This window comes from Paramisgurnus dabryanus, chromosome 18, assembly GCF_030506205.2.
Source record: "Paramisgurnus dabryanus chromosome 18, PD_genome_1.1, whole genome shotgun sequence".
Lineage (NCBI taxonomy): Eukaryota > Metazoa > Chordata > Actinopteri > Cypriniformes > Cobitidae > Paramisgurnus > Paramisgurnus dabryanus.
This window is the reverse complement of record NC_133354.1, coordinates 27372842-27508659: the sequence shown is the minus strand read 5'-3', so window position 1 is coordinate 27508659 and position 135818 is coordinate 27372842. Positions and strand designations below refer to the sequence as shown.

General features: G+C 40.2%; 2 protein-coding genes and 96 non-coding genes across 99 annotated transcripts; 1 reads left to right on the top strand and 97 right to left on the bottom strand.

Moving 5' to 3' along the window:
* Window positions 1-58731: 58731 nt before the first annotated feature.
* Window positions 58732-64482, bottom strand: gpr185a (G protein-coupled receptor 185 a). The gene is made up of 2 exons (XM_065287867.1): window positions 64063-64482; window positions 58732-62219 (listed from the first exon to the last, which is right to left on the bottom strand). The coding sequence occupies exon 2, from the start codon at window positions 62194-62196 to the stop codon at window positions 61216-61218; it is 981 nt and encodes a 326-aa protein (XP_065143939.1). The 5' UTR covers window positions 62197-62219; window positions 64063-64482; the 3' UTR covers window positions 58732-61215.
* A 6348-nt stretch (window positions 64483-70830) lies between these two features.
* Window positions 70831-76495, top strand: LOC135776683 (NHS-like protein 2). Of its 2 annotated transcripts, none has more exons than XM_065287539.1 (4): window positions 70831-70964; window positions 73486-75432; window positions 75531-75669; window positions 75863-76495. In XM_065287539.1, exons 2-4 carry the CDS (start codon window positions 73575-73577, stop codon window positions 76128-76130), a joined length of 2265 nt encoding a protein of 754 aa, XP_065143611.1. In that variant the 5' UTR covers window positions 70831-70964; window positions 73486-73574; the 3' UTR covers window positions 76131-76495. The 2 variants fall into 2 exon arrangements, with proteins under 2 accessions (XP_065143611.1, XP_065143612.1); XM_065287540.1 differs by having other exon boundaries at window positions 70955-71055.
* A 6965-nt stretch (window positions 76496-83460) lies between these two features.
* On the bottom strand, window positions 83461-83531 carry trnag-ccc (transfer RNA glycine (anticodon CCC)). Its single transcript has one exon. It is a non-coding gene; the product is annotated as a tRNA-Gly (tRNA).
* Window positions 83532-83663: 132 nt separating this feature from the next.
* On the bottom strand, window positions 83664-83734 carry trnag-gcc (transfer RNA glycine (anticodon GCC)). The gene has a single exon. It is a non-coding gene; the product is annotated as a tRNA-Gly (tRNA).
* Window positions 83735-84226: 492 nt separating this feature from the next.
* On the bottom strand, window positions 84227-84297 carry trnag-ccc (transfer RNA glycine (anticodon CCC)). Its single transcript has one exon. It is a non-coding gene; the product is annotated as a tRNA-Gly (tRNA).
* Window positions 84298-84515: 218 nt separating this feature from the next.
* trnag-ccc (transfer RNA glycine (anticodon CCC)) lies at window positions 84516-84586 on the bottom strand. The gene has a single exon. It is a non-coding gene; the product is annotated as a tRNA-Gly (tRNA).
* Window positions 84587-84800: 214 nt separating this feature from the next.
* trnag-gcc (transfer RNA glycine (anticodon GCC)) lies at window positions 84801-84871 on the bottom strand. Its single transcript has one exon. It is a non-coding gene; the product is annotated as a tRNA-Gly (tRNA).
* Window positions 84872-85096: 225 nt separating this feature from the next.
* Window positions 85097-85167, bottom strand: trnag-gcc (transfer RNA glycine (anticodon GCC)). The gene has a single exon. It is a non-coding gene; the product is annotated as a tRNA-Gly (tRNA).
* Window positions 85168-85381: 214 nt separating this feature from the next.
* trnag-gcc (transfer RNA glycine (anticodon GCC)) lies at window positions 85382-85452 on the bottom strand. Its single transcript has one exon. It is a non-coding gene; the product is annotated as a tRNA-Gly (tRNA).
* A 214-nt stretch (window positions 85453-85666) lies between these two features.
* trnag-ccc (transfer RNA glycine (anticodon CCC)) lies at window positions 85667-85737 on the bottom strand. The gene has a single exon. It is a non-coding gene; the product is annotated as a tRNA-Gly (tRNA).
* Window positions 85738-85956: 219 nt separating this feature from the next.
* On the bottom strand, window positions 85957-86027 carry trnag-ccc (transfer RNA glycine (anticodon CCC)). The gene has a single exon. It is a non-coding gene; the product is annotated as a tRNA-Gly (tRNA).
* A 214-nt stretch (window positions 86028-86241) lies between these two features.
* trnag-gcc (transfer RNA glycine (anticodon GCC)) lies at window positions 86242-86312 on the bottom strand. Its single transcript has one exon. It is a non-coding gene; the product is annotated as a tRNA-Gly (tRNA).
* A 214-nt stretch (window positions 86313-86526) lies between these two features.
* On the bottom strand, window positions 86527-86597 carry trnag-ccc (transfer RNA glycine (anticodon CCC)). The gene has a single exon. It is a non-coding gene; the product is annotated as a tRNA-Gly (tRNA).
* Window positions 86598-87096: 499 nt separating this feature from the next.
* trnag-gcc (transfer RNA glycine (anticodon GCC)) lies at window positions 87097-87167 on the bottom strand. Its single transcript has one exon. It is a non-coding gene; the product is annotated as a tRNA-Gly (tRNA).
* A 504-nt stretch (window positions 87168-87671) lies between these two features.
* trnag-gcc (transfer RNA glycine (anticodon GCC)) lies at window positions 87672-87742 on the bottom strand. Its single transcript has one exon. It is a non-coding gene; the product is annotated as a tRNA-Gly (tRNA).
* A 214-nt stretch (window positions 87743-87956) lies between these two features.
* Window positions 87957-88027, bottom strand: trnag-ccc (transfer RNA glycine (anticodon CCC)). Its single transcript has one exon. It is a non-coding gene; the product is annotated as a tRNA-Gly (tRNA).
* A 218-nt stretch (window positions 88028-88245) lies between these two features.
* trnag-gcc (transfer RNA glycine (anticodon GCC)) lies at window positions 88246-88316 on the bottom strand. The gene has a single exon. It is a non-coding gene; the product is annotated as a tRNA-Gly (tRNA).
* A 214-nt stretch (window positions 88317-88530) lies between these two features.
* On the bottom strand, window positions 88531-88601 carry trnag-gcc (transfer RNA glycine (anticodon GCC)). Its single transcript has one exon. It is a non-coding gene; the product is annotated as a tRNA-Gly (tRNA).
* Window positions 88602-88815: 214 nt separating this feature from the next.
* trnag-gcc (transfer RNA glycine (anticodon GCC)) lies at window positions 88816-88886 on the bottom strand. Its single transcript has one exon. It is a non-coding gene; the product is annotated as a tRNA-Gly (tRNA).
* A 215-nt stretch (window positions 88887-89101) lies between these two features.
* Window positions 89102-89172, bottom strand: trnag-ccc (transfer RNA glycine (anticodon CCC)). Its single transcript has one exon. It is a non-coding gene; the product is annotated as a tRNA-Gly (tRNA).
* A 223-nt stretch (window positions 89173-89395) lies between these two features.
* On the bottom strand, window positions 89396-89466 carry trnag-gcc (transfer RNA glycine (anticodon GCC)). The gene has a single exon. It is a non-coding gene; the product is annotated as a tRNA-Gly (tRNA).
* Window positions 89467-89970: 504 nt separating this feature from the next.
* trnag-ccc (transfer RNA glycine (anticodon CCC)) lies at window positions 89971-90041 on the bottom strand. Its single transcript has one exon. It is a non-coding gene; the product is annotated as a tRNA-Gly (tRNA).
* Window positions 90042-90259: 218 nt separating this feature from the next.
* trnag-gcc (transfer RNA glycine (anticodon GCC)) lies at window positions 90260-90330 on the bottom strand. The gene has a single exon. It is a non-coding gene; the product is annotated as a tRNA-Gly (tRNA).
* Window positions 90331-90544: 214 nt separating this feature from the next.
* trnag-ccc (transfer RNA glycine (anticodon CCC)) lies at window positions 90545-90615 on the bottom strand. Its single transcript has one exon. It is a non-coding gene; the product is annotated as a tRNA-Gly (tRNA).
* A 218-nt stretch (window positions 90616-90833) lies between these two features.
* On the bottom strand, window positions 90834-90904 carry trnag-gcc (transfer RNA glycine (anticodon GCC)). The gene has a single exon. It is a non-coding gene; the product is annotated as a tRNA-Gly (tRNA).
* Window positions 90905-91403: 499 nt separating this feature from the next.
* Window positions 91404-91474, bottom strand: trnag-gcc (transfer RNA glycine (anticodon GCC)). Its single transcript has one exon. It is a non-coding gene; the product is annotated as a tRNA-Gly (tRNA).
* Window positions 91475-91695: 221 nt separating this feature from the next.
* trnag-ccc (transfer RNA glycine (anticodon CCC)) lies at window positions 91696-91766 on the bottom strand. The gene has a single exon. It is a non-coding gene; the product is annotated as a tRNA-Gly (tRNA).
* A 223-nt stretch (window positions 91767-91989) lies between these two features.
* On the bottom strand, window positions 91990-92060 carry trnag-gcc (transfer RNA glycine (anticodon GCC)). The gene has a single exon. It is a non-coding gene; the product is annotated as a tRNA-Gly (tRNA).
* A 214-nt stretch (window positions 92061-92274) lies between these two features.
* Window positions 92275-92345, bottom strand: trnag-gcc (transfer RNA glycine (anticodon GCC)). The gene has a single exon. It is a non-coding gene; the product is annotated as a tRNA-Gly (tRNA).
* A 215-nt stretch (window positions 92346-92560) lies between these two features.
* trnag-ccc (transfer RNA glycine (anticodon CCC)) lies at window positions 92561-92631 on the bottom strand. The gene has a single exon. It is a non-coding gene; the product is annotated as a tRNA-Gly (tRNA).
* A 223-nt stretch (window positions 92632-92854) lies between these two features.
* On the bottom strand, window positions 92855-92925 carry trnag-gcc (transfer RNA glycine (anticodon GCC)). The gene has a single exon. It is a non-coding gene; the product is annotated as a tRNA-Gly (tRNA).
* A 499-nt stretch (window positions 92926-93424) lies between these two features.
* On the bottom strand, window positions 93425-93495 carry trnag-gcc (transfer RNA glycine (anticodon GCC)). Its single transcript has one exon. It is a non-coding gene; the product is annotated as a tRNA-Gly (tRNA).
* A 499-nt stretch (window positions 93496-93994) lies between these two features.
* Window positions 93995-94065, bottom strand: trnag-ccc (transfer RNA glycine (anticodon CCC)). The gene has a single exon. It is a non-coding gene; the product is annotated as a tRNA-Gly (tRNA).
* A 218-nt stretch (window positions 94066-94283) lies between these two features.
* On the bottom strand, window positions 94284-94354 carry trnag-gcc (transfer RNA glycine (anticodon GCC)). The gene has a single exon. It is a non-coding gene; the product is annotated as a tRNA-Gly (tRNA).
* Window positions 94355-94568: 214 nt separating this feature from the next.
* trnag-ccc (transfer RNA glycine (anticodon CCC)) lies at window positions 94569-94639 on the bottom strand. The gene has a single exon. It is a non-coding gene; the product is annotated as a tRNA-Gly (tRNA).
* A 218-nt stretch (window positions 94640-94857) lies between these two features.
* Window positions 94858-94928, bottom strand: trnag-gcc (transfer RNA glycine (anticodon GCC)). The gene has a single exon. It is a non-coding gene; the product is annotated as a tRNA-Gly (tRNA).
* Window positions 94929-95728: 800 nt separating this feature from the next.
* On the bottom strand, window positions 95729-95799 carry trnag-gcc (transfer RNA glycine (anticodon GCC)). The gene has a single exon. It is a non-coding gene; the product is annotated as a tRNA-Gly (tRNA).
* Window positions 95800-96013: 214 nt separating this feature from the next.
* Window positions 96014-96084, bottom strand: trnag-gcc (transfer RNA glycine (anticodon GCC)). The gene has a single exon. It is a non-coding gene; the product is annotated as a tRNA-Gly (tRNA).
* Window positions 96085-96299: 215 nt separating this feature from the next.
* On the bottom strand, window positions 96300-96370 carry trnag-ccc (transfer RNA glycine (anticodon CCC)). Its single transcript has one exon. It is a non-coding gene; the product is annotated as a tRNA-Gly (tRNA).
* A 218-nt stretch (window positions 96371-96588) lies between these two features.
* On the bottom strand, window positions 96589-96659 carry trnag-ccc (transfer RNA glycine (anticodon CCC)). The gene has a single exon. It is a non-coding gene; the product is annotated as a tRNA-Gly (tRNA).
* A 218-nt stretch (window positions 96660-96877) lies between these two features.
* Window positions 96878-96948, bottom strand: trnag-gcc (transfer RNA glycine (anticodon GCC)). The gene has a single exon. It is a non-coding gene; the product is annotated as a tRNA-Gly (tRNA).
* Window positions 96949-97162: 214 nt separating this feature from the next.
* trnag-ccc (transfer RNA glycine (anticodon CCC)) lies at window positions 97163-97233 on the bottom strand. The gene has a single exon. It is a non-coding gene; the product is annotated as a tRNA-Gly (tRNA).
* Window positions 97234-97451: 218 nt separating this feature from the next.
* trnag-gcc (transfer RNA glycine (anticodon GCC)) lies at window positions 97452-97522 on the bottom strand. Its single transcript has one exon. It is a non-coding gene; the product is annotated as a tRNA-Gly (tRNA).
* A 213-nt stretch (window positions 97523-97735) lies between these two features.
* On the bottom strand, window positions 97736-97806 carry trnag-gcc (transfer RNA glycine (anticodon GCC)). The gene has a single exon. It is a non-coding gene; the product is annotated as a tRNA-Gly (tRNA).
* A 220-nt stretch (window positions 97807-98026) lies between these two features.
* Window positions 98027-98097, bottom strand: trnag-ccc (transfer RNA glycine (anticodon CCC)). The gene has a single exon. It is a non-coding gene; the product is annotated as a tRNA-Gly (tRNA).
* Window positions 98098-98311: 214 nt separating this feature from the next.
* trnag-gcc (transfer RNA glycine (anticodon GCC)) lies at window positions 98312-98382 on the bottom strand. Its single transcript has one exon. It is a non-coding gene; the product is annotated as a tRNA-Gly (tRNA).
* A 214-nt stretch (window positions 98383-98596) lies between these two features.
* trnag-ccc (transfer RNA glycine (anticodon CCC)) lies at window positions 98597-98667 on the bottom strand. The gene has a single exon. It is a non-coding gene; the product is annotated as a tRNA-Gly (tRNA).
* A 218-nt stretch (window positions 98668-98885) lies between these two features.
* On the bottom strand, window positions 98886-98956 carry trnag-gcc (transfer RNA glycine (anticodon GCC)). Its single transcript has one exon. It is a non-coding gene; the product is annotated as a tRNA-Gly (tRNA).
* A 213-nt stretch (window positions 98957-99169) lies between these two features.
* On the bottom strand, window positions 99170-99240 carry trnag-gcc (transfer RNA glycine (anticodon GCC)). Its single transcript has one exon. It is a non-coding gene; the product is annotated as a tRNA-Gly (tRNA).
* Window positions 99241-99765: 525 nt separating this feature from the next.
* Window positions 99766-99836, bottom strand: trnag-gcc (transfer RNA glycine (anticodon GCC)). The gene has a single exon. It is a non-coding gene; the product is annotated as a tRNA-Gly (tRNA).
* Window positions 99837-100335: 499 nt separating this feature from the next.
* On the bottom strand, window positions 100336-100406 carry trnag-ccc (transfer RNA glycine (anticodon CCC)). Its single transcript has one exon. It is a non-coding gene; the product is annotated as a tRNA-Gly (tRNA).
* A 218-nt stretch (window positions 100407-100624) lies between these two features.
* On the bottom strand, window positions 100625-100695 carry trnag-gcc (transfer RNA glycine (anticodon GCC)). The gene has a single exon. It is a non-coding gene; the product is annotated as a tRNA-Gly (tRNA).
* Window positions 100696-100909: 214 nt separating this feature from the next.
* trnag-ccc (transfer RNA glycine (anticodon CCC)) lies at window positions 100910-100980 on the bottom strand. Its single transcript has one exon. It is a non-coding gene; the product is annotated as a tRNA-Gly (tRNA).
* Window positions 100981-101198: 218 nt separating this feature from the next.
* On the bottom strand, window positions 101199-101269 carry trnag-gcc (transfer RNA glycine (anticodon GCC)). The gene has a single exon. It is a non-coding gene; the product is annotated as a tRNA-Gly (tRNA).
* A 213-nt stretch (window positions 101270-101482) lies between these two features.
* trnag-gcc (transfer RNA glycine (anticodon GCC)) lies at window positions 101483-101553 on the bottom strand. Its single transcript has one exon. It is a non-coding gene; the product is annotated as a tRNA-Gly (tRNA).
* A 214-nt stretch (window positions 101554-101767) lies between these two features.
* Window positions 101768-101838, bottom strand: trnag-ccc (transfer RNA glycine (anticodon CCC)). The gene has a single exon. It is a non-coding gene; the product is annotated as a tRNA-Gly (tRNA).
* A 218-nt stretch (window positions 101839-102056) lies between these two features.
* Window positions 102057-102127, bottom strand: trnag-gcc (transfer RNA glycine (anticodon GCC)). The gene has a single exon. It is a non-coding gene; the product is annotated as a tRNA-Gly (tRNA).
* A 499-nt stretch (window positions 102128-102626) lies between these two features.
* Window positions 102627-102697, bottom strand: trnag-ccc (transfer RNA glycine (anticodon CCC)). The gene has a single exon. It is a non-coding gene; the product is annotated as a tRNA-Gly (tRNA).
* A 218-nt stretch (window positions 102698-102915) lies between these two features.
* trnag-gcc (transfer RNA glycine (anticodon GCC)) lies at window positions 102916-102986 on the bottom strand. Its single transcript has one exon. It is a non-coding gene; the product is annotated as a tRNA-Gly (tRNA).
* Window positions 102987-103200: 214 nt separating this feature from the next.
* trnag-ccc (transfer RNA glycine (anticodon CCC)) lies at window positions 103201-103271 on the bottom strand. The gene has a single exon. It is a non-coding gene; the product is annotated as a tRNA-Gly (tRNA).
* A 218-nt stretch (window positions 103272-103489) lies between these two features.
* trnag-gcc (transfer RNA glycine (anticodon GCC)) lies at window positions 103490-103560 on the bottom strand. Its single transcript has one exon. It is a non-coding gene; the product is annotated as a tRNA-Gly (tRNA).
* Window positions 103561-103773: 213 nt separating this feature from the next.
* trnag-gcc (transfer RNA glycine (anticodon GCC)) lies at window positions 103774-103844 on the bottom strand. Its single transcript has one exon. It is a non-coding gene; the product is annotated as a tRNA-Gly (tRNA).
* A 220-nt stretch (window positions 103845-104064) lies between these two features.
* Window positions 104065-104135, bottom strand: trnag-ccc (transfer RNA glycine (anticodon CCC)). Its single transcript has one exon. It is a non-coding gene; the product is annotated as a tRNA-Gly (tRNA).
* A 214-nt stretch (window positions 104136-104349) lies between these two features.
* Window positions 104350-104420, bottom strand: trnag-gcc (transfer RNA glycine (anticodon GCC)). Its single transcript has one exon. It is a non-coding gene; the product is annotated as a tRNA-Gly (tRNA).
* A 214-nt stretch (window positions 104421-104634) lies between these two features.
* On the bottom strand, window positions 104635-104705 carry trnag-ccc (transfer RNA glycine (anticodon CCC)). Its single transcript has one exon. It is a non-coding gene; the product is annotated as a tRNA-Gly (tRNA).
* Window positions 104706-104923: 218 nt separating this feature from the next.
* On the bottom strand, window positions 104924-104994 carry trnag-gcc (transfer RNA glycine (anticodon GCC)). Its single transcript has one exon. It is a non-coding gene; the product is annotated as a tRNA-Gly (tRNA).
* A 213-nt stretch (window positions 104995-105207) lies between these two features.
* On the bottom strand, window positions 105208-105278 carry trnag-gcc (transfer RNA glycine (anticodon GCC)). The gene has a single exon. It is a non-coding gene; the product is annotated as a tRNA-Gly (tRNA).
* A 513-nt stretch (window positions 105279-105791) lies between these two features.
* On the bottom strand, window positions 105792-105862 carry trnag-gcc (transfer RNA glycine (anticodon GCC)). Its single transcript has one exon. It is a non-coding gene; the product is annotated as a tRNA-Gly (tRNA).
* A 499-nt stretch (window positions 105863-106361) lies between these two features.
* trnag-ccc (transfer RNA glycine (anticodon CCC)) lies at window positions 106362-106432 on the bottom strand. The gene has a single exon. It is a non-coding gene; the product is annotated as a tRNA-Gly (tRNA).
* Window positions 106433-106642: 210 nt separating this feature from the next.
* Window positions 106643-106713, bottom strand: trnag-gcc (transfer RNA glycine (anticodon GCC)). Its single transcript has one exon. It is a non-coding gene; the product is annotated as a tRNA-Gly (tRNA).
* Window positions 106714-106923: 210 nt separating this feature from the next.
* Window positions 106924-106994, bottom strand: trnag-ccc (transfer RNA glycine (anticodon CCC)). Its single transcript has one exon. It is a non-coding gene; the product is annotated as a tRNA-Gly (tRNA).
* Window positions 106995-107212: 218 nt separating this feature from the next.
* On the bottom strand, window positions 107213-107283 carry trnag-gcc (transfer RNA glycine (anticodon GCC)). Its single transcript has one exon. It is a non-coding gene; the product is annotated as a tRNA-Gly (tRNA).
* Window positions 107284-107496: 213 nt separating this feature from the next.
* On the bottom strand, window positions 107497-107567 carry trnag-gcc (transfer RNA glycine (anticodon GCC)). The gene has a single exon. It is a non-coding gene; the product is annotated as a tRNA-Gly (tRNA).
* A 220-nt stretch (window positions 107568-107787) lies between these two features.
* On the bottom strand, window positions 107788-107858 carry trnag-ccc (transfer RNA glycine (anticodon CCC)). Its single transcript has one exon. It is a non-coding gene; the product is annotated as a tRNA-Gly (tRNA).
* Window positions 107859-108072: 214 nt separating this feature from the next.
* On the bottom strand, window positions 108073-108143 carry trnag-gcc (transfer RNA glycine (anticodon GCC)). The gene has a single exon. It is a non-coding gene; the product is annotated as a tRNA-Gly (tRNA).
* Window positions 108144-108357: 214 nt separating this feature from the next.
* Window positions 108358-108428, bottom strand: trnag-ccc (transfer RNA glycine (anticodon CCC)). The gene has a single exon. It is a non-coding gene; the product is annotated as a tRNA-Gly (tRNA).
* Window positions 108429-108646: 218 nt separating this feature from the next.
* On the bottom strand, window positions 108647-108717 carry trnag-gcc (transfer RNA glycine (anticodon GCC)). The gene has a single exon. It is a non-coding gene; the product is annotated as a tRNA-Gly (tRNA).
* Window positions 108718-108931: 214 nt separating this feature from the next.
* Window positions 108932-109002, bottom strand: trnag-ccc (transfer RNA glycine (anticodon CCC)). Its single transcript has one exon. It is a non-coding gene; the product is annotated as a tRNA-Gly (tRNA).
* A 218-nt stretch (window positions 109003-109220) lies between these two features.
* trnag-gcc (transfer RNA glycine (anticodon GCC)) lies at window positions 109221-109291 on the bottom strand. Its single transcript has one exon. It is a non-coding gene; the product is annotated as a tRNA-Gly (tRNA).
* Window positions 109292-109504: 213 nt separating this feature from the next.
* Window positions 109505-109575, bottom strand: trnag-gcc (transfer RNA glycine (anticodon GCC)). The gene has a single exon. It is a non-coding gene; the product is annotated as a tRNA-Gly (tRNA).
* Window positions 109576-109789: 214 nt separating this feature from the next.
* On the bottom strand, window positions 109790-109860 carry trnag-ccc (transfer RNA glycine (anticodon CCC)). Its single transcript has one exon. It is a non-coding gene; the product is annotated as a tRNA-Gly (tRNA).
* A 499-nt stretch (window positions 109861-110359) lies between these two features.
* trnag-ccc (transfer RNA glycine (anticodon CCC)) lies at window positions 110360-110430 on the bottom strand. The gene has a single exon. It is a non-coding gene; the product is annotated as a tRNA-Gly (tRNA).
* Window positions 110431-110640: 210 nt separating this feature from the next.
* On the bottom strand, window positions 110641-110711 carry trnag-gcc (transfer RNA glycine (anticodon GCC)). The gene has a single exon. It is a non-coding gene; the product is annotated as a tRNA-Gly (tRNA).
* Window positions 110712-110921: 210 nt separating this feature from the next.
* trnag-ccc (transfer RNA glycine (anticodon CCC)) lies at window positions 110922-110992 on the bottom strand. The gene has a single exon. It is a non-coding gene; the product is annotated as a tRNA-Gly (tRNA).
* Window positions 110993-111210: 218 nt separating this feature from the next.
* Window positions 111211-111281, bottom strand: trnag-gcc (transfer RNA glycine (anticodon GCC)). The gene has a single exon. It is a non-coding gene; the product is annotated as a tRNA-Gly (tRNA).
* A 213-nt stretch (window positions 111282-111494) lies between these two features.
* trnag-gcc (transfer RNA glycine (anticodon GCC)) lies at window positions 111495-111565 on the bottom strand. Its single transcript has one exon. It is a non-coding gene; the product is annotated as a tRNA-Gly (tRNA).
* Window positions 111566-111785: 220 nt separating this feature from the next.
* trnag-ccc (transfer RNA glycine (anticodon CCC)) lies at window positions 111786-111856 on the bottom strand. Its single transcript has one exon. It is a non-coding gene; the product is annotated as a tRNA-Gly (tRNA).
* Window positions 111857-112070: 214 nt separating this feature from the next.
* Window positions 112071-112141, bottom strand: trnag-gcc (transfer RNA glycine (anticodon GCC)). Its single transcript has one exon. It is a non-coding gene; the product is annotated as a tRNA-Gly (tRNA).
* A 525-nt stretch (window positions 112142-112666) lies between these two features.
* Window positions 112667-112737, bottom strand: trnag-gcc (transfer RNA glycine (anticodon GCC)). The gene has a single exon. It is a non-coding gene; the product is annotated as a tRNA-Gly (tRNA).
* Window positions 112738-113236: 499 nt separating this feature from the next.
* Window positions 113237-113307, bottom strand: trnag-ccc (transfer RNA glycine (anticodon CCC)). The gene has a single exon. It is a non-coding gene; the product is annotated as a tRNA-Gly (tRNA).
* A 218-nt stretch (window positions 113308-113525) lies between these two features.
* Window positions 113526-113596, bottom strand: trnag-gcc (transfer RNA glycine (anticodon GCC)). The gene has a single exon. It is a non-coding gene; the product is annotated as a tRNA-Gly (tRNA).
* Window positions 113597-113810: 214 nt separating this feature from the next.
* trnag-ccc (transfer RNA glycine (anticodon CCC)) lies at window positions 113811-113881 on the bottom strand. Its single transcript has one exon. It is a non-coding gene; the product is annotated as a tRNA-Gly (tRNA).
* Window positions 113882-114099: 218 nt separating this feature from the next.
* trnag-gcc (transfer RNA glycine (anticodon GCC)) lies at window positions 114100-114170 on the bottom strand. Its single transcript has one exon. It is a non-coding gene; the product is annotated as a tRNA-Gly (tRNA).
* A 213-nt stretch (window positions 114171-114383) lies between these two features.
* On the bottom strand, window positions 114384-114454 carry trnag-gcc (transfer RNA glycine (anticodon GCC)). Its single transcript has one exon. It is a non-coding gene; the product is annotated as a tRNA-Gly (tRNA).
* A 214-nt stretch (window positions 114455-114668) lies between these two features.
* trnag-gcc (transfer RNA glycine (anticodon GCC)) lies at window positions 114669-114739 on the bottom strand. Its single transcript has one exon. It is a non-coding gene; the product is annotated as a tRNA-Gly (tRNA).
* Window positions 114740-114954: 215 nt separating this feature from the next.
* trnag-ccc (transfer RNA glycine (anticodon CCC)) lies at window positions 114955-115025 on the bottom strand. Its single transcript has one exon. It is a non-coding gene; the product is annotated as a tRNA-Gly (tRNA).
* Window positions 115026-115248: 223 nt separating this feature from the next.
* Window positions 115249-115319, bottom strand: trnag-gcc (transfer RNA glycine (anticodon GCC)). Its single transcript has one exon. It is a non-coding gene; the product is annotated as a tRNA-Gly (tRNA).
* A 206-nt stretch (window positions 115320-115525) lies between these two features.
* On the bottom strand, window positions 115526-115596 carry trnag-ccc (transfer RNA glycine (anticodon CCC)). The gene has a single exon. It is a non-coding gene; the product is annotated as a tRNA-Gly (tRNA).
* Window positions 115597-135818: the final 20222 nt, after the last annotated feature.

Genomic DNA, 135818 nt, shown 5'->3' with positions numbered 1-135818 from the left:
TTGCTTTAGAATTCTCTTGGCTATCTGCACAGCTCTTTCAGCATGCCCATTCCCTTGTGGGTGATGCGGGCTAGAGGTTATATGTTTGAAATCTAGCTTGTGAGCCAGCTCTTTGAAATCTGCACTGGTAATTTGTGGTCCGTTATCGCTGATCACCTCCTCAGCTATACCGTAGCGGGCAAAAGTTCCTTTCAGCTTTTGTACTACTTGTGTAGTGGTAGTTGTAGGCATGTGTAGTACCTCTATAAAGCATGAGTAGTAGTCTGAAATGACTAGGTAGGCTTGCTTGTTGTGTTCACAGAGATCGATTCCAATCCTCTTCCATGGTCTTTCGGGAAGTGGTGTGGAAATTAGTGGTTCTCTGGGCTGTGCTCTTCTTATTTCTTGGCAGGGCTGGCAAGACAGAACTTTACGTTTAATTTGAGATAATATGCAGGGCCACCATACAGACGTATTCGCTCTTTCCCGGCACTTGCACAGGCCCTGGTGCCCGTCGTGTATGCGGTCTATAATTTCTGCTCTTTGTTTGTTTGGTATGACCATTTTGTGACCCCGTGTGACAATTTCATCCTGTATTGACAGTTCATTTCTCACCGGAAAAAAGTCTCTGAACATTGCGTGTACCCTGGCTATGTGTGTAGGCCAGCCTGACTTAACGTATGTGATTACCTTTTGCAGGCTTTCATCTTCGACAGTGCTAGACCTGATAATGTCCATCTTCCATCTTTTGCTTTGAAGCTGGCATGCTGTCAAGAATAGATGCAACATAGTACTCCACTGCCGAGTGGGTGTCATCACAGTCCAGTTCTTCATCTGAGGGGCTCCTGGACAGGGTGTCAGCCACTATGAGGGTTTTTCCAGGTGCATATTCCGCAGTAGGGTTGAATCTCATTAATCGCATCAGCAGCCTTTGGCAACGGAGCGGACCATGTACAGGTCCTTGGCATTTATCAGAGGTATCAATGGCTTGTGGTCCCTGATCAGCATGAACGCATTTAGACCATAGAGGTATTTCTCAAATCTTTCACATGACCAGACAGCGGCCAAACACTCTTTTTCTATTTGAGCGTATCTGGTTTCAGCTTCACTCAGACGTCTGGAGCAGTAGGCCACTGGTCTCCAGTTCTTGTCATGCTGCTGCATCAGTATGCCACCAATTCCATAGGTGCTTTCAACTGCTGACACCCTGGTTGGTTTCCTTGCATTATAGAATGCCAGTGTAGGTGACGACACGAGAAGTCTTTTGATCTCCTTAAAAGCTGCTTGTTGAGCTGGACCCCATGTCAATGTAGATTTGGTCTTCAGCAAATCATAGAGCGGCCGTCCCACGTCTTCTAGATTGGGAACGTATCTGCCAAGATAATTGACCATGCCGAGAACTCTTTTTAACCCTTGGAAATGTTCAGGTGGATGCAGTCTATTAATAGCAGATACCTTGGCTGCATCTGGCCGCACCCCTTCTGCGCTGATTTCATGGCCCAGGAAGTGTAGCTTTTCTTGCCTCATTTTACACTTTTCCATGTTCAGCTTTAGGCCAGCTGACTGTAGTCGTTCCAACACTGACTGTAGTCGCTGGTTATGCTCAGCCAAGTCTTTTCCATGAAAAATAATATCATCCATGTAGACATCCACCCCTTCCAGGCTTTTTAATGAGTTTCCATCATTTTCCTTTAAAAAAATTCAGGAGCGCTGGAAATTCCGAAAGGTAAACGTTTAAAACAGTACCTGGCGAAAGGGGTGATGAAGGTTGTAAGTTTTTGACTGTCTTTGTCCAGCGGTATCTGCCAAAATCCTGGTGCCGCGTCGAGTGTGGAAAACACTGTTGCTCCATTCAACTTTGCTGTGATCTCCTCTGCGGTGGGTAAGATAAACCTTTCTCTCTTGACAGCTTTGTTAAGCTTCCCGAGGTCAACACATATGCGTATCTGTTCAGACTTTTTGGGAGCCGGCACTATTGGCGTGCACCACTCTGTGGGCTCTGTTACTCTTCCTATAATGCCCTCCGCTTCCATCCTATCCAGTTCCTCCTTCACAGGTTACATGATGGTTATTGGGATTCTGCGTGCAGCATATACTGCATAGGGCTCTGCATTCTCTTGTAATAAAATTTTTACTGGTTGTGTTTTAGGCAAGCCAACCTGCATTACAGTGCTGTGCACTTCCTGAATTCTTTTTACCAGCCCCATCTGCTCAGCAACTGATCAGCTAAGTAGGTTGCTAGCGGTATCTCCTCTGATAACAAACACTGTGAATGAGTACCGGTTATTCTGGTTATTCTGAATTCGGTGTGTGCTGTAAACTGGCCAATACAGTTCAGGCGGCCTCCTGGGCTAATTAGTACAGTCTTAGCAGTGAGCAGTCTTTTCTCAGGCTTAAGCATTTTAAACGCTGCTTCAGTCATGATGCACACATCTGCACCGCTGTCTATTTTAAAATCCACAGGTGTGTTACCCATTTCTAACTGCACAGTCCATTCATTGTTTGAATTTGTGCTATTAACTGAGCCCAGAAAGTAATAATCGTACTGTTCACAGTCTCTTACTTCACTCACCACTTTGCTCTTGCAAATCTTTTCCCAGTGTCCTGTTTTTCTACACTTTTTACAGGTGGATTTCAGTGCTGGAGAGTCTGCTTTTTTGTGCATTTCCTTTCCACATTTGGCGCATACTTTCTCTCTTTCGTTGTCTCTGAAGCGGTGTTTAAACTTTGGCCCTGGGCATGTTGCCTCCATTGTGTGTGTCGTTTGTGTGCTACCTCCTGAACAGCGCATGCACTCTCCCCTTGCACGCTAACTTGAGCTTTTACCTCCTCCGACTGACGAGTTTCTTGCACCGTAATTTCGAGTGTGAGGTTTGGGATAAGCTGCAGTTTGCGTGACAGTTCTTTGTCCTGTATTCCCAACACGATTCGGTCTCTAATGTGTTCCTCCCGGGTGGACCCAAGCTCACTTGACTGCGCTGGTAAAAGCATGCTTTCTCATGAATTACGTTCCGTTTTGGTATGAAGTACGAGTCAAACTTTCCAAGCACCAGTTCATATTTCTTATCATCTCCCTCCTCATCGAAGGTGAATGAACGGAATATATTCTTCACTTCGCCTTCCAGAGCATAGAAAAAAGTGCTTACTTGTACACAGCTGTCCTCGTTGTCTAGTTTTGTCGCCGTTCTATAACGTGTAAACTGCTTTTTCCAGTCTGTCCATTCCACGGGTCTCTCAAAGCAAAAGCTTTCTGGTGGGTAAAAAACTTCGCCATCCCGACGATTGGCACTCTGACACCATGTAATAAACCCTTTTTGGTTTAAAAGAATGTTATGTCCAGACTTTAATTCTTTGAATTAAACTTTATCCGCTTCTTTCAGTAACACACAATATAACTTTTAGCTTGAACTTACACCACACATTTTGAGTGAACCTCGTCTTCCTCTATACACGTCATTGCTTACATCACACACACAGCGACACAACTAATCATCATTCTGTTACAGTCATGAATAGTTATGTGTTTCACACCTGAGATCCAACCCCCTAATGGCTCAGTGAGGAATGTTGGCACAAAAGAATGAATGTGGGGAGACTTAAAGAGAAAATTTTTTGCTTGTAGTTTAATAAAATAGTGCACAATAAAGTACAAAAGACTTAACCTCTCAACGCGCACTAGAGCGTTTTTTTTTAACGCTGCTAACAATATCTATATAGCCTACTGACTACAAACATTAAGAATATTAACATTACTATACATCGTTTAAAAGGTCTACGGGTTTAGCATCAGTGTATGGTCTCTGTTTTGAGATACAGATGCTCTAGCATCATAAATATAGTATTTTGTTACAGAACTCCAGATGACAACATGCAAAATATAAACGGGACTCCTTACCTTTGTGTTTGTATAACGATTGCGAATCGAATCCAGTCTGTTTCAGATGTGTGAATAACCCATAAAAACTCTCCAATGAAATACATCCAATGACCATTTTTGTCCACAAATGCTTATACAGGGCCGGTTTTTGCTATGGGCAATGTGGGCGAACGCCCAGGGCGCAATCTATGTGAGGGGGCATGAGCGCCCTAAATTTTTTTTATATCAAAACAGTTTTCTAGACTACCGCTCATTTCCATGTCAAGTTAGTGCTGAGATACACAGAAGAGGCACGGTGGAGGGGGGCGGGGAATCAACTTGCGACTGCAAGTCCCTCGCTCGCCTTAAGGGGGGTGAGAGAGGGATTGACTAATCCCAGGCCAGAGGCCACACAACACAAACTGCTGCGTCTGCTTCCAAATAAATTGTATTTTTCATTCCTAAAATTAACATAGACCCATATACCTACTAGGGCTGTCACTTTTGTGAAAAAATCATTTTCGATTTTTAATATATAAGTGTTATTGAATCGATTGTAAAATCGATTTTCCATGTCTAAAAAAGACGTTTCCATTTTCAACTCCAAATAACAGACAAATGTAAAGAGAGCGCCTGAACGCACAAGTCAGCAATATTTCTTATTGTCACGGTACAATTGATGAGAAGGATGTGCAGGTTAAACAGTTTTAATAAACATAATTAAAGCTCACAGTAGTACAAACAGTAGACATTCCAAGGAGTAATACAGATGGTAAACAGGAGCAAACAACCAGTGACAAAGAACAACGATCCCACAAAGACAAACCAAGACACAGCATTTATACAAAAGGTGATTGGTAACAGCTGGTGACAAGAGGCAGGTAATTAACTAATGAGTCCAGGTGATGCTGATGATAAGTGACTGACACAATAAACACACAAACACAGAACACAGTTTAACACTGTGACAGTACTCCCCCCTAAAGGAGTGGCTTCCAGACACTCCATACGACAACACATAAAAGTTCAGGTGAGTGGAGGAACGGAGGTGGATCTGGGGGAGGGGCCGGCAGAGCAGGAGGCCAGGGCGGGGCCGGCAGAGCAGGAGGCCAGAGAGGGACTGGATCCCAGGGTGGTGCTGGTGGTATCAGGAACCTAGGTAGAGGGAGACAATAGGAAGAGGCCCTCTGGGCCAGGTTAATTAGGGCAGAGAGTTCAAACCTGGCCATCTTGGACCAGGCAGTGAGGGCAGGGAGTTTGGGGACAGCTATCTTGAGACAGGCAGAGAGTTCAATACTGGTCATAGTTTTAGTGACAATAAAAAGTCTCTGGATCTTAGGGGTGACCACACTAGCTGACCAATGTGGCCCAGGGGGCTCAGATGACTCACTCGGCTCAGATGACTCACTCGGCTCAGATGACTCACTCGGCTCAGATGACTCACTCGGCTCAGATGACACAGACGAAGGATCCTGGAAGGCATTACGGGAGACAGAAGAGCAGAACACGGACCACGCACACCACAGAGCCATGCCAAATATGGGGAGTGCAGAATGCGGAAAACATACCTCAGACACCACAGAGCTGGGGAGCACAGGACGGGGCACCCCAGCCACCCGTACAGATACCAGTGGTGTATCCACCAGACTGGCGATTAAACATCGGAACTCAGGCAGCGCTGGTGAGTTCATCAAGGCAGTTTGTTGAAAAGGAGTGGGTGTGGCAGCCATTCTGTGAAGGGACTCAGGTGTCTGCACCTGCAGGCTTAGTCTCCCAGTCCGCAGCGTCTGGTGCACACTACCCCCCCTCAAAAAATTCCTACGACAAGACCTCCTGGACCTCTGAGAAGAGGACTTCACCTCAGTCTTGCCAAAGACCCGAATCATCTCCCTCGTCAGTGCCTTGAAAGAAGCACAGCATGGGTGCTGGTTCTCCCACACCTCCGTACCCCATATGGCCGCAGGGCCGGTCAGCAGAAGTCACACGAACATCACCTTGGAGTCCTCAGTCTCAAAAGCCTTGCGATGCACATCAAAATGCAGAGAACACTGGTTAATAAAGTCTTCACATAACTTAGGCTCACCAGCGTATCTCTCAGGAAACTCCGTGCTAGGCTCCAGCTGACCACTCGACTCCATGGGGTTGGGGAAAACGGATGGTGTGGGTGACGCGGAACCGCTCCGCAACAACTGGATCTGTTGCTGCAAGTCCGCCACCCTGGCACTCAGTGCTAGTCTCACCCGCTCCAATTCGCTCTCCTGTAATTAATCTATCTGTGAATCCCTGTGTCCAAAATCCTGTGACTGGATAACTCGCTCCTTCTATACTGGTGGGATCGTTCTGTCACGGTACAATTGATGAGAAGGATGTGCAGGTTAAACAGTTTTAATAAACATAATTAAAGCTCACAGTAGTACAAACAGTAGACATTCCAAGGAGTAACACAGATGGTAAACAGTAGTGATGTTACCAGTGACACCGAAGCTCCGAGGCGTGTGTCAAAAAAATGAACCGATTTTCATTGAAGCTTTGTATCGAAGCTTGATTCGTTCTGGCAAAATCACGTGACCAATGAAGTCCGAAGCTTCGTTTCACACACACCCACGTGATTGCTTCGTTATCTGATTCAAAGGTTTAAAATGGTTCGACGCGTGGCGCGCCCTCGTGGGTTGTATTGGAGTATTGCGTTAGACGGATTCGATTAATGTATAGCGAGTTTTGGAGAGCTTATTGTTGCGAGTTGTTAATGGAGCCTGTTACAAAAAGATCACGGTCTGAAATGTGGGAACACTTTCATTTGATTTCGCCCAATAAGGTGGATATATGATTTTGTTGCGAAGCTTATATTTATAACTAAACTCTCGCTCATCATTGGCCAATTATACGATTCAATGTAACATTTCGTTTCGTAAATTTTGTCATGTATATATATTTATTGGATAATAGTTATAAGATGAAAAATATAGGACATGCCAGAAAAGCCTTTTGTGCACCACTTAATATCATGATCTTTATTTAAATGGTTTGCACTTTTTACTATTAAGACAAGGTCTATCATTAGTCTGTTTTTAGGTCCAGTGTTTGATTTGCTCCCAGCAGCTGGCCTATAATAATAAATCATCATCCATGTTGAGGCATTTTCGTGAAAAGCATGACAGTGCCAGATCCTCTGTCCAAGATATAACCAACAGCCAAGGTAAAAGTCTACTTTTCATTTTATTCAATTGTTTTATTTTTTAATTATTAGAGTGTACATTTGTATTACCAAAGCATTTGCAGCTGGGCTGCATACAAATAGTACAAAAAGTTACATTTAAACAAAGTACATTGTGCATAAATAAAAGTAAAAATAGTATTTAATAAACAAATAAAATAAAACAATAAGCTCTCTCGCTCTCTCCCTGTTGTAGGAAACAAAAAAGACAGGATTGATGAGGCTCTTGTGAACATGATTGTGCAAGACTCACAGCCTTTTACCATTGTGGAGGATGTTGGCTTCAGAAATTTTGTCAGCCTCTTGGATCCTTCATACATGCTCCCATCAAGGCAAACACTGAAGACAATGGTGGAAAAAAGGTTTACAAAGGAAAAAGAGAAGGCTAAACAAGAAGTGCTTAGGGCTACAGCTGTTACCTTAACTTCGGATATGTGGACATCAATTCACATGTATTCTTATTTAGCTGTTACTTGCCATTTCATTGATGATAAAGATCAGCTTGCAATGGTGTTGCTGGGAGTAGGAAAATTTCCTGCTTCACATACAGCAGCAAACATTGCTGCAGTGAAGACATCTCTCATTGAGGAATGGGGGATTCAAACTAAAATTAGATGTCTTGTCACTGATGCAGCTGCAAATATGATAGCATGTGCCAACAATTTACAGCTAAGGCATAGCATTTTCATAGCTCATGCTTTAAACCTTGTGGTTAAAAAAGCTATTGACTTCCCAGGGCTTCAAAACATCAGGAGCAAGGCAAGGAAGATTGTTGCTTATTTTAGATCCAGCACTGTTGCAAAGGAGCGACTTGCCAATTTCCAGCAACAGATGGGCAAACCTGCTCATAAATTACAGCAAGAGGTAGACACACGCTGGAATAGCACATTTGACATGCTCTCCAGGCTCTATGAACAGCGTGAACCAGTTGGTGCTGCACTGGTGTCCCTTAGGACAGATTCGGCTCCTCTATCCTCAGCTGAGTACCACACAATGTGGGAGTGCCTTGGTGTACTGTCTCCACTAAAGGATGCAACTGTAGAACTTTCTGCAGAAAAAACTGTGTCTGGCTCCAAGGTCATTCCCCTCATTCGCATGTTGAGGCATGCAATAGCTACAAAGCAGCAAGTGGTGACTGATGAGAAGGCAGCACAGCTCTGCAACAACCTCAACACACTTATGAATGAGAGGTTGGCTCATTATGAAACTGCAAGCCAAATGACTCTTGCCACTCTCCTGGATCCACAATTCAAAACCATTGGGTTTTGCAATCCATCCAATGCTCAGAATGCCATCAAAAGGCTTACAGCTGAGTGTGCAACAAAGATAAGGGAAACAGCATCTGACCCTATACCAGAGCAAGGGGAAACCTCCACAGCAGCTGCAGACACTTCAGGTAGGACTCGAAGCCTATAATAGCCCCATTGTATTTTACTGTAAATAGCTAATCTTTTGAATTTTTCAACTTTTCAGGGACAGGACTGTGGGATCTTCTTGACCTACGGGTAATGGTGCAACTGCCAATGCCACCATTGAGGTTCAGCGCTACCTGAGTGAACCCAACATACCCCGCTCTGAAAATCCACTTCAGTTTTGGCAACAGCACAAGCACATTTACCCCCATTTATACTTCTATCTTCTGTGCCCTGTGAACGGGTATTTTCTAAAGCTGGCGAAGTGGTCAGCAAGAAAACAAATAGGCTCAGCCCAAGCACTGTGGAGAAAATCCTGTTCCTTAATAAAAATCAATCCACATAAGTTATGCATAAATCACTACAATGAATTCCCCCAAGCTTCTACCAACATGCATTTCTATCCCACTATGTATTGTGGGATTTTAAGGTTATATGTTTGTAAATAGTTTACTTAGAAGTGTTTTCAATAATCATTATAGCATGCTGAAGTAAAAGATTGTTTGTGTTTGTCTAAGAGAGTGGAAAGTTACTGAGAGGGAGCAGCTTGTGTGTGCAAAAGCTGCAAGGCCGTGGTTTCGGTTGGATTAGCTTGGAATGTACAGCTGGTATTGGTCAAGATAAGAGCGAGGCCTGAAGGAGAAAAGCAAACAGACATCCATGTTATTAACCAATGTTTTAATATTTACAGGATAAAATATGCAATGTATTTCTTACTTAATCAGTATTAATTATTGAATAATTGATGTAATAAATATAAGATGTTGTCTTTGATAAATGTGTATTAACCAATGAAATAAAGGTTGCATACAGAATAACCTAATGGGGGCATGGCAGCTCAACCTTGAAGAACAGAATCTCCTGTGTTTGTTCTTTGTGTGTGTGTGTGTGTGTGTGTGTGTGTGTGTGTGTGTGTGTGTGTGTGTGTGTGTGTGTGTGTGTGTGTGTGTCATTTCTTCCCTAACAGATAGAAACTGGGTGGGGTAATGGAGTCAGATAAACAGAAAGACCAGTTGGAGAGGAGATTTTCTGAAGAAAGATCGACGTCACATATTTTATAAATATGCATGTTATTTCCGGAGCTGGTGGTTAGTCGCTTGCCGAGTGTGGCCTTGAGACTACCCAGCGCGCTGTAAAACTTTTTCATATCTGATCAATAAATAGTTTAATTTTAATACTGTGCCTTTCCTCTAATTATGAACATGCAATGGACGCCTTAAAGTCCAACAGTATGCAGTTCTTTAACCTCTTGAAAAGCACCCCCATTCTGGCCCGAAACCATGAAAAGACCTACTTTCACTAAAAGGGCTGTTTTTACTAAACCATTTAGAGTATAAGCATAACTGTGGTATCATTAGATAGAAGAGCTTCGTTTTCCATGTTTCAAAATTATTTTAAGATAATAAAAAAAAAGTTAGAGAGGCTGAAGTACATTGTAATTTTTTTTTTTTGCATAACATCTTTTTTAACACTAATAATCTTAATGATAAATATATGTGTGAAACCTAGAAATACAATGAGTCCAAAGCCACAAGTCTAAAGAAGTTATATTTCACGTTTGAAGTCAATAGACCCAAAAATGAGGTTCTTGCAAGAGTTTTTGTAAGACTAGTGCCTTTTCTAAGTGCCAGTCAGCCACAAAATAAAAGTATTTTGTTTACATGCATACACGTTCGTTCTTTTTATTGTTTATCCTTATATAAGCGTATAAAATGCCGTATCCACACCAGGAAATAAAGCTTCACACAAAGATTGTTGAATTCGTGTTCTAATTGGCTACACGTTCTGTCTATCAATATTTTCCATGAAGTCATTGGAGGAACGCGCGAGTCAGATGACGTCACGATATTAGACAGCGCTGTTTGGATATTATGTATTATACTCCCGCCTACTTGTACAATCAAGTTTGAGCGCTGGTTTTGAACGCGAGTGTGCTCTCATATACAAGTGTTACGATGTAAATAGTCCTCAGATTGTATATTATAATCTATTACAAGACGTGCATCTGAAATCTGATGTAAACAATGGAAAATATATCCATATTTCACGGATTATACGCATTTGTGGACAACAGTGGTCATTGGATGTACTTTGTTGGAGAGTTTTTATGGGTTATTCACACATCTGAAACAGACTGGATTCGATTCGCGTTCCTTATACCAGCACAAAGGTAAGGAGTCAGTTTATATTATGCATGTTGTTATCTGGACTTCTGTAATAAAATACTATATTTATGATACTAGAGCAATTTAATCTCAAAACGGACACCATACACTGATGCTAAACCCTTAGACCTTTTAAACGATGTATAGTTGTGTTATTATTATTATTGTTTGTACACAGTAGGCTATATATATATTGTTAGCAGCATAAAAAAAACTGACGTCCTTCCGTCCGCGAGCTAGTGCGCGTCGAGAGGTTAAGCAATATCACTCTCATTTTCATTTGTAACTTACACTTAAGCATCACTAATTTAAGACCCTTACAACGTCCATTTCACGAGCTCACACCTACAAATAAGACAGTGTGGCTATATAGTCATGCTGAACAGGTGAACACCTGATTGCTGACTGCTGATTGTTAATAAAACATAATTAAGCACAAAGCATCCATAAGCTGTGCCCATCTAGCCTACAGCAAATTAGTATGTAAGGCATTTTTATTATTGTGTTGAAGGGTGTCTGCACTTATGTACCTTAAACATTCATGAGTGTGATTTTTTCCTAAACACATAAAAATGTACACATTCACCATACACAAAAAGTTATCTTTATTAAATGTATGTTTGGGGTTACCATGCAAATTCAAAGAAACATGCCTTGGCCATGTATTTAAATATTGATTCATTTATTTATTAATTTCCCTTAATTTGTCAATCAATGAATGCTTGCAATTAATACGTTGTTTGGTTGTGATACAGCGCTTTGACCAGCAGAGGTCCAGTGACCAAGAACAACAATCCCACAAAGACACAAACCAAGACACAGCATTTATACAAAAGGTGATTGGTAACAGCTGGTGACAAGAGGCAGGTAATTAACTACTGAGTCCAGGTGATGCTGATGATCAGTGACTGACACAATAAACACACAAACACAGAACACAGTTTAACACTGTGACACTTATTCATTGTCATTAAAGCTCCACTGTGTAAGATCTACTCCCATCTAGCGGTGAAAGTCTATATGACAAGCAACTGAATAATACTTTCTAGCCCCCCCATTCGGAACGCGTTTTAACTCGTACGGTGGCCCGGCCGTGTCATGCCAAGTTTAACATGGCTTCCAGTAGCTACAAAGCAAAAGCAATGAGAAAAAAATGAACAATTTGCAATGTCCTTTGCCTGTGATCCATCAAAGCACACAGATTTATGTTTAACATGAAAAAAGTCTGATTGTCATGATATGTCTGCTTAAAATCACATACAAAAAGCAACCATGACGGGTTTAAATGGACGCGAACTAATATTATGTCAAAGTACAATGCTTATGTTTTAAGTAAACATTACATGTCCGTGTATATGTAAGAGCTTTCTCTCATATTGGTGAAAAAAGATCGCGCAACTTTCACAAGCTTGTAAAATGAAATGAAAGACTCTTACATATACACGGACATGTACGCTTTTATCAGAGTAGTATGTCAGACATTATGTCAGAGTACAATGCTTCTGTTTTAAGTAAACATGTTACATGTCCGTGTATATGTAAGAGCTTTCTCTCATATTGGTGAAAAAAGATCGCGCAACTTTCACACGCTTGTAAAATGAAACGAAAGACGCGCAGATCAGACGCTTTTATCAATGAAAGGCTAAAAATAGCGCTGTCACCGTGTGTTTGTGCTAGAGGTCAGAAAAGATGAAAAACATTTATCTCAGTACCTCAGATTACATAAATGGGCGGAGAGACGGCGTGTGGCAGTTCGCACACATTAAACCACATGCATGTTTACACTAACAAGTGTTATGCATAATCATGCTAAAGTTAGCCAAGGAACTATAAAACTTCAAGTTTACAACATGGACTGTATAGATGTAAACGAATATGCTGAATTACCTGTGGAGAAGAAATAAAGTGCAACTTCAGTGTCCCTTGAGCCCCCTCTTGGAAAACTAACTCCAATAGTGACTTTGGTCTTGATGTTTTTCCTGTCACGTTGTCGTTTAAAATCCCCGTCTCGCATCCTTGGCGATTTGTTTTAATGTCCTCGAGAATATGTCTTCAACAGGCTTTCAAATCAAAGCATTAGATCGCAGGTTCATCACGGTGTGCGGTTGTTGTAAAATCCGAAGGATTCAGCTACGCAGGTCACAGGCTGGATACGATACGTCATCAAGCCTGGTTTATTTAAATCAACTGAGCATTACATTCGCAAGTCATACGCATATTACATCAATTTACAATTAACTAAGAATAATTGTCAGCTTTATAATTGTTAATATTCTGAAATAAGACTGTCTTGATGACGTATACCGCCTACACATGCAACCTCCGAAGGCTTCAGCCAGCAGCCAGCGTGAGTGTAGAGTGAAAGCGCGAAAGGTGGAGCTTGAATTTCAGGAATGTCCCTCGTCGGCGAATGTATTTCAAAGATGGAGGCACAACATGGATTCAGCCAGAGAGCGCTTCGACGGTATGCATTTTAAATAGCAGATTCTACACTTACATGAATACTTTCATTAGTGGGTGGGAAGTAATTACACATGAATGAGCACATACTTTTGAAAGAAAACATGGGGTTTTGTTAAGAATTAACTCAATAAAGTACACAGTAGAGCTTTAAGTTTCGTGCAGAATAAAAAACAGCAACAGTAGTGCAACATTCTCTAAAAAAATATGCAGAGTGGACTGCTGCCATAAATGAAAAACATTACTGCAGGCTTCAACCGGCTGCTTTTATGATTTAGGCAATTCAAAAATTATTTTAAATAATGATTCGATCCATTTCAAACAACTGTTCAAAAATGAAACTTTAAATAGACTTACTTGAAGTTGAGAACATGCTGTGTATTTTTTTATTAAACGTAACCGACACTTAGGCGGCACTAGGCAGGCATAATGAAATGCGCAAAAAGACTAGACCATTACAAATTATTGGTCAGGAAAACAAGTCGATCAACATTTTAGGGGTCAAGAGCAGAGCGCTTTTCATTCACAAGGGCTGAATCCGAAACCGCATACTGCCATACTATATAGTAGGCAAAAAGCAGTAGGCGAACAAATAGTATGTCCGAAACCTCAGTATACGTAAAAGGGTAGGCGAGAATTAGCTGGATTTTGGACTATTTCTCGCGAGATTCAGAGGCACGTGTACTTAAGTATTGTCCGAAACTGCCTACTTACTGAAAATGTAGTAGGGGAAACAGCACGTGAACAGAGTAGTACGTCCGAATCCTCAGTATCCATAAAATCAGTAGGCGAGAAATCCCCGGATGCCCTACTGAGTCCGCCCAGATTCTGAAGCGTGCATCGGATGGACACTTCTATCCCAGCTTTCCCATGATGCCACGGGAAAGCAAAGCAATCGACCGGAGACCAGCCAATCGGGTGATTTCGATACACACACAGGGCTGTTCCTCAGCACCCAGACTTCACGCACAGACCCAGGATATACCACAATTAAAGTACTCAGCTGATTCATGAAAATAAAGCTGCAGAATTGTCACAGCTGTGTTGAGATAACAGTAAATATGTGATGGTTTGTTAGAAAAATACATTTGAATAAAGTTTTGTTTCATATGGGATTCACTTCTATACGTTTTCATTTATTGTGATGGTTTTATTCATTCATTTTTTTATTCATGTTTCCTGTTGTTTTAAGTAAATACAAGAGATTGCTTCGCTAAAATGTATATAATCACATTGCCTTCATTGTCTAGTTTGTATTCAAGCACAGCTGTCATCTGACAATCGATATTAAATTACAATCTGCTTGTTTTACTTATTTTGTCCCCTACAAAATAATGTGTAATATATCTGTAACACTGTTACAGATCAAGTTACTGATGCAATCAGGTGTTAGTGCACCTGTCCCCCATACACACGCATACGTTTTCATGTCTGTAATTAGGTTTGTTCGAGTTTATGCACCGCTTTAAAGAACCAACAGCTGGATGACATCAAAGTACCGTGAGAGCGATTCCAGAAACCACACGGAGAAGTCTGATTTCGAGTTGCTCTCGCGGTATTGTGAACGTACATACTGCCTTAGCGCACGTTAAGTAGGTACCCAGTGAAATTCAGTACCTACACAGTTAGTATTCGATTTCGGATACAGCCTATATGTCCATCTGTTGAGAAGACGCACTCCGACCGCACTGATGTCCCAGGGAAACTCGGGTACTTTGTTGCCAGCTGCGTATTTCGTACTGCCAATCTTCCATGACAAAAGCGGGTCGCTGTCAACTCGCAAAGGTGGCTCCTTGTCTTAACTCATCATCTCCTGTAAGGTCACAATTTCGACGCTCTCTCGTGTTGCACAGGTTTATTGACATTGTCCTCCATTTTCTTTGCAAAACACTAGATGCAGCGATTGAAAGCGTGAAACTATAGGTGCGTAAAATTGCTGGGTATTTTCTGTCTAGCTTTCGCACACCTACTGCACTTTCGGAATTCTTTATTTTCTTTTTCTGCTTGTTTGTGAGTTTTGTTACATCTATATTTTTAACTGTTTAATTCTTTTAAAATTAATAGTGTACATAATTGGTTAAAATCGATTGCCTATTTTCGTTTTCGAAACTTTTTTTGGTTGGTCTGATCGATTGTGCAATCGATTTTCGAACGAAAAGTGACAGCCCTAATACCTACGAACATGTACTTAATTGGGTTATGTGAAAAAAAATCTCTAGAGTCATCTACGTGACTGCCGTTGATTGACGGGCGAACAGACGTTGTTGTTTGCAAAATGTAATGCAAAGTTAATGATGTCGAGTCTTCATCTTCATCATCATGGATCAAATTAAAAGACCAAAGAAGCCACCAGCTGCCCAGTTCAGAAAAAGAAGATGAGGAGAAACGGGCAAAAGATAAAGGTATGCCGATTTCTAGGAGTGACGACGTGAGTGACAGTAGGAAATAGGCTATTTATATTAGCCTCGCCCTCTTGCTAATATGTTGCTATTAGCCATAGAATACCACTGTATTTGGTTTTAGTGATGCTGAACTAGCAACTATTAGAATTAAGGCATCATGTCATGCAACTAAATTCACCCATATGCAACCGTTTGTGTTTGGTACACAAAACGTGCAAATTCACACAGACCTCCTGACTGTGTAATTTTTATTGCTTTACGCTATATGTTAACTTAAATAACTTCTAATATACATTTTGTAAGCTACAGTGATATAGCTTTTTAAATAATTTGTAGTGTGTTATGCTTAGTTTATAGGATGTTAACAAATGCTAATAAAATGTGTGTTATGGTCATTTTAATTGGGTAACTGATGCATGTGTGAAATAAGGCTACGTTCATACTGCAGGGCTTAATGCTCAATTCCGATGTTTTTTTTTGAAAAAAATTGATTTTTTTTTGCAAGGCCGTTCACATTTCCAATTAAATGCGATCTTTTGTGATCTCCTGTGTGAATGTGAAATGACCCAGAAGTGACCCGCATGCGCATAAGAGTACTCAACGGTCAAGGACGTCACTTGTAAGCTAACGTTAAACATGGATGTCAACAACGGTGTAGTCAACAGCGGAGCTCTTTTTGCAATATTAAAGTTATTTTCCCAACAGAGCCAGCACAATTACAATCTTCTAGGGGTGTCCTCGACTAAGGATTTACATATTCGAATCAGAATTGTCGAATCTTTCCATAGTCGACCGATAGTAAAATCATATGGTCGTGTGCGTGGGTTGGGAGGGGCCAGACAAGGTACAAATTGGCAACTTTAATTTCTTTCACAAGCAGCACACAGAAACAACTTTCTGATAAGGTGACCAAAACTGTCTTTCAAGTGATGAACGAATTCAAAACTGACGATGCATTATATATATATATATGTATGTATGTATGTATGTATGTATGTATATGTATGTATGTATATGTTTTTTATGTAAAATGTAAGGTAACATTTGTTTAATTATTCCTCATAACATTTTAAAGCCACGATCTACAGAACATCACACAAAAAACATTTTGATAACTACACCTAAAAAATAACAAAGGGGGACTTCCGGCAAGATGGCGGGCTGAACACATGTGTTCTCACTAAGCGGCTTAGTTATCTCCCGTTTTCTGATATGAAAATAATTTAATTCTCAATTACACCCACCCAGAGTGATATTTAAGATTGGTGTTACTGTATACGGGCCTCCAAAATGCGAAAATTTCAACAGACAACTCATCCAAGGATTGTTATTCCTCCGGCTCAGCACGTGGCTCAAACTTCTGCTCCAGATATGGAAACAGTGACTGATACATTAGAAAAACGGCGTGATTCCTCTCACTTTACTCCCACTAAAACACACACGCCGAAAAAGCTAAAATCTCAAGAAGACGACATCACTAACGCTACTCTGCTGCAAGCCATTACTTCCCTGACTGCTCGCTTCGACTCACAGGATGAGAAGTTAGAAGAAATGGCGAACCAAATGCGAAGCAACAGCATCATGATAGCGGAGATTTCCAAAGCGGTCGAATTTAACTCTGATGAAATCAAAGAATGCAAAGAAAAGTGCAACGAGATTAGCAAATCGGTCCTGAAACTGACTGCTGCACAGAACGACCTGGAAAACAGAACATCAGATCTTGAACGATATAAGAGACGATGGAATCTCCGGATCAACGGCATGAATGAAAAATCTGAAGAGGATGCCCGCAGCGAGGTGATTGGCCTGATTGCTGAAATTGCTCCGCACTTGATACAAAAATTGGACAATATTATTGACACAGCGCACCGGATCGGTAAGAAGGAGCCAGGAAGACCAAGACAGATGATCGTACAATTCACAATGCGAAAATACAGAGACGAAATATGGAAATCAATGAAAAACTCTTCTATCTGCATACACCATGGAGTCAAATTTGTGGAAGACTTCACGAAGGAGGACCGGAACGCCCGTGCGGTTTTATGGCCACTGATTGCTCAAGCGCGTAAAGAAGTGAAGAAAGCATATTACAGAGGTCCTTTTGGTTATATTGAAGGAAGGCGCATTGACCCAACAAAACCCTGCACTTGAACTTTTTTACGGGTAGGATGGTGTGAGAAATGATAATTTGGAGAAATACTAGGTTGCGAGGTATGTACGGTTAGTTGTCACCCAGTTAGTACATATCCAGTACAACCAGTGTTTGTTTGTTTTCTACGTTTATAAGTTTTTTTTTATGTTTCCAGTTAAGTTACCTTTTTCATTACTCTCTTTAAATGTTCGGGGCATTCAAAACAAGGTCAAAAGAAAGGCTATGTTTTTATTCTGTAAAGGAACTGGTTCGCATTGCATCTTTTTACAAGAGACGCACTCTATTGTTGCTGATGCTGCTTTTTGGTCGAGTCAATGGGGAGATAAAGTGTTACTAAGCCACGGATCCTCCCACTCTGCAGGAACTGCTATTTTATTTAACAACTGTCCAGGAAAAGTTATCTCTGTTAAAACTGATTCTAATGGACATTGGGTTGCAATTGTTATGGATATTGAATCCGTCTTTTTTATTTTGATTAATATTTACGGCTATAATAATGTAAAACAAAATCAGCAGCTTTTTGCTGATGTTTCTTGTTTAGTTTGTGACTTTAAGAAGTTATTCCCAACAGATAATATTGTTATAGGTGGAGACTTTAATGTTACACCAGATGAAACTCTTGACAGACATCCACCTAAAAGTAGTACCCCTCAACTAAACTCTCTGATTACAAATTTTTGCAATAATCTTAAATTATTGGATGTATGGAGACATCTTAACCCTAACACCAAACAGTTCTCATGGTTTAGACCCAATGCCTCTAGCAAATCAAGGATCGACTATTGGTTGATTTCAGATAATTTGTTACATTTCGTTAAGCATTGCACTATTTCACCAGCACCTTTAACGGATCACTGTGCTATTGCCTTGGATGTTACGCCAACAAGTAAAATTTCACATTGTAAGGGATATTGGAAGTTTAACTCTGATTTGCTTGTAAACAGTGGTGTAGTCTAGATTTTTGTAGTGAGTATACTGTGATTTTTCCCTCTACCCCCTTATGCTCACTCGTCCTAGCGCGACACCTCATAAGCACCACCACACTCACAGATGCATACAGTAAAGATATTCATGTAACTTAGAGCATTCTGAAAGTGTACTCATAAACACATAAACTGAATGTGTTATCAACATGTCAGTTTATTATAAGAAAAAAAAGACTTTAGAGCCAATGGGTTTACAGCTGGGGAAACTGGACTGATTTTTAGACTGGTTTAGTGTTAATCAACATCTAACTCAGGAACAAAAGTTACTTAACTGTTAATTAAAATTAAATAAACTGTTTACAATCTTCAATCCGTGGCAAACACATGCATTGAAGGAGAAAAAATATTCACTCTTTCAATAGATATTATCTGACAACTATTGATAACATTACCATGTGTAATTTAATGGTGTAAATGTTTTTAATTAATACACATTTAAGATGACCATGAATTAACTATAATTTGCATAGTCATTGATATTAAAGCTTATTTTTTGCATATAATATAAGCATTGTCTAAAAATGAAAATAGGCTTATACTTAATTATTATTACAAGACCATCATGTAGTCTAATATTTGCAAGTCTAAACTGAAGATCAACGCAGACATGAATTTCCTCACAGAAGTTTAAGATCATATACATCTTGTCAAGATGATCTTGAACGCAAATATATAAATGAACACAGAGAAGGAAAGTTTAACACTGTGAAGCATAAGCAAACATGCAGAGGAACTGAAGGCAGCTAAAAACGATCAGGATATAATCACGGGCTTATTTTATTGCATTTGGAGCCTTACCTCCAGATAAAGTAATAAACTGGACTAATGATTTAAATGTTGTACTCACATGTGCGTTGTAAGCTCTATGGATTTTATGTTGCAGCACTGCTTCACTCGTTCACTTCTCAGTGTCGCGTGAGCAGCTACACTGCAGGTTCGACTTCATTTGGCTCTAAGCAGACCTCTTGGTGATATCAAAGTACCGCGAGAGCGATTCAAAGCAGATTTCTCCATGTGATAACTGGAGTCGCTCTCGCGGTGCTTTACTGTCACTCGCCTGTGGCGCCACACCAGTCTGCTCCCCAGTTACTTTCGCGTCACTATAGTAATTTGATTTCATAGAAATTCATACGCCGATCGGATCGCGCAGTTCGGCAGGAAGTATATAGCCTAATATGTATTTCAACCCGCTAAAGTGGCAAGTGTAGCATGCTAATGGTCAGTGCTTCACATCTATATTATGACTAAAAGTTTTAAAATGTCACAAAACCATGCTGTTACGCATCCTTGCGCTATTTTTAGTGGGTATACGGAAATCCTTGACCATTTCCAGTGGGTATACGGCGTATACCTGCGTATCACGTAGACTACACCACTGCTTGTAAATGAAGGATTTTGTGCTAAGTTAAAAGATTTGATTAGAGAAATTGAAAACAGTAATGACTTCAGTTCTCATAAAGCCAGGTGGGAGTTCCTTAAATTTAGAATTTGTGAATTTTCTATAAACTATAGTAAAATGCTTGCCAAAATAAGAAAACAAACTGAACACAAAATTGTATCTGAAATTAATAAGTACTGTAGTAAAATTTCTCTGAATAGCTTAGAAAAAAGTAATTTTATTTCTCTTCAATCACAACTGGATGACTTGTACATTAAAAAAGCTAAAGGTGCATACATTCGTTCAAGAGCCAAATGGATAGAAGAGGGAGAGAAGAGCACGTCCTATTTTTGTAGATTGGAAAAAAGACGCCAATCAAAAAACAGTATTGTTTCCCTAATTGTAAATGATGTTGAAATTACTGATCCTAAAATAATAAGCAAAAAAATACATGATTTCTATAGTGACTTGTATTTGTCTAATTTTTCTCCAAATGAGTGTGATGATTTTTTTGAAAAAATTATAAATTATATTCCCAAGATTAACAATGAATTGAGAGATCTTTGTGATGCGCAACTATGTATGGAAGAACTTGATTTAGCTGTTCAGAAACTCAAACCAAACAAATCGCCTGGTCCTGACGGCCTTACAGGAACTTTTTATAAATTCTTTTGGAATGAATTGAAAATGCTACTATTTAATGCCCTTAGTGAATCTATTGAAGATGGTTCATTGGGCCCCACAATGAGTCAAGGCTTGATTACATTAATTCCCAAACCAGATAAAGATCATAGATTTTTAGATAATCTCCGCCCAATCACTTTACTTAACAGTGACTATAAAATTTTCACACACGTCTTTGTCAATCGATTGAAAAAAGGACTTAATGGAGTAGTTAATGAGGTTCAATCGAGATTTCTTAAGGAAAGGTCCATTCACAATAATATAAGGCTAGTAATGGATGTGGTAGAATACAATCACTTGATAGAGGATGATGGATATATTCTTTTCTTAGACTTTAAAAAAGCCTTTGACACGCTAGAACATAGGTTTTTATTTAAAGCTTTAGAAAGTTTTGGTTTTGGTGAGCACTTTGTCAATATTATAAAAATGATCTATAAAGGTATGAACAGTTCTATTTCTCTTCCTTATGGTACATCACAAAGATTTCCTGTCAGTCGTGGAATAAGGCAGGGATGCCCTCTATCCCCTCTCTTATTCATTTTGGCTGCGGATATGTTGTCTACTTTAGTTATTCATTATCAAACGGTACAAAAATTAAAAGTATTTGGTAAAAGTATAGCAATTAGTCAATTGGCAGACGATACTACACTGTTCTTAAAAAACAAAGACCAAGTTCCTCTGGCTATCTCATTAGTTAATGTGTTTTCTAAGGCATCAGGACTACAGTTGAATCTAAGCAAATGTGAACTTCTTGCCCTGCATCAGAGTGATACTGCTTGTTTGCATAATATTCCGGTAAAAGATAAAGTGAAATATCTAGGCATTATGGTTACCAAAGACCAGAAAATAAGTACGAAAGAAAACTTTGATAATAACTTGCAAAAAGCAAACCGAGTATTAAATTGCTGGTTACAAAGGGACATTTCCATCTTTGGCCGAATCTTGCTAACGAAGGTTGAATATTTATCAAGACTGATTTATCCCGCTTTTTCTTTGGCTCCCCCCTCAAATTTCATCAAAGTATGTTCCCAAAAAATGTTTAATTTTATTTGGAAGCACAAAGCCCATTATATTAAAAAAACAGACACTACAAAATCCTATGAACAAGGTGGTTTGAATGTAATTGAATTTGAAAACATGAATATTTTGTTAAAACTTAAATGGTTAAAAATGTTTCTATGTAAAGAAGATAGTTTTTGGTTTACAGTTCCATCAGCTCTGTTTCAAGAATATGGTGGAATTAAATTTTTTCTCAAATGTGATTTTGATTTATGTAAACTCCCAGTGAAACTATCTACATTCCATCAACAAGTACTCTTATTTTGGAAATTGGCACATACACACAATTTTACACCTCATAATGCTTCAATTTGGAACAACAGATATATATTGCACAGGAACAGATCTTTATGCTATAAGAATTGGCTAAACAGAAGTATATGGTCAGTGAGAGATCTAATGGATGAACAGGGTAACATTTTAGATTATAATGCTTTTACTTTGAAACATGGTTTTGCCTGTCACCCGAAAGAGTTTTTCATTGTTGTGAATGCAATACCTTCTGGCATAAAAATGCTGATGAAATCCTCTCTTTCCTATTCTGAAGTTGAACCAGTTCTCCCAGCCTTATATATTGGAGATTTTCAGTTTAAAAGTGATAGTTGTACTAACAAATATATAAGACAGGTCTTTTTAAAAACCTGTTATCCCTGTCAAGTTAAAAGAAACAAATTAGATCACATGTTTGATAAGAATACTGTGACTTATCTTCGAACAGCTTATTTGAAATTTCCTGTTCCTCCTAAGGCTAAAGAAATACATTTCAAGATTTTAAATGAGATTTATCCTTCTTATAAATTCTTAAATCAGAAATTTAATATAGAAATGGTCCCCTGTTCCTTTTGTGAAAGCCAATCTGAAGACACAGATCATATTTTTTTCTTGTGTAATTTTTCCAAACTGTTCTGGATATCACTTCAGGACTGGTTGATAGAAAAAGAGGTGGTTGCTGATAATTTTGTTTTTTCTTTGCATCATATTTTATTTGGAGTATTTCAAGACTGTTGTGTTAATTCTTTCTTGCTTAATAACATTGTAATATTAGCAAAATATTTCATTCATCAATGTAGATTCTTTAAATCCCCCCCACTACTTATTGTATTCAAAAATGACTTAAAATGTTTTTCCAAAGCCCTTAATAAGATGAAAGGTCAGAGTGCTATGAAGCTGCTTTACTTATTGACGTCATTTAATTTATTGTGATACTGCCCCTAATATGTATCTTTGTTTTATTCATTTATTTATTTTTCTTTTACTTGTTATTTAAATTCATATAAATTATAATTTCAGATTTCTATTTATTTTTTCAAATTTTTCTTGTGTTGAGCCTGTTATACTTATTTAAACTGTGAATATATATTTGCCTTTGTTGTTGATATACTTTTCTATTCAATAAAAAAAAAAAAATAACAAAGGGGATCCTGCCTTGGAAACTCCGGCTACAATTCAGTGTTTTTATTTAATTTGGAGATTTAGCGCGTCAAAGCAGTCATGACAAAAATGAGAAATGACAAATAATTTGTGATTGTTACTGTAAATGATAAAAACTAAGCTTTATATAAAATTCATTAAACGTTAATTTATAACAAGAAAAACACTGAAATTAATGATTTTATATAACACTTCGCGTTATTATTTAGCATAGAAATACCTGCTTCCTTGCTTTGACTTTGATCATCTCTGTATTCACTTTAGATACAGAAAGACCTGATGATATTATGTATTTCAGGAATCTCTTTGCTATCATTTGAAAGTGAACACAAACTATAATATTAAATCACAAGAAAGACAGTCGTGTCAGGCAGATATTTTCCGTTTCAGCACCGAAATTTAAAGAAACGGCTTACCTGTTTTGTAGTTTAACTTTTGACAAGATAACCAATCTGTTTTAAATACATTTTAAAAACGTATACCCGTCGAAAACATCAGTTTTTTAATGTTTAGTTTGATGAACTCCTAAATATGAGACGCAGAGCACCTAGCCCACGTTCGGCTAAATTGCATGCGCAAGCATGGCAAGCACGCAATAGCGCAACATCGATACAACAAAAAGCTATCCAAAATTTACAGACTTAAATTAGATCAGAATTTACGTTTATAATAAATACAATATTTTTAATAAAATAAGGTCAGAAGTAACAAAGTGCAGAACAAATGTGCAAAATGCTTCAAGTGCACGGAAACAAAACACAAGCCAAATAGATAAATCGGATAACCCAGAGTGATTTATAAATAAAATAAAATAAAGTAAAGAAATTATTAAAAGAACGAAAGCATAACCAGAATTGCCAGCTTTGTCTTTTAATGTAGAAACAAAGAGGCAATGGTTTATAAACTAAACCTCTTATGGACGTGTAGACTGGTCACAGGGGTTGTTGGATTTATAAACACATTTTAAAAATATTTATTGAAAGCTGCTACTTCACATATTATTCGCAGCATTATAATAATATGCTATATATTAATATATTGGGAGAAAACTGTTATATGTGAAATCATATAACGTGTGCACCCATATGGCCAAAATTTAATGATGTGGAGCAGTGTTAGCAACGTCCCCCATGGCTGTTGTTTATCTTCTCGATCCCACCTACTTCAATGCAGAATTATGACGTTTGTAGCGTATCAATGACGTACGGGTCAGATCCATGTGGCCTGGCCGTTCAGACGAAGGTCGCATTTCAAAAGATCGGATACGTATCTGATTCAGGACCACATACCCAAGTGGCCTGGGTCACATTTGACAAGATCGGATCTGTGTCGTTCAGACTGTCATGAAAAGATCAGATACAGGACGCATAGGGGCAAAAAAATCAGAATTGGGTCGTTTCAGACTGCAGTATGAACGTAGCCTAAGTGTATCTAACTTACATATTGTATCTTAATTGTAAATTCAGGGGCACTTCTGAAATATTTTGGAGCTAGAGCACTCACTGGCCAAAATGAGGAGTCAGATACTTCCACAGCAGCAACAGACATGGTTGTGGAGTCTGATAAGAAGCCATCTACCTCTGCAGCCTCACAGGCCTCTTCAGGGATGGTCCTGGAGCCATCTACCTCCTCAGCACATGATCCTTGCAGGATTTCTCAGGTGTGTGTGTGTGTGTGTGTGCGCGCATGTGTGTGTGCATGCATGTGTGTGTGTATGTGCGCGTGTGTGTGCATGACTGGGTGTTTATACTGTATTACATGTTTTTTTTTCTGTTCTTGTTATCTTTTTGTATTTAAGATTATATATAATAAAATAATACATGTTGGTGGCGGTGTTTGGGGGTAATTCTTTTTCTTTCTGGGGGCGGCCAAGGATGGTTCGCACAGGGCGTAAATCTAGCCAGGACCGCCTCTGTGCGTATAATCCGTGAAATATAGATATATTGTCCATTACATCAGATTTCACATGCACGTCTTGTAGAATATAATATACAATCTGAGGACTATTTACATCGTAACACTTGAATATGAGACTACACTCGCGTTCAAAACCAGCGGTCAAACTTGGTTTCTAAAAGTAGGCGGGAGTATAAGACATAATATCGAAACAGCGCTGTCAGATATCGTGACGCCATCTGACTCGCTCGTTCCTCCAATGACTTCATGGAAAATATTGATAGACAGAACGTGTAGCCAATCAGATAACGAATCCTACGGTCTTTGTGTGACGTTTTATTTCCTGGTGTGGAACCAGCATTTTATACGCTTATATAAGGATAAACAATAATATGAACGAACGTGTATGCATGTAAACAAAATACTTTTATTTTGGTGCTTACTGGCACTTAGAAAAGGCACTAGTCGTACAAAAACTGTTGCAAGAACCTCATTTTTGGACCTATTGACTTCAAACGTGAAATATAACTTCTTTAGACATGTGACTTTGGCATCATTGCATTTCTAGGTTTCACACATATATTTACTAATAAGATTTTTAGTATTAAAAAAGATGTTATCCAATGTAGTTCAACCTCTCTAACTTTTTTAATTTTTTATCTTAAAATAATTTTGAAACCTGGAAAATGAAGCTCAAAGTGTCTTCTATCTAATGATAACACAGGGTTAGGGTTAGGTTTATGCTTATACTCTAAATGGTTCAGTAAAAACAGCCCTTTTTGTGAAAGTAGGTCTTTTCATGGTTTGGGCCAGAGTGGGGGTGCTTTTCAAGAGGTTAAGACTTTATTTTTATCTGTAATTAGTAAAATGAAAGTCTTATTTTGTCAGTGCTAAAAAACATGAACAATACAACACTGGACTACATAAAACACATAGAAACTTACATAAACGTCATGTGACTAATGTTACCATTTAAGTCCAAAAAGTGTGAATATATCTTTCCACTTCACAGTTTTGAACTGATGAGAGTGTTGCAAACCTGTAAGAGAGTTATAAACAGCTGTTAGCTTATATTGTCCATAGAAATACAGCATAAGCTTACATACATAACTGATTGGTAAATATAAATGATAACACTAAATACAGATAAACTATCATGTACAATGTACATAAACTACATTCAGCACATCTCAAATAAACATCTGAAGTGCTTAGTTAGTTATATAGACCATTTTGCAAAATGTAAACAACACTGGTCCATATAGCACTTTATCATGAACATAGAACAAAGAATTGAATCAAAAAGTTAAACAAACATCTTTGGGATATATGTGAGATAAGGAAAACAGTTATAAACTGAAAAAGGAAGTGTTTTTGGACCAGTGTTGTTTACATCTTGCTATAAAAAGCTTTCAGATGACTGTTTTCAGATGCCCATCGACTGTTTTTAACAATGTTTTAATGCGTGTGTTTCTGTAAGCACGTATAAACGGTTTAAAACATGGCACATATGGGATCGCATGCACGTGCGCGAGAACTCGTTTGTAAACAATGCGAAAGTTTCTCAGTCCGAAGCGTGCAGTCTGCTGAGGTCGCTTATGTAGGCTGAACTGCACAAGCCATAAGCATATTACATGATAGCAAATATAAATGAGGATAAATGACTTACAGTTACTTCAAGAATATTATCCTCCTCCATTGCGTCTATGTTTATAATCCAAACTCAAAGTAAAGTCTTTAAATCTGATAAACTGTATGTTTTGTTTGTCACTGTTTGAACTGTTCGTCTATTCATTACCAAGTGAAGAGCGTGGGTACCGCCTGTGGGCATGACCGCATTAGAGATAATGAGCTTGGCCAGGAAAAACTGTACTCTCTTTACTTCAATACAGATTTTATAAACAGGTAATATTTGATTTCGATTATAATTAGTTTGTATAAAAGTAGACATTGCAGGCTTTCTTTGGATATATGTATCATGTGAGTTTCAATTGATTTTTGTAATGTTTTTTGAGAGACAGCTGGCGGAGACAGAATGCGAAAATGCGCATTCTGTGCTGGATTGGACAAAGATATCTCGTAACACTTTGGACTGGATTTGAATGTTGTAGGAGATGATCTGATTGGACAACCAGAAGTGATTGAGTCTGAAGTAATACATGGTGTTATGGAGGAAACTAGAATGGAGCTAAGAGTAAATGAATCAAGGTTTATTGGGATGACCAAAGAAACTGGGGAGATCGGGGAGATACCAAACAAGTCACAAACAGATGCGACCCTGAAGATTGAGAATGACCAATTACAGGATGTAAATAGTGAAGCAAACACCAGCTGACCTCAGAGAGTCAAAGAAGCTCCACGCAGACTAATCTATGATACCCCAGGGCACCCAAGAATCATATCATCTGCAATAGTGAGATATATGTCTCTTGCTTTTACAGTGGATTAGCTTCACTTGAGCACATGGGCTACCAAGAGCTATACCTAGGGTTGGGTACCTTTCACATTTTTACCGGTACCGGTTCCGATGCCGGTACCTGGATTTCGATACCGGTACCCAGCGGTACCTTTTTCGGTACTTTACTCTGACTTAAGTGACTTTCAGTGGACATAATAAGCCCAAACCTCTCATTTTCAACATTTTGTTATTTATTTCGAAATGTTTAATAATACACACAATCTTTAAAAAAAACATCCCTATAACATCCAGGGCATATGTCTTAAATATAAATAAAATAAATAATTAAAATATATAAGTAAGACAAATGATCAATGAACATAAACGTCCTAAAGGCAACATAAAAGTAAACTTTTATGTAGAAAACAATACTAGCAGTTGATTTTTAGAAAAATCAGCATGTCAACGTTCTCAGGTAAAAGTCATGACAGAGCGGTAGAGAACACTCGCTCTGAGGATGTAGAAGAGGACTGGACACACAGATACTTTTTTGCCAATCTGGCCAGCATTGGCATTTGGTCCGCATGTGGTTAAATGTGTTCGAACAGCCACACGGACTGCCTTCTCTCCTCCTATTTATCTAATCTGAGGTACTGAGGACAAAGTTTTACGTCATTTCTGACTTTTAGCGTGAACACACAGTCTTTAGGCTTTCATTGATAAAGCTAAAAGCGGCTGATCTCCGCAGTTTCATTTCGCGAGCGCGTGAAAGTTGTGTGATCTTATTTCATTAATTGTGCTGAAAAATCTGAGAAAGCTCCAACATATTCATGTACAAAACACTGTGCAGCATGTTTACTTAAAACACAAGCATAGTATTAGTTCGCGTCCATTTAAACCCGTCATTACTCCAGCTTGCGCTAAAACGAAAGCAAAGGGACTTCCCCGCGGTCTCCACGGACCACCACTCAAAGTAATCAGGACAGAAGCGATCGAAAGTGGACAAAAGAGACGGACTGGTGTTGCTAAATACCAGGTGTAAAAAGAATTTGTCTCTCTCGTCCACTAGTGATCCGATCGACGAAAACGCATCTTAATAAGCTTTTATATAAGCTTAATAAGCTGTGCTTTTAAATACACACTGTGTTTAAATAAGTGCTTCCTCAGGTTGGATGTATTACCACTGCTTGCCTTGCACTTACTGTTACAAATATTACTGGTAGCATTGTCTGCATCATCCTTTGTGAAATTTAACCACATGTTAGATCGCTTTCTGTTAGCCATTAAGCAAGTTGCAAAGGGGTGTCACTTACCACACGATCTCTCTCGCGCGCGCACACGCTTTCGCTACGTACCAGACTCACACGGCGCGCTGACATGTTCTCTCAGGTACCGAAATTGAGCAACGATTGATTTTATGTGAATCGATACTGGGAAGTACCGACGCAATTCGGTCGGTGCCTATAAAAGTACCGAGGTCGGTGCCCATCCCTAGCTATACCAATTTCTAACTTATATTTAACTCTAAAAACACCAAGCCATGAGGGAATGTCTTATTGGTGGGGGGAGAGTGTAATTACCTGATGAATATCAGTGAAATAGTGTTATTCAATGTGTTCCTATTCAAAACCTGGTTTATTATTATTCCTTTTCTTTGGATTGTTCAAATAATATGTATAAGGATATTGACTATTGAGTTGCATTAAGATTTATAATTTAATTATTTTTCTCTCTGTTCACCTTTAGTGAATCAATATGTCACGGAGTGACTTTATACAAGTGGAATGAAAGCGGTGGAAATAGTTCCGCCCGGACTGATTTTAATGCAACACCTGGCCGGTTCCGGTCGACTCTGGGCAAGGAAATCTAAAGAGATACGTATCAGGTGTGTGAAGCAGTCACGTAGCTATGGGTGCTAGGCCCACCCACCTGCCTATCCAGTAAGGCCTATTGGTTATCCTAATGAGTAAATTATGTTGCAATTATCACTATACTTGACCTATAAAATAAATCTTTTTTTTTTAAACTCTTGTTTGCTATAATAATAAGGAATAACTTAATTTTGTAAATAGTACAGCTCGATGGTGCACCCTTTAACATCACTGTTCAGGATTTTGAACATGAGGTGTTGGTTCAGCAGCTAAAAAAAGAAAAGTCTCTGCAGATAACATTTTCACCCAATTTTGGGTCCATGATAGCCTGGTTAGCCAGACCTACATCAAGATGTAAGGTCTGGCAACTCTTCACACAAACGGCTCAATGCAAGGGGCGGGATATAAGGTTGTCCCTCAAAATGCCTCTGCACGCAATAGGATAGCGCTATGACCAATCAGAGCAACGAAGAAGGTGACGTAACCAGTCGGCAAAACTCCAAACACATCTTTCTTGCTTAAAAAGGACTTCAGTAGGGTTATTTGCTCTTCTCTCAAAGAAAAACATAAGTCTAAGTCCTCCAGAGTCGCGGCCAAAGACGCTTCAAAAGAAAGCTGTTCGCCAGCAGCAGCAGCAGCCATTCTTTGTTTTCAAGTAGGAACCGTTGCAGCTCTGTCGTCATCATGTTAAGCCCGCCCCACAGACGCTACACACGATGTGATTGGCCTGACCAAATTTTGGTTTTTGAAGCTGTTAAGTGTATTGTGAGTGCCTAGACTAAACCCTGCCAGCAAATATATTTTGCGGCCGCTAGGGTGCGTCTAGATTTCTAGGCTAGGTCCATGAGCCTTCTGGTCTGAAATCGAGGTGTGTGCAGGCGCATGGTTGGTGCGTTGCTATTGTGAGGCAAATAAAATAGACTACGCCAGTGATTCCCAACCGGGGGTACGCGTACCCCAGGGGGTACGTGAAGAGTTTTCAGGGGGTATGCGAAAAGATTTACATTTTGCTTTGATCTCATTTACTTTTAATAAAAATTTCTTTAGTTTGTCCAGTCATTTACATAAGATAGATTTTTTGTGAGGAAAGCATTGTAAAAAGGACAACTTTGTAATTTTAATCTTATCATTAATATAATTAGCTGTCAAGAGTAATGCGCTGCATGATCCAAAACGCAATAGTGATGTCCAACTTAAGAGCGATCTGACTATTTTCACTGAACCTGAATAGTTTCTAAAGACACAAAGTTTATTAACTATAAATAATGTTCAAATAATGTTATAAAATTCATTCCCGCTGCCATTGCATTTTCAAATGATGCAAAAAAAAACTTTTGCATTGTTTTTGGCTAACATATATTGTCCCGTATGATGTATTTTGTATTTATAGAGAATGTCTTAACACATTTTGTTTCTCTTTATATTTGAACAGAATAATTTAACTTATTTGCACACTTTAATTATCAGTAACTTAAATTGAGATTTTAGTAAATTTAGGGTATTTACTAAAAAGGACGTGAGAGCTCAATTCCAAATAAGCGCCGGAGTGGAAAATTTGCGTGTGATTTACTACAAAGGCGCAAATAAAATACACAGACACAATAATGACATAAGCACATTTCTATAATGATCATTGCAATCTGTTAGAGCAGCGCAAATTAGTACAGGGTCGCAAATAAGAGAACTCAGCAGGACATCGCAATGAAAATGCGGACTGCGGAGTGTGAAATTCCAGCTAAGTAAAAGTACACTAAGAACCGGAGGATGAAAGATGAAGGGTAAAAGAAGTTTTAGAATACCTGATTTAACTTCTCCCCGTGAATTCTCCTCCTCTTTTCTCCAGCAAATTAAACATAGCATGGCGTGGCAAACTATATATATATATATATTTTTAAAGTATGTTCCTCTGGCAAAATGTAATACTCTCATCGCATTAATGTTGCTTCTAAAAGGAAAACTTCCACAAATGCATATGCCATGAGGTCGCAAAAATAACACCTTTTCAGAGCTAAATATCTACTGCGTGTCTTTAGTAAGTTCAGTCGTATTTAACGCCAAAATGATGCTTTGCACATAATGCACAAGCTGTTAGTAAATCTGGCCCTTAAAGGGGTAATATGATAAAAAAATTTGATTTGTAAAATAAGTCTTTGGCGTTCCCAGAGTCCATATGTGAAGTTTTATCTCAAAACACCCTACAGATAATTAATTATAGCATGTCAAAATTGCCATTTTGTAGGCCTGAGCAAAATGTGCCGTTTTTAGGTGTGTCTTTTAAAATGCAAATGAGCTGATAAAATGCAAACAATGATAGTGTTGACAAAAGTCAGTGCTTTTTACTTTAATGTTTAAAATTAATTTATAATTAATTAATTAATATTACTAATTATTTGTCTTTAAAACACAACTTTGGTTTAGTTTCGATGAAGGGGTACTTGAGCCTTACTGATAGGGCTGTGGGGGTACTTAGGGCTAAAAAGGTTGGGAACTACTGGACTACGCCACTGACCAACTAAAACCTGGTCTAAAGTCAATGGCGCAATATTGCTTTTGTTATTTAATGAGCGCGTTAGTAATATGCACCTATAAAGGGGGACAACACGCATTTGCTTATCAGGTGGATGCGCAGCAGCACACAAACGTTTAAAATATGAAAAACTAAAGGATTAAAATGTTAAAATGTAAGATTCTCATCTTTGGACTGTTAGCTTCCTCCTGGCCAGCAGATGGCGCTTTTCTCTGATACTTAGTAATTAAGCCTGATGTGTTACACCTGTTTTTGTTCTATATAAGTGAGGTTTTGCCATGCCTTCTTTGTTCAGTCTTGAGTTTTGTTACCAGTTGCCAGTCTATATGCTACTCTTGTAAGTTTATGTTTTTGACCCTTGATGTGGATTATCGTTTACTTCAACTCTGTCAGGGCACTCGGAGTGTGGCTGAGTTCACCATAGAGTTCCGTACTCTTGCGTCTGAAAGTGGATGGGACCAACGTGCTTTGAGGGCAGCATTCCACCAAGCTTTGTCTCCAGAACTTAAGGATGAGCTGGCATTTAGGGACCCTGCACCGGACTTGGAATCCCTGATCGATATGGCAATCAGAGTAGATCATCGTCTCAGAGATCGTCGGCAAGAACGATGCCGAGAACCTGGGCCACGTCACCCTCCAGAATTCTCCAATACTGTTGAACCACTTTGTAGGCCATGTGATTTGGAAGAACCCATGCAGCTGGGTAGAACTAAATTAACCCAGACGGAAAGAGATCGACGGATGAGGGAGCGACACTGTCTGTACTGGTGCAAATCTGGTCATTTCCGATCCAGCTGTCCTGAATTGTCGGGAAAAGCCAGCTCTCGTCCAGGAAAGGGGGAGCTGGAACGAGAATAGAAGTCATCCCCCATCCTGCTACCTCTGGAGTTACTATCCAAGCCACCATCCTCAGAGACAACCAACATCACCAGCTGGGAGTATTCATTGATTCTGGGGCTGCTGGGAATTTTTTTGATCTAGACGTATCCAGACGTTTGGGTATTCCATCCTTGGTTCTCCAGAAGCCTCTAACCATCACTGCTCTTGATGGCAGACCCCTTGGCTCAGGTCAGGTTAGTCACTGTACTCCTTTTCTTCAGTTTGAAATTGGGGGCCATAAAGAGTTAATGCAATTTTTTTTGATCCAATCACCAGAGCTTCCCCTAGTTCTTGGATTTCCATGGCTATCCTGTCACAACCCACATATAGATTGGGCCAGGGGTATTGTTAAGAGCTGGGGAATTAATTGTTGTGTCTCTAATCTCTCCTTTTGTCATTCTCCCGAGTTACTGAAGGCATTTCCAGGACCTTTGTCAACACTCTCCAGGTGGCCTGCCCCCCTCGACCATAACATACCTTTTACTCAAGGGCTACCTGTATCTCAGGTCAAGTCTAATAATGCTAAGTCTCTAAGTTTTCCCCTCAAGTCATCTCTAGTCCTTCAGACAGCAGAAACACCCAAGGTTCTTATCGATAAGACTATAAGTGCACCCTCTGGGTCCCTCCCTGATGTGTCCCGAATTCCTTCTGAGTATGCTGATCTCAAAGAGGTCTTCAGCAAGTCCCGAGCTACCTCACTTCCTCCACACAGAACATTTGATTGTGTTATAGACTTGGTCCCAGGGGCATGCCCTCCACGGGGTAGGTTGTACTCCCTCTCTGCTCCTGAGAGGGTTGCTATGGAGAAGTATCTTAAGGAGGCTTTGGATAATGGTTTCATCCGTCCTTCAACCTCACCAGCTGGGGCAGGATTTTTTTTGTTGAAAAAAAAGATGGCGACCTCAGGCCATGCATTGACTACAGGGGTCTTAACCGCATCACAATCAAGAATCGCTACCCTCTGCCTCTGATGACCACAGCTTTCGAACTCCTACAAGGTGCCACAATTTTCACTAAATTGGATCTGCGAAACGCTTACCATCTGGTCAGAGTTAGAGAGGGTGACGAATGGAAAACCGCATTCAACACTCCCACTGGCCACTATGAGTACAAGGTAATGACCTTTGGCCTGGTCAATGCCCCAGCTGTTTTCCAGGCTCTAATCAATGATGTACTACGGGAGATGCTGGACAAGTTTGTTTTTGTCTATCTTGACGATATCCTTATTTTCTCTAAAAACTACCAGGAACACGTTCAACATGTTCGACAGGTCTTGTCCCAGCTACTTAAACACAGCCTCTTTGTCAAGTTGGAGAAAAGTGAGTTTCATGTTTCCTCTGTCCCATTTCTCGGCTTCATTGTGTCCAAGGGGAATCTTTAGATGGATCCTGGCAAGGTGCATGCAGTACGGGAATGGCCTCAGCCCAGCTCTGTAAAGCAGGTACAACGCTTTCTTGGCTTTGCCAATTTTTATAGAAAGTTCATTAGAAATTTCAGCTCTGTTGCAGAACCTCTGTTCGCTCTCACCAAGAAGTCTGCTCAGCCATTCAGATGGACAGAAAAGGCCAACCAGGTTTTCAACAAGTTGAAACGACTCTTTACATCTGCTCCCATCTTAACTCTCCCAGACCCAGAGTTGCCCTTTGTGGTTGAGGTGGATGCTTCTGACATAGGGGTAGGAGCAGTCTTGTCCCAGAGAGCCAGGTCTGACAACAAAGTTCACCCATGTGCTTTTCTGTCTCGCCGACTGTCTGCAGCAGAGAGGAATTACGACATTGGAAATCGGGAGCTGTTGGCAGTTAAGGTTGCACTGGAGGAGTGGAGGCATTGGTTGGAGGGGGCCAAGCATCCTTTCCTCATCTGGACAGACCACAGAAACCTTACTTACATTCGGGAAGCCAAGAGATTAAATTCCCGCCAAGCTCGCTGGGCTCTGTTTTTTAATCGGTTTGACTTTGTTCTTTCTTACCGACCAGGTTCCAAGAATTTGAAACCAGATGCACTTTCAAGGCAATTTGATATCCCAGAGCAGGAGTCCAGACCAGAACCCATACTACAGACCTCCAAAATAGTAGCAGCTATCCAGTGGGGCATTGAAGCTGCCATCAAAAAGGCCCATCAGCAGCAGTCAGATCCAGGTAATGGTCCACCAGGACGTCTCTTTGTACCTAACCGATTACGCTCTGATGTATTGCAGTGGGCACATGCTTCCCTCCCCTCTGGTCATCCTGGGGCCACAAGAACTTGCAGACTCATCCAAAGGAGATTTTGGTGGCCCAAGTTGCAAAGAGATGTTCGGGATTTTGTTGCCGCTTGTACCATATGCGCCCAGAACAAGGAACCCAGAACCCACCCCCTAGGACTACTGCATCCTTTACCTATCCCCAAACATCCCTGGTCGCACATATCTATGGACTTTGTAACAGGTTTGCCCAAATCACAAGGTAATACAGTCATTCTGGTGGTGGTGGACAGATTTTTAAAAGCATGTCACCTCTTGCCTTTACCCAAACTTCCCACAGCAAGCCAGACTGCAGAGCACCTTATGCATCATGTGTTCAGGATACATGGCTTCCCACAAGATATGGTCTCTGATAGAGGCTCTCAATTTACATCCCGGTTCTGGAAGGCATTTGGCCGTCTGATTGGGTCTGACATCAGCCTCTCTTCTGGTTTTCACCCCCAGTCTAATGGGCAGACTGAGAGAGTGAATCAGGAGATAGAGAAGACTCTTAGATGTTTGGTGGCAGACAATCAGACCACTTGGAGCTCTCGATTAGTCTGGGCTGAATTTGCACATATTACTCTCTACCCTTCTTCCCTAGGCATGTCCCCTTTTGAATGCCAGTACGGCTTCCCTCCTCCATTGTTCCCTGGACAGGAGCCGGAGGTGTGTGTTCCTGCCGCTGCTCAATTGGTTCGTCGATGTCGTCGGGCTTGGCAGAAGGCCCGGACAGCCTTACAGAAGGCCTCTCAACAACAACAGAGGCAGGCAAACCGACACCGGAGGTTGGGTCCTATGCTTCGTCCTGGCCAAAGGGTGTGGCTGGCAACCAAAGATCTTCCCCTGCGGGTGGAATCTCGCAAGCTGGCTCCACGCTATATTGGTCCTTTTAAGATCCTCAGGAAGATAAACCCAGTATCTTACCGGTTGCTTCTGCCCTGATCAATGAGGATCCACCCAACATTTCTTGTCTCTCGGTTAAAGCCTTTTGTTTGTTCTTCTCTGTCCCCAGCTTGCAAACCTGCCCCAGCTGCTCAAATCATCAATGGAAAACCAGCCTATACTGTCCGTCGGCTGGTGGACTCTCGCACAGTACGGGGAAGAGTACAGTACCTGGTTGACTGGGAGGGCTATGGCCCAGAAGAGCGCTCATGGGTACCTGCTCGAGACATTCTGGACCCAACACTCATTTCAACTTTTCACCGTACCCACCGAGACCTTCAAGGGAACGTCAGGAGCCGTTCTTAGAAGAGGGGCTTCTGTAAGATTCTCATCTTTGGACTGTTAGCTTCCTCCTGGCCAGCAGATGGCGCTTTTCTCTGATACTTAGTAATTAAGCCTGATGTGTTACACCTGTTTTTGTTCTATATAAGTGAGGTTTTGCCATGCCTTCTTTGTTCAGTCTTGAGTTTTGTTACCAGTTGCCAGTCTATATGCTACTCTTGTAAGTTTATGTTTTTGACCCTTGTGTCTGTTTTCTTTTCCCTGTTTTTTGGAAGCACAGCTTCCTTTATTATTGTTGTATTTTTTCATTCAGTAAAATTTATCAGTTAAATCAGGATCCAGATCTCTGTGCTCTTTTCCTATCTCTGCACTTGGATTCACTCAGTGGGGAGTTAGCTCTGTGAGTAAGATCAGTGGCTCTGTGTATAGAAGACCCGGGTTCAATCCCCACCTAAGACACCCTGTTACATAAAATGCTTAAAAAGATTATTATTGAGTGTCTTGGACATAAATGAGGACCGATTATGAGACTTTAGAAGGCGTAAATAGCTGCTTCACTTGTAGCCTGGTAAGTAATTATGTTTTGCCTTAAACATGTTTGAATTTTTTTTGCTTCCCCACAGATTTATTATATATAATACCTTTCTACTTGTGGATATGATGAGATGAGAACCGTTTTTATGTTATGCTTAAATTTCAAAACACCCACGGCGCTGTTCTAGTGCTGAAACGGCACGTTTGTAAATTATTTATCTCCTGTTTGTTACAAATAAACTATTTTTAAAGTACAAACCTTTTCTTGCATATTTGTAAATTTTTCTTTGAGATTACACTGATCATGTAGGCTATCCATACAACAATTAAAAGCCTGCTATTTTTACTTCATGACTGAAAGAAAACAACTTTTAAAGGTTTAAATAAAGAGTTTTGTTCCAAAACAAGATAATTCCTTTTTAACATTTTTGTCAAATTATTATTATGTTATCATGTTATTATTTTGATTTATGGTGCTACTTAGCTGTATTTTTTAAGTTATGAAGTTTAAAATCAAAACAAACCAACTGCATGGAATTTATATTAATTGGAATGCACAACCAAAAAACGAGATTTCTGAAAAAAAAAACGAAACTATTTTTAAAGTAGCCCACAAACCTTTTCTTGCATATTGGTAAAATGTTCTTTGAGATTACACTGATCATCTGGGCTATCTAATTAAAAGCCTGCTATTTTTACTTTCATGACTGAAAGAAAACGACTTTTAAATGTTGTAATACCAAAAAATAACAATTTCATTACAAATAAAAACAACACAATTTTTAAATATCAATCTTAAACTGGTGGTCTTCTTCCTCCGCTTAGTTTTTAGTTTACAAATTCTGCCAAAATATGGAATCGGGCGCAACTGGCTTTTAAAAGGGATGAGACTCTTATTGGTTTGTTGCACATTGCGCTTAGATTGTTAAAATAGGGCCCATACAGGCTTTTGTTCTTATTAAACAGTGATATATTGAAGCTGGTGTAGTTGTGTGTTTGTATATTTTGATAACAGATGCATTTTCGGTTAAGGCCCACCTGATTATCTCTGGGCCCACCCACATTGTGAATCCTGGCTACGCTAGTGGTGTGAAGAGGATGTGGCGATTGACGATTGGGTCATTGGGAAGAAGGAAGACCTATAAAAAGGGCGTTGAAGAAACAGGAAGCGTGAAGTTTGTTCCGGGTGTTCGCTGGGAGTGAGACGGAAGCAACTGGTGTGGTGGAGAAAACGGCTGTTTGAACTTACAGGTTGTGGTGGAAGGAGATTTGTGCTTGAAACACGGAGGAGATAAGTGCTAAGCCCTTTGTTTATGTTGTGCTTTCATGATTGTGTGGTGTGTTTTGAAGGAACACTGGATGTTTGGAGGATATAAAGAACGGATTGAATTAGAGAAGCAATAGACAAAGGAAAGCGAAACTAATCCGGTGGGTTAATGCTTTTGAACATTTTACATGTGTTATGAGAGGCGAAGTGTGGAAAGTTAAAGGAACAGTCCGACACTTTTGGAAAATTTCCCTGTTTGTATATTACCACCAGTATTAGCGCTGACTTCTTACCAAAGGTCCACATCCTCGCATCCAATGAGGGTATTCTCTTGTGTTAATATGAACAGAGGTGAGGACGACTACTGTTTGGTGTGTTGATGCCTTTCCTTTGATGCCAATCTAAGTAACAGTGTTTGCTCATCACCCAGTCTGTTTGTACCCTTGTTTTATTGCTGGAGGTAGCAAAAGAGAGGAGTAAGGAGTCCCTGGTTCGTGGCCTCAATACCCCCTGTGTCTGTCCCACGCCTCAACCTGCACAATTAGCCAGGACTCGGAGCCCGGGCTGGAAACCACTGGCCTTGAGTGTGTGGGGTGCGGTGGGTGATTTCATTTGAGTGTGTGCACAAGGAAAATTGCAGTGCTTTTGTCAGTGTCTGTCAGTGACCGTGTTCTAGGCCGAGAAAAGAGATCTGCCTGAGAAGAGCCGAGTGCTGGGGTTGGACAGCCATTCAACATATGTCCATGACTGGGGGACTGTTCACCCTTTCTCATTGTCTGGTGGTGGTGCTGTGGAAGTTAGAGCTGGCCTCGATTACTGTGCAGTGTTTCCTCTAGGATTTTTTTCAGCTGTGGCGGCAGGGGGCGCCCATGATGATTATAAATGTAAAAAAAATTTTAATGTAGAATATAGGCTACAGTAAACTAACATGTATTTTTTTATAATTTTCACGCTGTCATTTACTTTTCCTTATATTTATAGCATATTGCTTTTCTATGTTTGATCTAAACTGTATTTTCTTAAAAAAACGTTACACAGCTACGTACGTAGTTCGGATATTTCATTGTAGTTTTAATGTAGTGTGCATTGCAAGTTCGTCCTCGTGTTTAGCGTACAGAGCTGTTACAAAGTCATGCAGTCCTGTTTGATAATCCGCACCGCTGTGATTGACAGAACAACCGACCAGTTATCCGACATCAGCAGCAATTTTATTTCACACCCGTACCATTTGACATAAAGACTGTGACCCCGAGCCGGTCACACCGCAAATCGCGCAGTTAAAAAAAAAACCTTTACCGGTCTTCAGACAGATCTTAAACACAAATAAGCACGGGACATTTAAAAACGAGTGGAATTTTGGTTTTGGATGTTAGACCCGCATTTTACTCTTGTCTATTGAGTCCCGACCTGCATCTACAACACAAATGACACGCGAATAGCCTATTACACCCGTTAGATCAAATATTATGCGGTTTACCCGCGGGTAACCCGACCCTGCTGTTTCGTCTGAAAACAGATAAAACAGTCTCACCGTCTGCCTCAAGTTTCTATTACCAACGTTCTTCTCTTCCACGGGAATAATGTAAGTTTCCTTACAAACAGATTTGACTATTAATGTCTTGCAGTCGCATATAAGTAGTATTCAGTATTTAGCCTTTTGTTTTTGGACAAATATCTTATCATTTAATGTGAAACTTTGTGAGTGTTGATCTAAAGCACAGACGATTGACTGACAGCTGAGCGATCAGCAGCGCGCTGCGCTTATAGCCTATACTGAATAACTAATGGCCAGATAAGTTGATAATATGAGTACAGTGATTCCAAATGAATGTCCAAAAAACTCGTAATATGTTAAATCAAAAGTTTAATAATGTCTTTTCTCGCAGCCCTGCGCTGTGTTGGTGTAGATATGCGCCGGTGAACATCATATGCGTGATGACCTTGCAGCTTAAATTACCCTAAATTTATAGTCATAAATATAAAAGTAAAACAACATTCGAAACTTCAAATGATGTATTTTTATTTGTGTAAACTCACAATAAGGAGAAAACCTTGTGCTTATTTATAATCATTAAAAACATGACGTGCTTTCTGCTGGTTTGGTTTTAGAGCGCGTCACAAAAAAAGAACAGAAACTCAAATATTTTTTTATTCGTTTTGTCAATTTAATAATTATTTAAGTGCAAAATATTTCGTATAGGCTTATTTATTTAATTATTATTTCTCAAACAGAAACGTATCTTAATAATCCTCTGTTGATTTAAATCTATTTGTGCATGAAACTAAACCCATGGAGGAAATTATGATATTTTAGGACATTTATTTATAAATGAGTGAACAACGCTAATCCGGAAAGGAATTTATTTCTAGACAGCCAGTCTCGCAGAGCGGACATTTCGGTAGCTTTTTTGCGAGCTGCCGCTGTGGGTTTTGTCTAGAAGGGATACAGCAAATGCCGAAAAGTTAAGGATTAGATTTGGAGGTAGGATTATTAGGATGAAAACAGCGGTTCTGGCTAAATTAGATACAAATACATCCTACAAATGTGTGAAATTTTGTGTTTAGAGTTGGGTTTGGTTAAAGGATTAGGATAAAACAGTGCTCATCCAACGAGATTTCGTTTGCTGTATCCCTTCTATCCACAACCGCAGGCGTGGCGGGGATGTTTTAGGAGTGGCGGGCCGCCACGGTTGAATGTATATAGCGGAAACACTGCTGTGTCTTGTGTTAAGAAAGGGAGTGTTTGTATTTATCTACTGCTGCTGGGATATTCTCTGGATACCTTCACGCATAACCATTCTATTGTTGAGTGTTTCCAGATGCCAGTTCATGCTATGATGCCTCGCTCAGCTGTTTGAGGAGAAGGAGATTGGATGTTACTGGCCTCCCTCCACCAGTGAGCTGAAAAGTTAAAAGCCTCCATCTTGACCTGCATATCGCCGTATCCCCCTTTCGTTGCTTCCAGCCCCTGGTCTGTATGTTTGCTTGTAAGCTGAAGAGCCACAGCCCTGTGTTCTTATCTGCCCCCTTGCCGTTTGTGAAGAGTTAAAGTGCCGAATCTCCCACTGTATGTCCAATTGAGTTAATACCAGTGTATTCACTTGTGTGCCTTCTGCCACCAGCCTGCATGTTAAAGAGCTAAAGCTCTGTACCATTGCCTGACTGCTCTTCTGAACGTTGAAAGGCCAAAGCCCTGAGTGCTTGCCGTACGTCTACCTATGAGTGAAAAGCTAAGAGCCTTGTCATCTTGCTTGTACGTCCTCTCCAGCCACTTGAACACCAACGAGCTAAAAGCCCTGTGTACTCACCCACACGTCTATCTGTAAGTCAAGCTCACCTGTATACTTCCCTGTACACCCAACTGCCAAAGCCCTGTGCACTCACCTGTATACTTACCTGTACGCCCAAAAGCTAAAAGCCCTGTGTAGTCACCTGTATACTTACCTGTACGCCCAAAAGCTAAAAGCCCTGGGTACTCACTTGTATACTTCCCTGTACGCCCAACAGCTAAAAGCCCTGTGTACTCACCTGCATACTTACCTGTACGCCCAAAAGCTAAAAGCCCTGTGTACTCGCCTGTATACTTTCCTGTACGCCCAAGAGCTAGAGCCTTGTATACTCACCTGTATACTTTCCTGTACGCCCAAGAGCTAAAGCCTTGTGTACTCACCTGTATACTTACCTGTATGCCCACCAGTGAAAGCCCTGTGTACTCAACTGTTTACCTACTTGTATGCCTCTCTGTGAGACGAAGAGACCAAGTCCAGAGCACCTAACTGTACGCCCACTTGTGAGTTGAAGAGACCAAGTCCAGAGCACCTACCTGTACGCCTACCTGTGAGTTAAAGAGACCAAGTCCAAAGTACTTATTTGTACCCCCACCTGTGGGTTAAAGAAATCGAGTCCCGAAGCACCTACCTATACCTCCCACATGTACGGTCAGGAGTTGACGCCAGGTCTGTTCATTGGGGCATTTTGGGAACTCCTCGGGGTGGACATAGAGGGAGGAGAGTGACCCACGGTATTGGTGGTCCGCTCCGACCTGCGACAAATACTTACAGGGCCGGCCCGAGGCATAACCGAACTAAGCGGCTGCTTGGGGCCCCGTGGCAACCAGGGGGCCTCAATCGTTTTTTTATTAAACAAGTAATATGAATGAATTAATGAATAAATTGATAAAGACAAAGAATCTGATTTGCAGACAACTGCAGTGTGTCTGCAGTGCTAGTATTTGAGTCATGCGCAATATAGGCACCTCGCGTGCATTGACAATTCGCACTGGCGTGAAAGTGTGCGTAACTGTAATAAATGATAACCCATGTAACAAAAAATATGTATGCCAAAAAGAGAAAGAAAAAAATGACAGAGGAGGAGAAAAAAAGAGCAAGATAAAGGTATGTTTGCATGATTATTTACAGTATGTTTAAGTTGTGCAGCAGCAGCTAGTGGTGTGACAGATCGCAGTTGATCCGTGATTGACCCACGGTTCATTTCGCATGCGATTTGCGGATTAATATGTAAATTTAAATAGGAAAAGTTTATAATTTCACGTGTTTCAAAGGCTTTCAAATGTTAACATTTCAAGCGATTTTAAACAATTTAATCTGCAAAAAGGTGTTAAAAGGAGCAGCTTTCTGGACGCAAATGCGGTTGAATGTGTCCGGTCCAGCTCCAGTGAGACGTGATCCTCACTATGCCCTTCATAGATCAGAACACTTGATGTTTAAACATTAGAAAGAGTTACACTACTGTGTGTCATACTGTACATACAGTATTCATCCTCTGTGTGTGTGGGTGGCACATTTAAGTGCACTCAGTAGTGCACACATGGAGAGACGCGTTTCCGAAAGCATAAAATCTTTCTGTACTTGATAGGGCACATACACACAAAATGACAGTATTCTTTTTCCAGTAAAAACACTTGTTTATGTCTTAAGCCGCCTTTCCACTGCACACGACAAATGACGGCCGATAAGCCGGAAGTCGTTCATTTTCTATGGAGAGTCGCAAGGGGGCTGCGTGAGCTGCCGACCATCTGCGGATGCGTAAATATCGGATCCGTTTTGACGGTTGGATCCGGTTGACTAAACCGCATGCGATATGGCGACCGGAAGTGATCTATTTCATTTTATTCCAATCATAAACTATGTGTAAGGTGAAAAAAATTAATACTTGTTTAACTTTATCAGTAACACTTGAATCCTTAAAAAAACCTTTTGATTACTGATAATAAATACATTATCAATTTAATTTGTGTATGTTATTATTTTAATCTTGTCTTCATATGTTCTCTCCAAAAAATATTGGCAATCTTTGTCTTATATGCATAGCTGTTTATTGTTTCATTCATTTGCGTTCATTTATTTATTCCACCATGGTAAAAATATTAGAATTAAGCCTCTTGCGGTGGAACAAGCTTCTCTCCCATATACGATTAAACTGAAACTTCATTACGACTGCCACTAGGGGGAGAACTCTGACTGTTGTTTCCGTATGTCGTGTGCAGTGGAAAGGCGGCTTTAGGTTTATGTATAGATTAGGCAGAAACCAGGTCCGTGCTTCTCTTAAAGAGACAGTAACCTCAATTAACCTCCTTAAGTCTGTGTCATTAATGTTAATCAAACAATCCAAGACAAAGAGAAAATCACTTCTGTAGCTCTAAAAATAATAATTATATTTAATTCATACAATAAAGACAGTATTATAATTCATTTGATTTGATTTCTGTACCTAATGCTTATTTAAGCCCTTACTTAATGTGAAACTTTGTTCTTTTTATAAATGTGTGTTTTTCTTTATTTTTTAATAAAAAAAATTGGCGAGAGGGGGGCCCCCAAACAAATTCTGCTTAGGGCCCCTAAGAGGCACGGGCCGGCACTGAATACTTAAAGTATTGTGAGGCATCAATACTTATAATTGTTCTTGTCATATTTACTTTCTTCAATCTGATTTTAGTTTAATTCCTTGTCATCTGTTTTTCCTATTCCCATTAATTGTCTCCAGAATGTGCGTACACATGGGTCAGAGTTTGCTTACAGTTGCGCATATTCTGCCGTGAAGTTTTTTTATAGATCACAACCTTTACGTTGGAATTGGCATATGCATGTCTTCAGCCCCATTTTTTGTTTACGCACTAGGGATGCCACAATTCTCAATATAATATTGAACCGTTCGGTTCGCCCCCCATGGTCCAATACGCGCATGTGCATTGCAGTTTTTCGGTTTATCCATCCAAATCTGTCACTGTTATATACCCTGCATTTTTGTTAATGTGCGCGCCCGCATGATCTGCACGCTTAAACGCCACAACGAGTTGATATCCAGTAACTGTGCTTTAACTCTGCTTGAACTCTGCTTGCAATGCTGCTGTCAGATTTTATTCGTACAGCCGACAACAAAAAGAAGCAGCACGACTGTCTTTTAAATCTGAGGTGTGGATTAATTATTTGCGCATGTAGATTACATACAACATCAATGTAAACATGCAAATTCGCGTGGGGCAATTCGCGTAATGCCACATTAGACCGATCGCGTCACAAAGCACGACTGAAGGCTAGTAAGGCTGTCCCATTTCGAAGGCTGCTAAAATGAAGCCTCAAAATGCACCCAAATTCGCGTGGGCAATGCGAATGACACAAATTGGGCTTGTTATTGATGCAAACGCATGTTATTTGCCTCAAACACGTCTTCCGTGCAAGTTGAAAAAGTTCAACTCAAAAAGAGAATGCGCATAATGCTAAAATAAATCCCACCAGTAATCTTGATTGAGGAACGCATTTTTGGTTTCTACTTAGGCAGCATGATGTTGGACTTAACAGTAGTGCAGTAAGGTATAGCCTTCTTTTTCATTGTAAAGTTTAATTTACTAAGTAGGTATATAAAATGGCCAATTTATGTAATGTAATGAATTCACATGTTTTCCAGTTTGAATAGAATATCATTTTTATATATCTTTATTTAATTATATCTTATATTATTGTATCAATACACTAGAAATGTGTAAGATGATTTTTGCATTTACATAAAATAAAGAGAACTGCAATTTAAACCAGTTAATTGTTCCTGTTACCCAAGCATAGAATAATTAAAAAACACTGTAATAGGCCAAGGCATCAGAACCGAAACCGAACAGAAAACCGTGGACAAGAACCAAAAATTTTATTGAATCGTGAACTAAGTGTATTGTTGCATCACTAGTACGCACGCTTTTTAAATGAAGCCCTCGGTCTCTTTTCTTCCTCTGTTCATCTCAATACACTTGCTCTTTGACTTTCTTTTTTCTATCTTTTCCTTCTTAAATTCAGACCTTCACTTCTGCACACGTTTTTTCTCCTTTCTCATTTTCTTAGCTTTTGTTTTTTTGTTTCTTCATGTCCTCCCTCTTTTATTCTCTCCACTTTCCCTTTTTATTTATTTTATTCAGAACATCCTTTAAAAATTGTAAACTCTCATCCTTATATCTATTGTTTCCCAACCCCTCTTATCTTTGCCCTTTAAATGTTGTATGAGTTTTTTCTATTTTTGGGCAGGCAGCATAAGTCTGTTCCGACGTGTTTTTTTAATTGAGCAAATCCGTCAATGTCTTTTGGTCTCATTCACTAATAATTGAATTTGTTTTTCGTATTTATACGCACACTTGAACTTCTCACGAAAACGTTCCGCCTAATTCACCACACTTGCCTATGCACATGAGTTTGTTCTTATACTTGTTCTTACGTTAGTGAATTTGGAGTGTTCTACATGAGCGGTCGCGTGCATGAGGTTGGTAATTTGCATAAAACACACCCAAATCAACTTCAAATAAAGGCTTTCCAGAGCGCTGGTCCACAAAAAAAGTTTAGAGCAGTTTGTCATAGAAGCAAAAGAGCTCGAAAAGAAATCCATGATCATATTTATTGGTAAAGTTTTGTTTTGCATTGGATTTTTTATTTGGGAGGTCTTGCTGTCACTGGAGGAAACCAGTGCTGTCCACCTACTTGAGTAACATTAAAGAAGTATTGGATGCATTAACAAATATGACATTTAATTAATATGACAGAGACACGCATCTGTATCTAAAATAAAACAGACAAGAGATCAAGTGATTGACGTTTGGACTTCTCATTACATTTACATGATGTTTACATTAGGCATAAAGCAGATGCTTTCATATAAAGATTTAAAAAGTGATGAAGGAAAGCGTGAAGATTTGTCATTACGTGCAGAAAGAAAAAAATGAAAAAATAAGTAGGCTATAATAATGTATAATATAATGTTTATAATAATAATAATATATATATATCATGTATAATAATATGTACAGTCTTGTTCAAAATAATAGCAGTACAATGTGACTAACCAGAATAATCAAGGTTTTTAGTATATTTTTTATTGCTACGTGGCAAACAAGTTACCAGTAGGTTCAGTAGATTCTCAGAAAACAAATGAGACCCAGCATTCATGATATGCACGCTCTTCAGGCTGTGCAATTGGGCAATTAGTTGAATTAGTTGAAAGGGGTGTGTTCAAAAAAATAGCAGTGTGGCATTCAATCACTGAGGTCATCAATTTTGTGAAGAAACAGGTGTGAATCAGGTGGCCCCTATTTAAGGATGAAGCCAACACTTGTTGAACATGCATTTGAAAGCTGAGGAAAATGGGTCGTTCAAGACATTGTTCAGAAGGACAGCGTACTTTGATTAAAAAGTTGATTGGAGAGGGGAAAACCTATAAAGAGGTGCAAAAAATGATAGGCTGTTCAGCTAAAATGATCTCCAATGCCTTAAAATGGAGAGCAAAACCAGAGGAAGAAAACGGAAGACAACCATCAAAATGGATAGAAGAATAACCAGAATGGCAAAGGCTCAGCCAATGATCACCTCCAGGATGACCAAAGACAGTCTGGAGTTACCTGTAAGTACTGTGACAGTTAGAAGACGTCTGTGTGAAGCTAATCTATTTTCAAGAATCCCCCGCAAAGTCCCTCTCTTAAAAAAAAGGCATGTGCAGAAGAGGTTACAATTTGCCAAAGAACACATCAACTGGCCTAAAGAGAAATGGAGGAACATTTTGTGGACTGATGAGAGTAAAATTTTTCTTTTTGGGTCCAAGGGCCACAGGCAGTTTGTGAGACGACCCCCAAACTCTGAATTCAAGCCACAGTACACAGTGAAGACAGTGAAGCATGGAGGTGCAAGCATCATGATATGGGCATGTTTCTCCTACTATGGTGTTGGGCCTATTTATCGCATACCAGGGATCATGGATCAGTTTGCATATGTTAAAATACTTGAAGAGGTCCTGTTGCCCTATGCTGAAGAGGACATGCCCTTGAAATGGTTGTTTCAACAAGACAATGACCCAAAACACACTAGTAAACGGGCAAAGTCTTGGTTCCAAACCAACAAAATTAATGTTATGGAGTGGCCAGCCCAATCTCCAGACCTTAATCCAATTGAGAACTTGTGGGGTGATATCAAAAATGCTGTTTCTGAAGCAAAACCAAGAAATGTGAATGAATCATGGAGTGGAATAACAGCTGAGAGGTGCCACAAGTTGGTTGACTCCATGCCACACAGATGTCAAGCAGTTTTAAAAAACTGGTCATACAACTAAATATTAGTTTAGTGATTCACAGGATTGCTAAATCCCAGAAAAAAAATGTTTGTACAAAATAGTTTTGAGTTTGTACAGTCAAAGGTAGACACTGCTATTTTTTTGAACACACCCCTTTCAACTAATTGCCCAATTGCATAGCCTTAAGAGCGTGCATATCATGAATGCTGGGTCTCATTTGTTTTCTGAGAATCTACTGAACCTACTGGTAACTTGTTTGCCACGTAGCAATAAAAATATACTAAAAACCTTGATTATTCTGGTTAGTCACATTGTACTGCTATTATTTTGAACAAGACTGTAATACAGAAAATATTATAATATAAAATATAATCTGTCTTGGCCCATGGTGCCTCTTAACCATGTGTTAAGATGACGCAAGCACTAAAAGATGTCTCACAGCTACAGCTGCTGACTGAAAGTGTAAGGGACACTTGGAAGACAGCCTTCAGGGAGGGAAACATATTTTCATGTTCTTCTGGCTTTAACTGAATCCTGTAATGGGTAGCAAGACCTCTAAGGGCTTCTTCAGACAGAAAGGTCTTTGTGGTTGGGTTGCAGGCTTGAATCCCTAACATAATCTCCTCTGCCACACCTAAAAATTGATTGGTGATCTCTTGTAGCATCCTGTCCAGGCATGAATAAAAGAAGTGATGTATGAACTTATCTGAGGTGGTCAGATTGGATGTTGACACACAGTCAGACCCTCAACATGTTTTTGTTTCAGCCTGGGATCAACAGGGAGCTGGATGTCATTTTCCTCACATAAGGCCATGGCCCTCATGAACACATCTTCACCACCAGAGTTGGTGCAGAGCTCTGTCAAATTTAGAAGACCTGCCATCTTGTATTGAACAGCTTTGCCCAGGTGCAAATTTTCCACTGAAGTTGTGCATCTGCAGCATCTCCTCTACTGTGCATCTGCAGCATCTCCTCGACTGTGCATTAAACCACTGTAGCTTCTGTATATCAAGAAAACACTCTCTTACTCCACCCTCTTGTATAACAAAACGCACACAGGCCCCAAGCTGGTCTGTGCGTCTAACTTCTAACTTCTTTTCCTTAAAAAGTCATGACTGCCACAATGTGGTAAAGGTATTGATGCCTCTCTAATATCTCTGTTGCGCTAGCAGTTTTTAGCTGCTCAATTAGATCACCTTGGGTTTTTGTGCTTTTAAAGCTCTGCCAGCATGTCATGGTGGACATGTGGAGGGCACTTTTTTCATGTTCACGGAAAGATTCCAAAGCCTTTCCAATTTGAAAATCCAGAGCCACTGAGGGCATCTTTATTGGTGTCAGAGGCGTCATGCCCATTCAAACTGAGGGGGCACCTGCCCCCTTGGTTTTTTTGAGCCAATGGATTTTGAATCCAACCTCAAAATCAAATAAGCGTCCATTAATCTGTTATTTGACTTTTAATCTGTTTAATATGCACAATATTATACATTCTGTGCTGCATCCTTGTCACTTTTCGGATATTTTCGCCGTTTTGATAGTGTTCTGATCATGTTACATTACTTTTATTTTGGCGGCAGCTGGCGCTGCAGTCAGAGCGCAGTCGCAGACGTCATCAGCGTCTGGCCGCGCTCACGAGCTCTCTGCTGTTGCTGGCTTGCTGCTGCATTTGGCTATCTGAGGAATTAAAACGTGTTAGAAACGCTCACAACATTTCCAAACCCCAGTACGGTAATGTGCAGTTAACCTTCTCTGTGTAGAACATGTCTGGTTTTAAATGTGACCGTCTCAACGTTATATTAGTAGAGATTCATCTTCTTGGCACAACGCCAAAGTTCACCACAGTTCACGCGGGCGCGGAATCTCACATGCTTACATGAGGTAAAATTTAATGCAAAAATGTAATCCGTTCCTCTAATAATTTTATCTAAACATATTTTTTTAAATCATTATTGAACATTAAACTCAATCACGTGGCTATAGCTTATGTCATTTTTGTTGTTTATATACTTTATGTATTTAAAATTACATTAATTTTATATGAAAATGTAGTTGTTGTGCAAAATGCATTAATGACACAATTAAACAAGCCATTAAGACCTAAATAAATAAAACATGCCGTTTCAGATGTAAATATGATGCAAATGTGTCATTATTCCGATTGAATATTTGATATTAAAGTTAGTCATCAATCTTATTTTGGAGGTTTTTACATGAAAGCGGGGGTTTTCAGATTGTTAGAAATGTAAGTGCCATGGAAAAGACTGAAAGCGCTATAATATTTCGTTTGATGTCTGTGTATGCACAAATTTCTGTGAGCTGTTGACACTGTGCCCCCTTAAAAAAAATTGATGCATGACGCCCCTGATTGGTGTGACTGTTCTGCTTAAACAGTCAATGCAGTATTTCTGGCTACAGAGTACTCTAGCCATTTGAATTGCTTAAACCAACTTTTATTAAATGCTCTTTACTGAGCTTCCAAACTAACTGAGTGGGTACTGTGGGAGATGTTGGGACACTATCTGGATTCTCTAGATCATAACTAACTAGCTCTCCCTGTTGTCCCTTGTTGTGAGGCTTTGCCTTCCAGACAACTCATCTGTGAGGCTACAAACCATCAGTCCTTTAACTCTTCAACCGCCTTCAGTGTTTCCCACAGGATTTTGAGATACTGTGGCGGTGATGACGTCGCACGCTAATTAGCATATATGTGACGTCATTGCGTCGTGTTTTACTCTTTGATCCGTCACATTATATTGCATCTTAACACAACTGAATGCTATTTTTACATAGTTTCTATTCTGTTGTCTATAAAAAAGTGACTAAACAGGACCCAGTAACGACCCACGACTCAGTAACTCTTTGTTGAATCCAATCAGCTCTTTCTTTAACTGCTGCTAAAAATGCGACATTGTCTGAAAAAATCATCATACGTTTACATTGAGGCTGTACTGATGTTGCTCTTCTCATCAGTGTTGTTGCGTTATGAGCGCTTTTTTATTTGAAATACGAGTGGTAGTTTATTGTATATCAGGTATAGTGCAAACAATTTGTTGCAAATTCAGAAATATGAGAGAATACACGGTTGCTGTTACTACAGAACACGTGCATGGGCATGCCGCGGTAGGGAGAGAGCTCGGACACAGACTCACATCAGAACGGGTATATGTGGGAAACACTACTGCTAACCTTTTGTTAAGTTACTCTCATGATGAATTGATCAGCCGTAACATCCGTGACTGTTGGCGTTTACGCGAAAAAGAGAAAGAACACGGAGTTAAATACTTTTCACTGTTATGTGAGAGAGGCGCAGGCGCGTAGCAAAGAGAGGGGAGGGGGCCGGAGGCGCGCGCTGTTGAGGCGCTGGACACAACGAGAGAGGGAGGATTAAGCCGTTCTAAATAGTAAAATTAAAATGTTAATGGGAATCATGAAAAATCTATTTGTGGCAGCCAGTGTTGATTCTGTGGCGGCCCGCCACAGATAAATGAATATATGGGAAACACTGGCCTGCGTTTTTCTGCGTTGCTAGCCACCAAACAGTACAACATCTTAAAGCATCAACTTTGATGCTCCCCACTCTGATCACAGGCACTTTTCCAGAGTCCTTAAAATTATCAGTTGTTAAGCCTCTCCTGAAAAAGTGTAACCTAGACAAAACCATACTTATCAACTACAGACCCATTTCAAATCTTCCTTTTATAGGCAAGATGATTGAAAAGGTTGTTTTCAATCAGCTGGACAATTTTCAATCTGGGTTCTGTCAGCACCACAGCACAGAAACAGTGCTCATAAAGGTAATAAATAATATTCAATTAAACTCTAATTCAGGTAAAATATCAGTGCTGGTGCTACTAGATCTTAGTGCTGCCTTTGACACGGTAGATAACACCATATTCTTACATAGACTGGAAACTAGGTGGGATGGTCTCAAATTGTTTAAGTCATACCTAAAAGAGAGAGGTTACTATGTAAACATGGAAATACATGACATGTGGAGTCCCACAGGGCTCAATTCTTGCACCACTTCTGTTTAATTTGTACATGCTCCCACTTGGTCAAACAATGAAAAATAATCAAATTGCTTACCACAGCTATGCAGATGACACCCAGATATACTTAGCCCTGTCACCCAATGACTACAGCCCCATTGACTCTATATGTAAGTGAATTGATGAAATTAACAGTTGGATGCATCAAAACTTCCTCCAGTTAAACATAACCAAAACTGAAGTCATTGTATATGGAAATAAAGATGAAACTCTCAAGGTTAACACACACCTTGACTCTAGGGGTCTAAAGACACAAAATAAAGTCAGAAATCCTGGTGTAATCTGACCTTCATTTCAGTAGTCATGTAAAAACAATAATGGGAAAATTAGATATTTTGTCTCAAGAAAGGACTTGTTCATGCTTTCATCACCAGCAGGGTGGATTATTGCAATGGACTCCTTACGGGGATCCCCAAAAAGACCATCAGACAGCATCAGCTCATACAGAACGCTGCTGCCAGAATTCTGACTGGAACCAAAACATCTAAGGCACATCACTCCAGTCCTCAGGTCCTTACACTGGCTTCCGGTTACATTTAGAATAGATTTTAAAGTACTGTCTGTTACTCGTTTATAAATTACTTCATGGCTTACTGTAGGAAAAAAAATACATGATAGATATGCTAATTGAATATAAATCTAACAGATTACTCAGATCATTAGGATCAGTTCAGTTAGAAGTACCACGGGTTCACTCTTTTCACACAGACATTCCGGAAAATATACGGAAAATGCATCCTGGATTTTTCTGGGATCATTTGATTTTTTGTTTACTCACACTGCCAATGATTTGACGGCATTTGCAAGGTCCTGGAAAGACACGTGACCTGTTTAAAGTCCTGTACCGTCTTCCACTCAGCGTCTGAAGTTTGCATATTATTTATCATTTCTCTCTCCAGAAACCACTCACGTGCATTTTTGTTTTTGATAAGACTATGCTGGTGAATGATCTCAGCTTCAGAGTGAATATTTGACGAGAGCTCCCCGATCTCTGCTTTAATCCAGTTTTCAGACATTTCTCATCGTGATTGTTATTCTGCATTCAAACCCCCATTTTGAGGAGCTGAACGATATATCTTGTTGGGATGACGCGCGGGCATTTTTGTTTATTACAAGCTCAAATGAGTGCGTGACCCGATATTATTTTATACTGCTGAATGATCTCCGCTTCAGCACGGAAAGTGACGAGCTAACTTACCTGATATCTGCTTCAGTCCAGTTAGCTGTCATTTCTCGTCTTGAATGTTGTATTGCATGTAAATACCTAATTTTAAAGAGATGAACCAACTTCATGTTGCCATGACACGCATGTCCTTACTACAGCACGGGCATCATTGTTTATGCGTCTCATTTATCATTTCCTGATAACTGCTTCAATCTAGTTTGTGACATTTCTCGTCGTGAATTTTGATTACATGTAAATTTCTCATTTTAAAAAGCTGAACCATAACTTTTGTTGTGACGTCCACACTACGACACGCCAATTACGGCATTGTTTCAGCTTCTTATTCACACAGAGGGTTTTCCGAGTATCGTACTAGGTCCTCTTTCCGGCAACGATCTCAGAAGATTTACGGGACGTGTTTGCATTCATACAGAAGTTTGTCTGGCAATTTTATGGGTATTTTCTGGGACCTTAGGTCTTAGTGAATGTGCTTACAATGAGTCAGCATTTAAAGCTCCACTGTGTAGGATCTACTCCCATCTAGCGGTGAAAGTCTATTTGACAAGCAACTGAATATTACTTTCTAGCCCCCCCCTTCGGACGCGTTTTAACTCGTACGGTGGCCCGGCCGTGTCATGCCAAGGTTAACATGGCTTCCAGTAGCTACAAAGCAAAAGCAATGAGAAAAAAATGAACAATTTGCAATGTCCTTTGCCTGTGATCCATCAAAGCACACAGATTTATGTTTAACATGAAAAAAGTCTGATTGTCATGATATGTCCGCTTAAAATCACATACAAAAAGCAACCATGACGGGTTTAAATGGACGCGAACTAATATTATGTCAAAGTACAATGCTTATGTTTTAAGTAAACGTTACATTTCCGTGTATATGTAAGAGCTTTCTCTCATATTGGTGAAAAAAGATCGCGCAACTTTCACACGCTTGTAAAATGAAACGAAAGACGCGCAGATCAGACGCTTTTATCAATGAAAGGCTAAAAATAGGGCTGTCACCGTGTGTTTGTGCTAGAGGTCAGAAAAGATGAAAAACATTTTTCTCAGTACCTCAGATTACATAAATGGGCGGAGAGATGGCGTGTGGCTGTTCGAACACATTAAACCACATGCATGTTTACACTAACAAGTGTTATGCATAATCATGCTAAAGTTAGCCAAGGAACTATAAAACTTCAAGTTTACAACATAGACTGTATCGATGTAAACGAATATGCTGAATTACCTGTGGAGAAGATATAAAGTGCAACTTCAGTGTCCCTTGAGCCCCATCTTGGAAAACTAACTCCAATAGTGACTTTGGTGTTGATGTTTTTCCTGTCACGTTGTCGTTTAAAATCCCCGTTTCGCTTCCTTGGCGATTTGTTTTAATGTCCTCGAGAATATGTCTTCAACAGGCTTTCAAATCAAAGCATTAGATCGCAGGTTCATCACGGTGTGCGGCTGTTGTAAAATCCAAAGGATTCAGCTACGCAGGTCACAGGCTGGATACGTCATCAAGCCTGGTTTATTTAAATCAATTGAGCATTACATTCGCAAGTCATACGCATATTACATCAATTTACAATTAACTAAGAATAATTGTCAGCTTTATAATTGTTAATATTCTGAAATAAGACTGTCTTGATGACGTATACCGCCTACACATGCAACCTCCGGAGGCTTCAGCTATCGGCCAGCGTGTGTTTAGAGTGAAAGCGTGAAAGGCGGAGCTTGAATTTCAGGAATGTCCCTTGTCGGCGAATGTATTTCAAAGATGGAGGCACAACATGGATTCATACCTTCGACGGTATGCATTTTAAATAGCAGATTCTACACTTACGAGAATACTTTGATTAGTGGGGTGGAAGTAATTACACATGAATGGACACATACTTTTGAAAGAAAACATGGGTTTTTGTTAAGAATTAACTCAAAAAAGTACACAGTAGAGCTTTAACTATTATGCCACCTGTAGCTGGAATCAGCTTCCAGAAGAGATCAGATGTGCTGTAACAGTAAACACTTTTAAATCTAGATTAAAAACACATCTGTTTAACTTTTGCATTTAGATAGGGGTTTTGGAGAAGACATTGCTTTTAAACTGACCACACTGTATTTTTTCAACAGCATGATAAATCTGTGTGTGTGTGTGGGTATGAGTGTATGTGTGTGTATAGGGGGTTGTTGTTTATATCTCCAGTTTCCCTCTAGGTTGTGACGTTGCTATTCCCCTACATCAGCGAGGCTCCATCTGTCTGTTAGACCTCCGCCAGATCTCTACTGACTCATTGTGAAGCAGAGTAAAGCAGAATAGACACTACCTGTTCATCCAGTCCAGTGTGGATGAGTCACATAAGGTCATTTACAAGGCCTTCTCTAGTGTGCCTTCTTTGTATCAGGAATGTTTTATTTAAGCGTAAAGTGCAGTGGTGAGTGGATAATGTAAACAATTTTCGCCACACTGTAATAAATTCCTTATTGCACTTCAATTTTTAAGTTTAGACAACTAGATCAACTTTCTTGACTAGTGAGGAGTTGGTATAAATAAATAAAATAAAGTTGAATGGGCTTAAGTTCTTACAACTTAATTTTTATAACAACTTCTAACTAGTCAAAAAAGTTAAAATGACTTAATAATTTAGGTAATTCAAACTTGACCAGTTAAGTGCCACAAGGAATTTTTACAGTGCAGTTAGCCTCTACTTTCAAAGACGAACTGTTCAAAGACTAATCACTAGCTGTCACTGGGGTGCTATCCTTTGAAAAAATACCTAAAAGTGCATCCTCAAAAGTGCATATTAGTACCTACAAATTGGTATCAAATATCTTTTCTTATATGGGTATCTGCCCCAGTGACAGCTTGGAACCATTTCTGACAGTTTGGGGCGATAAGTCAAAAAGCCTACCCTCAATTCTCTATATTTTAGTCGCGATGGTTAGATTTATTTGTACATTTTAATGTCCACCTGTCATTGAAAAAAAGTAACAGCACATATTTAATAAGTACTGATAGGTACTGTGTTTGTTCAAATCCCTAAGTAGAAGCAGAGTAATAGTGAATAGCTTAAAGCTACACTGTGTACTTTTTTGAGTTAATTCTTAGCAAAACCCATGTTTTCTTTCAAAAGTATGTGCTCATTCATGTGTAATTACTTCCACCCACTAATCAAAGTATTCTCGTAAGTGTAGAATCTGCTATTTAAAATACATACGGTCGAGTCGCTCAACTGGCTGAATCCATGTTGTGCCTCCATCTTTGAAATACATTCGCCGACGAGGGACATTCCTGAAATTCAAGCTCCGCCTTTCGCGCTTTCACTCTATACTCACGCTGGCCACTAGCTGAAGCCTCCCGAGGTTGCATGTGTAGGTGGTATACGTCATCAAGACAGTCTTATTTTAGAATATTAACAATTATAAAGCTGACAGTTATTCTTAGTTAATTGTAAATTGATGGAATATGCTTATGACTTGTTGTCTTATGACACCAACTGCAAACCGTGATGATCCCCCGATCTAATGCTTTGATTTGAGGCAGATTTGAAAGCCTGTTGAAGACCTATTTTCGAGGACATTAAAACACATTGCCAAGGAAGTGAAAAGGGGATTTAAAACGACAACGCGACAGGAAAAACAACAAGGCCGAAGTCAATATTGGAGTATTGTTAGTTTTCCAAGATGGGGCTCAAGGGACACTGAAGTTGCCTACTTTCTATCTTCTCCACAGGTAATTCAGCATATTCTTTTACATCTATACAGTCTATGTTGTAAACTTGAAGTTTTAAGAGTAACTAAACCCTAAACCAACTTTTTTTGGTTAATGATCTGTAAGAATGACGGTTTATTAGTGCTGTTCATTGATTTTAGTCAGTTTTTTGACATTTGGATATAAAGTGTTTTAATACTACAATATATGGTGTAAAAACGTCTGAGTGCTGCCCTCTTCAGGTTGAACGGTGGCTACTGCAGTTTAATTTTCCTATTGGATGTTGGGTCCAAAAAATGACTCGTGACGTAAGCAGGTTCAAGCTCACCACGCCCTTGTTACAATCTAACCACAACCTTGGTACGAGCTTAGTTCGTCCCCTCTATCTCCGTTGGGATCTGCCCACTTTTCTTGCGTTTTTCAAATATTGGCTGTGGGTGGAGTCAGGCTCTGACCAGGGGTTTAGTTACGCTTTTATAGTTCCTTGGTTAGTGTAAACACGCATGTGGTTTAATGTGTTCGAACAGCCACACGCCGTCTCTCCGCCCATTTATGTAATCTGAGGTACTGAGATAAATGTTTTTCATCTTTTCTGACCTCTAGCACAAACACACGGTGACAGCCCTATTTTTAGCCTTTCATTGATAAAACTAACACCGCTGATCTGAGCGTCTTTCGTTTCATTTTACAAGGGTGTGAAAGTAGAGTGATCTTATTTCACCAATATCAGAGAAAGCTCTTACATATACACAGACATGTAACGTTTACTTAAAACATAAGCATTGGACTCTGACATAATATTAGATCACGTCCATTTAAACCTGTCATTACTCCTGCTCATGATTAAATGACAGGAGAGGGACTCGTCCACAGACCATCCCCTCAGTAATCTGGATAGAAGCGGTCGAAAATGGACAAAAAGAGACGGATTTAAACACCAAGTGTAAAGGTGATGTGTCGCTCGTCCACTTGTGATCCGATCGATGAAAACACATCTTAATACCAAGTGTAACAGCTAGGGATGGGCATGATTAATCGATGATCGATAATTGATCGTTAAGAATTTAGTCGATGACGTTAATTTGTTATTGATTAATCGAATACTTTTTTTTATCTAATGCAGGTTGCGTTGCCTAGCGTAGCGTGTCTTGAAGCAATTAAATTAATTTCACTGTGTGGCAGAAATTCAACATTTTACCACCAGGGTGCAATATTTAACACCATACTCCGTTATCTGTGACCTTCCGTTTTGATTTAAAAAAATAATCATGAAGAGGTCATGATTTTTTGGAACAAATGAGGTCTCTGTTTTAGAATGCGACTCGCAGCTGCAGGTTCCGCTGCTTTAGAGCACCGCATATTCAAGCGCATATATGTTCCGTTTGTCTAACTAAATGTAGTTTAACTGTTTGCCACAAGTTGATCTTGTAATAAAGGTCTCATTGAGGAAAACATGCTGTATTTTTGTATTCAACATTTTTGAATTATTAAAGTTAAATAATTATTTTTTATTATAAAAATATTAATGATTAATCGATAGTCGATCGTTAATTCTCCCGACAATCGACTAAAAAAATTTAATCGAATGCCCATCCCTAGTAACAGCCCCTGTGATATTTTTCCTCGCGTCGATGAAAAAGGAGTGTCTAAGCTACGTTTATGGTTGCTTTTTGTATGTGATTTTAAGCGAACATATCATGAAAATCAGACATTTTCCATGTTAAACATAAATCTGTGTGCTTTGACGGATCACAGGCAAAGGACATTGCAAATTGTTCATTTTTTCATTGCTTTTGCTTTGTAGCTACTGGAAGCCATGTTAACCTTGGCATGACACGGCCACCGTTCCGAATGGGGGGGGCTAGAAAGTAATATTCAGTTGGTTGTCATATAGAATTTCACCGCTAGATGGGAGTAGATCCTACACAGTGGAGCTTTGAAGTAGCACTTTTTGATGTTACTGTTTGTAAAATCTGCTTAAAATGTGACCGATTTATACAAGCATATAACAACACTTGGTGCAACACTGTGCAAAGTGCTTAACTTGACCTTCCTTTTCAGTAATAAACTGCAAATAATATTAAAGAAAGAATTTAGCTGTCTTTAACTTGTTATTTCTGATCGGACTGCCAAACACATTTTAACACAAATGTAGATTAAAAGGAAACGTTGACATGACTTTGTAAATTAAACATGCCATGTAATAAAATATAAGTGACAACAATGAAGTACTCTGTTTATCATTGCATGAAATGTATTGTTTCAAATATTTGCTAGTATACAGTATATACTACAGTAAGCAACAAGTTGGTACTTCATCCTGAACATTCATATGACTACTGGTCAAAGTTTAGGGTCACTTATTTGTGCATTTATTATTTTTCACATTTTAGTATGAAAGTAAACTCATAAAAATTATGAAACAACACAAATGTTGACTAAATGTATACTATGTAAATATTTCATATTTTATTTTTATAAATTTTAAAATAATAATACAGTTTTGTAATGGTAAAATAAACATGTTTTATTATAATACAGTATGTTAATTTCAGACATTGAAGTATATGTCTTCTGTTAAAAAATATTTCAACTAAGTGTCACTAAACATTTCACCAGTAGTATAGCTGTGCCGAATGGTACACAGAGATTGTTTAGCTCTATGGCAATCAAACATACCGTAAAAATCTGTAAATTCTTCCAAAAAGTCTATTCTTTAAACACATTACCCACGCAAAGTGTAAAACTTTCTAAGGCAGTACAAAAATATAGGTCTATATTAACATCAAACAATTGTACTGTATAACCTTATTGTGTATATGCAGACCAACATTCAATATTAGTTTGGATTACTGTTTAACAAAGTTGTTAATTTCTCAGATTATCACAACTGCTTAAATAAAAATCTATACATTTCAAATAAGTTGACATTTTATGCTCACTATAACAAATAATGCAGTACAGCAATAGTAGTAGTGATTCATTCAGCAATGTTAAAATTGTTTCTTTGGCTGCATCTGCAGTACCAACAATTACTAGCAGATTTTATCTGATACAAACTGATAACATCACACACAGACTTCTCACCAAACTCAAGACTATACAGTATTTTATCCCTGTAGTGGATAATGTGAAGATGTTTACTTAGACTGTACCATTTCCATTGCCACACAAAAGTAGTCTAACAGGCTTCTTAGAAGAGTAACCATAAAAACAAACATCTAATATCATTTTAGTCCTGTATAATTTACAAAAGATTACGAAACACTGTTTGAAGCTTACATAAAAATGCATAAAAGCTGGTGGAAATAAGGCAAACTGCACCAAATATTCACACGACACTTTTAGGTCCCTCTAGAAGACCGTCATTCAATTGCTGATTGCAAAACAAATGATACTGTTACACAGTGAATTATTATCAGTGCCTATACCTTTATGTGTTCTGTATGTAAACGTGTGGTAAAACAACACACTTGCGAGACCACCGTCAAAACATTACGATCTCAGAGGTCTCGGTATATTATAAATAATGTACACACTTTGAAGTGAAACATGATGTATTATTGATATTATAGTCTGACATGCACCACTGGCAATAGTACAATATACCCTTAAATGCGCCATTTTAGGAATATTTGTAAGGCAGTTGTTGGCTGAAAAAAATAGCTCATTTCGATTAAACATTAGATTTCTAATGTATGTCCATTGTTTGTAATCTATGTTTAGACATTTATTTGGAAATGTGTATTTGAATATACAAATGTTTTGACTTATTGCCAAACCTAAATTCGTATTCATTTCCTTATGGGTCTTAGTGAATTAATGCAGGTATGCCACAGTGCTTACGGACAATACAATTATGTATATGCTACTTCTGCATTATTATATACTGTATTTTGGGTGATGATGATGATCATATTACATGTATTCGGAAATCTCTACATTATTCCATTATTAGTTTAAATCCAAGACCCGAATACTGTCCATGTGCATAGAGAGAACATCTATTTGCACTACATATCTATGCAACAACACACCAATACAGAAATCTTTGCAGTACAGCGCTCGTGTAAATGTTAATTTACATAAATAGTAATGTAAAACTAATGTTGTAAATATGTTAAGTGTAACTGTGTGTGATTGGCCTTTCAAGCTGTTAATACCGGATAATTGGGCCATTTCTGTAATACAGCACATTTCCATGTTTACAACAACATATATGTTTCAATTTATTGGATTTTTAAAAAAAATCCAGGTTGGAAAGCAAAAGCACAAACATACGTTTTTGATAATGTTTAGATTTTGTGCTTATTACACTAAAATACCAAACATTGGTATAGTAATGTTAAAATATGGTTAAAAACAATAAATAAAGTTAACACACTTATGTCTTTCCACCATGTTAGGTATTTTGTTAATTTTCCTGCTATTGTGTATAAATAAGTTATAAGGTTAAAGTGCTTGACCAGAGCATATTTCCAAAATTATTATTCACTTTTAAATAAATTACAATAAGAGCAAATTCCTTTTTAATAGTAAGAGTTGAAAGGTAAAGCATAACAGGAATTATCCAATTATCCAGCAACCTGTGTCTAACATCAACCCTATATAAAAGTATATACCAAACATACCACATAAAAACGTGTCCTCGCTTCACTGGATTACAATAGGTGGATTATACATGATATGTGCTTTTGGGAGTTACAGACAGGCGACTGCCTAAATTGTGCTTTAATGTAGACGTGCTACACATCGCTGGGTGTCCTGGGTCGCATGGTCAAACTGTAAGGCATGCACCCACAACAAGCAATCCTTAAAGATCTCAGAATATCAGGGTTCCTGAAGGCATATATCATTGGGTTTATAATGGAGTGACAGATAGCTGGAAGAGCCGTGGCGTAGGTGTAGATCGAAGGGGATTGAGTGTCCGCCACCAGCGAGTACATTGCAAGTGGGATCCAGCAGAACGCGAAGGTGCCTAGTATGGTGGTGAGCGTTGAGACCCCTTTCGTGGTGGAAGACGAGTGTGAGGTAGTCATATAGTGACGCTGAAACGCGATCTGCTGGGCGTGCCGGAAGGCGATCTTACAGATCTGAAGGTACAGCTGCAGAATGAGAGCAAATATCAGTAGGAAGGACACGGCGAGTGCTGCTGCATTGTTTTTATTCACGGGTCGACAGATGCTGCAGGTGGTCTCATCCTCCAGGCAATTCCATCCCAGGACCGGAAGTGAGCCGAGAGCGGCACTGATGACCCACATAAGTATTAGGGTGATGTAGGTAAAAGCCGCTGTGCGCTCGGTGTGATATGTCAATGCATTGTATAGCGACAAGTATCGGTCCACAGTGATGGCAAGGATGTTGAGCACAGATGCAGAAAATGCCGTAATGAGGAGCCCCGCTGACAGCAAAGAGACAAAGTCTGAATCGATTATGTAAATGACTATAAAATTAAGTATCAGGCCCAGGCCGGCAAGGAAGTCTGCGAATGCCAAACTCCCGATAAGGACAAACATGGGTGCTCTCAATGTGGGGGTGTAGACAATCAGGGCGATCACCACTGCGTTTTCGCAGGACATGAGTGTGCCTGTCACGCACAGAAGCACGTCCCACGGGTTGATGGTAACAGGCACCGGCTCTATCTCCCAGGACGGGACAGGCGACATGTTTTTTGCCTCCAGCACATCCAGGTTCAAAAAAGAGGCGTTCTGGAAGAGGTTACTCATTTCTGCGGCAGAAAAGTGAATCACTAGAAGAGAAAGAGAGACAGATGGATAAGGGTTAGATCATAGACAGACACAAAATCTCAACACAATTACATACAATAAAAAGAAACTTTACAGAAATAATAGCCGACTCAAATTGGCCATTGGGAGTACCGGGAGAATTCCCGGTGGGCTGGTCTGTTTTTTGGCCACGAGAGCCGGTGTTGTCATGCCACCTGGTTGAAGGTTGCTGTCCCAAAGCTGCTAGCACTTACAATATTATCCAGCCACACTCGCATACGTTCAGAGTGGGAGATGTCCCAACCGCTTTATGCCCAAGTTGATTGTGTTCTAGCCACTTAATGGAAGGATTCTAGCATTAGGGTCCATTAACATCTAAAATGCAGGACGCGCCCTTTTCAATAGCACTTTATTTTAAAGGAAGTGTACTTAGCTTGTACATATATGGTAAATATGTTGTACTTACAGACAAATGTGTGGTACTTACTTTTGAGTATCTACATGGTAATTTATTTAAAGTACTGGGTTATACCAGATGCATACTTATGGTGTTGGTATACTGTAACTAACAAGAAATACTACTGTACTTACAAATAAAGGTACAATTTAAGTATTTAGTACTTACAGGTAAGTGTAAATTAATAAAAGGTACTTACAGTGTATGTATACTGTAACTAACAAGAAACACTTCTGTACTTACAAATTGTTTATGCATGGTAAATGTACAGTACTTACAAATAATAACTGTACTTACAAATTGTATATACATGGTAAGTGTGTGGTACAGTACAGTACATGCAGGCAAGTGTAAGTAAATGAAAGGCACTTATAGTGTACATATAACTAATATACAAACAAATATTTGTCTTCTTTGTTGTTATTATGGACGTATTACTGAATTTACACAGTAGTTAATGCGTCCGATATTCAATGGTTCGGGTTGCCTCACAGGCACAAGGTAGCCCTACCTTACGTTACTTGGCAATATACATGATAAGGATTTTTATTTTCCATCTGTCTTTCCTGCATACTTGATAAATCTCGCTTGTGTATTGTATATCAGGGGTTTACAAACTTTTTCAACCCAATGGGTAATCTTAAGACCTACCATTTTAAAAAAAAATAGAAACTATAGGGGAAAACAAAAACACATTTGTTCCCTGTTTGTAGTTTTTGAATAAGTTTAATTGAATAATATTAAAATACCTTATGGTAGGGCTCCACGATTACGGCAAAAATCACAATTATTTAGGCTACTGATCTTGCATTGAATTGGAAATGATATATTGTATTTGAAAAATACAATGAAGTGCAAGGCTGCAGAGATCAAGTGCACTATTACAGACTTATGTAGGCTACTGATGATTTAATGATATTATTTTAATACAGTAAGTCATGAACTAAAGTGGGCCGGTCTAGGCATGAAACTTCAGGGCTAAAAATGAGTCCCACTCCGGCCCTGATCAATAGTTTAAATACACTAAACCTTCTGTTTTATAGTACCTATGTGCGTACCTAAAGAAAACTTTGTACCATATGTTTAATTAATATTAGATTAATAAGTCATAATAACACTAAAGAGGAAAAATATGCCAACTTGGAAATCTTCCAATACAATTGCTCTCTAGATATTTCAGTAGGTTCGATTATTTAATGTTAAATATATTTAGTATGCGTATTATAATAAAGAGCGAGTGAATGAGCTATTTTTAGACTGTTTCCATTTTTAGCCCCCTGCTGCATGGAAAAAATGGGCTTTACTTCACACATTTACTCTGGGATGATAACTAAGCTCATTATGGTGATAAATCTTATTGGAACAATACATCAATAGAGAAATATTATAAAACAAAGACTGCCACCAACCACAGAATGGGCGAGTGTCTCCATCGCTCTTCCATCAAGTGAAGATGAAGAATACATGAAGCTCAGTAAAGCACCCAATACAAGGTGCATTTTTGGTTCAAAGACACAAAATACCGGCTTGCTCCTGTTATTTGTTTGCTCTTCTTTATCTTCCTTCTTCCGATTTTTGGCATCAAGGTTTCCTACCTGGGGAGCGTTCAGCCTTGGGCTGTCATTTCGCTCATAACGCACAACTGACGTCAAGCGCTTGGTCGGGCTGTGATTCAGAGCCTTTGGTCATGAAATATAAAACTGTCTTTCTTGAAGAACAACATCCGCGGACGAGTGACGCGTCGCAAATAAAACTATACAAGCCCTTTCTTTATAAACATACACGCTTTCCACACTCTGTGAGACACGTCTTTCTCCTTTGCGGATGGAATGGTGACGTCGGCACCAGGTGGACCAATCAAAGACTGTGAATACGCGGCGGCAGAGGACGCGACGCGAAAAGGCAAGAACGCTGTCATCGCAGGGTTGCACGTCAATCAGACGTCTGGAATTTGTTAGAGACCCAATGTCCAAATACTTTCATCTGACAGCCTACATATAAACACGGTACTAAAATGTTTGCTGTGGACAACAATGCTAGTTTTGTCATTGTGACGCCCTTACGGAAATACCAAGGCTTTAGAAAATAGTTTACCTATTATATTTATAGTAAAACCATAGTAATCACAATTTACTATGGTCGCACTGTAACAACGTAGTTTGTTTTAGTTAACAGTATAAAACTACAGTAAAACAAATGCTAGTCACTTCGAATGATTTTCGTGGACATTGCTGTATATTTTTGGGTATTATTGCAAAATAATGTCTGTTTAATTTATCCCATTAAGTTCATTATATTCAAGTAGTACATTGTAAGCGCGTGACGCGATGTTTGGTTAGTATTGGTACTGGTACTGGACTGGTTCAGCTTTAGGGACAGACCTGACCATGGTGCTGATATTCTGCAGTTCTATTAGCTGACGTCAGATGGCAGCACAATCAGCCACACTCACAAAAAAAAAACAGTTGATGAAAATCCCTTACGGTGAATAAGGGAGTCGTCTGTTTAAAAGTACGATTATTTTGATGTAGGCATACAGTTGGAAGCAGATTCAATAAAGTGCTGTATGGCACCATTTCAAAAGTTTTTATTTTTGGCCCATTATATACACATTAGGATACAGTTTTGATTTACATTTAAAATATGATGTGTTTAATAGATGTTTAATCCAAAGCGATTTACAGTACATTTAAACTTTACCCTTTATCAGTATGTGTGTCTTCTGGGTTCGTCAGGAACGCATTTACTCCATGCAAACTGTAGAGGGCAGCATATACTCCATTGTTTAAAGTATACTGTAGTTTAGTAAGTACAACCATTTTTATTAGGAAAGTAGTACATCTTGTTGTCACATGACGTCACTACATTGCATGTAAATATGTTGGAAATTCTTTTGTGGGGCATTTTTAATTGCATTATCATTTAAAAGTCTAAACAAAAAAGTCGCTAAAATTGCCTAGGTGAAAAATAAGTACACTTCCATAGTGTACTTTAAGTGCTTAGTTTATGCCCACTAATTTTGTACTTAATATACTACTTCCTAAGATAATCTTTAGAACATAAGTTTACTTACCATGAATATGAACTAAAAATATATTTAAAAATGTATTTAGGTACACTTGTAGTAAACCTGAACCCATCTTTGTATGAAAGTTGAATTCAAGTTTAATACAAGTGTAACTAAATACATGTTTTAATACACAGATAGTATGTTAAAAAGCACATTTTAGTTTATATTCATAGTGTCTCAAAATAGCACAAATAAGTACACTTAGATGTTTTTAAAAATTATCTTAAGAAGTACTAAAGATGAATATGTAGCATATTAATTAGTGTGCGAGAATTGAACACTTTAATAATATTGTAGAAGTGTACTATTTTTTCACCTGGTTGTTTTAATGTAACTTCATGTTAATTCATTACACTGGAAACATTATTGAGGGATGCAGTATTCTGCACAGTGTCCTGACTGGCTCCTGTAAATGTTAGCAAATCCACTTGGTTGATTAAGATTATATATGAGTATAAAACTGAATGGAGCTTAAAGCACACATAACAAAACTTTTTCTCTTATTTACCACAGCACCACAAATTAAATGCTCATTGAGATAAATAAGTTATCTAAACTAAAATATTACAGTTTTTCTGAATTGCTAAAACACATTTTTTGAAACCATCACTCATTTTCTCAAAACCTTAAACACAAATCCCAATTTTAAACCAAATTCACAGAACCCCTGACTCTTCTAGCAAAATCAAACAATTGTTTCAAAACCATTTCACTTGTACTCAAAATCAAACTAAGCTTTCAAATCATACACACATAAGTCTATAATATAAAACACTACAAGCATCCATTAGACACTACCTTAAAAAATGGAAAGCAACACATCCAGGAGATCTGCTTACAGAAAAATATATGTTTATTGTACATAACAACACACTTGACAAATACTGTTAAAAATCTATATTACTGTAATCACAAGTTTAGTTCAGGGAATATAGTGAATACTTTACTGTAAGTACTGCAAGTAATAGTAAGTTTTCAATATTACTGTAAGCAGCACTTGTATTTTGTAAAAAGTCAGCAATCCAAGTGCAAATTTTGCCAATTGCATCATCTCTGGTGTCCTTTTCTTCCTTATACTCTTCATCTGCCTCTCAGACTGTTTCCAATTCTCACAATTGGTAAAAAAAATACCAGTAGATAAAAGTGTGTAGAAATTTGAGTGTTTACTCGATGATAACGGTGTTTTAGTTGTGTTCAACTTTTGCCTGCCTGTGTTTAACATTTATAAAACAAGTGCATTGCAGTGTGAAATGTGTGTTTTAGTGAGAAGTTTGTGTTTAGAATTTTGCAAAAAGAGTGCATGATTTGACAAATGGGTTTAGGCCACTATGAATTTGGTTCAGAGATTGGGGTTTAGTGTTTTAGCAATTCAGAAAAACTGTAATGCATACCTTAAAATTGGTGACCTGTGAAGTCAATCAAATAATTGTGTGTGACCAACAGAACATTGTCATGTTATGGACTAACAGTACCTATTGAAAAAAAAAATCAAGGAAACAATAATTTTAGTGGTTTTACTCCACCCTACTTCTTACGATTCAAGTTTAATTGCTCATAAAGAGAAAGCATTTGCCAGACGCTTTTTAAGGTACCCCGCCTAAATAGACTTGTATGGCTTATTGGATTTACACTGAGATAAAAACTGAGTAACTGTTAGAGGTTTATAAATTTTGAAAAAATATATTTTAGGGTGAGGAAATTTGGTTTTTAATCTTGAACTACAGGACGTCAAATGGTTACAGTCCAAAACCGCTCTCTTAATGCTACAGCGAGGTAGTCATGTTTTCTGTTAAGCTGCTTGGTACATTTTTGCGTTTGACGTCTTTTCTGGTTGGCCACCCATTTTGCAGCTGCATCCATCCAGTTGTTGCATGCTGGAAGTCGAAAATAAATCAGACATGACAATTGTTTGTCAATTCTCCTTTAAAACAGATTTTTTTCTTTTGTATACTGACATATATAGCTCATTCCAAAATAAATATTTAATGTAATACACATTGAAGATCTTTCCGGTTTGAGACATCACCCACTGATTTCCATTCAGTTAAAGGAATAGTCTACCCTTTAGCCATATTAAACTATGTTATTACCTCAACCTAGACGAATTAATACATACCTATCTTTTTAAAATGCGTGCACTGTAGAGCGCATTGTGAAAGTGTTAGCATTTAGCCTAGCCCCATTCATTCCTATGGTACCAAAAAAAGTTTTATTTTGTGGCACCATACTTACTGGTATAACTCCTTATGTAACAGTCTTTAAATAGGGAAAACGCGGAAGTGTTTGGTGGCTTCCCTGTTTGGTACCATAGGAATGAATGGGGCAAGGCTAAATGCTAACACATTCACGACACGCTGTACAGTGCACGCATTGAAAAAAGATAGATATGTATTAATTAGCCTAAATTGAGATAATAACATAGTTTAATATGGCAAAAGGGTAGACTATTCCTTTAAGTCTCTTGTTTCTCAGGATCCCTCTACTTTTTTAACAACTCTTCCAGACTTTACCAGGGTTTTTTAGCGCCATATTAGAAAATGTTATATTTTGTATCTTCGATGAAGCATTTGTGCCAAGTGCTATGATCCAGGATATTAGAATGAATTGTTAAGTTAATATGGCCAAGGTGATCTGTCAGTGTCTTTATTAAAATGGCATCAGCAAACACAAAATAAAATATATTATTGATCATCTAAAGAATACGATATGATGTTATCATGTAATCAAGCTATTACACTGCAAGAAATGACTTTCTTGTTTAGTATTGTTGTCTTGTTTCTGGTACAAATATCTAAAAATTCCTTAAATCAAGATGCTTTTCCTGATGAGAAAAATGACCAAAAAATAAGTCTAGTTTTTAGACCAAAAATATCAAATTTAGGTGAATTTGTGCTTAAAACAAGCACAAAAAAATCTGCCAATGGGGTAAGCATTTTAAAAATTCACTTAAAAATATATTTTGTCTCAAAACTAGACTTATTTTCTTAGGGCATTTTGCTCATCAAGAAAATGCATCCATATTTTTAGATATTTGTACTGAAAAAAATACTAATTAAGAAAGTCATTATTTGGATTGCAGTAACTAATTTGCTTTTTATGAAAGTAATAAACACTGTTTAATAAGACCTGTCCACTCAGAAACACATGAATAAAGAAGAGAGGTGCTATTACTCATACATACAATTTTCTTTGAGATTACATAACAGGTGAAAAACACATACATTTACATTGAAGAGGCAGCTAAAGTTATATCTACAGTATAAAGACCAGAATAGAGACATGGGGGTGGGCTCTTTGACCAGGTTAAAGTAAAGCACCTACATTTTTATCAAAAATCTAAAATTTGGTTTCTTTTTTAACCATTTGAATTTGTTCAATGCTGTTGTTGATTTAAATCTAGTAATACACCCAGATGATCTAAGCTTAAGGTTTTAATAAAAAGATGTATTTTCCTGGGTGTTGTCTGCATTTCATGCTCTGTGTTTCCCCCACCGCCTAGTACTTCTGCCAACTTTTGCTGGCATTAATTTAACCTTTAAGCAAATCAGTCAAAGCATTATGTTTCCCATCACTATCTGCTTGACCAAATCAGCTTCCTCTATTTGAAGGGAGTGTCTCACTACTTGTGGTTTTGGTTGTTTAAGAAATAAAAAGGGTGTGGGATGATTCTCACTGAGACACATTCATTTCAACAGCTAATTCTGAACGCATCCCAGATGATATAGATACACTTGCTACTGGCATGTACTGGCTACTGACACCCACACTTTCTTTGGCTTTTATCCTGATTTTCGTTGATAATAATGGCATAAAGAAGTGTTATGTTTCTGAGAGAAATTTTGAGCAGGATAAGGGTGATTTCTTTTTTATACTATAGTACTATTGATTCTTGTCTTTTTACAAAGTTTATTGCATTTGCACCGTGAAGGATATTGAGCATATCATTATCAAATAATAATGTGACTGTCAAATGTATGATGTCATTGAAATCACATGTGTAGAGTTTATTTTAAGCTTAGTTAAATGCATTGAAAAGATTCAGAAAAAGCATTTAGCAGTGCCCTACAGTGTATTTAAGTTATAATTTCCTGATCTTGAACCCATGACCTTGACATTGCCAGTTTCTACCAGTTGAGCAATAGAAACTTAATTGTAAGAATATACATCCATGATTTTACCATTGTGGATGCTTTTAATGAATCCTTTTGGATGGTTTTAAAATCAGAATGAATCATCTCACAGTAGCCGTTATTATACATCAGCCATACCACCTCCTTGTACAAGCTCAAACAGGCTGCTGGCCACTTTATAATGCGCTGAATATTCCCACGTTTCCAAGTTTCACTATCAGATGTGTTTGGGTTATGTAACTGCATTGTGTAATACAGAATAATTGTATATTTCACACCTCTTCAAATGTACTAACACCACCTCTGTTGTTAAAATGTGGAAATTGCAGAAGAACAGCAAACGTTTTTCAGTGTTTATAAAACTGGGTGGACCTCCAGTAACTTCCATGTATCATGCTTGATGAAAACAACATCTGCAGGGATACGCATGAGAAGTTTTACTTTAATTGGGCTTTTTTAGTTGTTGTGCGTAGCTGTGCTCAAACAAAGACTTGTGTTTTAGTCTATTGTTTGTTGGTGCATTGATCCTGTTGATTTGCTTCACATTTGATATATTATTAAAGCATATACATATATAAAAATGCATTAAAAAACACAATTTCAATGTTGTGTTGATACAGTAATAAACTCTATCAGATTATCACAAGTGCAACTAATAATCCATATAAATTCATACAATTTACAATAAAGCTACAACTGTGCTCAATTTTGAATTTATCCTGAAGGTTACATCATGTTCTGTATGCATTTCATTGCAGATATCATTTTGTGTCACTTTTTGTTTCAGACTACGCAAGCATTGCAGATTCTGACTTATGAGATGATAGCTGTTTTTGACAAGTGGTACATTGAATTTTCCTGTGTCTCTGAGGATTCTGTGTTTATGTAATATGTCTCTCTCTCTCTCTCTCTCCGCATCCAACGAACTTGAACTCAGAGAGGAAGCAAGCAGCCCACTTCCTATCGTCATGGTAACAGTATGTGAATGCGTTGAGCCTGAGTGCTGAGCTAGAGAGAGAGAGAGAGAGAGAAAGAGAGAGAGAGAGAGAGAGAGAGAGAGCAAGAAAACATCATCAGACTGCATAGCTTATTCTCCAGAGCCGAATGAAAGGTAAGACGTATGAGAGAATCTGGTTTGTTTTGACGTATACAGATTTGATCATCCTCAGATCTTTGAGAAACGTCCTTTGTCGTTTTTAAAGGTTTGTTGATTTCATGCATCACTGTGATTGATGTTTGTATTCTGCAGCAATACTGGCTATTTTGACAAAGTGACCTCTGACTTTGGTTGTGCAACTTGTCGCTTCTAATTGAATATTCTGCTTCGCTTACGTTATGATTTTTGTTGTCTGTTTTTGCTAGAGTCACAAAATTGCTCAATTTGTTGCTCACTTTGTGTTGCACATTTATTCCAGCATGGCTATTTCTAATACGCAAATCAAAATGGTTACAAAACATCTATTTTATGGCTGAAACGCTGCAATGGAACAACGTCATAAATCTGTGAATGCACACGCAGGTGCACGTGACTGGCAAGATTTGTCCTCCTCTGTTGTTTTGTTGATCTGAAGGAGACTTATTGCAAGTTTACATGGCATTCAACTTTCACTCTGACCACTGTTCAGTGACACCTTAAAATTAAACGACTGGTTGTCTGTAACGGCAACAGAAAAGCGAGTTAGAACCTAATGTCAGCCTTTTTTTAGAGTTTATTTAGTCGATTGATGGCTGCATATTCAGCAAGAATCTCGGGAAACTCAGTTTTATTGCAAAACCTTTATAAACATTGGGTGGAATAATAAAGCTTCGGTTTTAAATTCAATCATCTCTGCATTCTTTCAGCATCTTGTTTCCCTATTGAGATATTGAAGTAATTCTTTCAAACAAAATCTGTACGTGTATTACAAATGTTTGACATGAGATAACGTGTAGTATATTTAACCACTGCCTGAATCTCAACAAATAATCTATTTGATGGATTCATGTAGTTGAATAAAGCTAATTTTTACAAATCTTGTTCATAAAACTGCAGGGAGAGTTTGAACAGATCATTCTAGTGAGTGCAGATATTTTGTGCAACCATTCTTTTTTGTTATCTTTGCTGCAATGAGGTGTAACCTGACTTCAATATGTTAATTTTACCCGAGGCTGTTGGTTGGATGTTAAACAACGGAGGGTTAAGTGGGGAGGAGAGATATTCAGGAGATAAATATTTTGTGGGAAAATATCTTCTATAGCCAGACTGTCAGATGTACAGATTTATTATAAATTAGATAACAGTACACTCAGAAAACATCCTTGGTTATTTTCAACCCAGCATTGGGTCAAAACTAAGTGATGAACCCAACCTGTTGAGTTGTAATTTAACCTATGCTGGGTTGTTTCCCAATATGGCAAAATATATTTTCAAAAATAAATTTAAAAATTATAAAAAAAATGGCAAAAAAATATATGTAATGAATATATTTTGAAATATGTTTACAAAAATTTATTTTCACCAATATAATTTGTTTGTATATTTTATAATTTTTTAAAAATAAATATATTATATTTAAAGCATTAATATTCATGTCGCATTGGAAGAAAAAACGTTGTATGTTACAAACCTATAAACATAACGGGGTTGAAAAGATTAAAATTAACTATACTTTCAACTGCAAAAATATACTTATAATTTTATATTTTATACATGCTTATACATTTTATACCTAAAATTTACACATTTTATACAAACTTTTGTATTTTGGCCAGGAAAATATATATTTTTTGCCTTATGGGTTGTAAAATTAGAATATATTTGTTGCCCTTGAAATACATTTTAAAATATATGTTAATATATGAATGTTAAAACTAAATATATATTTTAAAATTTCAAAATATATTTAATCAAGCTTTACGTACTACCAAATATTTAAAACATATTTCGGGCCAGAGAAATTGTTTTGTGTTTTTTTTCCGTATGGGTCAGCACAAAATGCTGGGTTGTTTTAATGATCTGTTGGGTCAGGTTGCCAGGGTTAATTTAATCCAACTGTTGGGGTTGTCCCTTTTGATCCCTTGTTAAACATAACCCAATATTTTTGGGTTAGAAAACCATAAAAGCCATGATGTTTTTGATGACGTTAAAGAAATGTTTGTTGAGATGATCAGGGTGAGGTTCTCAACTTTCCTTAACATACTAAATATTGTTTAGATTGTTATACAATATTGTTGAACAAAACACCATGAGGTAAACCATTATGTATTATACTGAGAACATACTTTAGATCTGGTGCTTGTGTAATTTCATCATAGCAGTCATTCTTTCCATTTTGCAACAAATATATTCCTTAAATACATTTAAGAGCATAAATGCATGTGAGATTCCTCTTGAAGTCTGCTTTCTGTTTTTATATAGATGAACAGGTAACTGTTGCCATGGCAAACACCCACTCATGTGCCAAACAAAGACCAAGATGGGCCGACTTTCCTTCCTCATGGTGTTTAGACCGCTACATCTAAAGCATTCGGATAGTGATGTCACCCAGTGATATTCTGAGCATTGATCAGTGACTCACAATAGATGAAATGTTTGGCTTAATTGTGTAACATCAAAGCACTGAAATGATTGTTGTTGTTTTTTGTTTCCTCAGATTGTGTATCCACAAGAATAAGCTGAATAATGGAATATCTCCAATATTTATTAATAAGTAAAGCACCTAACTTGAACTAAAATAAAAAGATGGAACGTACAACCTTGGTTTGTCCTGCCCAGGGCTGGTGTGGCCCTAACGTTTCAACCTTTTCAATGGAGTGGGATGACAAGGTAAACTCCTTTCTGACGGAACCTGATGTGATCAAACCCCCTCCACAGTTCCAAGATCCAGAAGAACCGAGCGAGGCCTCACCCACTAACTCCGCGGTCGTAAGGCGGGATAAAGACTGCATGAGCTCCTTGAAGAAGGAGCGTAGGAGTAGACCAACCAGTAACATAGAGCTTTACAGACGCTCCTTGCCCCTTTCCACCAACATCAGTTCCAACCCAGGCGTGGCACGGCGACAGTGTGAAAGCTATGCGCTTTCATATCCCAGCAGCAGTTCAGAGGATAGTGGCAGTGACAGTACATCAGCAAGGAGGGGGGATCGGCTTCCGGATGCAGTTCCACGTTCTAGGTCCCGGAGCATCGTTCTCAGTAAAGCCAAAAGGAAACCAGCCCCACCTGTACGAACAGTGTCGCTGCAAAGGCTCACAGCCGAAAAGCATTGTGAAGATAAAAAACAGACACTTTTAAAAAAAGATTCCCAGAATACCTTTCTTCTACCAGATCTTATTCCAACAGCTAAGCCTGTTTCTTCTGCTGAAGCACCTAATAAGGTGCTACAGAATCCTTCCATCTCTTGCCACAAAGCACTAAAAGAACTTCGATCCAGCGAACCATGCAAGTCTACATTGGGTCCCTCTGTGGCTACTCCAATAAATGAAGGCACTCCTGGTAATTCCGATGTACACACTTCCCCAACCTCCTCTCACTCCTCTCCCTCCCAGCCTTCTATTTCTTCTCCTTCCAAGCCTCTTGGGTCAAATTCTCCATCAAGTGGTTATGGAAGCCAATGTGAAACACCTACTCAATCAGTTTTGACCTTGACTAACATGGGACCTTTTCAACAACTGGGCTGCAGAATGCGCCACAAGCCTCTTCCTGGCCAGAGAGCAAGGAACCGCAATGCTAGACTATCTCTTCAGCTTCCTGAAATACAACAGTGCACCCCTGATCCAGAACCTAACCCAGTCCAACCCAAACCAAATCGACGCTACTCAGACAGCACAGAAGCCACCAGACCTAAGCAAAGGATGAGCAACAGTATGTTCATAATGCCAGTGGTGACTCAGGAGGACCTGAATAAAGTGCACTTACGTTCAGTCAGCAGCTCTGATCTAGAGAATGCAAGAGAAACTACAGAGGTTATTGAGGAAGAGACTGAAAGACATAGAAACTCTTTAAGCCCTACAAAAAGCCCAAAGGCTAAACCACCAGTGGCTCCAAAGCCTCAGAGAAACAAATGGCCACAAAATGTCATGGTACAGCCACATTTCGAAACACCTTCTGATACAGAACCCCCAACAGTCAAAGCAAGTAAAAGACAGGATGACATTTATGCAATGATTAACAAAGCAAAGTCCCCAGTGACTGAAGCATCCCCAAATATTAGCAGTATTGCAAAAGAACATCATCAAAAGCAGCAGCAATTTTTTGATGGACATGTCATAAAGCCAGTGCGGGAGCCCCGTCGGCCACAACCCCCATGCACTCTTGAGCCACAAAATCAGAATGTGCTTCCCTTCAACAAAACTAACAGACATGATCTTAAGAAGAAGCGAAGAGCCCCAACACCACCTCTGGCTAAGACTCCAGAGGCAGACAATCCATCTTATGATAATTCAGCTTGGACAATGTCAGGCTCAGATGATGTCCAGTCTCCAACTCAGCATTGCAAGTCTCCAAAATCTCCAACATCTGCAAGTCAGTATCATGTCACTCTATATGGAGTAATTCCATCTTATCCTATGGACATTGAACAACAACACTCAAGTGGTGTAGGTAAGTGAACTTTAAAGGGCAACTATTTAATTTAATAATCATTTTTAATGTACATACCGTCTCCATGACTTCTAATAAATAATTAATAATTTCAACAGCTCATCCAACATACGAAGTAGATAAAAGAGACCAAATGCCAGACCTTGGAGCTCTTCAGTTAGTGGGAGAGAAAGATGATGTATTTCTTTACAAGTCCAAATCTCAGACAACAGAAGACTTATTCACTATCATCCACAGGTTGGTCAAGATTACACTGTCAGAAAAAAATGGTACATATCAGGGCCTTTTTAAAGGGTTTTGTTTTATGACAGCCTAGGATTTTTTTTCTGACAGCATACTATAAAATGATGATGAAATACATAACATTTATACAACTCTTAGTTTTTTGAAATTGGCTTCCTAGATTTTATAAAGTTTTCTTGTTTTACAGATCTAAACGAAAGCTCCTGGGTCGTAAAGACTCATTTGAAAACAAGCAAGGTGACACTGGCACTCAGACTCTTGGTAGTGGATGTTCCAAAATCAGTTCTCAAAATGACAACTTCATGGCTTTTCTTAGAAGAACACGAAGTGCCAAGGCTGGATGCAGTGGACGGATTTCAGCCGCAGAGCTCCTCAAAAACTCCAAACCCACAGCTACCATTGCAGCAAACATGACCCCTTGCAAAAATAGCTACGGACAGTCACATGGTCCTTAAAATGTCATTTTATGGATAACCTCTTCCAATCACGATTTATATCTAAAATCTGTTGTCATGTAATGCAATGTTCAAGCTTTTGAAAGTGTTCAAAGCAATTGTTTAAAAAATTTGCTTGTAAAACTTGCTTTTGTTTAGAATAGGACTTGAATAGAGCATTTTGGATTTGTTTAGAATGTATCTTCCTGAAACACATATCTTGTTTTTCCATTGTGGTAACTAAGAACAAAATAATGTCAAATTAAGATTTCTTGGTAATTCAACTATTACTCTATATGTAAGTATAAATGTTTTAAGGGTTATTAAATTGAATTTATTGAATTGAATATTATTGAATGTTACATTAAATTTGTGTTTTGGCTACAGCTTTCTGTTTTTCAAGATGAGTTCAGCCTTTATGAAGCAGCCTATAGCTGTTGTATATCAATGACTGTTTGAACAATGTACTGCTGTACATATTAAATATTAAATTTTTTATAAAAGCAACTCTTGTTCTTTTATAAAAGCAACCTCTGTGTGCACACGTTCAGCATATTAAATTTTTTATAAAAGCAACTCTTGTTCTTTTATAAAAGCAACCTCTGTGTGCACGTTTTTTGTTGGCATTTTAAGCACAAACTGTAATTGATTTCAAACAATAAGTGCTCAAAATAAAGTACCATTGAATTGTAAATGTTGAAGGAACCAGTAAAGTGGGAATTATTATTCAGGTTGCACAGCCATAAATCTGCAGTGCCTCTGCACACCTGCTATAGTTTGATTTTGAAGGGATTATACTAACCTAATTTTAGTTTTAGGTCTTCAATTTATTTTCCTCGATTTACAATGTTAATATTTTATGAAAAACTCCTAAAAAGAAAGCAAGAAAACAAATAGAGTTTTGATGCATTATTGGGAGGCACCACAATTTATTTATTTCTGTTATCTGACATGGTACATCAAACATACAGTATGCATGTTTTATAAATGCATCAAAAATAAAATGTGTTCTTCTCAACTTAAAACCTTTAAAAACCCTTGTGGGAAAAAAAAACAAGTTCAAAGGAAGCCATTTAAATTATTTTAAGTAGTCTTTTATTAGTTTGTTGAACTATTTTTGTTAATAGCTAGAGATCTAAAGGGCCATTCATCTTATAACAATAACTCTAACGCTACCTATAACAATAATTATAATGCTTGTTACGTCCGTATGTCGTCTGTTTGTATTTTCCCTCCGTCTCTCCCTCTCTCTCTCTCCCTCTCTCGTAATGTTTCCCAGACGCTGCCATTGGCCAACATCCCTGTCAGTTTCCACCCTTGCCGATGACGTCACTACCCGGTCCACCAACCCACAAAGACTCCGCCCAATAAAAGAGCGCAACAGACCAGCCGCTCGAGACACAGTCTCATTTGTTACACTACGCTTACATTACGATCTGTTTATTGTTAATCCCCGTGTGTACGTTACTTTGTTTATCTGTTTACATGTCAATCCCTTTTGTATGTTTGAAGAGGAGTGAACAGGTAAGATCACGTGGGGGTCACGTGACGTACATTTGCAACACGTAGGTTATTTTGGTATTTACTGTATTAGTACACTAGGTAAGGAGCGAGTGCCACCCACTGTATGTTTTTCCCCGACTTTTTGGTTAGAGAGTGTAGTTTAGATAGGGCGTCTTGGACGCTGAAGACTTTTTGTTTTCTCTCTTTGTTTTGGGTTTAGGCAGTTGAGAAGGTTAAACGTGAGTTAGATTTGTTTGGTTTTTGTTTATTTCTTTTATTTAGCACCGCTCGTGTTCCTTCTCTCCTCCCCTCCCCTGGTGTTTGTTTGTTTGTAATCAAATACTGTAAATAGTTTGTAAATATTAAAATATAACACCAGCACTTTGTACACAATTACTATCACTGTATATAAATAAAACACTTGTTTTTGCACCGCATCTTTGTTTCTTGAGTTTGCCTGACACCCTCAATTATAATTTTTTTTAATAAATAGTGTTACAAATATCCCTATAACATCTTTATTGTAACAATGCTAAATATATATATGCTAACTATAATAGAACAATAACTATAATGCTAAATATAAAGCTAACTATAACAATATCGCCAACTATAACACTAACGTTAACAACAATTATATCAGTGTCCACACTACCGGACGGTAACAATAACTTTATGCTACTTCGCTCACGAGGCGCAGTACTCACACAAATCATTTAACTTTAATGGTATTAACTAATATTGCATATTTTCTTTAATAAAAATGCTTGTAAATGTTTACGTGTCATTAAATGTATACATATGCTGTTCTTATTGCATTTACAGTGGCTATAACCAGCAGATGTCCTCTACATGCTGCGTTTTGTATATTTTTAAACAGTGAATCTAATAATTTGTGTAATCCAATATCTTACCTTTTGGCATAGTTAACGTAGTAGAAAAAAGTATTACGTTGTGAATTTCAAAGCAACTGTACAGTATCAGTATAGTTATTGTTATTATGTGAATGGCCCTTAACTGCCTAAAAACTAAAAAATGAACACGTACACTTTTTAAAAACACATTAACCACCTTTTCATGGGGCAACATCATGTAAATATTTGATATGATCATTTGGTGATCATGTTTAAATCATCTTACATATACAGCATTGATCATTTCAATGCTGAATATGTAAGAGATGCTAACGTTCCCTAAATACACGCAAGACACTCCCTTAACAGTAAACTCTGATTACGCATGAGATTATGCGAGTATTTGGCAAACGCGAGCGTCTCTTTTCAAGTTCAAGTTCAAGGCAGCAGTAACTTATTTTGGCATGACACGTGATGCACACACGATCTCTCAAAGCGCAGAATACATATTTAAGCCGAGAGAACCTGCGCTCGTAGGGCAGGGACGTCTAAGATGTAAAATCTGACAAACGTAGACGGCGAAGACTAGCCAGCCGTGTTGCAAATATCAAGAATAGATAACCCTGTAGACCAAGCCCATGATGAAGCCAACCTCGCGCAGAGTGGGCTCTATCATCAACAGGACATAGCTTATTGAGGGAGGTGTAAGCCAGTGCGATGGCTTCAACAATCCATCTAAATAGCCACTGTTAGTAACCAGCATACGTAGTGAGTGATCTCCAAAGCTCACGAGCGGCCGATCTGACTATAATATGCGGCAGAACGGTTCGTGTAACGTGGGATTAAACAGATACCACAATAGTGTGAACCCAGATGAGCCCTCGAGCGCATCGGGGATGCATATGGGTAATATTATAGTGCACAGGTCGGTGAGCTTCTCAAGCACGCGGTAAATGTGTACTGACAATAAATTGCGTGGACACAGGTGAACCCTTGAGTACACCGTGAATGCATATAGATGAATCAGTGCACAGAACGCGCCGTGAATGTGTACAGATATGATTGATGAACGTAACGGTGAGTACCCAACGCACTGTGAACATACACAGATAAACAACAATAGTGTGCATGTGTCACAAATGGATAACACAGCCGTGCATACAGGTGAACCTCTCCATGCGCACCTTTAGTGTATACCAAAATCTTATAGCGTGCATAGATGAGCTTCTCTTAGCGCACAGTGGACGCATATAAATAAAACACATATCGTGCACACAGGTGAGCTCTCGGGCGCACCTTTTAATGCAGCAAACCCCAGTAGCGCGCAAGGCAGGGATGTCGAAGCTGTAAATTTGACAACGTGGATGGCAAGGACCAGTCGGCCGTGTCACAAATGTCAAAAAATTAAAAACCTCTAAGACTATGCCCGAGGTAAAGCTAATCCACACATGGAGTAGGTTTAACCACGAGTGAGCATCATTTGTTAAGGGAGGTGATAACTTCAACAATCCATAGAACGCCTGTGTTGACAGGTGCGCTAGTGAGTGATCTGTGAAGCAGACGAACAGCTGATTTGTCTGATGTATGTCAGAACGGTTCTTGTAAAACCACAACCACAGCATTTGATGGGGCAGAGTGGGTTTTTTTTTAATGGTTGTCCACCATCGACCAAAGGGAAGGCGAGAGAAAAAAAACGTGTGTCTTTTAAACGTGTGTCTCCACACGCCCGTCGTAACGAGAGATTATGTCTGCACCGTGGTGGTTTAACCACGAGATGCGTATCACTCTGATTGAACATAGCTTAAAGGCGATGCAATGAGCTTATAAAGGAGATGACTCGTCAGTTTGTACAGGGGGCGAGATCTCAGCCTGGCTCGGTGAATAATGAAACCACTGTAGTTTGCTCGACCGCATTAATCACAGATAACGTGGTTGAGAGTGAATCTATCTAAAATCACCTCCTTAAGTGGACTGCATACAGTATGAGGTGATTGATATGAGACAAACGAGCGTTCCACACGCCGAAGGCTGATTGCCATCGCAAGGCGTGTCCAACCCACAGCAGATGCTGGGCGAGCTCATATCAATAGCACTTCATGCAGCCGTGTGTAACTTAAAGCAGGTCTGAATTATTGTTTAGAATCCAACCCGGTGTCCCGGGAATGCATCGCCAAACCTGGGTTTGAGGTGTGAGCGGTCATCAGCTCGGGGCGGGACCTTTGCTTAGTCAAAACTGAAGTAGTCTTATGAACAGAATGCCACGATATTCAGCTTTCTTGGGACTCGTTAGGGGGGTATGTCAGCCTGCCTTAAACGACATGCCGCGCGTCTGACTGTGAGCGCGCTCTGGTGTTAAGCTTGCTTCCCGAGCGTCATAAAACGAAACTCTTTGTGGCGGGTAGCAAACTCATTTGGAGGTTGATATTTCCCTTAATTTCTCTGAACATTGGAGCAAGCGGAGGTGTGAGTGTCTTTCGGATCCACTGATATAAACCTGCCATCTGGCCGAAAAACGCCATAAACCGCTTGGCTGTAAGCCTTTTGAATGGCCGTCCGGAGAGGGCGCGATTCAAAACGCTTGGAGCCATGAAAAGGTCTGAGGCTGCCGTCTCTCTAGGAAGAGAAAATAACGGCCGTAAGACCCTGCTCAGTGAGGTGGTCTGCAAGCGAATTTCAGCGAGAAAGTGTCTGAATTATTGTTTAGAATCCAACCCGGTGTCCCGGGAATGGATCGGCAAACCTGGGTCTGCCGTGAGGCCCGCGGTATTGCCGTTGATTAAAAGGGCAGAAAAACTGGGGTATATAATAGATGTTTCAATATTCAGCGCACTGATATAGGACGGACTGAATTAAGGGAGGTGTTCGAGCCTCAGCATATTATCAAACAAATTCGCTCTGCCTCTGATTCTGTCTAAGCTAGAGAGAAATGTCAGGGCAAACAAGCATTGCGAGCTCTACCGGAGTGAGACAGACCCAGGCAGGTTACGCTCTATAATAAGTGTTCTTAGTGCTCCAATAACGGCGTGCTCGCCCTATCGAGACGACGAATGAGATTGCATCGCTCCAGGAGGGGAGGAGCATGATGCTCTGTGATCGCTGAACACCAGATGGCTGCACTATAGGCAGGAGCCCGAAAGACTGTGTGCTAACTCTAATAAGCCACTTAAAAAGATCTCGCCGCTGAGTGTGGGAGGAGCGAAGCACTCTGCGAGTGTAAAGCATGAACGGTTGCGTTGTGACAGAACACAGAGGGGGAGATAAGCCTGTGTCTGGTTGTTTATGCAATTATCTTAGTCTCACGGCTCGCCATTTGCTCATCTCAGCGAGAGAGGAACAGCAGGGGGAGCACGTAACATAGATAGAACAGACGTGCATATGAGAGTGGTTTCTGTCTGGGAGGTCCCAGACCGGCGACGCACTCGGAGAAAAATTCATGGGGGCAAAGAGGCTCACTTGAGGCGCTATTACAACAGCACCTTACAACAGCTTATAGCTTTATATTAAAAAAATGTATCTTACTGGACGGCCGCAGGGGAGACCTCTTCAGGCATGGATCCGCTGCACAGGGCTCGTACCACGGCAAGCGAAGGCTATCTTCGGTTCTCAGCCGGAAAGCGGCAGGGGAAGATGCTAGGCCTGGATTCCGCTGCAGGGCTTGTGTCGATGGCGAGTAAGGCTTGTTTTTCATCGAAGCAGCTAATGAGTTAATGGCGCTCTTTCCCGGACTATTATAGGGCGTAGTTAACCAATAGGCTTCAATCGCGGAGTAAACAGGAGTTTCCCCAATAGCATCAGCAACTGAGGCAATGCGAAGTGAACCGTATTGAAAGGGAACCTCTCAAGCAAGCATTGGTGGTTCAGTGGTAGAATTGAATTCTACTACTGAACCACCAATGCTTCCTTATATGGCCTCAACTAAAAGCCCTAGCTGCCAAACTCACTGTACATGCTTTGTACATGGATTCACTACAAAATAAGTTTTGTAATGTTGACTTTGATGAAATCAAGTCCCACAAATCAAAACAAAATAATCAGAGCAAAGCAGCTGACAACACTCCATCCTATATACCTGCCTCGTAGAGCATTCTTACAAGAGTAGCATAATGGACAAGCCACACTTGTATTGGCCGGGAATCGGACCCGGGTCTCCCGTGTGGCAGGCGAGAATTCTACAACTGAACCACCAATGCTTGCTTGATAGGCCCATCTAAAAGCCCTAGCTGCCAAACTCATTATACATTCTTTGTACATGGATTAAGTACAAAACAAGTTTTGAAATGTTAAGTTTCATGAAATCAAGTCCCACAAATCAAAACCAATAAAATCAGATGAAAGCAGCTGACCACACTCCATCCCACATAACTGCCTTGTATAGCATTACAAGAGTAGCATAATGGACAAGACAAACTTGCATTGGCCGGGAATCGGACCCGGGTCTCCCGCGTGGCAGGCGTGAATTCTACCACTGAACCACGAATGCTTGCTTGAATGGTCTCATCTAAAAGCCCTAGCTGCAAAACTCACTATACATTCTTTGTACATGGATTATGTACAAAACAAGTTTCGAAATGTAAAGTTTCATGAAACCAAGTCCCACAAATCAAAACCAAAACCAAAAAAATCAGATGAAAGCAGCTGACCAAACTCCATCCCACATAACTGCCTTGTACAGCATTACAAGAGTAGCATAATGGACAAGCCACACTTGCATTGGCCGGGAATCAGAGCTGGGTCTCCCGCGTGGCAGGCTAGAGTTCTACCACTGGACCACCAATGCTTGCTTGAACGTGCTCATCTAAAAGCCCTAGCTGCCAAACTCACTATACATGCTTTGTACATGGTTTAAATAAAAAAAGTTTTAAAATGTTGGGTTTGTTGAAATCAAGTACCACAAATCAAATCGAAAAAATCAGATGAAAGCAGCTGACCAGACTACATCCCATATAACTGCCTTGTACAGCATAACAAGAGTAGCATAATGGACAAGCCACACTTGTATTGGCCGGGAATCGGACCCGGGTCTCTTGCGTGGGAGGCAAGAACTCTACCACTGAACCACCAATGCTTGCTTGAATGGGCTCATCTAAAAGCCTAGCTGCAAAACTCACTACGGTATACATTCTTTGTATATGGATTAAGTACAAAACAAGTTTTGAAATGTTAAGTTTCATGAAATCAAGTCCCACAAATCAAATCTTGCATTGGCCGGGAATCGGACCCGGGTCTCCCGCGTGGCAGGCGAGAATTCTACCACTGAACCACCAATGCTTGTATGAAACGGCTCATCTAAAAGCCCTACCTGCCAAACTCACTATACAATCTTTGTACATGGATTAAGTAGAAAACAAGTTTCGAAATGTAAAGTTTCTTGAAATCAAGTCCCACAAATCAAAAAAATCATAGCAAAGCAGCTGACCACACTCCATCCCATATAACTGCCATGTACATCATTACAAGAGTAGCATAATGGACAAGCCACACTTGCATTGGCCGGGAATCGGACCAGGGTCTCCCGCGTGGCAGGCGAGAATTCTACCACTGAATGCTTGCTTGAATGGGCTCATCTAAAAGCCCTAGCTGCCAAACTCACTATACATGCTTTGTACATGGATTAAATACAAAATAAGTTTTAAAATGTTGGGTTTGTTTAAATCAAGTCCCACAAATCAAAAAAATCAGAGCAAAGCAGCTGACCACACTCCATCCCATATAACTGCCATGTACAATATTAAAAGAGTAGCATAATGGACAAGCCACACTTACATTCGCCGGGAATCGTACCCGGGTCTCTTGCGTGGGAGGCAAGAATTCTACCACTGAACCACCAATGCTTGCTTGAATGGGCTCATCTAAAAGCCTAGCTGCAAAACTCACTACGGTATACATTCTTTTTATGTGGATTAAGTACAAAACAAGTTTTGAAATGTTAAGTTTCATGAAATCAAGTCCCACAAATAAAAAAAATCAGAGCAAAGCAGCTGACCACACTCCATCCCATATAACTGCCTTGTACAGCATTACAAGAGTAGCATAATGGACAAGCCACACTTGCATTGGCCGGGAATCGGACCCGGGTCTCTTGCGTGGGAGGCAAGAATTCTACCACTGAACCACCAATGCTTGCTTGAATGGGCTCATCTGAAAGCCCTAGCTGCCAAACTCACTATACATGCTTTGTACATGGATTAAGTAGAAAACAAGTTTCGAAATGTAAAGTTTCATGAAATCAAGTCCCACAAATCAAAAAAATCAGAGCAAAGGAGCTGACCACACTCCATCCCATATAACTGCCATTTACATCATTACAAGAGTAGCATAACGGACAAGCCACACTTGCATTGGCCGGGAATCGGACACGGGTCTCCCGCGTGGCAGGCGAGAATTCTACCACTGAACCACCAATGCTTGCTTGAATGGGCTCATCTAAAAGCCTAGCTGCAAAACTCACTACGGTATACATTCTTTGTATATGGATTAAGTACAAAACAAGTTTTGAAATGTTAAGTTTCATGAAATCAAGTCCCAATAAAATCAAATCAAAAAAATCAGAGCAAAGGAGCTGACCGCACTCCATCCCATATAACTGCCTTGTACAGCATTACAAGAGTACCATAATGGACAAGCCACACTTGCACTGGCCGGGAATCGGACCCGGGTCTCCCGCGTGGCAGGCGAGAATTCTACCACTGAACCACCAATGCTTGCTTGAATAGGCTCATCTAAAAGCCCTAGCTGCCAAACTCACTATACATGCTTTGTACATGGATTAAGTAGAAAACAAGTTTCGAAATGTAAAGTTTCATGAAATCAAGTCCCACAAATCAAAAACATCAGAGCAAAGCAGCTGACCGCACTCCATCCCATATAACTGCCTTGTACAGCATTACAAGAGTACCATAATGGACAAGCCACACTTGCACTGGCCGGGAATCGGACCCGGGTCTCCCGCGTGGCAGGCGAGAATTCTACCACTGAACCACCAATGCTTGCTTGAATAGGCTCATCTAAAAGCCCTAGCTGCCAAACTCACTATACATGCTTTGTACATGGATTAAATACAAAATAAGTTTTAAAATGTTGGGTTTGTTTAAATCAAGTCCCACAAATCAAAAAAATCAGAGCAAAGCAGCTGACCACACTCCATCCCATATAACTGCCTTGTACAGCATTAGAAGAGTAGCATAATGGACAAGCCACACTTGCATTGGCCGGGAATCGGACCCGGGTCTTTTGCGTGGGAGGCAAGAATTCTACCACTGAACCACCAATGCTTGCTTGAATGGGCTCATCTAAAAGCCTAGCTGCCAAACTCACTATACATTCTTTGTACATGGATTACGTAGAAAACAAGTTTCGAAATGTAAAGTTTCATGAAATCAAGTCCCACAAATCAAAACCAAAAAAGTCAGATCATAGCAGCTGACCACACTCCATCCCATATAACTGCCTTGTACAGCATTACAAGAGTAGCATAATGGACAAGACACACTTGCATTGGCCGGGAATCGGACCCGGGTCTCCCGCATGGGAGGCGAGAATTCTACCACTGAACCACCAATGCTTGTTTGAATCGGCTCATCTAAAAGCCCTAGCTGCCAAACTCACTATACATTCTTTGTACATGGATTAAGTAGAAAACAAGTTTCGAAATGTAAAGTTTCATGAAATCAAGTCCCACAAATCAAAAACATCAGAGCAAAGCAGCTGACCACACTCCATCCCATATAACTGCCTTGTACAGCATTACAAGAGTAGCATAATGGACAAGCCACACTTGCATTGGCCGGGAATCAGACCCAGGTCTCCCGCGTGGCAGGCGAGAATTCTACCACTGAACCACCAATGCTTGCTTGAAGGGGCTCATCTAAAAGCCCTAGCTGCCAAACTCACTATACATTCTTTGTACATGGATTAAGTAGAAAACAAGTTTCGAAATGTAAAGTTTCATGAAATCAAGTCCCACAAATCAAAAAAATCAGAGCAAAGCAGCTGACCAGACTCCATCACATATAACTGCCTTGTACAGCATTACAAGAGTAGCATAATGGACAAGCCACACTTGCATTGGCCGGGAATCGGACCCGGGTCTCCCGCGTGGGAAGCGAGAATTCTACCACTGAACCACCAATGCTTGTTTGAATCGGCTCCTCTAAAAGCCCTAGCTGCCAAACTCACTATACATTCTTTGTACATGGATTAAGTAGAAAACAAGTTTTAAAATGTTGGGTTTGTTTAAATCAAGTCCCACAAATCAAAAAAATCAGAGCAAAGCAGCTGACCACACTCCATCCCATATAACTGCCTTGTACAGCCTTACAAGAGTAGCATAATGGACAAGCCACACTTGCATTGGCCAGGAATCGGACACAGGTCTCCCGCGTGGCAGGCGAGAATTCTACCACTGAACCACCAATGCTGGTTTGAATCGGCTCATCTAAAAGCCCTAGCTGCCAAACTCACTATACATTCTTTGTACATGGATTAAGTAGAAAACAAGTTTCGAAATGTAAAGTTTCATGAAATCAAGTCCCACAAATCAAAAAAATGAGAGCAAAGCAGCTGACCACACTCCATCCCATATAACTGCCTTGTACAGCCTTACAAGAGTAGCATAATGGACAAGCCACACTTGCATTGGCCGGGAATCGGACCCGGGTCTCCCGCGTGGCAGGCGAGAATTCTTCCACTGAACCACCAATGCTTGTTTGAATCGGATCATCTAAAAGCCCTAGCTGCCAAACTCACTATACATTCTTTGTACATGGATTAAGTAGAAAAAAAGTTTCGAAATGTAAAGTTTCATGAAATCAAGTCCCACAAATCAAAAAAATGAGAGCAAAGCAGCTGACCACACTCCATCCCATATAACTGCCATGTACATCATTACAAGAGTAGCATAATAGACAAGCCACACTTGCATTGGCTGGGAATCGGACCTGGGTCTCCCGCGTAGCAGGCGAGAATTCTACCACTGAACCACCAATGCTGGTTTGAATCAGCTCATCTAAAAGCCCTAGCTGCCAAACTCACTACGGTATACATTCTTTGTATATGGATTAAGTACAAAACAAGTTTTGAAATGTTAAGTTTCATGAAATCAAGTACCACAAATCAAAAAAATCGGAGCAAAGCAGCTGACCACACTCCATCCCATATAACTGCCTTGTACAGCATTACAAGAGTAGCATAATGGACAAGCCACACTTGCATTGGCCGGGAATCGGACCCGGGTCTCCCGCGTGGCAGGCGAGAATTCTACCACTGAACCACCAATGCTTGCTTGTTTTGGCTCATCTAAAAGCCCTAGCTGCCAAACTCACTATACATTCTTTGTACATGGATTGAGTAGAAAACAAGTTTCGAAATGTAAAGTTTCATGAAATCAAGTCCCACAAATCAAAAAAATCAGAGCAAAGCAGCTGACCACACTCCATCCCATATAACTGCCATGTACATCATTACAAGAGTAGCATAATGGACAAGCCACACTTGCATTGGCCGGGAATCGGACCCGGGTCTCTTGCGTGGGAGGCAAGAATTCTACCACTGAACCACCAATGCTTGCTTAAATGGGCTCATCTAAAAGCCTAGCTGCAAAACTCACTACGGTATACATTCTTTGTATATGGATTAAGTACAAAACAAGTTTTGAAATGTTAAGTTTCATGAAATCAAGTCCCACAAATCAAAAAAATCAGAGCAAAGCAGCTGACCACACTCCATCCCATATAACTGCCTTGTACAGCATTACAAGAGTAGCATAATGGACAAGCCACACTTGCATTGGCCAAGAATCGGACCCGGGTCTCCCGCGTGGCAGGCGAGAATTCTACCACTGAACCACCAATGCTTGCTTGAATGGGTTCATCTAAAAGCCCTAGCTGCCAAACTCACTATACATGCTTTGTACATGGATTAAATACAAAATAAGTTTTAAAATGTTGGGTTTGTTTAAATCAAGTCCCACAAATCAAAAAAATCAGAGCAAAGCAGCTGACCACACTCCATCCCATATAACTGCCTTGTACAGCATTACAAGAGTAGCATAATGGACAAGCCACACTTGCATTGGCCAGGAATCGGACCCGGGTCTCCCGCGTGGCAGGTGAGAATTCTACCACTGAACCACCAATGCTTGCTTGAATGGGCTCATCTAAAAGCCCTAGCTGCCAAACTCACTATACATTCTTTGAACATGGATTGAGTAGAAAACAAGTTTCGAAATGTAAAGTTTCATAAAATCAAGTCCCACAAATCAAAAAAATCAGAGCAAAGCAGCTGACCACACTCCATCCCATATAACTGCCTTGTACAGCATTACAAGAGTAGCATAATGGACAAGCCACACTTGCATTGGCCGGGAATCAGACCCGGGTCTCCCGCGTGGCAGGCGAGAATTCTACCACTGAACCACCAATGCTTGCTTGAATGGGTTCATCTAAAAGCCCTAGCTGCCAAACTCACTATACATGCTTTGTACATGGATTAAATACAAAATAATTTTTAAATTGTTGGGTTTGTTTAAATCAAGTCCCACAAATCAAAAAAATCAGAGCAAAGCAGCTGACCACACTCCATCCCATATAACTGCCTTGTTACTCATTTACAAGAGTAGCATAATGGACAAGCCACACTTGCATTGGCCGGGAATCGGAACCGGGTCTCTTGCGTGGGAGGCAAGAATTCTACCACTGAACCACCAATGCTTGCTTGAATGGGCTCATCTAAAAGCCTAGCTGCAAAACTCACTACGGTATACATTCTTTGTATATGGACTAAGTACAAAACAAGTTTTGAAATGTTAAGTTTCATGAAATCAAGTCCCACAAATCAAATCAAAAAAATCAGAGCAAAGGAGCTGACCGCACTCCATCCCATATAACTGCCTTGTACAGCATTACAAGAGTAGCATAATGGACCAGCCACACTTGCATTGGCCGGGAATCGGACCCGGGTCTCCCGCGTGGCAGGCGAGAGTTCTACCACTGAACCACCAATGCTTGTTTGAATCGGCTCATCTAAAAGCCCTAGCTGCCAAACTCACTATACATTCTTTGTACATGGATTAAGTAGAAAACAAGTTTCGAAATGTAAAGTTTCATGAAATCAAGTCCCACAAATCAAAAAAATCAGAGCAAAGCAGCTGACCACACTCCATCCCATATAACTGGCTTGTACAGCATTACAAGAGTAGCATAATGGACAAGCCACACTTGCATTGGCCGGGAATCGGACCTGGGTCTCCCGCGTGGCAGGCGAGAATTCTACCACTGATCCGCCAATGCTTGCTTGAATGGGCTCATCTAAAAGCCCTAGCTGCCAAACTCACTATACATGCTTTGTACATGGATTTAATACAAAATAAGTTTCGAAATGTTAAGTTTCATGAAATCAAGTCCCACAAATCAAATCAAAAAAATCAGAGCAGAGGAGCTGACCGCACTCCATCCCATATAACTGCCTTGTACAGCATTACAAGAGTAGCATAACGGACAAGCCACAATTGCATTGGCCGGGAATCGGACCCGGGTCTCTTGCTTGGGAGGCAAGAATTCTACCACTGAACCACCAATGCTTGCTTGAATGGGCTCATCTAAAAGCCTAGCTGCAAAACTCACTACGGTATACATTATTTGTATATGGATTAAGTACAAAACAAGTTTTGAAATGTTAAGTTTCATGAAATCAAGTACCACAAATCAAAAAGATCAGAGCAAAGCAGCTGACCACACTCCATCCCATATGACTGCCTTGTAAAGCATTACAGGAGGAGCATAATGGACAAGCCACACTTGCATTGGCCGGGAATCGGACCCGGGTCTCCCGCGTGGCAGGCGAGAATTCTACCACTGAACCACCAATGCTTGCTTGAATGGGCTCATCTAAAAGCCCTAGCTGCCAAACTCACTATACATGCTTTGTACATGGATTAAATACAAAATAAGTTTTAAAATGTTGGGTTTGTTTAAATCAAGTCTCACAAATCAAAACAATCAGAGCAAAGCAGCTGACCACACTCCATCCCATATAACTGCCATGTACATCATTACAAGAGTAGCATAATGGACAAGCCACACTTGCATTGGCCGGGAATCGGACCCGGGTCTCTTGCGTGGGAGGCAAGAATTCTACCACTGAACCACCAATGCTTGCTTGAATGGGCTCATCTAAAAGCCTAGCTGCAAAACTCACTACGGTATACATTCTTTGTATATGGATTAAGTACAAAACAAGTTTTGAAATGTTAAGTTTCATGAAATCAAGTCCCACAAATCAAAAAAATCAGAGCAAAGCAGCTGACCACACTCCATCCCATAGAACTGCCTTGTACAGCATTACAAGAGTAGCATAATGGACAAGCCACACTTGCATTGGCCGAGAATCGGACCCGGGTCTCCCGCGTGGCAGGCGAGAATTCTACCACTGAACCACCAATGCTTGTTTGAATCGGCTCATCTAAAAGCCCTAGCTGCCAAACTCACTATACATTCTTTGTACATGGATTAAGTAGAAAACAAGTTTCGAAATGTAAAGTTTCATGAAATCAAGTCCCACAAATCAAAAAAATCAGAGCAAAGCAGCTGACCACACTCCATCCCATATGACTGCCTTGTACAGCATTACAAGAGTAGCATAATGGACAAGCCACACTTGCATTGGCCGGGAATAAGACCCTGGACTCCCGCGTGGCAGGCGAGAATTCTACCACTGAACCACCAATGCTTGCTTGAATGGGTTCATCTAAAAGCCCTAGCTGCCAAACTCACTATACATGCTTTGTACATGGATTAAATACAAAATAAGTTTTAAAATGTTGGGTTTGTTTAAATCAAGTCCCACAAATCAAAAAAATCAGAGCAAAGCAGCTGACCACACTCCATCCCATATAACTGCCTTGTACAGCATTACAAGAGTAGCATAATGGACAAGCCACACTTGCATTGGCCGGGAATCGGACCCGGGTCTCCCGCGTGGCAGGTGAGAATTCTACCACTGAACCACCAATGCTTGTTTGTTTTGGCTCATCTAAAAGCCCTAGCTGCCAAACTCACTATACATTCTTTGTACATGGATTAAGTAGAAAACAAGTTTCGAAATATAAAGTTTCATGAAATCAAGTCCCACAAATCAAAACCAAAAAAATCAGATCATAGCAGCTGACCACACTCCATCCCATATAACTGCCTTGTTACTCATTTACAAGAGTAGCATAATGGACAAGCCACACTTGCATTGGCCGGGAATCGGAACCGGGTCTCTTGCGTGGGAGGCAAGAATTCTACCACTGAACCACCAATGCTTGCTTGAATGGGCTCATCTAAAAGCCTAGCTGCAAAACTCACTACGGTATACATTCTTTGTATATGGACTAAGTACAAAACAAGTTTTGAAATGTTAAGTTTCATGAAATCAAGTCCCACAAATCAAATCAAAAAAATCAGAGCAAAGGAGCTGACCGCACTCCATCCCATATAACTGCCTTGTACAGCATTACAAGAGTAGCATAATGGACAAGCCACACTTGCATTGGCCGGGAATCGGACCCGGGTCTCCTGCGTGGCAGGCGAGAATTCTACCACTGAACCACCAATGCTTGTTTGAATCGGCTCATCTAAAAGCCCTAGCTGCCAAACTCACTATACATTCTTTGTACATGGATTAAGTAGAAAACAAGTTTCGAAATGTAAAGTTTCATGAAATCAAGTCCCACAAATCAAAAAAATCAGAGCAAAGCAGCTGACCACACTCCATCCCATATAACTGCCTTGTACAGCATTACAAGAGTAGCATAATGGACAAGCCACACTTGCATTGGCCGGGAATCGGACCCGGGTCTCCCGCGTGGCAGGCGAGAATTCTACCACTGAACCACCAATGCTTGCTTGAATGGGTTCATCTAAAAGCCCTAGCTGCCAAACTCACTATACATGCTTTGTACATGGATTAAATACAAAATAATTTTTAAATTGTTGGGTTTGTTTAAATCAAGTCCCACAAATCAAAAAAATCAGAGCAAAGCAGCTGACCACACTCCATCCCATATAACTGCCTTGTTACTCATTTACAAGAGTAGCATAATGGACAAGCCACACTTGCATTGGCCGGGAATCGGAACCGGGTCTCTTGCGTGGGAGGCAAGAATTCTACCACTGAACCACCAATGCTTGCTTGAATGGGCTCATCTAAAAGCCTAGCTGCAAAACTCACTACGGTATACATTCTTTGTATATGGACTAAGTACAAAACAAGTTTTGAAATGTTAAGTTTCATGAAATCAAGTCCCACAAATCAAATCAAAAAAATCAGAGCAAAGGAGCTGACCGCACTCCATCCCATATAACTGCCTTGTACAGCATTACAAGAGTAGCATAATGGACCAGCCACACTTGCATTGGCCGGGAATCGGACCCGGGTCTCCCGCGTGGCAGGCGAGAGTTCTACCACTGAACCACCAATGCTTGTTTGAATCGGCTCATCTAAAAGCCCTAGCTGCCAAACTCACTATACATTCTTTGTACATGGATTAAGTAGAAAACAAGTTTCGAAATGTAAAGTTTCATGAAATCAAGTCCCACAAATCAAAAAAATCAGAGCAAAGCAGCTGACCACACTCCATCCCATATAACTGGCTTGTACAGCATTACAAGAGTAGCATAATGGACAAGCCACACTTGCATTGGCCGGGAATCGGACCTGGGTCTCCCGCGTGGCAGGCGAGAATTCTACCACTGATCCGCCAATGCTTGTTTGAATCAGCTCATCTAAAAGCCCTAGCTGCCAAACTCACTATACATTCTTTGTACATGGATTAAGTAGAAAACAAGTTTCGAAATGTAAAGTTTCATGAAATCAAGTCCCACAAATCAAAAAAATCAGAGCAAAGCAGCTGACCACACTCCATCCCATATAACTGCCTTGTACAGCATTACAAGAGTAGCATAATGGACAAGCCACACTTGCATTGGCCGGGAATCGGACCCGGGTCTCCCGCGTGGCAGGCGAGAATTCTACCACTGAACCACCAATGCTTGCTTGAATGGGTTCATCTAAAAGCCCTAGCTGCCAAACTCACTATACATGCTTTGTACATGGATTAAATACAAAATAAGTTTTAAAATGTTGGGTTTGTTTAAATCAAGTCCCACAAATCAAAAAAATCAGAGCAAAGCAGCTAACCACACTCCATCCCTTATAACTGCCTTGTACAGCATTACAAGAGTAGCATAATGGACAAGCCACACTTGCATTGGCCAGGAATCGGACACAGGTCTCCCGCGTGGCAGGCGAGAATTCAACCACTGAACCACCAATGCTGGTTTGAATCGGCTCATCTAAAAGCCCTAGCTGCCAAACTCACTATACATTCTTTGTACATGGATTAAGTAGAAAACAAGTTTCGAAATGTAAAGTTTCATGAAATCAAGTCCCACAAATCAAAAAAATCAGAGCAAAGCAGCTGACCACACTCCATCCCATAAAACTGCCTTGTACAGCATTACAAGAGTAGCATAACGGACAAGCCACAATTGCATTGGCCGGGAATCGGACCCGGGTCTCTTGCTTGGGAGGCAAGAATTCTACCACTGAACCACCAATGCTTGCTTGAATGGGCTCATCTAAAAGCCTAGCTGCAAAACTCACTACGGTATACATTATTTGTATATGGATTAAGTACAAAACAAGTTTTGAAATGTTAAGTTTCATGAAATCAAGTACCACAAATCAAAAAGATCAGAGCAAAGCAGCTGACCACACTCCATCCCATATGACTGCCTTGTAAAGCATTACAGGAGGAGCATAATGGACAAGCCACACTTGCATTGGCCGGGAATCGGACCCGGGTCTCCCGCGTGGCAGGCGAGAATTCTACCACTGAACCACCAATGCTTGCTTGAATGGGCTCATCTAAAAGCCCTAGCTGCCAAACTCACTATACATGCTTTGTACATGGATTAAATACAAAATAAGTTTTAAAATGTTGGGTTTGTTTAAATCAAGTCTCACAAATCAAAAAAATCAGAGCAAAGCAGCTGACCACACTCCATCCCATATAACTGCCATGTACATCATTACAAGAGTAGCATAATGGACAAGCCACACTTGCATTGGCCGGGAATCGGACCCGGGTCTCTTGCGTGGGAGGCAAGAATTCTACCACTGAACCACCAATGCTTGCTTGAATGGGCTCATCTAAAAGCCTAGCTGCAAAACTCACTACGGTATACATTCTTTGTATATGGATTAAGTACAAAACAAGTTTTGAAATGTTAAGTTTCATGAAATCAAGTCCCACAAATCAAAAAAATCAGAGCAAAGCAGCTGACCACACTCCATCCCATAGAACTGCCTTGTACAGCATTACAAGAGTAGCATAATGGACAAGCCACACTTGCATTGGCCGGGAATCGGACCCGGGTCTCCCGCGTGGCAGGCGAGAATTCTACCACTGAACCACCAATGCTTGTTTGAATCGGCTCATCTAAAAGCCCTAGCTGCCAAACTCACTATACATTCTTTGTACATGGATTAAGTAGAAAACAAGTTTCGAAATGTAAAGTTTCATGAAATCAAGTCCCACAAATCAAAAAAATCAGAGCAAAGCAGCTGACCACACTCCATCCCATATGACTGCCTTGTACAGCATTACAAGAGTAGCATAATGGACAAGCCACACTTGCATTGGCCGGGAATAAGACCCTGGACTCCCGCGTGGCAGGCGAGAATTCTACCACTGAACCACCAATGCTTGCTTGAATGGGTTCATCTAAAAGCCCTAGCTGCCAAACTCACTATACATTCTTTGTACATGGATTAAGTAGAAAACAAGTTTCGAAATATAAAGTTTCATGAAATCAAGTCCCACAAATCAAAACCAAAAAAATCAGATCATAGCAGCTGACCACACTCCATCCCATATAACTGCCTTGTTACTCATTTACAAGAGTAGCATAATGGACAAGCCACACTTGCATTGGCCATGAATCGGAACCGGGTCTCTTGCGTGGGAGGCAAGAATTCTACCACTGAACCACCAATGCTTGCTTGAATGGGCTCATCTAAAAGCCTAGCTGCAAAACTCACTACGGTATACATTCTTTGTATATGGACTAAGTACAAAACAAGTTTTGAAATGTTAAGTTTCATGAAATCAAGTCCCACAAATCAAATAAAAAAAATCAGAGCAAAGGAGCTGACCGCACTCCATCCCATATAACTGCCTTGTACAGCATTACAAGAGTAGCATAATGGACAAGCCACACTTGCATTGGCCGGGAATCGGACCCGGGTCTCCTGCGTGGCAGGCGAGAATTCTACCACTGAACCACCAATGCTTGTTTGAATCGGCTCATCTAAAAGCCCTAGCTGCCAAACTCACTATACATTCTTTGTACATGGATTAAGTAGAAAACAAGTTTCGAAATGTAAAGTTTCATGAAATCAAGTCCCACAAATCAAAAAAATCAGAGCAAAGCAGCTGACCACACTCCATCCCATATAACTGCCTTGTACAGCATTACAAGAGTAGCATAATGGACAAGCCACACTTGCATTGGCCGGGAATCGGACCCGGGTCTCCCGCGTGGCAGGCGAGAATTCTACCACTGAACCACCAATGCTTGCTTGAATGGGTTAATCTAAAAGCCCTAGCTGCCAAACTCACTATACATGCTTTGTACATGGATTAAATACAAAATAAGTTTTAAATTGTTGGGTTTGTTTAAATCAAGTCCCACAAATCAAAAAAATCAGAGCAAAGCAGCTAACCACACTCCATCCCATATAACTGCCTTGTTACTCATTTACAAGAGTAGCATAATGGACAAGCCACACTTGCATTGGCCGGGAATCGGAACCGGGTCTCTTGCGTGGGAGGCAAGAATTCTACCACTGAACCACCAATGCTTGCTTGAATGGGCTCATCTAAAAGCCTAGCTGCAAAACTCACTACGGTATACATTCTTTGTATATGGACTAAGTACAAAACAAGTTTTGAAATGTTAAGTTTCATGAAATCAAGTCCCACAAATCAAAAAAATCAGAGCAAAGCAGCTGACCACACTCCATCCCATATAACTGCCTTGTACAGCATTACAAGAGTAGCATAACGGACAAGCCACAATTGCATTGGCCGGGAATCGGACCCGGGTCTCTTGCGTGGGAGGCGAGAATTCTACCACTGAACCACCAATGCTTGCTTGAATGGGCTCATCTAAAAGCCTAGCTGCAAAACTCACTACGGTATACATTATTTGTATATGGATTAAGTACAAAACAAGTTTTGAAATGTTAAGTTTCATGAAATCAAGTACCACAAATCAAAAAGATCAGAGCAAAGCAGGTGACCACACTCCATCCCATATGACTGCCTTGTACAGCATTACAGGAGGAGCATAATGGACAAGCCACACTTGCATTGGCCAGGAATCGGACCCGGGTCTCCCGCGTGGCAGGCGAGAGTTCTACCACTGAACCACCAATGCTTGCTTGAATGGGCTCATCTAAAAGCCCTAGCTGCCAAACTCACTATACATGCTTTGTACATGGATTAAATACAAAATAAGTTTTAAAATGTTGGGTTTGTTTAAATCAAGTCTCACAAATCAAAAAAATCAGAGCAAAGCAGCTGACCACACTCCATCCCATATAACTGCCATGTACATCATTACAAGAGTAGCATAATGGACAAGCCACACTTGCATTGGCCGGGAATCGGACCCGGGTCTCTTGCGTGGGAGGCAAGAATTCTACCACTGAACCACCAATGCTTGCTTGAATGGGCTCATCTAAAAGCCTAGCTGCAAAACTCACTACGGTATACATTCTTTGTATATGGATTAAGTACAAAACAAGTTTTGAAATGTTAAGTTTCATGAAATCAAGTCCCACAAATCAAAAAAATCAGAGCAAAGCAGCTGACCACACTCCATCCCATATAACTGCCATGTACATCATTACAAGAGTAGCATAATGGACAAGCCACACTTGCATTGGCCGGGAATCGGACCCAGGTCTCCCGCGTGGCAGGCGAGAATTCTACCACTGAACCACCAATGCTTGCTTGAATCGGCTCATCTAAAAGCCCTAGCTGCCAAACTCACTATACATGCTTTGTACATGGATTAAATACAAAATAAGTTTTAAAATGTTGGGTTTGTTTAAATCAAGTCCCACAAATCAAAAAAACTGAGCAAAGCAGCTGACCACACTCCATCCCATATAACTGCCTTGTACAGCATTACAAGAGTAGCATAATGGACAAGCCACACTTGCATTGGCCGGGAATCGGACCCGGGTCTCCCGCGTGGCAGGCGAGAATTCTACCACTGAACCACCAATGCTTGTTTGTTTTGGCTCATCTAAAAGCCCTAGCTGCCAAACTCACTATACATTCTTTGTACATGGATTAAGTAGAAAACAAGTTTCGAAATGTAAAGTTTCATGAAATCAAGTCCCACAAATCAAAACCAAAAAAATCAGATCATAGCAGCTGACCACACTCCATCCCATAGAACTGCCTTGTACAGCATTACAAGAGTAGCATAGTGTACAAGACACACTTGCATTGGCCGGGAATCGGTCCCGGGTCTCCCGCGTGGGAGGCGAGAATTCTACCACTGAACCACCAATGCTTGCTTCAATGGGCTCATCTAAAAGCCCTAGCTGCCAAACTCACTATACATGCTTTGTACATGGATTAAATACAAAATAAGTTTTAAAATGTTGGGTTTGTTTAAATCAAGTCCCACAAATCAAAAAAATCAGAGCAAAGCAGCTAACCACACTCCATCCCTTATAACTGCCTTGTACAGCATTACAAGAGTAGCATAATGGACAAGCCACACTTGCATTGGCCGGGAATCGGACCCGGGTCTCCCGCGTGGCAGGCGAGAATTCTACCACTGAACCACCAATGCTTGCTTGAAGGGGCTCATCTAAAAGCCCTAGCTGCCAAACTCACTATACATTCTTTGTACATGGATTAAGTAGAAAACAAGTTTCGAAATGTAAAGTTTCATGAAATCAAGTCCCACAAATCAAAAAAATCAGAGCAAAGCAGCTGACCACACTCCATCCCATATAACTGCCTTGTACAGCATTACAAGAGTAGCATAACGGACAAGCCACAATTGCATTGGCCGGGAATCGGACCCGGGTCTCTTGCGTGGGAGGCAAGAATTCTACCACTGAACCACCAATGCTTGCTTGAATGGGCTCATCTAAAAGCCTAGCTGCAAAACTCACTACGGTATACATTATTTGTATATGGATTAAGTACAAAACAAGTTTTGAAATGTTAAGTTTCATGAAATCAAGTACCACAAATCAAAAAGATCAGAGCAAAGCAGCTGACCACACTCCATCCCATATGACTGCCTTGTACAGCATTACAGGAGGAGCATAATGGACAAGCCACACTTGCATTGGCCGGGAATCGGACCCAGGTCTCCCGCGTGGCAGGCGAGAATTCTACCACTGAACCACCAATGCTTGCTTGAATCGGCTCATCTAAAAGCCCTAGCTGCCAAACTCACTATACATGCTTTGTACATGGATTAAATACAAAATAAGTTTTAAAATGTTGGGTTTGTTTAAATCAAGTCCCACAAATCAAAAAATCAGAGCAAAGCAGCTGACCACACTCCATCCCATATAACTGCCTTGTACAGCATTACAAGAGTAGCATAATGGACAAGCCACACTTGCATTGGCCGGGAATCGGACCCGGGTCTCCCGCGTGGCAGGCGAGAATTCTACCACTGAACCACCAATGCTTGTTTGTTTTGGCTCATCTAAAAGCCCTAGCTGCCAAACTCACTATACATTCTTTGTACATGGATTAAGTAGAAAACAAGTTTCGAAATGTAAAGTTTCATGAAATCAAGTCCCACAAATCAAAACCAAAAAAATCAGATCATAGCAGCTGACCACACTCCATCCCATAGAACTGCCTTGTACAGCATTACAAGAGTAGCATAATGCAGTGGTTCCCAAACTTTATCAGTGTGTGGCCCCCCTTGTGTACAGTGCATTCCTTTGCGGCCCCCCAAAGAAAATTTGTGACAAAAAACTGTTCTAAAACTCAACATTTTAATAAAAAAAACATTAAATTATATAAAAAAGTAGTGCTTTTGGTTAGTAGCCTTATTTTTTTAGGTTTAATTACACAGAATTCATGATAAATTAATGGATTTCATAACATGTCATAAAACTGGGGCCCCCCTGGCACCATCTCGCGGCCCCCCTGGGGGCCCCGGCCCCCAGTTTGAAAACCCCTGGCATAATGGACAAGCCACACTTGCATTGGCCGGGAATCGGACCCGGGTCTCCCGCGTGGCAGGCGAGAATTCTACCACTGAACCACCAATGCTTGCTTGAATGGGTTCATCTAAAAGCCCTAGCTGCCAAACTCACTATACATGCTTTGTACATGGATTAAATACAAAATAAGTTTTAAAATGTTGGGTTTGTTTAAATCAAGTCCCACAAATCAAAAAAATCAGAGCAAAGCAGCTAACCACACTCCATCCCTTATAACTGCCTTGTACAGCATTACAAGAGTAGCATAATGGACAAGCCACACTTGCATTGGCCAGGAATCGGACACAGGTCTCCCGCGTGGCAGGCGACAATTCTACCACTGAACCACCAATGCTGGTTTGAATCGGCTCATCTAAAAGCCCTAGCTGCCAAACTCACTATACATTCTTTGTACATGGATTAAGTAGAAAACAAGTTTCGAAATGTAAAGTTTCATGAAATCAAGTCCCACAAATCAAAAAAATCAGAGCAAAGCAGCTGACCACACTCCATCCCATATAACTGCCTTGTACAGCATTACAAGAGTAGCATAACGGACAAGCCACAATTGCATTGGCCGGGAATCGGACCCGGGTCTCTTGCGTGGGAGGCAAGAATTCTACCACTGAACCACCAATGCTTGCTTGAATGGGCTCATCTAAAAGCCTAGCTGCAAAACTCACTACGGTATACATTATTTGTATATGGATTAAGTACAAAACAAGTTTTGAAATGTTAAGTTTCATGAAATCAAGTACCACAAATCAAAAAGATCAGAGCAAAGCAGCTGACCACACTCCATCCCATATGACTGCCTTGTACAGCATTACAGGAGGAGCATAATGGACAAGCCACACTTGCATTGGCCGGGAATCGGACCCGGGTCTCCCGCGTGGCAGGCGAGAATTCTACCACTGAACCACCAATGCTTGCTTGAATGGGCTCATCTAAAAGCCCTAGCTGCCAAACTCACTATACATGCTTTGTACATGGATTAAATACAAAATAAGTTTTAAAATGTTGGGTTTGTTTAAATCAAGTCTCACAAATCAAAAAAATCAGAGCAAAGCAGCTGACCACACTCCATCCCATATAACTGCCATGTACATCATTACAAGAGTAGCATAATGGACAAGCCACACTTGCATTGGCCGGGAATCGGACCCGGGTCTCTTGCGTGGGAGGCAAGAATTCTACCACTGAACCACCAATGCTTGCTTGAATGGGCTCATCTAAAAGCCTAGCTGCAAAACTCACTACGGTATACATTCTTTGTATATGGATTAAGTACAAAACAAGTTTTGAAATGTTAAGTTTCATGAAATCAAGTCCCACAAATCAAAAAAATCACAGCAAAGCAGCTGACCACACTCCATCCCATATAACTGCCATGTACATCATTACAAGAGTAGCATAATGGACAAGCCACACTTGCATTGGCCGGGAATCGGACCCAGGTCTCCCGCGTGGCAGGCGAGAATTCTACCACTGAACCACCAATGCTTGCTTGAATCGGCTCATCTAAAAGCCCTAGCTGCCAAACTCACTATACATGCTTTGTACATGGATTAAATACAAAATAAGTTTTAAAATGTTGGGTTTGTTTAAATCAAGTCCCACAAATCAAAAAATCAGAGCAAAGCAGCTGACCACACTCCATCCCATATAACTGCCTTGTACAGCATTACAAGAGTAGCATAATGGACAAGCCACACTTGCATTGGCCGGGAATCGGACCCGGGTCTCCCGCGTGGCAGGCGAGAATTCTACCACTGAACCACCAATGCTTGTATGTTTTGGCTCATCTAAAAGCCCTAGCTGCCAAACTCACTATACATTCTTTGTACATGGATTAAGTAGAAAACAAGTTTCGAAATGTAAAGTTTCATGAAATCAAGTCCCACAAATCAAAAAAGTCAGCGCAAAGCAGCTGACCACACTCCATCCCATATAACTGCCTTGTACAGCATTACAAGAGTAGCATAACGGACAAGCCACAATTGCATTGGCCGGGAATCGGACCCGGGTCTCTTGCGTGGGAGGCAAGAATTCTACCACTGAACCACCAATGCTTGCTTGAATGGGCTCATCTAAAAGCCTAGCTGCAAAACTCACTACGGTATACATTATTTGTATATGGATTAAGTACAAAACAAGTTTTGAAATGTTAAGTTTCATGAAATCAAGTACCACAAACCAAAAAAATCAGATCATAGCAGCTGACCACACTCCATCCCATAGAACTGCCTTGTACAGCATTACAAGAGTAGCATAATGGACAAGCCACACTTGCATTGGCCGGGAATCGGACCCGGGTCTCCCGCGTGGCAGGCGAGAATTCTACCACTGAACCACCAATGCTTGCTTGAATGGGTTCATCTAAAAGCCCTAGCTGCCAAACTCACTATACATGCTTTGTACATGGATTAAATACAAAATAAGTTTTAAAATGTTGGGTTTGTTTAAATCAAGTCCCACAAATCAAAAAAATCAGAGCAAAGCAGCTAACCACACTCCATCCCTTATAACTGCCTTGTACAGCATTACAAGAGTAGCATAATGGACAAGCCACACTTGCATTGGCCAGGAATCGGACACAGGTCTCCCGCGTGGCAGGCGAGAATTCTACCACTGAACCACCAATGCTGGTTTGAATCGGCTCATCTAAAAGCCCTAGCTGCCAAACTCACTATACATTCTTTGTACATGGATTAAGTAGAAAACAAGTTTCGAAATGTAAAGTTTCATGAAATCAAGTCCCACAAATCAAAAAAATCAGAGCAAAGCAGCTGACCACACTCCATCCCATATAACTGCCTTGTACAGCATTACAAGAGTAGCATAACGGACAAGCCACAATTGCATTGGCCGGGAATCGGACCCGGGTCTCTTGCGTGGGAGGCAAGAATTCTACCACTGAACCACCAATGCTTGCTTGAATGGGCTCATCTAAAAGCCTAGCTGCAAAACTCACTACGGTATACATTATTTGTATATGGATTAAGTACAAAACAAGTTTTGAAATGTTAAGTTTCATGAAATCAAGTACCACAAATCAAAAAGATCAGAGCAAAGCAGCTGACCACACTCCATCCCATATGACTGCCTTGTACAGCATTACAGGAGGAGCATAATGGACAAGCCACACTTGCATTGGCCGGGAATCGGACCCGGGTCTCCCGCGTGGCAGGCGAGAATTCTACCACTGAACCACCAATGCTTGCTTGAATGGGCTCATCTAAAAGCCCTAGCTGCCAAACTCACTATACATGCTTTGTACATGGATTAAATACAAAATAAGTTTTAAAATGTTGGGTTTGTTTAAATCAAGTCTCACAAATCAAAAAAATCAGAGCAAAGCAGCTGACCACACTCCATCCCATATAACTGCCATGTACATCATTACAAGAGTAGCATAATGGACAAGCCACACTTGCATTGGCCGGGAATCGGACCCGGGTCTCTTGCGTGGGAGGCAAGAATTCTACCACTGAACCACCAATGCTTGCTTGAATGGGCTCATCTAAAAGCCTAGCTGCAAAACTCACTACGGTATACATTCTTTGTATATGGATTAAGTACAAAACAAGTTTTGAAATGTTAAGTTTCATGAAATCAAGTCCCACAAATCAAAAAAATCACAGCAAAGCAGCTGACCACACTCCATCCCATATAACTGCCATGTACATCATTACAAGAGTAGCATAATGGACAAGCCACACTTGCATTGGCCGGGAATCGGACCCAGGTCTCCCGCATGGCAGGCGAGAATTCTACCACTGAACCACCAATGCTTGCTTGAATCGGCTCATCTAAAAGCCCTAGCTGCCAAACTCACTATACATGCTTTGTACATGGATTAAATACAAAATAAGTTTTAAAATGTTGGGTTTGTTTAAATAAAGTCCCACAAATCAAAAAATCAGAGCAAAGCAGCTGACCACACTCCATCCCATATAACTGCCTTGTACAGCATTACAAGAGTAGCATAATGGACAAGCCACACTTGCATTGGCCGGGAATCGGACCCGGGTCTCCCGCGTGGCAGGCGAGAATTCTACCACTGAACCACCAATGCTTGTTTGTTTTGGCTCATCTAAAAGCCCTAGCTGCCAAACTCACTATACATTCTTTGTACATGGATTAAGTAGAAAACAAGTTTCGAAATGTAAATTTTCATGAAATCAAGTCCCACAAATCAAAACCAAAAAAATCAGATCATAGCAGCTGACCACACTCCATCCCATAGAACTGCCTTGTACAGCATTACAAGAGTAGCATAGTGTACAAGACACACTTGCATTGGCCGGGAATCGGTCCCGGGTCTCCCGCGTGGGAGGCGAGAATTCTACCACTGAACCACCAATGCTTGCTTCAATGGGCTCATCTAAAAGCCCTAGCTGCCAAACTCACTATACATGCTTTGTACATGGATTAAATACAAAATAAGTTTTAAAATGTTGGGTTTGTTTAAATCAAGTCCCACAAATCAAAAAAATCAGAGCAAAGCAGCTAACCACACTCCATCCCTTATAACTGCCTTGTACAGCATTACAAGAGTAGCATAATGGACAAGCCACACTTGCATTGGCCGGGAATCGGACCCGGGTCTCCCGCGTGGCAGGCGAGAATTCTACCACTGAACCACCTATGCTTGCTTGAAGGGGCTCATCTAAAAGCCCTAGCTGCCAAACTCACTATACATTCTTTGTACATGGATTAAGTAGAAAACAAGTTTCGAAATGTAAAGTTTCATGAAATCAAGTCCCACAAATCAAAAAAATCAGAGCAAAGCAGCTGACCACACTCCATCCCATATAACTGCCTTGTACAGCATTACAAGAGTAGCATAACGGACAAGCCACAATTGCATTGGCCGGGAATCGGACCCGGGTCTCTTGCGTGGGAGGCAAGAATTCTACCACTGAACCACCAATGCTTGCTTGAATGGGCTCATCTAAAAGCCTAGCTGCAAAACTCACTACGGTATACATTCTTTGTATATGGATTAAGTACAAAACAAGTTTTGAAATGTTAAGTTTCATGAAATCAAGTCCCACAAATCAAAAAAATCAGAGCAAAGCAGCTGACCACACTCCATCCCATATAACTGCCATGTACATCATTACAAGAGTAGCATAATGGACAAGCCACACTTGCATTGGCCGGGAATCGGACCCGGGTCTCCCGCGTGGCAGGCGAGAATTCTACCACTGAACCACCAATGCTTGCTTGAATCGGCTCATCTAAAAGCCCTAGCTGCCAAACTCACTATACATGCTTTGTACATGGATTAAATACAAAATAAGTTTTAAAATGTTGGGTTTGTTTAAATAAAGTCCCACAAATCAAAAAATCAGAGCAAAGCAGCTGACCACACTCCATCCCATATAACTGCCTTGTACAGCATTACAAGAGTAGCATAATGGACAAGCCACACTTGCATTGGCCGGGAATCGGACCCGGGTCTCCCGCGTGGCAGGCGAGAATTCTACCACTGAACCACCAATGCTTGTTTGTTTTGGCTCATCTAAAAGCCCTAGCTGCCAAACTCACTATACATTCTTTGTACATGGATTAAGTAGAAAACAAGTTTCGAAATGTAAAGTTTCATGAAATCAAGTCCCACAAATCAAAACCAAAAAAATCAGATCATAGCAGCTGACCACACTCCATCCCATAGAACTGCCTTGTACAGCATTACAAGAGTAGCATAATGCAGTGGTTCCCAAACTTTATCAGTGTGTGGCCCCCCTTGTGTACAGTGCATTCCTTTGCGGCCCCCCAAAGAAAATTTGTGACAAAAAACTGTTCTAAAACTCAACATTTTAATAAAAAAAACATTAAATTATATAAAAAAGTAGTGCTTTTGGTTAGTAGCCTTATTTTTTTTGGTTTAATTACACAGAATTCATGATAAATTAATGGATTTCATAAAATGTCATAAAACTGGGGCCCCCCTGGCACCATCTCGCGGCCCCGGCCCCCAGTTTGAAAACCCCTGGCATAATGGACAAGCCACACTTGCATTGGCCGGGAATCGGACCCGGGTCTCCCGCGTGGCAGGCGAGAATTCTACCACTGAACCACCAATGCTTGCTTGAATGGGTTCATCTAAAAGCCCTAGCTGCCAAACTCACTATACATGCTTTGTACATGGATTAAATACAAAATAAGTTTTAAAATGTTGGGTTTGTTTAAATCAAGTCCCACAAATCAAAAAAATCAGAGCAAAGCAGCTAACCACACTCCATCCCTTATAACTGCCTTGTACAGCATTACAAGAGTAGCATAATGGACAAGCCACACTTGCATTGGCCAGGAATCGGACACAGGTCTCCCGCGTGGCAGGCGAGAATTCTACCACTGAACCACCAATGCTGGTTTGAATCGGCTCATCTAAAAGCCCTAGCTGCCAAACTCACTATACATTCTTTGTACATGGATTAAGTAGAAAACGAGTTTCGAAATGTAAAGTTTCATGAAATCAAGTCCCACAAATCAAAAAAATCAGAGCAAAGCAGCTGACCACACTCCATCCCATATAACTGCCTTGTACAGCATTACAAGAGTAGCATAACGGACAAGCCACAATTGCATTGGCCGGGAATCGGACCCGGGTCTCTTGCGTGGGAGGCAAGAATTCTACCACTGAACCACCAATGCTTGCTTGAATGGGCTCATCTAAAAGCCTAGCTGCAAAACTCACTACGGTATACATTATTTGTATATGGATTAAGTACAAAACAAGTTTTGAAATGTTAAGTTTCAAGTACCACAAATCAAAAAGATCAGAGCAAAGCAGCTGACCACACTCCATCCCATATGACTGCCTTGTACAGCATTACAGGAGGAGCATAATGGACAAGCCACACTTGCATTGGCCGGGAATCGGACCCGGGTCTCCCGCGTGGCAGGCGAGAATTCTACCACTGAACCACCAATGCTTGCTTGAATGGGCTCATCTAAAAGCCCTAGCTGCCAAACTCACTATGCTTTGTACATGGATTAAATACAAAATAAGTTTTAAAATGTTGGGTTTGTTTAAATCAAGTCTCACAAATCAAAAAAATCAGAGCAAAGCAGCTGACCACACTCCATCCCATATAACTGCCATGTACATCATTACAAGAGTAGCATAATGGACAAGCCACACTTGCATTGGCCGGGAATCGGACCCGGGTCTCTTGCGCGGGAGGCAAGAATTCTACCACTGAACCACCAATGCTTGCTTGAATGGGCTCATCTAAAAGCCTAGCTGCAAAACTCACTACGGTATACATTCTTTGTATATGGATTAAGTACAAAACAAGTTTTGAAATGTTAAGTTTCATGAAATCAAGTCCCACAAATCAAAAAAATCAGAGCAAAGCAGCTGACCACACTCCATCCCATATAACTGCCATGTACATCATTACAAGAGTAGCATAATGGACAAGCCACACTTGCATTGGCCGGGAATCGGACCCAGGTCTCCCGCGTGGCAGGCGAGAATTCTACCACTGAACCACCAATGCTTGCTTGAATCGACTCATCTAAAAGCCCTAGCTGCCAAACTCACTATACATGCTTTGTACATGGATTAAATACAAAATAAGTTTTAAAATGTTGGGTTTGTTTAAATCAAGTCCCACAAATCAAAAAATCAGAGCAAAGCAGCTGACCACACTCCATCCCATATAACTGCCTTGTACAGCATTACAAGAGTAGCATAATGGACAAGCCACACTTGCATTGGCCGGGAATCGGACCCGGGTCTCCCGCGTGGCAGGCGAGAATTCTACCACTGAACCACCAATGCTTGTTTGTTTTGGCTCATCTAAAAGCCCTAGCTGCCAAACTCACTATACATTCTTTGTACATGGATTAAGTAGAAAACAAGTTTCGAAATGTAAAGTTTCATGAAATCAAGTCCCACAAATCAAAACCAAAAAAATCAGATCATAGCAGCTGACCACACTCCATCCCATAGAACTGCCTTGTACAGCATTACAAGAGTAGCATAGTGTACAAGACACACTTGCATTGGCCGGGATTCGGTCCCGGGTCTCCCGCGTGGGAGGCGAGAATTCTACCACTGAACCACCAATGCTTGCTTGAATGGGCTCATCTAAAAGCCCTAGCTGCCAAACTCACTATACATGCTTTGTACATGGATTAAATACAAAATAAGTTTTAAAATGTTGGGTTTGTTTAAATCAAGTCCCACAAATCAAAAAAATCAGAGCAAAGCAGCTAACCACACTCCATCCCATATAACTGCCATGTACAGCATTACAAGAGTAGCATAATGGACAAGCCACACTTGCATTGGCCGGGAATCGGACCCGGGTCTCCCGCGTGGCAGGCGAGAATTCTACCACTGAACCACCAATGCTTGCTTGAAGGGGCTCATCTAAAAGCCCTAGCTGCCAAACTCACTATACATTCTTTGTACATGGATTAAGTAGAAAACAAGTTTCGAAATGTAAAGTTTCATGAAATCAAGTCCCACAAATCAAAAAAATCAGAGCAAAGCAGCTGACCACACTCCATCCCATATAACTGCCTTGTACAGCATTACAAGAGTAGCATAACGGACAAGCCACAATTGCATTGGCCGGGAATCGGACCCGGGTCTCTTGCGTGGGAGGCAAGAATTCTACCACTGAACCACCAATGCTTGCTTGAATGGGCTCATCTAAAAGCCTAGCTGCAAAACTCACTACGGTATACATTATTTGTATATGGATTAAGTACAAAACAAGTTTTGAAATGTTAAGTTTCATGAAATCAAGTACCACAAATCAAAAAGATCAGAGCAAAGCAGCTGACCACACTCCATCCCATATGACTGCCTTGTACAGCATTACAGGAGGAGCATAATGGACAAGCCACACTTGCATTGGCCGGGAATCGGACCCGGGTCTCCCGCGTGGCAGGCGAGAATTCTACCACTGAACCACCAATGCTTGCTTGAATGGGCTCATCTAAAAGCCCTAGCTGCCAAACTCACTATACATGCTTTGTACATGGATTAAATACAAAATAAGTTTTAAAATGTTGGGTTTGTTTAAATCAAGTCTCACAAATCAAAAAAAGCAGAGCAAAGCAGCTGACCACACTCCATCCCATATAACTGCCATGTACATCATTACAAGAGTAGCATAATGGACAAGCCACACTTGCATTGGCCGGGAATCGGACCCGGGTCTCTTGCGTGGGAGGCAAGAATTCTACCACTGAACCACCAATGCTTGCTTGAATGGGCTCATCTAAAAGCCTAGCTGCAAAACTCACTACGGTATACATTCTTTGTATATAGATTAAGTACAAAACAAGTTTTGAAATGTTAAGTTTCATGAAATCAAGTCCCACAAATCAAAAAAATCAGAGCAAAGCAGCTGACCACACTCCATCCCATATAACTGCCATGTACATCATTACAAGAGTAGCATAATGGACAAGCCACACTTGCATTGGCCGGGAATCGGACCCAGGTCTCCCGCGTGGCAGGCGAGAATTCTACCACTGAACCACCAATGCTTGCTTGAATCGGCTCATCTAAAAGCCCTAGCTGCCAAACTCACTATACATGCTTTGTACATGGATTAAATACAAAATAAGTTTTAAAATGTTGGGTTTGTTTAAATCAAGTCCCACAAATCAAAAAATCAGAGCAAAGCAGCTGACCACACTCCATCCCATATAACTGCCTTGTACAGCATTACAAGAGTAGCATAATGGACAAGCCACACTTGCATTGGCCGGGAATCGGACCCGGGTCTCCCGCGTGGCAGGCGAGAATTCTACCACTGAACCACCAATGCTTGTTTGTTTTGGCTCATCTAAAAGCCCTAGCTGCCAAACTCACTATACATTCTTTGTACATGGATTAAGTAGAAAACAAGTTTCGAAATGTAAAGTTTCATGAAATCAAGTCCCACAAATCAAAAAAATCAGATCATAGCAGCTGACCACACTCCATCCCATAGAACTGCCTTGTACAGCATTACAAGAGTAGCATAGTGTACAAGACACACTTGCATTGGCCGGGAATCGGTCCCGGGTCTCCCGCGTGGGAGGCGAGAATTCTACCACTGAACCACCAATGCTTGCTTCAATGGGCTCATCTAAAAGCCCTAGCTGCCAAACTCACTATACATGCTTTGTACATGGATTAAATACAAAATAAGTTTTAAAATGTTGGGTTTGTTTAAATCAAGTCCCACAAATCAAAAAAATCAGAGCAAAGCAGCTAACCACACTCCATCCCTTATAACTGCCTTGTACAGCATTACAAGAGTAGCATAATGGACAAGCCACACTTGCATTGGCCAGGAATCGGACACAGGTCTCCCGCGTGGCAGGCGAGAATTCTACCACTGAACCACCAATGCTGGTTTGAATCGGCTCATCTAAAAGCCCTAGCTGCCAAACTCACTATACATTCTTTGTACATGGATTAAGTAGAAAACGAGTTTCGAAATGTAAAGTTTCATGAAATCAAGTCCCACAAATCAAAAAAATCAGAGCAAAGCAGCTGACCACACTCCATCCCATATAACTGCCTTGTACAGCATTACAAGAGTAGCATAACGGACAAGCCACAATTGCATTGGCCGGGAATCGGACCCGGGTCTCTTGCGTGGGAGGCAAGAATTCTACCACTGAACCACCAATGCTTGCTTGAATGGGCTCATCTAAAAGCCTAGCTGCAAAACTCACTACGGTATACATTATTTGTATATGGATTAAGTACAAAACAAGTTTTGAAATGTTAAGTTTCAAGTACCACAAATCAAAAAGATCAGAGCAAAGCAGCTGACCACACTCCATCCCATATGACTGCCTTGTACAGCATTACAGGAGGAGCATAATGGACAAGCCACACTTGCATTGGCCGGGAATCGGACCCGGGTCTCCCGCGTGGCAGGCGAGAATTCTACCACTGAACCACCAATGCTTGCTTGAATGGGCTCATCTAAAAGCCCTAGCTGCCAAACTCACTATGCTTTGTACATGGATTAAATACAAAATAAGTTTTAAAATGTTGGGTTTGTTTAAATCAAGTCTCACAAATCAAAAAAATCAGAGCAAAGCAGCTGACCACACTCCATCCCATATAACTGCCATGTACATCATTACAAGAGTAGCATAATGGACAAGCCACACTTGCATTGGCCGGGAATCGGACCCGGGTCTCTTGCGCGGGAGGCAAGAATTCTACCACTGAACCACCAATGCTTGCTTGAATGGGCTCATCTAAAAGCCTAGCTGCAAAACTCACTACGGTATACATTCTTTGTATATGGATTAAGTACAAAACAAGTTTTGAAATGTTAAGTTTCATGAAATCAAGTCCCACAAATCAAAAAAATCAGAGCAAAGCAGCTGACCACACTCCATCCCATATAACTGCCATGTACATCATTACAAGAGTAGCATAATGGACAAGCCACACTTGCATTGGCCGGGAATCGGACCCAGGTCTCCCGCGTGGCAGGCGAGAATTCTACCACTGAACCACCAATGCTTGCTTGAATCGACTCATCTAAAAGCCCTAGCTGCCAAACTCACTATACATGCTTTGTACATGGATTAAATACAAAATAAGTTTTAAAATGTTGGGTTTGTTTAAATCAAGTCCCACAAATCAAAAAATCAGAGCAAAGCAGCTGACCACACTCCATCCCATATAACTGCCTTGTACAGCATTACAAGAGTAGCATAATGGACAAGCCACACTTGCATTGGCCGGGAATCGGACCCGGGTCTCCCGCGTGGCAGGCGAGAATTCTACCACTGAACCACCAATGCTTGTTTGTTTTGGCTCATCTAAAAGCCCTAGCTGCCAAACTCACTATACATTCTTTGTACATGGATTAAGTAGAAAACAAGTTTCGAAATGTAAAGTTTCATGAAATCAAGTCCCACAAATCAAAACCAAAAAAATCAGATCATAGCAGCTGACCACACTCCATCCCATAGAACTGCCTTGTACAGCATTACAAGAGTAGCATAGTGTACAAGACACACTTGCATTGGCCGGGATTCGGTCCCGGGTCTCCCGCGTGGGAGGCGAGAATTCTACCACTGAACCACCAATGCTTGCTTGAATGGGCTCATCTAAAAGCCCTAGCTGCCAAACTCACTATACATGCTTTGTACATGGATTAAATACAAAATAAGTTTTAAAATGTTGGGTTTGTTTAAATCAAGTCCCACAAATCAAAAAAATCAGAGCAAAGCAGCTAACCACACTCCATCCCATATAACTGCCATGTACAGCATTACAAGAGTAGCATAATGGACAAGCCACACTTGCATTGGCCGGGAATCGGACCCGGGTCTCCCGCGTGGCAGGCGAGAATTCTACCACTGAACCACCAATGCTTGCTTGAAGGGGCTCATCTAAAAGCCCTAGCTGCCAAACTCACTATACATTCTTTGTACATGGATTAAGTAGAAAACAAGTTTCGAAATGTAAAGTTTCATGAAATCAAGTCCCACAAATCAAAACCAAAAAAATCAGATCATAGCAGCTGACCACACTCCATCCCATAGAACTGCCTTGTACAGCATTACAAGAGTAGCATAATGCAGTGGTTCCCAAACTTTATCAGTGTGTGGCCCCCCTTGTGTACAGTGCATTCCTTTGCGGCCCCCCAAAGAAAATTTGTGACAAAAAACTGTTCTAAAACTCAACATTTTAATAAAAAAAACATTAAATTATATAAAAAAGTAGTGCTTTTGGTTAGTAGCCTTATTTTTTTAGGTTTAATTACACAGAATTCATGATAAATTAATGGATTTCATAAAATGTCATAAAACTGGGGCCCCCCTGGCACCATCTCGCGGCCCCCCTGGGGGCCCCGGCCCCCAGTTTGAAAACCCCTGGCATAATGGACAAGCCACACTTGCATTGGCCGGGAATCGGACCCGGGTCTCCCGCGTGGCAGGCGAGAATTCTACCACTGAACCACCAATGCTTGCTTGAATGGGTTCATCTAAAAGCCCTAGCTGCCAAACTCACTATACATGCTTTGTACATGGATTAAATACAAAATAAGTTTTAAAATGTTGGGTTTGTTTAAATCAAGTCCCACAAATCAAAAAAATCAGAGCAAAGCAGCTAACCACACTCCATCCCTTATAACTGCCTTGTACAGCATTACAAGAGTAGCATAATGGACAAGCCACACTTGCATTGGCCAGGAATCGGACACAGGTCTCCCGCGTGGCAGGCGAGAATTCTACCACTGAACCACCAATGCTGGTTTGAATCGGCTCATCTAAAAGCCCTAGCTGCCAAACTCACTATACATTCTTTGTACATGGATTAAGTAGAAAACAAGTTTCGAAATGTAAAGTTTCATGAAATCAAGTCCCACAAATCAAAAAAATCAGAGCAAAGCAGCTGACCACACTCCATCCCATATAACTGCCTTGTACAGCATTACAAGAGTAGCATAACGGACAAGCCACAATTGCATTGGCCGGGAATCGGACCCGGGTCTCTTGCGTGGGAGGCAAGAATTCTACCACTGAACCACCAATGCTTGCTTGAATGGGCTCATCTAAAAGCCTAGCTGCAAAACTCACTACGGTATACATTATTTGTATATGGATTAAGTACAAAACAAGTTTTGAAATGTTAAGTTTCATGAAATCAAGTACCACAAATCAAAAAGATCAGAGCAAAGCAGCTGACCACACTCCATCCCATATGACTGCCTTGTACAGCATTACAGGAGGAGCATAATGGACAAGCCACACTTGCATTGGCCGGGAATCGGACCCGGGTCTCCCGCGTGGCAGGCGAGAATTCTACCACTGAACCACCAATGCTTGCTTGAATGGGCTCATCTAAAAGCCCTAGCTGCCAAACTCACTATACATGCTTTGTACATGGATTAAATACAAAATAAGTTTTAAAATGTTGGGTTTGTTTAAATCAAGTCTCACAAATCAAAAAAAGCAGAGCAAAGCAGCTGACCACACTCCATCCCATATAACTGCCATGTACATCATTACAAGAGTAGCATAATGGACAAGCCACACTTGCATTGGCCGGGAATCGGACCCGGGTCTCTTGCGTGGGAGGCAAGAATTCTACCACTGAACCACCAATGCTTGCTTGAATGGGCTCATCTAAAAGCCTAGCTGCAAAACTCACTACGGTATACATTCTTTGTATATAGATTAAGTACAAAACAAGTTTTGAAATGTTAAGTTTCATGAAATCAAGTCCCACAAATCAAAAAAATCAGAGCAAAGCAGCTGACCACACTCCATCCCATATAACTGCCATGTACATCATTACAAGAGTAGCATAATGGACAAGCCACACTTGCATTGGCCGGGAATCGGACCCAGGTCTCCCGCGTGGCAGGCGAGAATTCTACCACTGAACCACCAATGCTTGCTTGAATCGGCTCATCTAAAAGCCCTAGCTGCCAAACTCACTATACATGCTTTGTACATGGATTAAATACAAAATAAGTTTTAAAATGTTGGGTTTGTTTAAATCAAGTCCCACAAATCAAAAAATCAGAGCAAAGCAGCTGACCACACTCCATCCCATATAACTGCCTTGTACAGCATTACAAGAGTAGCATAATGGACAAGCCACACTTGCATTGGCCGGGAATCGGACCCGGGTCTCCCGCGTGGCAGGCGAGAATTCTACCACTGAACCACCAATGCTTGTTTGTTTTGGCTCATCTAAAAGCCCTAGCTGCCAAACTCACTATACATTCTTTGTACATGGATTAAGTAGAAAACAAGTTTCGAAATGTAAAGTTTCATGAAATCAAGTCCCACAAATCAAAAAAATCAGATCATAGCAGCTGACCACACTCCATCCCATAGAACTGCCTTGTACAGCATTACAAGAGGAGCATAATGGACAAGCCACACTTGCATTGGCCGGGAATCGGACCCGGGTCTCCCGCGTGGCAGGCGAGAATTCTACCACTGAACCACCAATGCTTGCTTCAATGGGCTCATCTAAAAGCCCTAGCTGCCAAACTCACTATACATGCTTTGTACATGGATTAAATACAAAATAAGTTTTAAAATGTTGGGTTTGTTTAAATCAAGTCCCACAAATCAAAAAAATCAGAGCAAAGCAGCTGACCACACTCCATCCCATTTAACTGCCTTGGGACTCATTTACAAGAGTAGCATAATGGACAAGCCACACTTGCATTGGCCGGGAATCGGAACCGGGTCTCTTGCGTGGGAGGCAAGAATTCTACCACTGAACCACCAATGCTTGCTTGAATGGGCTCATCTAAAAGCCTAGCTGCAAAACTCACTACGGTATACATTCTTTGTATATGGACTAAGTACAAAACAAGTTTTGAAATGTTAAGTTTCATGAAATCAAGTCCCACAAATCAAATCAAAAAAATCAGAGCAAAGGAGCTGACCGCACTCCATCCCATATAACTGCCTTGTACAGCATTACAAGAGTAGCATAATGGACAAGCCACACTTGCATTGGCCGGGAATCGGACCCGGGTCTCCCGCGTGGCAGGCGAGAATTCTACCACTGAACCACCAATGCTTGCTTGAATGGGCTCATCTAAAAGCCCTAGCTGCCAAACTCACTATACATTCTTTGTACATGGATTAAGTAGAAAACAAGTTTCGAAATGTAAAGTTTCAAGTCCCACAAATCAAAAAAATCAGAGCAAAGCAGCTGACCACACTCCATCCCATATAACTGCCTTGTACAGCATTACAAGAGTAGCATAATGGACAAACCACACTTGCATTGGCCGGGAATCGGACCCGGGTCTCTTGCGTGGGAGGCAAGAATTCTACCACTGAACCACCAATGCTTGCTTAAATGGGCTCATCTAAAAGCCTAGCTGCAAAACTCACTACGGTATACATTCTTTGTATATGGATTAAGTACAAAACAAGTTTTGAAATGTAAAGTTTCATGAAATCAAGTCCCACAAATCAAAAAAATCAGAGCAAAGCAGCTGACCACACTCCATCCCATATAACTGGCTTGTACAGCATTACAAGAGTAGCATAATGGACAAGCCACACTTGCATTGGCCGGGAATCGGACCCGGGTCTCCCGCGCGGCCGCCGTGAATTCTTTAGCTAAACGGCCCTAAACCGAATCCCATTCGTTTTCAATGGTAGTGCTAAAACACTACGGATGCAATATACTTTCGGCCACTGGCGCTCTCGTGGCGCTCTTCCGTGTTTTCGCACTGTGGGAAATTTGAATTCGCCATTTTCATCCCGACTCGGAGAGTGAATACACACACAGCGATCTTCCACTTTTGTTTAATTCAACGAATTATCAGCGCATCTATCAAAGGTAAGTTACATTACGTGACATGAGTTAATGCTGAAATAACATTAGTTGTATTAAAACGTTAGCTCTGTTGCTTACACCGCCGCCTCCGTTTGATTTGCACGTTAAATCATGAATGAACAGTTGTTATTTACATTTATTTACACTAACATGTTACGGTTTTTGCTGTCTTGCCACCTATTCGTTCCATTTTTAGGTTCATAAAGATTTTCATTTACTCTTGGATACACTGTTACGTTTCATCTGTTTTATTATTGTGGTTACTATAATAAACCCTTACGAAAATTAACCATGGTTTACTAAAACCAAAAAAACATGGTTAGTGTAGTAAAACCATCGTTTTGCTGATAGTAATCAATACACCAAAAATCCACGGTTACTACACTTTTACCACAATAAAACAATGGTTGATTTTCGTAAGGGAAACAACATAAAACTTCTCAAAGGACAACTGTGTGGCATGCAACCCCCACAGGCAACAAATCATTTTAATGTTGTAAAAACTGTGTTTATGTAAACTCATTACAAAACAAGGGTTAAGCCATAATTTAGGTTGTAAAAGTTGTCAAAAGTTGTTTGTTGTTTTTAACTTGTCATCTGTTGATTTCAACCTAAATTATGAACCCAAATTATGGCTTAACCCTTGTTTTGTAATGAGTTTACATAAATATGTTCCACAGTTTCAAAATTAAGGTGATTTGTTGTCCTGTGAGAATGTTTTATAGCCATGGTTTTACTATAGTAACCACAATTCTGCCATGGAGAACATTTTATACGTCTCCATATATAAAACACCTGATTCAGTTCATCAGCTTGTTAGTGTGTTAATTAAGGAAAAGTTTCAAACAGTCTGGAAGGAGCCTGATGAGTGGATTCAGGTGTTTCATATAAGGAGACATCTAAAACATTCTGGGAGGGGGCCGAGGACTGGAGTTGAGAACCACTGTAGTAGGAGAATCACAACCATAAATTTGCTGTTGTTGTTACTGTATTGACCATTGTATCATACATTCATGAAATTATGAATGAAAATCAATCTGCCCATTACAGCAGAATTAGTACAGTTTCACTATAGTAACTTTATCGTTATTTTTTTTTTTTTTTTTGTATTTATTTATTTTCCTGTATACATGAATGTGTGTGTGTAATAAAAATATTGCTTTTTCCTATAGGTCAACATGCGCAAAGTAGTGTTTTTCCCTGGAAAAGTTAAAGTTGTTCTCCGTAAGGGATGTCTAGGGTACCTCCTTCAGGAGCCAACTGAGGAGGCCAGACTGATTAAAAGCAACCCATCATTGCAGGACAAGTCAGCACCCATAAAGGAGGACCTTGTCAGACAGCATGCTCTGACTGTTGTCCGTCAGAGAGGAGGTGATCCCACAGAGAAGAGAGAAGTTTTGGGTGAATACATCCTTCAATTTGGTAAATACAAGGGCAAGTCCTTCCAGTGGCTCCTTGAAAATGATATGGGGTACACCATTTATCTGATGAAGACCCTGCAGCAGGACGAGGCTGCTGGAGACTTCAGGGCAGAGAGACCCCGCAAACAGAGCCTGTTGTCGTTCGTCAACTATGCTCACAGCTTTGAAGATATTGAGCGTCTTTTTAGCTATGAGTCCACAACTCCAACTGCACCAAAAGCCTCATCAGAGGATGACCAGTTAGTTGGTTTCGGGAGATTTGGAAAAGCAGGGCTGATGGATAAGCATCCTTCGTAATGAGAGCAAACTGTGTCCCAGGGACACGGATGCACAAACTGCAACAATACCTGCGGAAGCAGCAGCAGTCGACCTGTCCGGCTCCACCAGTGCCTACATCAAGAGCCATAACTCAATTCATGGGTCAGTTGTGTATTTTTCTCATTTTCTCTTCTGTAGGAAATATTGCCATTGTATTAACTGAGTTAAAAAAATCCCAACTTATGATTTGACTTATACATTATGCTTCAGTGAACACAGAGCCATATTTTGAGAAATAATTTTGGGTAATACTTTCTTTTTTTCAACCTTCTTGTCTTTCTCCAACACAGAGATGGATGAAGATGTTGATTTGGAGAGTGCTATGCTGAGCATCACCCCCTCCAAGCTACAGGTGGAGTGTATGTATTATTTTTTTCCCTGTACTTCACTTCAAGTTATAAATTGTTTGTATTTTCCGATTTGTTTTATTTCAAAGCTTTTACAGATGTTTTAATATTTTGTGTGTTACCACCAGCGCCACCATCAACATCCTCTACAGCAGCTGAACCGGGGCAGAAAAAGGTTTTTACGCATTAGGTTCACCACTGGAGCACAGTTCTGTTGAATTGTGAGATGAAATGCTCTCCAGGACTGAACATAAATCCTTGTGTTCTCAGTGTTCTGTTCATGTTCCGGCCTTGTTCCGTTAACAATGTGTTTGCCGTTGGAAATATACTAAATGTCTCAGGGGACTATGAATTGATTTCCTCTTCATGAACTGACACCAGCCACAATCAGGGTAAGTACTCGATCGCAAATATTACTGACATGTTACCCTGGACCACAAAACCAGCCATTATTTTTTTTGTATTAAGATTCAACACCTGAAAGCTGTTATGATCGGACAATATTCAGTCAAGATACAATTATTTGAAAATCTGGAATGTGAGGGTACCAAAAAATCTAAAATGAGAAAATTGCCTTTTAAAGTTGTCAGAATTAAGTTCTTAGCATTAGCAATCCATATTTCTAATCAAAAATTTGGTTTGTGTATTTTGGGCTATTGCAACTAATGTACCTGTGCTACTTATGTTTTGTGGTCCAGCGTCACATATGATGAAATGCATGTCTTGTTCACATCCCTCCTGGGGATATGTCATCTTTTTTGTACCACTAAGATGAGCACGTGATGTTAGATAAAGGTGTTTTTGTCCTTAAACCTAATATGCCTAATTATCATTGTTATTGTGACTATTATTATCATTGACATTATAATTATTATTATTTTACTATCCTGCAGTACCTTCTGCTTCCCTCTCCAAATCAACTGCTGTAAAGCAACACGGAGTGACACCATTTCATGGTAAATGCATTGTAATTCTGTCCATCTATTCAAACATTAATCTCATGTTCTCTGGTATTGATCTTTTTCTTCTTTGTTTTTATCTTTTCTTTTTTTAAGCACCATCCATGTGCCCCACAATAAAGAGTTTCCATCCCTAAAGAGTTGATGTTCCTTGTGAAAGATCCATTGGGTTCGACACAAGGCGAGGGAACGGTTTCAACTACAGGTGTGTTTTATGTTAAGTTTTCCTGTGCTTTTTATTCTAAAATCATATTTTACTTTGTAATTGTTCAGTATTTTAGTATTTAAAATCCCATTTAATTTTTATAATCTCTCACCCTCTTGTATGAATAGTTGTGCAGGACACTTACTTTTGAGGAATGTAGCAGAAGTAAGGCTGTATTGCATTTGACGTGATGAAATTATTCAAATGTTGTGTTGAATGTATTCTAATTATACAATTTTATTTATCCCTTCTTCAGCAACCACTACATTTGGTGACCAACAGACAGCTGAGGCATCACATGGTAAGATTGTATTTCTACTAGAGTTTTTCTATTCCACAAGTTAAGGCCTAAAGTCATTTAATTAGAACAGAAAGCCATAAAATTCATAGTTATCATGACATTAAATGTTGCATGCACTGAAAAAACAAATATGTTCCTCAGTGTTTTGCCTTGTTTTTCAGTACAAATATCCAAATATCATTAAATTAAAATGCATATAATTAAGATGCAAAAAGAAGATTTAAAGTTTTGTTTTCTGATAATTTGAACTGAATTAAGTAAGTTTATGCTTAAAAACAACAATTTCCAGTTCTAAGGCATTTTTAAGTGATTAGTTAATAAAGAACTAATAGTTTATTAGACACGACTGTTTATAAATTATAGCCACACACACATAAATACATACATACATACATAGATTACACTACGTAACACTTTAGATTAGGGGAGGCCGAAAGCTTATTTTGTAATGTTTAATAAGATTATAGTACAATGCTGACACTTCAATGATTTATTGGTGATTCATAATAGCCTATATTAACGATTAAGGATCTGTTTGATTTTTTCATGATTTTTTAAAGATAATTTGACAGATTTGTAAATTGTTAGCATATTATTTAATCATTTGTAAATGTATAGTCAAGTTTTTTAAATGATTAGTTCAGCATCATAATTTAATCAATTGTAAATGATTTAAACTTAATCTACAAACCATAGATAAAAATATTAACATATCACTTATTAAAGGTAGGGTAACAGATTTGATCCTGAAACATTTTTAGTTATGCTGGTTAAAAGTCTCCTCACATTCTGATAGCAATCACTGTGTTAAGTTGTTTAAATGTATTTGTAAAAATGTATGTCATCTGTGAAAGGCGTAGGACCAAAAAATGTTCAACAAATCATAGATTTCGGTCCGAACGGACGTTTCCTTTTATGTCCCTCATATGTAAGCGTAATTTGAATTCCCACCGCACAGCGAGTCCACGCAGATACCATACGTCATCGGCGCGTTCACGTGCGCTCTGTCTGTAAACAGCGAGAACAGCAAACTTTTCTGCTGAATTGACAACCTACACAGGAGCAACAAAACTAAATGCATCTTTTATAACAACAACAGCAAAAACTGCCTGGATCAGCAAGGGCAAAAACCCAAATTAACATCGGTAACTTTACTGCTTTACCGCGAGATGCAAACAGCTACAAGAGGGCAAAAGGATCTGAAAGGGTCGTTGCACTGTTTATTTTGGTAAGGTAGATACGCGATATGTTTGTATTGAGATGGATTCAGATTGTCTACTTTGATGAGACGTTGTGTTGCTTATGAAATTTGTGTTCGTTTTCCAGATTAGCATAACGATATAGTTACTACGTCTACACAATCGAACGTGTGCTTCAACTAATTCTGATGTAAACCAGTTGTTTATGTTGGTTATTTTGGAAGTGTTATTCACTTTGTACTGCAAAGTTTTCTCACTGGTGAATGAGACATGAGACGTGACCGTCTGATCTGTGCGTGTTCATGTGTTTGGAAAGAGGCGTGACTTTGGATGGCGATTTGACTTGAGGGTGGGATCGGGATTTCATTGCTAGGCGGCTACCGTTAGCATTTTTCAAAATGTGTTACCCTACCTTTAATCATCTATAAACGCATAGTCATGTTTTGTAAATTATCAGTTCTTCATTAACCAATTACTTGTAAAAGACTTGTAAATTAATTAACAAAACACACAGTAGTTTTTTTACAGTAGTAAATATGGTGGTCATTCTGTCAAAATGATTGATGACCTTTGACCTCGGGGGAGGGGCTAACCTTTTGACCTTAGGGGAGGGGTAACCTTTAACCTTAGGGGAGGGGCTAACCTTTGACCTTGACAAACCTTTGACCTTGACAAAGCGTTGAACTTTTGACCGGACAGCCCACAAAGCGTTGAACTTTTAAACCGTACCCCACCAAGCGTTGACATGTTTATGACCGGGGTTATCCCCGGGGGACATTAAATCATGCACTCCTACCCTATTTATCCAGGCTGGAACATTACAAAGCTTCCGGCCTCTGACAGGGTTAATTGACGACTTAAACTTTTAACCGGAACGGCCACGAAGCGTTGAACTTTTGAACTGTCCCCCACAAAGCGTTGACATGTTTATGACCGGGGTTATCTCCAGGGGCTCATTAAATCATGTCTTCCTACACTGAAACAATAAAAACAGTGTTTACACAGGTGGTCATCGTTAAAACCGCATTCCCTGCTCCCATCATAAATTATATAAGGAGGGGCCCCCGATATGTATAATAAAAGCCGGGAAAATCACAGTTACGAAAATCACAAACATGGATAGCACATGCAGCTACAGTAGTGCAATACACCGGTGAGTGCTGAAAAACTTTAACTTTTAACATACACCATTTTGGAATGTGCTACATCATTATAATCTGTCATGCTGTTACGGTTTGAGAGGCCTCTCTACAAATGATTTTGATTAGGGTGAATAGTTTCATTAAACACAGATTTTTAGGTGACATGTTCAAATAAATTAAGTGTTCTTTCTTTTCTTTAAAAAGCCATACCGCTTTCTTAAGCTGTATTCATGGTAAAATTAAACTGTAATTAAATAAAGTAAGGCTAGAAAAGATGATTAACTCTTTCACCGCCAGCATTTTTAAAAAAAGTTGCCAGCCAGCGCCAGCGTTTTTCATGATTTTCACCAAAGTTTAATGCCTTCCAGAAAATGTTCTTCTCTAAATATATAAACATACAATATACCAAATGAAAGAACAGACCCTCTGCTTTCAAACAAAAAAAAACGTTTCATCCTACCTTTAGTGGTTCTTTTGCAATCAGCTTTTGAATATGGGTAGGTTTTTGCAAAAACACCATATTTTGAGCAAAAAGCAGAGATAATTCCATTTTTATGACGGATTTTTCATAGAGATCATATTCAGAGCGATCTTTAAAACAGACACGGACATGCAGCAGCTTGCCATAGGGCAATACTTCCGGTTTTAAAAAGTTGCGGAAGGGCGCCACCTGGTGGATAATAGCGGTATTGCGGAAAGACGGAAAATCTCGTCATTGGCGGGGAAGCGTTTTCTCTTAATTGACGAGATATCTCGTCAATGGCGGGGAAAGAGTTAAAATTAAATTCCTCTAAAACTCTTAGCACTATGTCTGATCAAAAACATTTTCAAAAGTATCACCAGAATAAAAAATGTTTTTCACAGCAGTAGATGAAATACAATCTAGAAGAATAACGAACAATGAATTCTGTCAAGATAAACATTTTTGGTGTATTTTCTCCAGAGAGTAAAAAGCAATGCGTCATTTTAAATGTCATATTCTGCATTTTTGTGAAGATGACCTGATTCTCAAAACAGAAATTATGTTTTTCAAATAAATAGTTCAATACTGATACATACCCAGAGTGTGGTCCTTTCCTTGAAGCTGCAGGCCTGAGAGAGAGATGTCCGCTGGCTGACCGGGGTTATTTGAACAAAGATGTAATGTTTTAACTCACAAATTATTATCGTTCTAAACCAATTATCTGAAGTCCATATATCCTATTTTCATTAGCCGCGGTCACCATGAGTCACGAGACCCCTCTAATCGCATAAAAATTCATCTGTAAAACAGGTGCTACCGTTTATGTATGCATGTCATCAGACGGAGACATAAGGATTTCTGTCCTGCTACAGGAATTCTCTCAATCTTTTAATTAAATTAAGTTAAAACCATGCTATTCAGAGCGTTGCATAATTGTTTTAACTCTGAAAATTAAACCTGTCCTAAAACTATTATCTGAAACGGCTCCTTCCTAAAGGGGACAGAGAATGAAAAACCATTTTTACCTTGTCTTTGTTGAATAATGGTAGTCTAGCAACATTCACAAACATACAAAAAGTGCTAAACATGATAAACATCTCAGTCTCATAGAAATTCCTCTTTTAGAAACGTCAGCCAGAAAACAGCCCAATCTGAAAAACTGATGCTTCTGACATCACATGCATCTAACTGTCCCTCCACTTTAAAATAATTGGCTAAATTTTTTGAGTGGCAGCAAATTCAGCCAATCAGTAATGAGATTGCAAGTTAAGCCAGTAGGGGGAGCCAAATAGGTGCAAAACCACTTGTTTAAAATACCCCACCCTAATAAGCTATCTGAGAGAGGAAGCTTCTAAGGCATTACAGACCCAAACAAAAAATGTTTTGTCTACATGTCACATCACAGAACAAGGATAAATACTCCGTTCAATCATTCTATGTCACCTTTAAAGTCATTAGCCGATGCCTCCATAGGCCATGAGACATTCCTTCGCTTCCGTTATGCCTTAGTCAGTCGCTCCATGGTGCGTTGCTACCATCTACCGGCCATCTAATCATCTAAAACGTGTCTGTAAAACAAAAATATATATTTGTATATATTATTTGGTTTAGTTTCGAACGTTTGCTTTAGTTACGGCTATTATAATAGTCAGATCGGTCTTTCCATAATACGATCTCATTTAGCATTTTAAAACTTGCATATTAATCCAAGATGAATTAATATACGAGTTTTACAAACTTCCGCGCTCAGACAGGGACGGCCCCCTCCGTCTTCCCTATCTCCACCCCCATTTTCTTGCATAAAACACAGGACCACCCGCTTTTACGCATCCGATTAAACAACCCTTTGAAGGAACATGAATATGGCGAGCATTGACGGTGAGAAAAGCGATTTTATTATTTCTGTTGGGGCTATTACAAATTTATTTAGCTTTGTAGTGCTTTTATTGTGATATATTTCGGGGGCGGAAATGAAATTGACTTCTGCTTCCTCTCATATGCCTTATTATTTCACATATTCGCAAAATCGTTACATTCTCTGATTTGTGTTTTTCTGTGTATGTGAAAATAACTTAAGTTTCTAAAAAGTCTCGTCTCGTAACTTAACGCTAGTGTACGTTAAGCCGGATGTGAGACCTGCTAGCTTTTATTATGATATTTCGGCCGGTTGTGACGTATGATGGTATCTAGGGTTATTTCTTTGTTAATGAGCTTAATACGGTTTTCTGTCATATTTCTCATTATTTAAAATATTGCTAAAATTGTCGCCATTGTGTCGATTCTCTGATTTGTGTATTTCTGCTTATGTGAAATAAAATTTCTAAAAACTTTCGTACGTCGCGCACAATGACGTAGCATGAGGCTGATGACGCTTATATCATTCGACACATCACTATTGTCAATTTTTAGATAAACTAGCTGTAAAACTTATTAACACATTTCTAATTTTATTGGAAATAGTTGTGATTATTCACCAATGCGTCGATGTGTTTTTGCTCTAACAGAGGTTTACCACAATGTTTATTATTTAGAATTAGCTATCGCTCGTCTTAAAGACCCGGATGTGAAACTGTAATAAATGGGAGGCTATGGACAAAGTTATCCAGTAGAGGGCAGCATGGGACTGCTTTTGTTAACCTTTTCATCTTGCTACACTAGAGGGAGAGCAGTGTCAGTCGGTTATCGCTGAGCATAGTGTTGAGCTGCGGTCTGTCCACTCTGCATATGTAAATAAAGATTTATATTAATCTACCTGCATGTCTCCACATCTGTATGCACCACAAGATATTACAGAAATTGAATGTGAAACTGGAAGACGTCGCAATGATAATATATCTCCCCAGCCAGCTATATAATTAATTGTTAATGTCTCAATGATAACAGGACTGTTTCTTGGGTAACGTTACCTGCAATGACTCTCTTATTGGCTCTGGAGATCTATGGAAGTCTCTAATTTTCTTAATATCTTCATGCAGAAAATAAATTAAATTATTTGTGATAGTCGATGCTGCTTAAAAATTAAATGTAATTATTTGTGATAGTCAATTCTTTAGAAAAAATCTAATCAAAAATCAAAACATTTCAGAGGCTGCTATTTTTTAATAGTGAAATACTAATTGATTTATTTGAAATGGTGACTATACCTCTACACATCGACTACAGCAGTGGCAACGGTAAATGTTTTTATTTATTTTTTATTTTTATAGCTGTATCTATTTAAAATAAAACGTCATCCTTTTTTTTAAAAATGGTAATAAATGTATGATTTAGGTTTTGTCAATTCGACCACGGGTGGATTTCCAATCGAACCGAACTGTGATCAGGTGGTCATAGATTTGACCGACGAATGCGTGGGGGCAGAGATGGATCTTTCAGATCCCCTGCATGTGGAGCAGTTCAACGTTGATGCAGCAGAGGTCCTACCACTATACGGTGAGTCATCTTTTCACTCGTTGAATATAAACTGTAGTCACAGCTTGCTTATTTCTGATATGTTTACTCACGCAGAAAACTGTCTCGGGTGTAGCGATTGCGAGCCTGGCTGTAGCAGCTCACGCCAGAGCGGATGGGGCCGGTCATCTTGGGCTAGTGATCATAGCGCATGCGCTGATGATGAGGCGGACTGGTCCAAGTCACAGATGAACGCTTGGGATCAAGCTTCCTGGGCTGATGACAACGGATTACCATCGAGCGGTCAGCAGACACCGAACACTAACCGCCCTTGATGAAAATAATGATGAAAGCTTATCGGAACAGATTGAAAATCCTCAACTGGTTCGTGAATTTGGCAACAGAATACTGGCTCAGACTGAAGAGTTTAAAAACCATTTCGACAATCGCAATCGTGAGCTTCATAGCAGATTAGACATTTTTGACCGCAAACTACACGAGCTAGACAATCGTGTACGTCAGATTTATGTTCAGCTGGATGCTCATGATGGTGCTATTCACATGGGTCTAGATAGACAGCGTTCAGCCATGGGTCTAGATAGACCGCGTTCAGAGAGAAAAACAACTAATGTTCGAAGCGGTTTATGCTATGGTTTTCCCGATATTTTATCCATAGTACCATTTTTATAAGATTTATATACCATTTTTACTCTTTTTCTATATCCAATGCTATTTTACATATGTTTAGCTATTTTTATCTACCTCATGTTTTAGCATTTATCTCATGTTTTAGCATTTATTTTGTTTTCATCTAGCATATATCCACCTCAGGTTTTAGCATTTATCTATCTCATGTTTTAGCATTTTTGTTTTCATCTAGCATACATCTACCTCAGGTTTTAGAATTTATCTATCATTTATCTATCTCATGTTTTAGCATTTATTTTGTTTTCATCTAGCATTTATCTATCTCATGTTTTAGCATTTATTTTGTTTTTATATAACATATCTACCTCAGGTTTTAGCATTCCTCTAGCATTTATCTATCGCATGTTTTAAAATTTATTTTGTTTTCATCTAGCATGTATCTGCCTCCTGTTTTAGCATTTTACAGTTTATCTGCTTTTTGTAATATCTGAAAATGAATGTACAATGGATGATGAAAATTGTTCAGACGTTGCACATAGCTGTCGTTCTCTTTCAGATCAGTCACAGAGTGCAGTGCCCGAAGAGTCCGGTAGGTCGCAACAATTGTTAAATGTTTATCCAAATTCTGAGTCGTCGCAGAAATTCATCCATTTTGATTCGGACCCTCAACTACGAGAACTGTTAAATACACTTTACGCATACACACACCAAGATGGCGGTGCGCAACCAAGCACCTCAGGTCATCTACTACCTCGGCTCCCCCTACAGACGCTATCGAACCCATACAGATGCCCCCTTCCGATACTACGCCACTGAGCATAGTCGACATCGAAGCGTTGATACGACATGGCGGAACCGTAAACGACTTTCACGTTTATCCGAGACCTCGTTTCAATAGCGTGGAATTGCAAAGATCCATGAATCTGAGAGAGATTAGTGCCACAGATTTAGCTTCGTATCACATTCGTCTGCATGACACCATGAGCGAAATGGTAACATTTGCCAGACAAATCGGAGGCAACGCCAGTGTGACAATATGACCCTAAGAGGTCCGAGTCTCAAATCTGATGTATCGGTAATTTTATCCCTGGGAAATAATTACGACATTGCGTTATTTACAGATCAAATTGAAAAATTTTTACAGAGCGACTATTGTGTGATGATATGGTCGAGAGCGGCACTACCGTGGCAATGAACAGACAGGGAGGTGTTCGACCCAAACTTACGGATTTGGCTCTCGACCAGGTGATAAAAAGAAAAAAGACGAGTTTGTTTTGTCCTATGAATATCTCTAATAATCTGTGCTTCTCTATCTGTCTCGCACATTTTCTCGATCCCGCATTACCTGAGAGCGACCTGGAAAGACGCGCCGCAGCGATTCAAAATGACGCAAGGTTCTCTATTCAAGACAAGATCGGTCTTTGCGACATAGCGAGGTTTGAGAGTATTTTTGACGTCAAAATAGTTGTTTTTTACAGAACGATAGATGGGCCGGTAGAAACCTTTTCAAATCAGAGCGAACCGCATCCAAAAACGTTGCACCTTTACTTACATGACGAACACTTTTACACGATTCTCAAACTGAATGCGTTCATCAGTACCGATTATGTATGCAGGTTCTGCTATAAAGGGTACAACAACGTTCAACTGCACCACTGTAGCCGCGTTTCGACCCCGATTGCCACAAACATCGCACAAGAAACGTGCATTGCGCCTATTGTTTGCGATTTTGCAAATCCGATTACTGTTAAAAAGCGCCGAAGGAGATTCCCTCGGGCAGAGACCGCGTGCCGTGTGATATGATAAAATACTGTAAATTGGGCAACAGACGCTAATCAACCATTTTGGGGAACGTCGATACAAAGGCTACACTTTCATAGCCCACTACGCGTCCAAATTCGATTCTTTTCTCATTTTGGAATATTTTTGCAAAGCAGGGCTTATGTTGGACATCATCATGCAAGCGTGCAAATTAATCTACATGTATGACGATGTGTATGCTCAATGATATATCGACAGCTACTCTTTCATACCCATGGCCTTGTCTAAGATGCCCGCCGCGCTAAACTTGACCGCGACGGAAAAAGGTTACTTCCCCCATCATTTCAACAGGTTGGAAAACGAAAGCTATGTAGGCCCCTACCCTGATAAAAAGTTTTACGGCTACGATAACATGACCGACAAAAACCAGGCAAAGTTTGACGAGTGGTACGCCACCGTTTCGGGGAAATTCTTTGACTTTAAGAAAGAGCTGACAGAGTATGGCGTGAACGACGTGGTCTTATTAAGCGAAGCTTGCATGAAATACCGCGACGCCTTCATCGCATGCACCGAGCTCGACCCCTTCAACTTTACAACACTGGCTAGTTGTTGTATGGGGGTGTTTAAAACGCATTATATCGACAGTAAGATGCTGGCTCTTACGCACAATAACGCGTACGTTCAAAAGCGTAAGACGTACTCAAACATCTCGATCGAATGGCTCGAGTATGTTAAAAAGACACGAAACTTGATGCCCTGAATCACAGTGAAGTGTCTATCGGTAAATTTTACCTGGACGGGTTCGCGAAAATCCAAGGTACGTGATACGGCTACGAATTCGCTGGATATCTACATCACGGGCATTGCTGTCGCTATCCCGAGCATTACACGCATCCCATGTTGGCCGTACCCTACGGCGTTCTCAGGAGACAGTTTGATGAAAAGGTTAATATTCTGCAGAATGCGTACGGGTTAAAAATCGAGGTAATGTGCGAGTGCGAATGGACTAAAATGAAACGAGACGATCCCTCAGTAAAAGAATTTATGAGTACCTACTCTGCTCCAGTGAGACTGAAGCCCAGGGACGCCCTTTTTGGCGGTCGTACGAACGCCTACAAACTCTATCACAAAACGGCAGAAGGAGAAAGAATAAGCTATGTCGATTTCACCAGCTTGTATCCCTTCTGTCAGTCTACGAAAACTTACCCCATCGGTCACCCCGAAATCATTTTCAACGATTTGAGCCGATCAAGACTATTACGGACTTATCAAGGCCGTCGTGTACCCTCCCCATAAACTACTCCACCCCGTATTCCCGTATAGATGCAATGGAAAAAAAATTCCACTGTGTCGTACTTGCGCACATGCTGAAAATCAGACGTTATATTAGTTTCTAGGGACGGCGACTGGGATCCCCCGCTGGGGGATTATCTGGGGGAGCTGACGAACAAATTGGACGATGGTGATTTCATAACAGAGTTCTGTTCTAGCGGACCAAAGTCTTACGGCTATTGTACCGCTAAAGGAAAGGTGACTTGGAAGGCTAAGGGAATAACCCTAAACGCAAAAAATTCCGATCCGATTAGACCCTATGATTGATCTGGTTGACAGCTATGCTAAATCGCGCGATAACTCTCGCTGCCTCCTGGCACACACTGAAAACATTGAGAGAGATAAATAGCAGCTCACGCTGCACAACAAATCAGTCGTCAAAAGGTTTAGGCCGGTATATAACAAACGAAGACTTCTGGCCGACTTCACCAGCCTTCCTTATGGGTTCTGAACACAGGGGCATGCGGGAGACTTCTAATTTTGATTTCAGGCTCCAACACCCTTTCTCGTGCATCATAAGTGGCCCGTCGAATTCAGGGAAGTCATTTTTTTGTTTAACTGTTGTTGGAAAATGCTACGAATGTGATTTCTAAAAAGATTGATTGCATTGTGTTTTTGTACGATTGTTGGCAACCTCTGTATGATGAACTGCTTAAAATGTACAACATTAAATTTGTTGAAGGAATACCACAGAGTCTGAATGATGATGATTTATTCCCAAGCGATCAGAATTCGTTACTCGTGCTAGACGACTGTATGGATGATGCTAGCGCAAACAAGGAGGTCCAAAAGGTTTTTACTCTGTATATCCACCACCATTCATTCATTCATTCATTCATTCATTCATTCATTCATTCATATATCGTACGGAATTTATTTGCTCAAGGGAAATCCAGTAGAACCATCAGCTTGAACACCAATTATTTGATTCTGTTTAAAAAACCCTGCGATGCCAATCAGGTCGCTGTGCTGGGTCGTCAAATGTATCCCGGTAATGCAAAATATTTTATGGAGTGTTATCACGACGCGACCAGCCAGCCCTTCGGATATTCATTGATAGACTATAAAGCGAAAACTCCTGAACAATATCGTCTCCGAACCGGGTTGCTTTCCGACAGCCAAGTGGTTTATCTTCCGAAAAAAAGAAGACCATAATCGATTCGTCATGTCTGCCCGACTTTGCAAACATTTGCCGCTGTTAAAGCTGTAACATAAGGCTACGCCTAAACAGAGGTTACTTACTTTACAATCGGCATCCGACGAGCTCATTTTAACGTTGTGCAAAGTAGCTCAAAACATCTTATACGGCACGATTCGGATCAAACCCAAAGACTATCACCAACTGAAAAAGAGAAGAAAAATCTGCCTGTCTGCCAAGAAGCGCGCTTTGAACCAGAAGGGCGGATTTCTTTTGCCTCTCCTCAGCGTGGCGGTCCCCTTTTTTCCAGCTTAATAGCTTCTAAAACGGGGTGATTATGGAGTATGCGGAGAAAATTTATTTAGTTCCGCGCCACCAACTGGACAAGCTGAAATCTGAAAACGTTCGAGAGAACATTCAGCAAGTTGTCGAAAATGATCTGGACACTTCCATAAGAAACATTTTACTAAGGTCTGATTTGGATCAATACGAGAAGGTCAAACTTTACTCCAACATCCTGACAAGGCAGTGTTTCCCACAGATCTGAAATTTACTTGTGGTGGTAGCTGGTGAAAAGGGCAATCATTATTATCCACCGACAAAAAATTGTCTACTATACATGTAACAAAGAACTAATCATGTGTGACACAACACAATACTTTGATTTATAAAACATTCATATTAATTTCACATTATAGTTCATTAATCTAACCACCCCAAACTTTCTTTGCCATAAACAAAGCTGACACTGTTTGTCAAAGCACCACAAAAAACTTGATGTTTTTGCACTGATATATGAAGCAATTTGATGACCCCTTTTATCAAACTCAATTATATACAATACTATGTATACTATAGCCTATATAGACAGTGCAGGTCTATAGATTATAAATGTGACTGATGTTATAATGGTAATAACTTCTATAAGATAGGCACTTTTACTGCTTCTGCTTTCTATTTCTCTTTTGCCGATTAAAAAAAGCTTAATCCACTAATTATTTCAGATTTAAAAGTCTACTTGCTGTGCTGTCCCGATGACAGACTTTACATTACAGCTTTGCGTTTTTTATATCCTGAGTCAGCTAGAGCTTTGCTCATTCAGTATTAGCACTGCTTTTTGCTACAATCTCTGTGCAAACTGTTTAGATTTTAGTAAAGATATTGTCTATTAATAGTAAGACTATTAAAAAATGGGATAAAGAAAATGAAGCGGCGCGTGGTCGTGACAAGAGCCAGTTGCTATCGCCATAGAAACCGGAGGCACGCTAAAACAGCACTCGAGCTTTAGCGCGGTAGCGCTCACGGGCGTTCTCCGATCGACTCGGGTTTTACACACAATATTAATCAGACTTGGGACCCGAAGTAATGAACTAGGACCGACCCGGACCCATCTGACCATTTAAAATATAAACCCGGAACCGTACGGGTCCCGCGTCCTCAGTGAAGAAAGACCTCTAATGGTAAAACTCTGCTCAAGTTCAGAAACATGAAAGGATACAATGTGACACTGAGGTTGCTTCGCGTTGCGCCCAATTCATTGAGAAACAGAGAGCACGTGAACGGACACTCAACCGGAGAGACACAACGTGCTTGCACGCAAAATGAAGCCAACTTAGATGCTATAAACACATATGCACATAAGCATATGCGACCATTTTGGTCGCAGTGTGTTCCCTGGCTGCTCCGTATGTGCTGCTGCAGTTGATCCAGTTTGCCGCGCTGGATGATGAGTTTATGACGCGTGCATCATCTTCACGGTCACCCGACCCCCACCTCTCTCTCGCGCTCTCTCTCTCTCGCTCTCTCTTTCGCGCTCTCTCTCTCTCTCTCTCCAAAACACGGGTCATCCAGTCGAGTTCAGAAATACGGAAATTCGTAAAGTGATTTTTTTTACTTGGGCGGGTCGCAATTTACCTGGGCGCAGCGCCCAAGTAGAGCCTATGTATGGGAAACACTGCAAGGTATTTAGTGGTCGTTAAACAAGGGGATCAAGAGAGTGCCGCTTTAACGCTGTCCTTACCACAAACCACCAGCACCATCGCCGATCGCAAAGACGACAAAGACAAGGCTGAGATGGATGCTGTTTCTGACGAAGTGTTGAAGAACGTGCCCTCTAGAAGCGTGAAAAACAGTTGGTACATATTAGAAAAACTGACCAAAGCTAAAGATCTGTCTGCGTGGAACACGTCGGGGGAGTTTGTGTTTAAGGGGCGTCCTATTCCGGGGTCGCACATGCTCGATTTGATAAAAAGCATTACTAATCCCCAAAAGGTCAGAGATGAGCGAAGACCGTTGGGGTGGAACGAGTTTCTACAAGCCTCTGCCGAATGAAACATACCCTTTTCTACAGTTCGGAGTCAACATGTTAGACGGGCGATTCATTCCTTAAGAGGAACGCCTTCGCGGTCCACACCCCCGATAACTCCTTCTAAAAAAGCTATGAAGCGTTTACACACATCTACGCTGCGATCCGATGATTCAGAAGCAATGTTTAAATTGCCTTCTATCAACCGAAGAGCATGGATGGAATTTTGATGTACAATTGCAGATTTTATAATAAAAACAGTAAACATAGAATGTCTTTGAGTCTTTATTTAAATACACCATAATCTCATTATTTGAAAAAGCATGCAAAAGAATTACAAGTCTGGACACACACATAAATTTTGTCCTTATCATATTTTTCATTCCTACGTAATCGTTTCACAAAAAGCGATACCATTCTATCATTTTTAATATAATCATCGCTATAAAGCTTCATCACGTCGCTATAGTCGCGACCTCTGATTAAATGGTAATGAAAAAACACACAGTGCTGTCCGCAAACATCTGCCGTGAGATCTTGAACTTGTCTGCCCGAATATAATATATTGGCGCTGTTGAGCGCTAAAAAGTTTTTGATGGTGTATGGAAAACGATCATCCTCTGGAGGATTTCCGAAGCTGTCGAAAAAATACGATGACCCCTCTCGATCGAAATAGACAGCCAACCAGTGTTCGCCCAGCAACTCCGAAGGGTGAGTGTTGATTATAGCCATCGAGGGTAAGACCCTTAACGGCCTTTCGGGAATTTGATCGCAGGGGAGTACTCCGAGGAAATAAGTGTTACATGAAATTTTTTCCATGATAGCCGCGAGTTGTAGAGTATTCATTTCGTTCAATAATAATCAACCATGACCTGTCTGCGGTTTGAAATTTGTATGATCGAATTAACACTGCATAAATAATCATTGTGATGGTGCGGGGTAGCGGATTTTTAAATCACGCTTCCAGCCTGATGTTCCCGGACTTGACCAGCGATAGATGTTGACCGGACTCTTCGTCGGGGGTGAGATTAAACGCAAACAGCAAGTATCCTTCCAGAAAATCGTCTCTATCGATCGCGAGAGCGTGGTTTTTCAGATGTCTGCCCGTGGACAATACCAGTTGGTAATATTCACGCACAGCGGAGCCCGATTCGAAATCCGGCTGCAGCGGTTTTGACTGTATCCCCAGGATGATTGATTTCTGCAGCGTTCCTAAAAACAGATTTTCTTGATTTGAAACGCGCGATCCTGCAGGTAGAGAGATGGTTTTGAGACAAACTCTGTCGACAGGGTACATGGCGGTCATGCTGAGCAGCGCCTGGGCATGACCCAGTCTTACAGATGGCGACACGTTTACTTTCTTGACAAATAGAGAGGCCAACAAGATTTTTACTTTGTAGGCCACGTCATCGCTCCTCATCAGACAGAATTCATACTTCCCCCTGATCAGGCGTATATTTTAACGTCAACGCCGGTTATCAGTAATTTTTCCCGAAAGAAAATGTCGGCGTGAATAGGCACTAGCAGCTCTACTGCTTGGCTGCCGTACGTGAAGGTCGATCTTTTCAGCAGGCCCCTGTTTCGTCCTACGGGGTCGCGGACGTCCATGTGACCCGCGGAGTCCTTGTAAAACACACCGGGCGTGAAAAGAGATTCCAGAGCATCTTTACTGTAGTTCATGAGACACTCTATAATGCATCTGTAAGGGTAAGTGCTTGAGCTCTGAGAGATCAATTGGTCGCCGAGGCTTATATCCAGATGTAAAAACACGGTCGCCCCGGCGTAATTTATTAGCCCGACAGGCGCTGGGTCCGCGATGTCGGCTCCGTTAGGTCTCGTGATTTTAAGATGGAGAAAGAGCATTGTGTTATTTAGGTCCAGATAATCTTCATCCGTACCAGCGATAAAAAAACTCCAGATATGTAGAGTTCTGATATAGCCGATAAAGGTGGAACCTCTAAATAATCATTTCTCTCAAGACATCTGCGTCGGCGGTACTGTAAATATATCCAGCTCCGACTTGATACATTCTCCGGACATGTTGTGCAGTAATGCCATGTTAGAATATGGTCTTTAGGGATCTCTTCACCGTTGTGTTTCGTTTAACAGACTTCTTGTGCTTTCTTTGTGCTACTGAGCGTTTCTTCTGACCGCTATTTGTTTTCTTTATCAAATGACCACGCCTCCTCGCTCCCGGGGGTTTATACAGACGCTTGCGTGCCATAACCATCACCCCCGACCCGTCTTGAGGTTTATCGGTATGAAAGCTCGATAGAGCGTTCGATACGACGTCTGAAACTATGTGTTTAGCAGCTGTTTTTAGGTGAGGCTTCGCGATGCTGAATCCTTTTTTAGCAGCGGCACCGCCATTCTGAACAATCCTCTGAAAAGACCTGCTAGACCGGCGCCATACATGACAGCTCCCCCCGCGTATCCAGGTAGTCCAGACCCGGCATGGTCCCTGTAATAGGCAACGTAATCGTTCGCGTTCATCGCACGATGATTGTAATAGGTCATTTTCAAAGTACAGATTGTTTAGCCGGTTTAAAGTGCAATTTTACGACAATTTTCCGTGAAAAAATAGTATTTCGCGATTTTGGTCGTCCTTTAATTCGACTGTGATGTCCGTGATGAGCGACTTGTTGATCGACACGTTGTGAGGTTTGTCATACCTGATACTGACCAATTCTTTGTCTTTACCCGTAATATGTACGCATCTCAAAAGGGGTACTTGCGGATCTCCCACTGTCTGGTATTTGATAATGTCGGTGTAAACGTAAATTGTGTAAAAGCCGGCCT

Coding starts and splice junctions, on each gene's coding strand:
- LOC135776683 (XM_065287539.1), top strand. CDS start 73,575: ATGGAACGTACAACCTTGGTTTGTCCTGCCCAGGGCTGGTGTGGCCCT. Junction 75,433..75,530: donor ACAACACTCAAGTGGTGTAG/GTAAGTGAACTT, acceptor TAATTTCAACAG/CTCATCCAACATACGAAGTA. Junction 75,670..75,862: donor TTATTCACTATCATCCACAG/GTTGGTCAAGAT, acceptor CTTGTTTTACAG/ATCTAAACGAAAGCTCCTGG.
- gpr185a (XM_065287867.1), bottom strand. CDS start 62,196: ATGAGTAACCTCTTCCAGAACGCCTCTTTTTTGAACCTGGATGTGCTG.